Source organism: Blastomyces dermatitidis, assembly GCF_000003525.1.
Source record: "Blastomyces dermatitidis ER-3 genomic scaffold supercont1.4, whole genome shotgun sequence".
NCBI classification, from domain to species: domain Eukaryota; kingdom Fungi; phylum Ascomycota; class Eurotiomycetes; order Onygenales; family Ajellomycetaceae; genus Blastomyces; species Blastomyces dermatitidis.
Window position 1 is genome coordinate 556,161 of NW_025544777.1, and position 142,030 is coordinate 698,190.

Consider the following 142,030-nt stretch of genomic DNA (forward strand, 5'->3'; position numbering starts at 1 on the left):
TAAAAGATAGTATATAACTGTTTTAACAGACTATATCTGATTGATTTTCTCCTCTTCATATTCAGATAATTCTGAATTTAGCCATTTTCTTGTAGCTGCTTGAGTTTCTGATAGAAACTCTATTAAGTATTTAATTCCTGTCTCAGTTGAGAATAAGAATCTCATATTTAATTGATTTAGATCATACTTCTCTTTCAATCTGACTCTGAGACTATTGTATAATGCACAGTGTATTACAATATGCTCAGAATTCTCATTTGCATTGCAGAATGAGCATTCTATTGAGTCAAATCTATCATCAAATCTTTGTATATAAGATTTGAAATAGCCATGTTCTAGTTTCAGCTGTATTATAGATGAGAATATTTTCTTTTTACATTTAATTGAACAAGATTTGCACTTAAGTTTTGTTTCAAATCTTGAATAATGTATACTCTTCTTTTGTTTCTGTCAGCTTTCATTTCACTTATCTAAACAAGGTTCTTTTATTTTTCTCTTTGTAAAAGACCAGGACATAATATTTTAAATAGATCTGCTTAATTCTGCACCCTTTTTTACAGCTGAATCAGCCAATACATTGCCATGAATATTCATATGAGCAGGAACTCAGTGCAGATGAATTATCAGCTTTGATGTTCTTCTCTTTTTAATTTTCAAAACAGAGTTTAAGATCAGTTCAAGATTCATTTGATCATCATAAATCTGACTATTTCTAAGTCTTTTTAAAGCAGCTTGACTATCAGAGAATATTCATGTCTCTTTCAAACTATTTCCTCTTTTATAACATTTTATTTCAATGAGTTTGAAAGCTTTCACTATTACAAATAGTTCAGCATCAAAGACTTCAGATTCACAGTCTAGATTTCAGAAATCTGAGATAAAATTGATATTATCTTCAGTATAAGCAATGCCTGCGTCTAATCTATTCAAATTCTCATTTTTTGAGTCATCTGAATAAATCAGAATAGAGTCTTTTATATTGATTGTAGAAATTCTCTTCAAATACTGTTCATATTCTTTCTCTTTTGATAGTTCACTTATTTGTAAGTCTACAAGAGATTCAAGCTTTTCTCTTCAGAGAGATAACTTCTCATGATTAACTTTTTCAACATTTAAAGAAGAAAATTGATTTTTCATCAGAGAGCATAGTCTGTACAGTTGAGAAGGCATTTTCTTTGAAGAATTATTTTCATTTCAATTAAGAAATCTATTTCAATCCAGTTCATTTCCAGAGTTAATTAATGAAAATGAAGAAGAGACTCTTTCTCTGATTATATGATTTGAGCTCATCTTTATAACTCTCAGAGTATAGTTCATACAGGTCTTTTCAAATCTAATAGCAGAAGAAGGAATTGAAGCTTCAATTTCCATTGCTTTAATAGGAGATGATTTGAATGCTCTCAGAATTCTTCTCAAGGCTCTGTTTTACAGACTTTGAAAGAGTTCAGTGAAATTCCCTTGATTATTTCATCAAACTTGCACTTCATAATCAGCTACTGATGTAATACGGGCTATATATAACTGTCTCATAGTGCAAGAAGCTTCTTATTTAAGAATAGTGAAAATTTTCTCAGAATTCATTCAGATTCTCTTATCAGCTTCTATGATAAAATCTAGATATTTTATACTCTTGACTTTAAAGTTATACTTGTCTATATCTATTAATAGTTCTGCTTCTTGTAATTATTATAATACTTTTCATACATATTTCTGATATTCTTTTCTGAACTTATCAGTAAAGATGAGAATGTCATTGAAATAAGCAAATATAAACTTATTAAAAATCTCAGAGTGCTCAGTTAATATACTTCTGAAATATACTAAGAGTATTAACTAGTTTAAAAGATATGACTACTCATTCAAAGAGACTATATTATATTTGAAATGCTGTAAGTTATTCATCTTCTTCAGTGATATGAATCTTATGAAACACAGTAATAACATCTAGCTTTATAAATTAGTAAGCTTATTTAATATATACTAGAGTTTTATTGATAAGAGATAAGAGATAATAGTCTTTCTTTATCAATCTGTTCAGCTCTTAATAGTCTACACAGAATCAGAGTTCTCTGTCTGATTTCTTTACAAAAGAATAGAAGCTGCAGTGAAAGAGTTACTAATGTATATAAATTTCTTATTTAACAGATCATTGAGTGTCTTTAAAGAAGAAGAAGTTTATCTTGAGATATATTATAAAGAGAGTCTTATAGTGATTCAGAATTCTTATTATTTTTCTTTTTCAGCTTAATACTATGATCTACTTCTGAGTCTTGTAAGAGAGGTAGATTTGTAATATTATCTTATTAAAAGATATTTAGATATTTATAATATTATTGAGAGAATTTTGTATAAGAATCTGTTATTATAATATAAAATAACTTTTCTAGAGCTTTTTTAATATCAGTCAGACTAATGAAGTAGATTATTATATAATTCTACAATCAGTGATCTTGTCAGTGATATCATTGAGAGCTTTTTCAGAGCATTTTATAAGCATTGACAGAAATCTGTATCAGGTTCATAGTTTTGTGAACATCATTCTTATGAACTTAATTATTATTAGAGAATATTAAACTTGTGTTTTAAGTATTTAATAAGATGTCTTATTCAGATAGTCAGACAAGTTTTAATATAAGATTATAGTTAAGATTATCAACTTCATATATATAAGTGTAAGAGGTCTACGCCGAATAGATCAGTATTATATTGATAGGTCTTATTTAACAAAGGTAAAAATGTTAAAGAAGGAAAGAAAGAGAAAGTGCGAGAATCAGTGATTGAGATGAATATTTATACACATATGTGATGATGTACGCGGTGAAGCTTTGAGATGAAAGAATATACACATGTTCATAGCAGCTGAGAATTAGTGATCAGAAATGACTGAGAATCAGAGTATATATTACACACATTCATAGCAGCTGAGAATCAGTGATTAGATATGAAAGAATCTATAAAGTGTAATGAAATAGTCTATATGATTGATTTAATGCAGCCTGTCACATTAGTTCTCTTCTTTCAGAAGCAGTTCTCATTGATCAAGAACTGCTGTTTTGAATAACACAGAACTCAGAGTTCAGGTCAGTTGATTATAGCTGACTTATTTCACAAGATATTATCAGTCACAGCTGTGAGATCTCTCATTGAGAATATTTTTAATCTCTTACTCAAGCTTATTATCTTCTTCTATATTGTCTGATGACTGTTAGTCAGAAGTCAGCTGAGAAGAAAATAAATCAGTGATAGCATAATAAAGCAAGCTTGTATAAAATACATCATGAATCTCTGATGATGTGTCAAGATAGTAGTTGTAACTATTTAGAACTTCTATTACTTTATATCTGACATGGTGGTAATCTAGTGTATGAGATGAAAATGTGATTTATATGTTCTTAAGATTCAATCATATCAGGTCTTCTATCTTATATTGTTTAACAGAGTCTCAGAGAACATTGATTTAATTCTCTTAATCTTGTTTTACAGTTGCTATGAAGACCTCTGCTCAATCACAGATATCTCAGAGCTTCATTACTATATTATCAGTGATCTGAATTAAACTGCAGAGATTCAGTATGAACTGTGTGATCTCTAGAAGATTCAACACTTTCATGTAATAACTGTGTGTAAGAAAGAACAGGCTTATGTCTGTTGAAACAGTATCTCATTCATCGATAGTAATCTCTGCATGTAGAAGCAGATCATGTTAATTATCTTATAAGTAATTACAGAACTTGCAGAGATAATTCTTTATAGTCTGAATTATCTATTCTGATGCATTATCAGTCTCAGAGTAATAGATAGTTAACAGACAGTATATAATCTTGAGAACTTGACAGATTCTTATTCAGAGAATGCTTATGAATTGACAGCTCTGATCTGATACTATTAATTTCAGCAACTTATATATCTGATAGAATAAACTTCATAAGAAGACTTCAGTAACTTGTTTAATATTCATCTTATTACAAGACTTCAATATTACACTCTTACTTAGTTAATCAATAATGATCAGAATGTTTCTATAACTCTTACTCTTAGATAGATTAACAGTGAAGTTAATTATTTCATCTCATCAGATTTTATCAGAGATATTAAGTGATTTCAGTAGATCTTTTCTACAGTTCTTTCATATGATAATAGAAGAACAGTAATTACAGTTTTGAATGAAGTATCTAATACTGTTTAATATCTCAGATCAGTAGAATTCTCAGAAGATCATTCTATACAGTTATTCACAGTCTGAATGACTGATTATATATGAATCACACATCTCTTACATTATCTGAGTGTGTAAGAATTCAGAGTGAGAGACTCAGTGTCATTTGTAAAATTATAGAGTGTTATTATCATTGATTGAATATTCTGAGATATTGATTCTTATATGTAGTTCTGAGAAGAATCAGAGTGCTTCTTAATACACTGCTTCAGTGAGAGTCTGAAGAAGTTCATCAGTCTGAGCTGCTATATATCACAGTTCATTCAGTGTAGAGAAAGTGAAGATATCAATATCAGTTCTAATCAGAGAAGCATGTATAGTGTTATAAGCTGTTTTATCTTGATCAACTAGTATCTTCAGATTCAGAAGCTGATGCTCTTGATTCATTCAGTGAGTATCTGTTATATTGAATGACATATCTTGCTCTTATTATAAGAGAGCATCTATCATTGAGTTCTGACTGTCAGAACAGTAGTGTATTATTAAATAAAAACAGCTTAGAAACTTAAATCATTGTATCTGTTATTCAGTAAGTTTATAAGTAGTTATAAAGTATTTGAGATTCTTATAATCTGTGACTATCTCAAATTCAGACATACTTTGATGTTCAGAGTCTCATTCTTCTAAACAGTGTATAATTATAAGAAGTTTCTTATTATAGATCTCATAATTGCATTCAGTGAGACTCAGTTTCTTAGATATAAAAATATATAATTGTAGAACATCTTCATTATCATATTACAGTATTACTTCTTCTATTACATAGTCAGAGAAATCATTCTCAATAACTGTCTTGCAATCAGAATTGAATATTATCAGCAGAGAAGTATTAATAAATATCTTCTTTATCTGTGTAAATGCAGCTTTGATATCTGCTGATTATTGAAATACTGAGTCTTTCTTAGTGAGATATGTAAGTGATCTTATGATATCTGAGAAGTTTTGTATAAATTGCTGATAGAAGTTAGTAAATCTGATGAAGCTTCATACATCTTTCACAGTATGCAGAGCTTCTCATTCAAGAATGATAAAGACTTTCTCAGAATTTATTCAAATTCTCTTGTCAGCTTCTATAATAAAACTCAGATACTTGATACTCTTAACTTTAAAATCACACTTATTAATATCTATTAATAGTTCTGCTTCTTGTAGCTGTTGTAATATCTTTCACACATATTCTTGATATTCTTTCCTGAATTCATCAATGAAGATGAGAATGTCATCAAGATATACAGATATGAATTTATCAGAGAAATCTCAGAGTGCTCAGTTGATATACTTCTGAAATATACTAAGAACATTGATCAGTTCAAAGAGTGTGACTACTTATTTAAAGAGACTATATTATGTTTAGAATGCTGTAAGTCACTTATCTTCTTCAGTGATACAGATTTTATGAAATATGATAATAATATCTAACTTTATAAATCATTGAGCTTGTTCAATGCAAGCTAGAGTTTCATTGATAAGAGATAAAGAATAATAGTTCTTCTTTATTAATCTGTTCAATTCTTGATAATTCATACAGAACTGAAGTTCTTTATCTGATTTCTTTACAAAGAGAATAGAGGCTGCAGTGAAAGAGTTACTAATATATATAAATTCTTTATTCAACAGATTATTGAGTGTCTTTTGAAGAAGAAGAAGTTCATCTCAGAATATATTATAAAGAGAGCCTCATGATAATTCAGAGTTCTTACCATTCTTCTTTTTTAACTTGATACTGTGGTTCACTTCTGAACCTTGTAAGAGAGGTAGATTTGTAGCATTATTATCTTATCAGAAGACATCTAGATATTCATGATATTATTGAGAGAGTTTTATATAAGAATCTGTTATTATAATGTGAAATAACTTTTCTAGAGTCTTTTTGATATTAGTCAGACTGATAGAATAGATTAACACATGATTCTACTATTAATAATTCTTTCAGTAACTTCTTTTTCTGAGCATTTTATAGATGTTAACAGAGATCTGTGTCAGATTCATAGTCTTGTAAGTGTCATTCTTGTGAACTCTATCTTTGTTAGAGAATATTAAACTCCTGTTTCAAGTGTTCAATAAGATACCTTGTTCAGATAGTCTGACAAGTTCTAACATAAGATTATAATCAAGATTATTAACTTCATATATGTAGACATCTTCACACTGATGTTCTTCAATATCTATGTTTAGTTTCATCATGTAATAAATGTAACCATATTTTGAATTATTGAATTCTGCAAGAAGTCAGGATTTTAATAAGAGAATATACTGAAGGTTATGATGTCTCATGACTGAAGATTTAATCATTGCATAGTGGCATAGACTGCTGTCTATCATGGCTTTCATATTATACATATTATCAATCACAGTAAATACAAGAATTGCATTCATTATTATCTTCTCTTTAAATTATTATTATCTGATCTCTTCAAGCTTCTGTTTATGAATTTGAACAGAAGCTAATCTTTTCCCTGTTTCATCAGAACATTCTTATAGTTATCTTCTAAATCTTTCTCTAATATAACATGATTGATGTGAACAGACACTGATTCATTCTTTGAACAAGAAGACACTGATCTTTCTCTTGAGTATGAAGGCACATAGATTGATTAGCAGTTAAAAGCAATGTATTCTGATCAGTTACAGTTGATACACAATTTTTATTAACATTAATCAGTGAATTCTTCAGAAGTGATCTCAGAGACTCAGAAGCCTATTTAAATGATGAAAACTCTTGCTTATGTATAGATATTTAAATCTATTCAGTTCATGACCTCTGCATCATTTTTCTTTAATATAGATGTATAAGTGACTGAGATGTAATATCTTCTGTCACTGTTCTGTATACTCTTAAGCTTAATAAGATAATCATTCAATATCTGAAGCTATGTGCAGAAGTCTTCATAAGTCTGGTCTTTATCTATACTTATAAGAGTCTGTAAGAGTTTGAAAGTTAATATTTTCTTAAGCATACTAATCTTTATTTGATTCTCTCAAGATTGATCATCTGCTTCTAGAATCTTGATGTTGAAATCAGAGATGAATATTATAAGAGAAGTGTTTCTCTGTTAGATACTCTGTAATCAATCTAATACTTTCTATTGCATGACAGTGTCTCAGAACAGAATATCAAGATATTTCATAATATTATCAGACATTTGTAATACTGATTCACATGCTTTCATTCATGAATGAAACTTCTATTTTATATAATTCTTCAATCATTTATTGATATATCAATCTTGATTGATTAATGAACTCATGAAATCTTTATCTACACTCAGTTTCATAAGTATTTTCATTCTTCATGATGAGTAGAGAGTAAGATTGAAAGTATTGAAATATATGAGAGTATTTAAGTGTTCTTTCAGCACTTTTGTATTTGATTCTGTAGATGTTGAAATCATGTGAGCTTATTGTTGAATCTCTTTGTATTGAAGTTGTTAAGTCATGTATATATCTGCTATCTATTGCTGTTGTAATTTCAACATTGCTTGAAGTCACTGTGATATTATCTCTATACTCATACTTGTGAGTTTCATATTATCATTAGACATGATTATATTAATTGTCAGATGTATAATTATATTCTCATACATCTGAGTGTCAGAACTCTCAGATCTTTCACTGATATTCTCTTATAAGATCTTACTCTCTTTGTAAGATCTTGTTACAGAGCTAGAGTGACTGATGAGTAAGCTTCTATCTGAGAACTTAGTGTTCACTTAACTATTTATCTATTTCTCTATTTCTTATATGTTGTTACATATTTGAATATCTCTCAATGAATAATTATTTCTAATGAGAAGATGATATGTGAATAATCATTTTCTAATAAGAAGATGATGAACATTTTTATAGTGTAAGAAGCCTACACTGAATAGATTGATATTATATTAATAGGTCTTATTTAATAAAGATAAAAATGTTAAAGAAGGAAAGAAAGAGAAAGTGTGAGAATCAGTGATTGAGATGAATATTTATACATGTATATGGTGATGTACGCGGTGGAGCTTCGGGGTGGAAGAATATACACGTGTTCATAGTGGCTGAGAATCAGTGATCAGAAATGGCTGAGAATCGGAGCATACATTACGCGCGTTCGTAGCGGCCGAGGATCAGCGATCGGGAATGGAAGAATCTATGAAGTGTAATGAAATAGTCTATATGATTGATCAGGCGCAGCCCGCCACAATAAGCATCTTCATATTAATATTCTTTAACATCTATATTTAATTTCACTATGTAGCAGGTGTAAATATCTTTTAAATTATTAAATTCTGCAGAAGTCAGAGTCTTGATAAAGGAATATACTGAAGATTACAGTGTCTTACAACTGAAGATTTAATCATTGCATAGTAGCATAGACTGCTGTCTATCATGACTTTTATATTATACATGTTATCTATTATTAGACTGACCGTGTGACTGTGTCTGGGACCAGGACCAGAATTTTTGATAGTCTCATTGTCAATTCGACAGATCCCATTACACAGTTCTAACATTAGATAGTAGTCTCATACTGTTTCAGTGAGACTTACTGTCTACTCTTGTCACATTTTTCAAATGAGATCATGATTTTCACTTCTCAATTTAAATTATTTTTATTGCTTTAAATGACTTTAAATCTCATTTGAGTGTTATCAAAAAGTGTTACTTTTTAAAAAATTAAAAATAGTCTAAAAAAAACCTTAAAATGTCTAAAAATAGTAACTTTATGCCAAGAATGGGACTAAATGAGACCAAATGAGATCACTTTCTCATTTTTTTCAAGTCATGGTTTCATTTTGAGATCTGATATATAGTCACTTTGCATGTTTATTTAATGATTAGTCCCAGCGGGATTCACACCAAGAAATGTATGGGATCAGACCAAATGAGACCAAACATGAAATTCATGATCCCGGCAGCCAGTCTATCTATTATAGTAGATACAAGAATTGCATTCATTATTATTTTCTCTTTAAATTATTATCATTCAATCTTTTCAATCTTCTGCTGATGAGTTTGAGCAGAAGCTAATCTTTTCTCTGTTTCATCAGAGTGTCTTCATAGTTATCTTCTGAATCTTTCTCTAATATAATATAGTTAATACAGACTATCAGTGTTAATCTTTCTTTTGAAAAAGAAGATATATGAACTGATCAGCAGTTAAAAGCTATATATTCTGATCAGTTATAATTGATATATATCTCTTATTAATGTCAATCAGCAGCTTCTTTGAGAGTGATCTCAGAGACTCAGAAGCCTGTTCAGATGATAAAGACTCTTGTTTATATATAGATATTTAAGTCTACTCAATTCATAGCATCTGTATTATTATTCTTTAATGCAGATGTATAAGTGACTAAGATATAACATCTTCTACTATTATTCTGTATACTCTTAAGCTTGACTGCCTGCTTCTTAAATCTTGATATTAAAGTCAGAGATGAATATTATGAGAGAAGTATTTCTCTGTTAAGCACTCTGTAATTAATCTAATATCTTCTACTGTATAGCAGTATCTCTGAACAGAATATTAAGATATTTAATAATATTATCAGATATATGTAATACTGATTCATATATCTTTATTCACGAATGAAAGTTCTGTTTCATGTGATTCTTCAATCAATCTTTAATATATTAATGTTAATTAGTTAATGAACTAATAATATCTTTATTTACACTTAGTTTTATAAGCATGTTCAATCTTTATAATAAGTAGAGAGTGAGATTAAAAGTATTAAAATATATAGAGATATCTAGACATTTCTTCAGTACTTTTATCATATTTATATCTGATTCAGTTAATATTGAAATTATCTGTACAGGAATTTCTTATTAAGTTAAGTATTAAATTTTCTTATATTGATATTATTAATTCATATACATATCAGCTATCTATTATTATTGTAATTTCAACATTGCATACAGTCACTGTAACACTGTATGTATACTTGCATTCAAGAGTTCTCTTATATTATCAGTAGACATTGCTATAATATTTATTAGATATGTGATATCTATGTTAAAGAGTTCTTCAGAATTGAAAGAAGTGTAATTGTATAAATATCTTATGTATCTAAAATATTAGAACTCTCAGATCTTTCACTGATATTCTCTTTATAAGATCTTGTTACAGAATCAGAGTGATTAATAGACAAGCTTCTATCTATCTAGCAGAGACTTAGTGTCTACTTAGCTAGTCTGTGATTATTTATTTTCTTATTTCTTACATGTTATTATGTGTTCAGATATTTTCTTAATGAATAATCATTTCTAATAAGAAGATGATGAATGTTTTTCAAGTATAAGAGGCCTACACTGAATAGATCAGCATTAAGATATAAGTCTTATATAACAAAAGTAGAAAATGTTAGAGAAGGAAAATAAAAGAGAAAGTGTGAGAATCAGTGATTGAAGTGAATATTTATATATGTATGAGATGGAGCTTCAGGGCGGGAGAATAGAAACTCCGTGAGTTCTTCAGCCGAGGATCGGCGACCGAGAATCGGAGCTTTCGGCAGGAGGGTCGGAGCTTACAGCAGGAATCTATGAAGTGTAATGAAATAGTCTTATGATCGGGCGCAGCCCGCCACAGAAATACTACTTTGTATAAATCAGATAAAAGAATACAATTCTACTTAACTCAGAAAAAAGTCTGTGTAACTGAATTCAATTAAATTCGGATATAATAGAAGAAATACATTACTTTTTATATATATAGAAACACTTAAACAGTTAAACATTTCTGAAGTAATAGTAGCAGATTTAAAAGTGAGAGTTAATGAATATAAAAACTCAAAAATAAATCTCAAAAGTTAAACACAGTGTTTCAACTTTCAGAGATATGAATATTTTATAGTCTCATGTTTCTGAAACTCAAAATATGAATTCTGTGTAAATGATTACACAACTAGTAAATATAAATGTAAAATATGTTAAAAATGAGATGAAATATGCAAACATACTCTGCTTAAATGCTCAAATTGCAAAGAAAAACATGCTTCTAATTCAAAGAAATTTATCTTTACTCTAAGAATATAAAAAAATTGAAGTAAAGAAGAAGCTTAAATTTCATCTAAAGATTAATATAACAGTCAAGTAAGTAAATTAGATAATTTTTCAACAAAATATAGAGAATATAGAGGCGGGTCATACGTTAATAAGTTAAGGTTATTAATAAAGTCTTCAGATAGGTTTAATATTCTGACTTTTAACATAGCTTTATTTACACACACAGTATTCTATATTATTCACATACTCATTCTTTTCCTTTCAAGTATTCTCTTCCTCTCACTTTCATTCCTTCATAACTTTTTTTTCCTTTTTCAAGACATTTTCATACAATCATCTCCTGAGGCTTTTGATTGAATAGAAGGTGAAAATGTAAGAAATCCCGCTTCTTGCGGATTCTTTACCTCTATTCCTATTTCTCATGTAATTAATAGAGTTAACAGCTCTTGACTATACATAACTATATAAACTGGAGTTTTTGAATACTATTTATAACTCAGCTTAAATACTATTATATATTTAATTTCTATATTTTATCTTTCTACTGTGAATACTTCTAGTAGTTAATAGTATATATTATATCAAGCTGTAAATACCTGAATAATTATCTGTGAGTACTTATTCTTATATTTCAAGCTCTATCAGTCAGTAATCATCTATTATAACTGAAAGAACTAGCAACTTATATACTTTAATCTCTGTAAACTCTACTACAGATACTCAGAAGCAGTCATCTCAATTATAAATAACTTTTATAAAAGAAGTCTTAGAGAACTTATTAATTAGTTATAGAATATTATTTTCTGTATCTGTGACAGAGAAATACTCTGAACTCATAAATAAATCAATCTTACTGAAGAATATTCTTAAGCATCTTCTGCAGAACTAAGCTATTTTTCTATAAGAAATACTTACTATCTATAAACACTCTTAAAATGAGTCTTTAGACATAATCTTTAGAGATACTCATTGTAAGAGGCCTACGCTGAATAGATTAGTATAATATTGATAGGTCTTATATAATAAAGAGAAAAATATTAGAGAAGAAAAGAAAGAGAAAGTGCGAGAATCAGTGATCAAGGTGGATATTTATACGCGTATGTGATGGTGTACACGGTGGAGCTTCAGAGTGGAAGAATATATGCGCGTTCATAGCAGTCAAGAATCAGTGATTGAAACATACATGTTTGTGATGACTGAGAATCAGCAATCAGAAATGGCTGAGAATCAGAGCATACATGTTCAAGAGTGAAATGAAAGAATCTATGAAGTGTAATGAAATAGTCTATATAATTGATCAAGTACAGCCTGTCACATTAGCCTCTGTCTTTCAGAAGTAGTTTTCATTGATCAAGAACTGCTGTTTCAGATAATATGAAACTCAGAGTTCAGGTCAGTTGATTATAGCTGACTCATTTCACAAGATATTATCAGTCACAGCTGTGAAGTCTCTCATTGAGAATATTCTCAATCTCTTACTCAAGCTTATTATCTTCTTCTATGATGTCTGATAACTGCTAGTCAAAAGTTAGCTGAGAGAGAAATGAATCAGTAATAGTACAGTGTAGCAAGCTTGTATGAAATACATCATGAATTTCTGATAATATGTTAAAACAGTAGTTATGACTATCTAGAACTTCTATCACTTTATATCTGATATGATAGTAATCTAGTATATGAGATAAACATGTGATTCATATGTTCTTAAGATTCAATCATATCAAATCTTCTATCTTATATTATTCAGCAGAGTCTCAGTGAATATTGATTTGATTCTCTTAATCTTGTTTTACAGTTGTTATGAAGATCTCTACTTAATCACAGATATCTTAAAGCTTTATTACTATATTATCAGTGATCTGAATCAGACTACAGAGATTCAGTGTGAACTGTATAATCTCTAGAAGATTTATCATCTTTATATGATAACTGTGTGTAAGAAAGAACAGGTTTATATCTATTGAAATAGCATCTTAATCATTGATAGCAATCTCTGTATATAGAAGAAGATTATATCAATCATCTTATAAGTGATTATAGAACTTATAAAGATAATTCTTCATAGTCTGAATTATCTATTCTGATGCATCATCAGTCTCAAAGTGATAGATAGTTAATAGATAGTGTATAATCTTGAGAACTTGACAGATTCTTGTTCAGAGAGTACTTATAAATTAACAGTCATGATCTGATACTATAGATCTCAGTAATTCATACATCTGATAGAATGAGCTCTGTAGAAAAGCTTCAGTAACTTGTTCAGTATTTATCTTATTACAAGATTTCAATATTATATCTTTACTCAATTGATTTATAATGATCAGAATGTTTCTACAACTCTTACTCTCAGATAGATTAATAGTGAAGTTAATTACTACATCTCATCAGATTCTATCAGAGATATTAAGTGATTTTAATAGATCTTTTCTATAGTTCTTTTATAAGATAATAGAAGAATAGTAATTACAGTTTTGAACAAAGTGTCTGATATTATTTAATATCTCAGATCAGTAGAACTCTCAGAAGATTATTTTATACAGTTGTTCACAGTCTGAATAATCAGTTATATATAAATCATGCATCTCTTGCATTATTCAAGTGTGTAAGAGTTTGAAGTGAGAGACTCAGTGTTATTTATAGAATCATAGAGTGTTGTTATCATTGATTGAATATTCTGAGATATCAGTTCTTATATATAGTTCTTAGAAAAATCAGAATACTTCTTGACATACTGCTTCAGTGAGTACTTGAAGAAGTTCATCAGTTTAAGCTGCTGTATACTATAGCTTATCTAATGTAGATTCAGAAGAAGTTGAGATATCAGTGACAGTTCTAATTGAAGAAGTATGTATTATTATTATTATTATTCTTCAATTATAGATGTATGCAGTCAGAGACTATGACATCTACCTGAGAACTTTAGTTCTCAGGGTTTTTTCTATGTCTGTAAAGTTAACTATTATACATTCATCAATTTCAGATATGCAAATCAGAAAATTTCAGCTCAGAATACAAAAACTGTTTACAAATTGCAGTGTTTTAACATCATCTCATACTTTGAAACCATTTGACAATATCATGACAAAGGAAAAGAGAACACAGTCTTAAAGATAGACACATTAAATAGATAGACAGAAAGAAATTGAAAGGAAAAGATAAAATAAAGAAAGACTGTAACAAAACAAATTATTAAAAGATAGTATATAGCTGTTTTAACAGACTATATCTTGATTGATTTCCTTCTCTTCATATTCAGATAATTCTGAATTTGGCCATTTTCTTGTAGCTGCTTGAGTTTCTGATAGAAAGTCTATTAAGTATTTAATTCCTGTCTCAGTTGAGAATAAGAATCTCATATTTAATTGATTTAGATCATACTTCTCTTTCAATCTGGCTCTGAGACTATTGTATAATGTGCAGTATATTACAATATGCTCAGGATTCTCATTTGTATTACAGAATGAGCATTCTATTGAGTCAAATCTATCATCAAATCTTTGTATATAAGATTTGAAATAGCCATGTCCTAGTTTCAGCTGTATTATAGATGAGAATATTTTCTTTTTACATTTAATTGAACAAGATTTCCACTTAGGCTTTGTTTCAAATCTTGAATAATGTATACTCTTCTTTTGTTTCTGTCAGCTTTCATTTCACTTGTGTAAACAAGATTCTTTTATTTTTCTCTTTATAAAAGATCAGGATATAATTTTTTGAATAGATCTGCTTAATTCTGCACCCTTTTTTGCAGCTGAATCAGCCAATTCATTGCCATGAATATTCATATGAGCAGGAACTCAGTGCAGATGAATAATCAGCTTTAATGTTCTTCTCTTTTGAATTTTCAAAACAGAGTTTAAGATCAGTTCAAGATTCATTTGATCATTATGAATCTGACTATTTCTAAGTCTTTTTAAAGCAGCTTGACTATCAGAGAATATTTATATCTCTTTCAAACAATTTCCTCTTCTATGAGATTTTATTTCAATGAGTTTGAAAGCTTTCACTATTGTAAATAGTTCAGCATCAAAGACTTCACATTCAGAGTCTATATTTCAGAAATCTGAGATAAAATTAATATTATCTTCAGTATAAGCAATGTCTGTGTCTAATCTATTCAAGTTCTCATTTTTTGAGTCATCTGAATAAATCAGAATAGAGTCTTTTATATTGATTGTAGAAATTCTCTTTGAATACTGTTCATATTCTTTCTCTTTTGATAGTTCACTTATTTATACATCTATAAGAGATTCAAGCTTTTCTCTTCAGAGAGATAACTTCTCATGATCAACTTTTTCAACATTTAAAGAAGAAAATTGATTTTTAATCAGAGAGTATAGTCTGTACAGTTGAGAAGGCATTTTCTTTGAAGAATTATTTTCATTTCAATCAAGAAATCTATTTCAATTCAGTTCATTTCCAGAGTTAATTGATGAAAATGAAGAAGAGACTCTTTCTCTGATTATATGATTTAAGCTTATCTTTATAACTCTCAGAGCATAGTTCATACAGGCCTTTTCAAATCTAATAGCAGGAGAAGGAATTGAAGCTTCAATTTCCATTGCTTTAATAGAAGATGATTTGAATGCTTTCAGAATTCTTCTCAAGGCTCTGTTTTGCAGACTTTGAAAGAGTTCAGTGAAATTCTCTTGATTATTTCATCAAACTTGAACTTCATAATCAGCTACTGATGTAATACAGGCTATATATAACTGTCTCATAGCCTGGAAGAATAGACCTCTCTCTGTATTTGATAGTCTGATTATGTTATTCAATAGTCTTTCTGCCTTGACAGTTCTTTGTTGAATGTGATATTTAAAATTCAACTTGGAGTTTAATCATACTTCTAATCATTTGACATTTACACTGGGTTTAATCTCTCTATTTAAAAGAGTTAGAGATAGTTCTTTCTCATTGAATCTAGAAAAGAAATGAATTAACTCAGTTTTATTCATATCAAATTGAATTTGATTAATATCTGCTCTAACAAAGATTTTCTTTGCAGCTTCTTCAATTACTTTCAAATTCTCTTTGATAGTTTTTGAGCTGTAGACTAGATCAATATCATCCACATAACTCAGAGATTGCACTATTCTCATATTTCTATTTTTAAATAGATATGCAGTATATATTGCAAATAAAATGAGTGAGATTGAAGATCTCTGTAATACTTCTATTTTTATCTCAGTCTTGTCTTATTTCATTCCATCAAAGAAGAGTTGTATACTTCTTTTAGATATAAAACAGTTAACTCATTTTATTAGAGAAAGTGGCAGTTTTAATATCTTCAATGTCTGAATTAACTTTGACTTTGAAACATGATCAAATGCTTCTTTTATATCAATAAAAACTGCAGTTGAGACCAGACTCTCATGCTTTGCTATTTGAATATCATGAACAACTGAGAGAACAGTGTCAATTGCAGAACACTGTTTTCTATCTCTCATTTGTTCACTGAATAAAAGAGAATCATCTATAGAGCTTATAAAAAATAGTTGAGTAGCTATTATCTTTTCTGAAACCTCTTCTAGGCAGTTCAATAAAGATATTACTCTATATGACTTAGGAATTGAAGTTTTTCTATTAGGTTTTGCAAGAATCACTCCAGTGGCTTCTCTCCAGCATTTAGAATGATATCCATTTTTCAAGAGATTGAAAAAGAGCTCAAAATATTCATTCTTTAAGTAGAAATATGTATTCTGAATAATCAAGTGATTAATTGAATCAGGATCTGCAGCAGTTTTAACAGAACTTCAGAAGATAGCTGACTCTAATTCATCTTGTGTAAGATCAGGCCATTCCCAGTCATTTTCATCAATGTAGTTGAGAAGTGATATATTCTCTTCCTCTGAATCTGAATCTGAATCTGAATCTGAATCTGGTGAGTTCTGAAAGAGAATTCTCATGAAAGCTTGACATTTTTTCTTAAAAGAGTTTGCTGTATATGATTCATTCTGAAACTCATATTCTAAGGCTGGAAGTTTTGCTACACTTCTTGTTTTAGTATAGTTAAAAGCTTTAAAAACTTCCTTCTCTTGTGCTTCTTCAAGAAATTTATTCCAGCAGTCTGTTTTAGCTCTTTTAATATCTGAAAAATATTCATTTCTGACAGCTTTGAACTCTTCATCAGATATTACATCATTCTTTCAATCTCTTCTAGCAGTAGCTAATTCTTTTCTTTTAGATGAGATATTCTCATTTCATCAAGATTTTGAATACTCAGAAGATTTTCTCTTTGAAATATTATCTCTAACACTTGTTAGAACAATAGATGTAATAAGCTTCACTCTATTCTCAAGCATTTCATTTGAGATATCTTGACCAGAATTTCAATATAGCTCATTCTGTCTCTCAGATTTTAACAGTTTTATGCTTTCTTCAACTGCTTTTCAATCAGCTTTTTCAAAGTTATACTGATTAGAGAGAAGAGGATTTTCACTCATTTATTTTTCACTCAGTTCAATATCAAATTGAATAATCTCATGATCTGATTCTGATGTCTCATTTGAATTAATAAATCAGTTTACAAGTCTTCTTTTCATTAGATTTTGTGACATGAAGATTAGATCTATAATAGACTTCTGTTTCATGTCTTTTCTAAAGAATGTTTGTTGATCAGACTTATTAACTAAATCTATTGAATGCTCAAAGGTTCATTCAACTAGATTATCAGCTCTTACTGCTCTCTTGCATTCTGAATTTCATCAGAGATGATGTGCATTGAAGTCTCCTGCAATTATAGAGTTTCTTGATGAAGTTATGTTCAGAAATTCTCTATCAATTGTCCAGATATTGTTATATTCCTTCAATGACTTTTCATTATAGATATTTATAAGCTGTATAGTATCAAACTCATTTTCTTTATCTATAATATCACCCACCAGAATATCAGGGTCAGATATGATATCAAATCTTAGATTAAATTAATATCTTGATCTCTTTCTTTCATAGATTACTACTCTTGACTTTATCTCAGACTTTTGAGGTAAAAAGCAGTAGTAGCTTGAGTGAGAAATGACATATTTTTGCTCAGCATCAAAATTCGGCTCCTGAAGCAGTATAAAATCAACTTTTTATTCAAATGCAATTTGAAGACAAGAATAAATACAATTTGACTTTCTATTCACATTATTTTGAATAAATGTGATTTTTGAAGAGTTTTTAAACTTTTTTTGTTGTTTTTGTTGTATATTCATACTAAAAGAGAGTAGAGTAGAATCTAATCACTATCATCAGATAGTAGATTATAACTGTTCTGAAAAGTAGAAATCTCAACTGCTTGCATTATATCTAGTTTATTATCAGAGTCATTTCTCAATTCTCTAATCTTAACAGAAGTTTGAGAATTTAAATTCTGTTTACATTTCACTGGAGAATTGAAGTTTGAAGACTTCAATAATTGAGAGTTTCTTCTTTTTGAGCTTGCAGTTGTGAGTTTACTGGCTTAACTATTCTCTTCAGTTCTAGGTTTACTCTGAGCTTCATCTTTTCTCCAGTTCTTTTGAGTTCTTGAAGTAAACATACATTCTTTTGAGCTAGATGCATGTTTTTCTTTGCAATTAGAGCATTTAAGCAGAGTGTGTTGATATATTTCATCTCTTTTTAAGCATGTTTCATATTTATGCTCACTAGTTTTGTGATCTCTGGCACAGAATGCATATTTTGAGTCTTTGAAACAGGAGATTGCAAAGTGTCCATATCTTTGACAGTTTGAACACTGTGTTTGAGCTTTGAGATTCATTCTTGAGTCTTTGTATTCATGAACTCTCATTTTCAAACCTGCTACTCTTACTTCAGAGATATTTGACTGTTTCATTGTCTTTGTATATACTAGAACAGAGACATTTCTTCTGCTTTGTCTGAACTCAATTAAATTTAGCTATACAGACTTCTTTCTCAGTTGAGTAGAGTTGTATTCTTCTAATTCATTTTTGAGAAGTAGTATTTCTTCTTCACAGTCAAAAATTTCAACTGAAATATTATAAAGAATGAATTTGTCTCACTTTTCATCTCTCTCAGATAGAATTGTTGTGTTTAACAAAGATTCTACTGCTGATTTTCAGAGATTCTCATTCTGAATAAGGAATTCAGCACTGAATTCAGGCATTGTAATCAGAATGATGGAGTTTTCAAAGAAGAATGGCTCAATTGAAGCTATAACTGATTTTTAAACTTTAATATCAGTCATTAACTGAGAAAAGAACTGCTGATTGATTTCATTTCTAATTCTGAAAATGAGGTTTAAGCTTAGCTTATTTCTCTGTAATATGTTCTGATTTGAGACTTTGAGAATAAGTCTTCTATCTCTGAAGATTTGAAGATTTTTCTCTTTTTGCATTTTTTTCTTCACTCTTCTATCACTAGAAGTATGAGCAGTATTCTTCTCAGTTTTCTCAGAATTTTGAGCAGGTTTTGAGATAGCAGATTTAGAGACAGCACATTTAGAGGCAGCAGATTCAGCTGTTTGAGCATATATTTTCTTCTGATTTAAAGAAGAAGAAGAAGAAGAACTAGAGAAGAAAGCAGAGCAAACTGAAGAGTCAGTGATTGTATTAGGAATTTTCAAAGTTTTTTGAACTGTGTTTGAAATTCCAAGTTTGAACTTAATCACTTTCTGTAGTTGTCTAGCCTGAGCATGAAGAATTAACAGAACTTCTTTATTCATCTCACTCAGACACTGCTTTTCAAGAATTTTACTTGCTTTTTCAAGTTTCTGTATTTCAAGAACTTGTTGTTTCTCTATTTCTTCTTTCTTTCTTCTCTTCAGAATTTCAATCTCAGAAATAGCATTTGAAAAAGCATCTTTTTTCACATCAACTGAGTGTACTTTTGAACTCATTGTTCTTACTCAATGAAAAGTTGATCAGACTAATTCAATTGAGATATTTATTAAACTCTTTTGAATTGAAAAGTTGATCAGACTGTTTCAATTAAGAGATTTCTAAGTCTGTTTTCAATTGAAAAGTTGATCAGACTATTTCAAAAGAAGAATAGCAGACTTTTGTGTATAAAACACCTGATTTTTTTCACACTAGTTCAGTAACTAGGTTAGATTTTTGAAGAGAATCTAATAAACTAAAATTGATTTTTAAGATAAATCAATAAAATCTTTACAATCTCTTTCTTGAGATACAGTGAGGAAAAGTATGATATCAATTGATAGTATATCAGATGATATGACAGTTTTTGAGAGAAAAACTGACAAAAAATAAATCAATTTTTTGCAGAGAAATTGATTAAAACTATTCAATTTTATTCTAAATTATTCAATTCTTCTCACACAACAAGTGTGCAACTCAAATCAGTTAATAAAGAGTGTAAAAAAGAATTAAGTATTAATGAAAGCTCTTCAGTCACTGAAAAAGTAATTCTTACTTAAAAGAATATGAAATTATGACAGAAAACAACTCTGTTTTTAATTCTTTGTAAGAATATTGTGTAAAACTCAGAGAAAAACACCTTACTTTTTCAAGAGAAGTAAAAAACTATTTCTAAGATCTTTTTTTTTTGCATTAACTGCTGCAGAAGAATGAGATAGAAACTGTTAAGATATACACTACTGTATACTCTTTATCAAGACTTTCTCTCTTCAGGGTCTTGATATTATAGAGAATATAAGTCTGTTTCTATATAATAATGTAAATATTGCCAGCGGGATGTAGAGAAACTGGTTATTTATATCTCAAAATAGAAGACTTTGTCAATGATTATATCAATATAGAGTTAATTCTCAAATTCAATAGAAACCTAGTGTTGCTGTTCTCAATCTCTTGCAGAATCTATTGAATATTGAGATATTAAAACTAGATTTAATATATCTCACTGTGCAGGGATCAAAGGCTCAGTCAGATCTTGGAATATACTGATTTTATAGTTGTCGTGTCTGCCGATTATGTATTGAGCACAGTTGCTGAGGTATCTTTTTGTACTTTTCTGTCGCGGATGGGCCAGATTGAGAGGGGTGGTATGAGGGTGAGACTCGGTGTTGATGTCTAGATACACTGAAGACAGACCGCGGAGGTTGCACTTCAGAAGTGGCTGTTGGTTATGTACTTGATATTATCGCCGAGGTATCTTTTTGTACTTTTCTGTCGGGGATGGGCCAGATTGAGAGAGGTGGTACGAGGGTGAGACTCGGTGTTGATGTCTAGATACACTGAAGACAGACCGCGGAGGTTGCACTTCAGAAGTGGCTGTTGGTTATGTGCTTGATATTATCGCTGAGGTATCTTTTTGTATTTTTCTGCTGGGGATGGGCCAGATTAGGAAGGGCGGTACGAGGGTGGGACTTGGTGTTGGTGTTTTGGAACATCAAAGATGGACAGGGTTTTCGCGGAGGTCGCTCCTCAGATATCTCCACAACTACAGATCGGGGATCTTCCAAAATCAAGAAGATTGGTGCATATGGCTACGTCTCTTCACCTTACAATTTGTATGGCAATTTGGCCCGGGGTTGTGGTGTGGTAGGGGAGAATGGGGGATAATCCCACGCAGGAGTTCTGAACGACGTCTGGTTCACGTTTGGCTGGATAACTCCACCACCACACGGGGTATGCGGTCGGCGATGGGGTCAAAATGCTCGTATGATCGAGGGTTTTTCGATGGATCTATCGGCGGGTTCTTATTCGAAAAATCGAGCGAGTTCGTGAGATAACTGATGTATTATAAGAAGTATGTATAGTACTGTGAGCTGTTTCATCTTAATTAACTAGTATCTTCAGATTTAAGAGCTGATGCTCTCAGTTCATTCAGTGAGTATCTGTTATATCAGATGATATATCTTACTCTCATTGTGAGAGAGCATCTGTCATTGAGTTCTAGCTGTCAGAACAGTAGTGTATTGTAAAATAAAAGTAACTTAAGAACTCAGATTATTATATCTATTATTCAGTGAGTTTATGAATAGTTATGAAGTATTTGAGATTCTTATAATCTGTGATTATCTCAAATTCAGAGATACTTCAGAGTTCAGAGTCTTATTCTTCTAAACAGTATACAATTGTGAGAAGTTTCTTATTATAAATCTCATAATTACATTCAGTGAGACTCAGTTTCTTAGATATAAAGACATATAATTGTAGAATATCTTTATCATCATATTATAATATCACTTCTTCTGTTATATAGTTAGAGAAATCAGCTTCAACAACTGTCTTGTGATCAGAATTGAATATTATTAGTAGAGAGGTATTAATGAATATCTTCTTTATCTATATAAATGCAGCTTCAGTGTCTGCTGATTATTGAAATACTGAGTTCTTCTTAGTGAGTTCTGTAAATGATCTCATAATATCTGAGAAGTTTTGTATAAATCACTGATAGAAGTTAGTGAATTCAATGAAGCTTCATACATCTTTCACAGTATATAAAGCTTCTCATTCAAGAATGACAGAGATCTTCTCAGAATTCATTTGAATTTTCTTATCAGCTTCTATAATAAAACTCAGATACTTGGTATTCTTGACTTCAAAATCACACTTATTGATATCTATCAGTAGTTCTGCTTCTTATAGCTATTGTAATATCTTTCACACATATTCTTGATATTCTTTTCTGAATTCATCAGTGAAGATGAGAATGTTATCAAGATATACAGATGCAAATTTATTAAGAAAATCTCAGAGTGCTCAGTTGATATACTTCTGAAATATACTGAGAGTGTTAGTCAGTTCAAAGAGTGTGACTACTCATTCAAAGAGATTATATTATATTCAGAATGTTGTAAGTCACTCATCTTCTTTAATAATGCAGATTTTATGAAATGCAGTGATAATATCTAGCTTTATAAATCATTGAGCTCACTCAATCTGTGCTAGAGTTTCATTGAGAAGAGATAAGAAATATCAATCTTTCTTTGTCAATCTGTTCATATCTCAGTAGTTCACACAGAATTGAAGTTCTTTATCTGACTTCTTTACAAAGAGAATAGAAGCTGCAGTGAAAGAGTTACTAATATATATGAATTTCTTATCTAACAGATCATTAAGTGTCTTCTGAAGAAGAAGAAGTTCATCTTGAGATATATTATAAAGAGAGTCTCACAGTGACTCAGAGTTCTTATCATTCTTCTTTTCTACCTTAATACTGTGATTCACTTCTGAGCCTTATAAAGAAGGTATATTTATAATGTTATCTTGTCAGAAGTCATCTAGATATTCATGATATTATTGAGAAAGTTTTGTGTGAGAATCTGTTATTGTAGTACAGAATAACTTCTCTAGAGCTTTCTTAATATTAGTCAGACTGATGAAATAGATTGATATATAATTCTGCTATCAGTGACTTTATCAGTGATTTTGATAACTTCTTTTTTAAAGCATTTTATAAGTGTTGGCAGAGATCTGTGTCAGGTTCATAGTCTTATAAATATTATCTTCATGAATTCTATTATTATTAGGAAATATTAAACTTCTGTTTTAAGTGTTTAATAAGATGTCTTGTTCAGATAGTCAGACAAGTTCTAATATTAGATTATAATAAAGATTATTAACTTTATATATGTAGATGTCTTCATGCTGATATTCTTTAATATCTATATTTAATTTCATCATGTAATGAGTGCAAACATCTTTTGAATCATCGAATTCTGTGAAGAGTCAAGGTTTTGATAAGAAGATATGCTGAAGATTATGATATCTTATAACTGAAGATTTTATTATTGCATAGTGACATAGATCACTGTCTATCATGAATTTCATATTATACATATTATCAATCACAGTAAATACAAGAATTGTATTCATTATCATTTTCTCTTTAAATTATTGTTATCTGACCTCTTCAAGCTTCTGTTTATAAATTTGAATAGAAGCTAATCTTTTCTCTGTTTCACTGAGACATTCTTATAGTTATCTTCTGAATCTTTCTCTAATGTAATATGATTGATGTGAACAGATGCTGATTCATTCTTTGAATAAGAAGACACTGATCTTCACAACACTGATTCACATGCTTTTATTCATGAATAAAACTTCTATTTCACATAATTCTTCAATCTTCTATTGATATATTAATCTTGATTGATTAATAAACTGATGACATCTTTATCTATACTTAGTTTTACAAGCATTTTCATTCTTCATGATAAGTAGAGAGTGAGATCAGAAGCACTAAAATATATGAAAGCATCTAAGCATTCTTTCAGCACTTTTATACTTGATTCTGTAGGTGTTGAAATTGCATGAGTTAATTATTAAATCTCTTTGTATTGAAGTTATTGTGTTGCATGTATATCAGCTATTTATTATTATTATAATTTCAACATTGCTTGAAGCTACTGTGGTATCACATCTATACTTGTGTTTAAGAGTTTTATATTATTGTTAGACATGATTATATTAATCATCAGATATATAATATCTGTGAAATCTGAAGAAGTGTAATTATATTCTTATACATCTGAGTGTCAGAACTAGACTGACCGTGTGATCATGTCTGAAACCAGGACCAGAATTTTTGATAGTTTCATTGTCAATTCGACAGATCTCATTACACGGTTCTAACATTAAATAGTAGTTTCATACTGTTTCAGTGAGACTTACTGTCTACTCTTGTCACATTTTTCAAATGAAACCATGATTTTCACTTCTCAATTTAAATTATTTTTATTGCTTTAAATGACTTTAAATCTCATTTGAGTGTTATCAAAAAGTGTTACTTTTTAAAAAATTAAAAATAGTCTAAAAAAAACCTTAAAATGTCTAAAAATAGTAACTTTATGCCAAGAATGAGACTAAATGAGATCAAATGGAACCACTTTCTTATTTTTTTCAAGTCATGGTTTCATTTTGAGATCTGATATATAGTCACTTTGCATGTTTATTTAATGATTAGTTCCAGCAGAATTCACGTCAAGAAATGTATGAGATCAGATCAAATGAAATCAAACGTGAAATTCATGATCTCAGCGGCCAGTCTAGTCAGAACTCTCAGACCTTTTACTGATATTCTCTTGTAAAATCTTACTCTCTTTGTAAGATCTTGTTATAAGATCAGAGTGACTGATAAGTAAGCTTCTATCTGAGAACTCAGTGTCTGCTTAACTGTTTGACTATTTCTCTATTTCTTACATATTATTACATGTTCAGATATCTCTTGATAAATAATTATTTCTAATGAGAAGATAATGCATGAATAATCATTTCTAATAAGAAGATAATAAACATTTTTCTAGTGTAAGAGGCCTACACTGAATAGATCAGTATAATATTAATAGGTCTTATATAACAAAGAGAAAAATGTTAGAGAAGAAAAGAAAGAGAAAGTGTAAGAATCAGTGATCAAGGTGGATATTTATACATGTATGTGGTGGTGTATGCAGTGGAGCTTTGAGGTGGAAGAATATACATGTGTTTGTAGCGGCCGAGGATCAGTGATTGAAACATACACGTTCGTGGCAGCTGAGAATTGGTGATTGGGAATGGCTGAGAATCAGAGTGTACATGTTTGAGAGTGAAATGAAAGAATCTATGAAGTGTAACGGAATAGTCTATATGATTGATCGGGCGCAGCCCGCCACACTTATAAACTGAAAAGAAACTTTCTTAAGCTGTAACTACTTAAGATTATCTATTGAATTATAATCTTTAAAAGCTTTTACAAGTTTATATTTAAAATTGACTTATAAGCTCAGCTTTATAATATAAAAGATGAAGAAACTATTATCTATACAATAACAGATCTCTACTACACTGGAGTCAAGAACTGACTAGATTATTTAGAGAATAATTATAAAAGATCTCTCTAATCTGTTCTTATAATTTATTCAGAGAATAAGTTGAGAAACTCTGTGAATCAGATAGAGAACATCTAAATTATAATTATTAATATTAGAAAAAGAGATAAGAAATCTGATAAAGACTACTTATAACATTTTATAAAATTATAATATAAATTAAGATCTGTGAAAACAGAGCTCTGAAATAAGATCTGAATAATAATATTTATAAAGAGACTAAATAAAAATATGTAAAATAAGCTTATTAAGTAAGACTCTAAGTTCTTAACTCTGATGAAACTGATAACTTTTATTCACTGCTTATAAATCACTGTGAGAGTTACAGACTTATAGAGAGCAGATCACTGATCAGTCTTATATAAGTTAGAATAATAGAGAACAGATTTATTAGAAAAAGATAATAAAATACAGAGAGATTCATTGTCTAACTACTAAGTAGAGAGAAAGAGCTTTATAAGCTTCTATAAACAGAGTATATAATAGAGAGATTAAGAAAAAGAGTCTCTACTTCATCTGTTCTAAATCAGAATATTTTTATATAAACTATTCAAACAAACTAAAATAGAAATTTAAGAAGTTATAGACAGAGTTAGTAACAGTTTTCTTAAAAGTTCTAAAGTTAACATCTGAATCTGTTACTTTCTCAATAAAAATACATACTTATAAGAAGAGACTATACTATAGTTAGACTGGTTATAAAACTAAATTTAATTACTATCTTTAAGATAATCTGATAAATTTACATACTAAATCAATTCTAGAGTTATAAAAAATTGTTAAGAGTATATATTAAACTGTTATACTAATAATATATAATATTCTGATAATTTTATTAACAGAGATAAGAATGAAGTAAAAGTTCAACTCAAGCTGAGATATTTATCACTATTATCAAAGACAATTATAAGAAGAAATAATTAAGAAACTTATGATTATAAAATATAAAATTATCAGACAGTTTAATACCTCTAGACTGGCCGCTGGAACCATGAATTTCATGTTTGATTTCATTTGATCTGGTCTCATACATTTCTTGGCGTGAATCCCGCTGGGACTGGCTATCACAAAAACATGTAAAGTGACTATATATCAGATCTTAAAATGAAACCATGACTTGAAAAAAATGAGAAAGTGATCTCATTTGGTCCCATTTAGTCCCATTCTTGGTATAAAGTTACTATTTTTAGACATTTTAAGGTTTTTTTTAGACTATTTTTAATTTTTTAAAAAGTAACACTTTTTGATAACACTCAAATGAGATTTAAAGTCATTTAAAGTAATAAAAATAATTTAAATTGAGAAGTGGAAATCATGATCTCATTTGAAAAATGTGATAAAAGTAGACAGTAAGTCTCACTGAGACAGTATAAAACTACTATCTAATATTAAAATCATGTAATGAGATCAGTCAAATTGGTAATAAAACTATCAAAAAATCTGGTCCTGGTCCCAGACACGGTCACACGGTCAGTCTAACTATAGTACTACTATTCTATCAGTATAAGAAGTATTAATAAACTCAGAATCTCAGATCACTGTAATATCTCTAAAGCTTATAGAATAAATAAGCTAAGTAATAAAAACTAAGAATCTACTCTTATAATAAGCAGAGTGTAAGAACTCAGATCTAAGAGCTGAGAGACTTATAAGAATTTTTTTAAAATTATAAGATCTCTTCAGAACTTGAAAAAGATTTACAGAAACTGTAATTATTATAAATATTACAGATAATATATACTTAAGACTTATATAACTTTAAAGACATAATCTGTATATAGCTGTCTGTGAGTCAGGTTTATACTTTTAATCAGTGTTAACAGACTTACTTATAGAGATAAAATCAGTTAATACTACAGAGTTAATTAGAGAAGATAAGCTTATTTATATAATAACTTTACAAATATCTGAGAACTTCACAGATACAGAAACTAAGCTTCAGATATCAGAGAAATATCAAGATTTTACAGAGATATTTAGTTTAGTTAAGATAACTAAGCTTTCATCTCACTATGAGAAGAATCTGATAATAGATTTAATAGAAGAGTAGAAACTCTTCTGAAAATCAATTTATAAGCTCTCTCATTATAAGACAGAGATCTTACAGACTTATATAAAGAAGAATTTAAAAAATAACTTTATCTAATCTTCACAGATCTCTGTGAAAGCCTGTCTGATATTTATAAAGAAGAAGAATAAAGATCTCAGATTATATACAAACTACTATAATCTAAACTCTAAGATTATAAAAAGTCTCTATTTTCTATCTCTGATTGAGAATGTAATTAACTATCTTATAGAAGCTGTTATATTCACACAACTGAATATAATTAATATATATATATAACTGTAAATACAGTTTAAGAATGAATAAAAGACTGTCTTTAGAACTATACTAAGATTATTTGAATATCTAGTAATATCTTTTGATTTGACTAATACTCTCACAGTATCTCAGTCTTTTATTAATAAAACACTTTATATATATCTGAATATCTTTACAATAATATATCTAAATAATGTGATAATGTACTTTATAGAGAAGAAAGAACACACTGAGTATATATAAACTATATTAAAGATCTTAGTTAAGACAGAACTATATATTAAGCTTATAAAGTATAACTTCAGTATCTATCAGATTAATTTTCTAGAATATATAATTATTATAGATAATATTCAGATGAAATCTTTATAAATTAAGACTATTCTATTATAATCAGAGTTAACTAGTATTTATAAGATTCAGATCTTTCTGAGCTTTATGAATTTCTATAGATAGTTTATCTTTATATTTATAAGAATCTTCTTAATTCTTACAGACATACTGAAGAATGAAAATAAGAAGAAGTCATCTTATAAATAAAGAATGAAAAGATTATTAAGAAGAGAGAGCTGTGAGAACTTTCTTATCTCAGAAGTTTATAGAGTCTTTATAAGATTAAAACAGATATTCATAGACACAGTAATACTGTTTCACTTTAATTTCTTACTTTAAATCAGATTAAAGATAGATATCTTCTTCTTTATAATTTCAGAAATAGTCTTATAACTACAGTTAAATAAGAACTGAGTTTTAATAGTCTTTTTCTTATAGAAGATACAATCTGTGAAGATCAACTATAATATTTATAATCAGAAGCTTCTTATAATAGTAATTACTATTAAAACTGATTATAACAGCTTATTACAGTTTACTTTAATTAAGAAACTCTCACAGTAGCAGATTTACTGAGCTCAGAGACTAAGTGAGTTATAATTCAAGATAGAGTATATTAAGAGAACTAAGAACTCAGTAGATAGACTCTCTCATAGATCTGACTATATTAAGAAGATCAGAATAACAGATATAAAGAGACTAGAGAAGATAGAAAAGCTTCACAGAATGCTTAAACTAAGCATTCTAAAAAGATTAACTGAAGAGTTTCTTAATCTCTTATAAAAGAAGAAGAAAGAGAGATAAAAGAAACCTGTAAAACTACTCTCTATAACACTGAGAGTCAACACTCTGAAAATCTCTATGAGAATTCTTGAAGAGAGTATCTATAATCTGAAGAGTTTATAATATCTATAATCTGAAGAGTTTATAGTATCTATAATCTGAAGAGTGTATATGTATAGACTTTAAGAAGTACTGTAGAAGATCTGATATAAGAGAAAACAGAGTATAAGTCTTTATAAAATCTTCTATTCAGATTGTCAGAACTGTAACTGAAGAATAAATATACTTAGTATATTCAGAAACTACTTATAGCAGAAATTAACTCTGTAGAAATAAAGAATTAAAGAGACTTAAATAATCTCTTATAAAGAGAGAATCAGATTTATATATCTATAAATAAGTTTCTATATATAGAACTTATTAAAAGGTATTATAACTCTTCTCTAATGAGTTATTTTATAGATACTAGAACTTATAAGTTACTTATAAGAAAATACTTCTGACTGAAGATACAAGAACTTATAAAGAAGATAGTAAATTCTTATACTATTTATCAGAATTCATGAATATTGCAGTTCAGATTATATAAAGAACTTACTTCTCTACTCATCTCATAGAAATCTTGAGAATAGCTAGAAATGAACACTCTAATAAGTCTGTCTGAAAGTAAGAATATATATAATATCTGCTTTAACAGTGTGCTGATGATAGTAGATCACTTTATCAAGATAACATACTTTATATTCATTCATAAGAACTTAAAGTCAAAGAATTTAACTCATATCTTTATTTATAATGTGATTCAGTTGTATGAGTTACTTATAAATATTATCTTAGATAGAGAATTAATTTTTATAGAGAAGTTCTGATCTGATCTGATAATTATACTGAAGATCTTATAAGATTTAAGTATAGCTTTTTATTAATAAACAGATAATCAGATAGAATATTTAATAAGTATATTAAAATAGTATCTATAGTACTTTATTAATTATAATTAGAATAACTGAATACATTGATTATCACTTATAGAGTTTATATATAATAATTCAAAGTATATCAGTATAGATAAAACTCTTTTTAAAATACTTACTAAAACTTATTTATAAATAATCTTAATGAATCTGTGAGAGTATACTATAGAGTATAATAATATATGTGAATAGACTGAGAGAATTCAGAATATTCAGAAGAAAGCTTATGAATTTTTAAAGAAAATCTAAGAGTATTAAAAGAGATACTATAACTCTAAGTAGACTGGCCGCTGAAATCATGAATTTCACATTTGATTTCATTTGATCTGGTTTCATACATTTCTTGGCGTGAATCTCGCTGGGACTGGCTATTAAAAAAACATGTAAAGTGACTATATATCAGATCTTAAAATGAAACCATAACTTGAAAAAAATGAGAAAGTGATCTTATTTGATTTCATTTAGTCTCATTCTTGACATAAAGTTACTATTTTTAGACATTTTAAGGGTTTTTTTAGACTATTTTTAATTTTTTAAAAAGTAATGCTTTTTGATAACACTCAAATGAGATTTAAAGTCATTTAAAGCAATAAAAATAATTTAAATTGAGAAGTGAAAATCATGATCTCATTTGAAAAATGTGATAAGAGTAGACAGTAAGTCTTACTGAGACAGTATGAGACTACTATCTAATGTTAAAACCGTGTAATGAGATCAGTTGAATTGATAATGAGACTATCAAAAAATCTGATTCTGGTCTCAGACACGGTCACACGGTCAGTCTAACTCTAAGTATATTATAAAGAGTTTTAAGAAAGATAATAAAGTCTGACTAAGTCTGAAAAATATTATTATACAGAAATCTAGTAAGAAGCTGAATCTCTTATAGACAGAGTCTTATAAAATTATAAAGAAAATTAGTTTATAATTCTATAGATTAAAACTGTTATCTGAGTTATAAATATATAATATTTTTTATATCTTTTTACTCTGTAAATATAAGAAATTCTTAGAAGAGAACTCTGTAACTCATTACTCTATTTACAAAGTATTAGAGAGTGAAAGAGAATATTAGATTAAAGAGATTATTAACTCAGAGAAGTAAGATTATAAGCTCTGATTTAAGATTCAGTGATAAGAATATTCTGATAAGATAAATAAGTTTACTTGAGAATTATCTGAGCAGATAAGATATCTATAAAAGCTGAAATATAACTTTTATACTGTAAATTCTAATAAGCTAGAATAATACAGTCTTTACTAAGAACTTGATTATAATAAAGATATTAATACTGTTATTTATAAACTCTAGTCTATAAAGATAATGAATTTCTACTAAGATGAACAGTCTACACTAAATATAAAGAAAAGAAGAAATTATATTATTATTAAAGCTAAAAATAAATAAAAATAAAAATAGAATCATGAATATAATTTAGAGATTAATAAAGAAAAAATACAGAAAATTCATACTTATATTTTTAATATTTATAATACTTAACTTCTTTATAACTATTAATTTTTCTCTTTAAAGAAGTAGAGAGTATTATACTTATAATATAAATAATTATTACATTTAATATAAAAACTGTCAGAAATACACAGACTTTAAAAAAGTCAGATATCAGAGTATATATAGTTATAGCAGAATTTTAAAAGCTGATCATCTATATATATAATTAGATACTTCTTATAAAACTGTATTCACTCTCTCAGTTATACTGAAGTATTCAGTCTGAAAATAATTAAGATATAAAGAGAGAGCTTATCTATTCAGATTAACTTCTATTATAAATTTATAATATTTATATTATTTTAATTATCTGAATTTTACAGATATTCCTGAGACTTATCTCTTATTAATAATAAAATTACAGAAATGTACTGTAGTGTAAGAATCATTAATAGACAATCTAGACATATTTATATATATCTAATCAGAGATTATATAAGTAGAGAAGAGATAATTATAGATATGTGAAACTGTAGAAAATACTGATAGTATCAGAAGCTTTACAGAAACTGTTAACTAGAGTTTATAAGAAATTACTTATAGAAAGACTTATAGTAAAGAGTAGAACTATACTACTAAGTGTCAGAAACTGATCTGAAGAAGATATGAAATTAATTACTGATCTGAAAATTAGATATAATAATAAAACTAAGAGAGATAAAGATACTATTATAAGTAATAGTATTTTTACTTTATTAATCAGTAAAAAGTAATTAGAGAAGTTGTAAAGATATTTATAAGAAGCTCAGCAGTAATCAGATATTATTTATAAAGATATTAAAATTAAAAAAAAAATTTAATTCTTAAGAAGTTTTTAAATTCATATATATTATTATTATTATTATTCTTCAATTATAGATGTATGCAGTCAGAGACTATGATATCTACCTGAGAACTTTTAGTTCTCAGAGTTTTTCCTATGTCTGTAAAGTTAACTATTATACATTCATCAATTTCAGATATGCAAAATCAGAAAATTCCAGCTCAGAATACAAAAACTGTTTACAAATTACAGTGTTTTAACATCTTTTGATACTTGGAAACCATTTGACAATATCATGACAAAGGAAAAGAGAAAAAGAACACAGTCTCAAAGATAAACACATTAAATAGATAGATAGAAAGAAATTGAAAGAAAAAGATAAAGAAAAAGATAAAGTAAAGAGAGACTATAACAAAACAAATTATTAAAAGAGAGTGTATAGCTGTTTCAACAGACTATATCTGATTGATTTCCTCCTCTTCATATTCAGATAATTCTGAATTTAGCCATTTTCTTGTAGCTGCTTGAGTTTCTGATAGAAAGTCTATTAAGTATTTAATTCCTGTCTCAGTTGAGAATAAGAATCTCATATTTAATTGATTTAGATCATACTTCTCTTTCAATCTGACTCTGAGACTATTGTATAATGCACAGTGCATTATAATATACTCAGAATTCTCATTTGTATTGCAGAATGAGCATTCTATTGAGTCAAATCTATCATCAAATCTTTGTATATAAGATTTGAAATAGCCATGTTCTAGTTTCAGCTGTATTATAGATGAGAATATTTTCTTTTTACATTTAATTGAACAAGATTTCCACTTGGATTTTGTTTGAAATCTTGAATAATGTATACTCTTCTTTTATTTCTGTCAGCTTTCATTTCACTTGTCTAAATAAGATTCTTTTATTTTTCTCTTTATAAAAGATCAGAACATAATTTTTTAAATAGATCTGATTAATTCTGCATTCTTTTTTACAGCTGAATTAGCCAACTCATTGTCATGAATATTCATATAAGCAGGAACTCAGTGCAGATGTATTATCAGCTTTGATATTCTTCTCTTTTGAATTTTCAAAACAGAGTTTAAGATCAGTTCAAGATTCATTTAATCATTATGAATCTGACTATTTCTAAGTCTTTTTAAAGCAGCTTTACTATCAGAGAATATTCATGTCTCTTTCAAACTATTTCCTCTTTTATGAGATTTTATTTCTATAAGTTTGAAAGCTTTTACTATTGTAAATAGTTCAGCATCAAAGACTTCAGATTCACAGCCTAGATTTTATAAATCTGAGATAAAATTGATATTATCTTCAGTATAAGCAATGTCTGTGTCTAATCTATTCAGGTTCTTATTTTTTGAGTCATCTGAATAAATCAGAATAGAGTCTTTTATATTGATTGTAGAAATTCTCTTCAAATACTGTTCATATTCTTTCTCTTTTGATAGTTCACTTATTTATAAGTCTATAAGAGATTCAAGCTTTTCTCTTCAGAGAGATAACTTCTCATGATTCACTTTTTCAACATTTAAAGAAGAAAATTGATTTTTAATCAGAGAGTATAGTCTGTAAAGTTGAGAAGACATTTTCTTTAAAGAATTATTTTCATTTCAATCAAGAAATCTATTTCAATTCAGTTCATTTTCAGAGTTAATTAATGAAAATGAAGAAGAGACTCTTTCTCTGATTATATGATTTGAGCTCATCTTTATAACTCTCAGTGCATAGTTCATACAGGTCTTTTCAAATCTAATAGCAGAAGAAGGAATTGAAGCTTCAATTTTCATTGCTTTAATAGAAGATAATTTGAATGCTTCTAGAATTCTTCTCAAGGCTCTGTTTTGCAGACTTTGAAAGAGTTCAGTGAAATTTTCTTGATTATTTCATCAAACTTGAACTTCATAATCAGCTACTGATGTAATACAGGCTATATATAACTGTCTCATAGCCTGGAAGAATAGACCTCTCTCTGTATTTGATAGTCTGATTATGTTGTTCAATAGTCTTTCTGCCTTGACAGTTCTTTGTTGAATGTGATATTTAAAATTCAACTTGAAGTTTAATCATACTTTAAATCATTTGATATTTACACTGGGTTTAATCTCTCTATTTAAAAGAGTTAGAGATAGTTCTTTCTCATTGAATCTAGAAAAGAAATGAATTAACTCAGTTTTATTCATGTCAAATTGAATTTAATTGATATCTACTCTAACAAAGATTTTCTTTACAGCTTCTTTAATTACTTTCAAATTCTCTTTGATAGTTTTTGAGCTGTAGACTAGATCAATATCATTCATATAACTCAGAGATCATACTATTCTCATATTTCTATTTTTGAATAGATATACAGTGTATATTATAAATAAAATGAGTGAGATTGAAGATCTCTGTGATACTTCTATTTTTATCTCAGTCTTGTCTTATTTCATTTCATTAAAGAAGAGTTGTATAATTCTTTTAGATATAAAACAGTTAACTTATTTTATTAGAGAAAGTGACAGTTTTAATATCTTCAATGTCTGAATTAACTTTGACTTTGAAACATGATCAAATGCCTCTTTTATATCAATAAAAACTGCAGTTGAGACCAGACTCTCATGCTTTGCTATTTGAATATCATGAATAACTGAGAGAACAGTGTCAATTACAGAACACTGTTTTCTATCTTTCATTTATTCACTGAATAAAAGAGAATCATCTATAGTGCTTATAAAAAATAGTCAAGTAGCTATTATCTTTTCTAAAATCTTTTCTAGACAGTTCAATAGAGATATTACTCTATATGACTTAGAAATTGAAGTTTTTCTATTAGGTTTTGCAAGAATCACTCCAGTGACTTCTCTCTAGCATTCAGAATGATATTCATTTTTCAAGAGATTGAAAAAGAGCTCAAAATATTCATTCTTTAAGTAGGAATATGTATTTTGAATAATCAAGTGATTAATTGAATCAGGACCTGCAGCAGTTTTAACAGAACTTGAGAAGATAGCTGACTCTAATTCATCTTGTGTAAGATCAGGCCATTCCCAGTCATTTTCATTAATATAGTTAAGAAGTGATAAATTCTCTTTCTCTGAATCTGAATCTGAATCTGGTGAGTTCTGAAAGAGAATTCTCATGAAAGCTTGACATTTTTTCTCAAAAGAGTTTGCTGTATATGATTCATTCTGAAACTTATATTCTAAGACTGAAAGTTTTGCTACACTTCTTGTTTTAGTATAGTTAAAAGCTTTAAAAACTTTCTTCTCTTGTGCTTCTTCAAGAAATTTATTCCAGCAGTCTGTTTTAACTCTTTTAATATCTGAAAAATATTCATTTCTGACAGTTTTGAACTCTTTATCAGATATTATATCATTCTTTCAATCTCTTCTAACAGTAGCTAATTCTTTTCTTTTAGATAAGATATTCTCATTCTATCAAGATTTTGAATACTCAGAAGATTTTCTCTTTGAAATATTATCTCTAACACTTGTTAGAATAATAGATGTAATAAGCTTCACTCTATTCTTAAGCATTTCATTTGAGATATCTTGATCAGAATTTCAATATAGCTCATTCTATCTTTCAGATTTTAACAGTTTTATGCTTTCTTTAACTGCTTTTCAATCAGCTTTTTCGAAGTTATACTGATTAGAGAGAAGAGGATTTTCACTCATTTATTTTTCACTCAGTTCAATATCAAATTGAATAATCTCATGATCTGATTCTGATGTCTCATTTGAATTAATAAATCAGTTTACAAGTCTTCTTTTCATTAGATTTTATGACATAAAGATTAGATCTATAATAGACTTCTGTTTCATGCCTTTTCTAAAGAATGTTTATTAATCAGACTTATTAATCAAATCTATTGAATGCTCAAAGGTTCATTCAATCAGATTATCAGCTCTCACTACTCTCTTGTATTCTGAATTTTATCAGAGATGATGTGCATTGAAATCTCCTGCAATTATAGAGTTTCTTGATGAAGTTATATTCAGAAATTCTCTATTAATTGTTCAGATATTGTTATTTTTCTTCAATGACTTTTCATTATAGATATTTATAAGCAGTATAGTATTAAACTCATTTTCTTTATCTATAATATCACTCACCAGAATATCAGGGTCAGACATGATATCAAATCTTAGATTAAATTAATATCTTGATCTCTTTTTTTCATAGATCACTACTCTTGACTTTATCTCAGACTTTTGAGATAGAAAGTAGTAGTAGCTTGAATGAGAAATTGTAAGAAATCCCGCTCCTCGCGGATCCTTTACCCCTATTCCTATCTCTCGCATAATCAATAGGGCTAGCGGCCCTTGGCTACACACAACTATATAGACTGGAGTTCATGAATACTATTCATAACTCAGCTTGAATGCTATTATACATTTGATCCCTACATTTATCTTCCTACTGTGAACACTTCTAGTAGTTAACAGTATATATCATGCCAAGCTGCAAACACCTAAATAATTGCCTGTGAGCACTTATTCTTACATTTCAAGCTCAGTCAGTCAGCAATCACTTATTATGACTGAAAGAACTAGAAACTTGCATGCTTCAACCCCTGTGAACCCTACTGCAGACACTCAGGAGCAGTCATCTGAACCATGAATAACCTCTGTGAAAGAAGTCCCAGAGAACTTATCAATCACTCACAGAACATCATTCTCTACATCTGTGACAGGAGAACCCTCTGAACTCACAAACAAATCAATCTCAGTGAAGAACATTCTTGAGCATCTCTCACAGAATCAAGCTATTTTTCTACAAGGAATGCTTACTGCCCGCAAACATCCTCAAACTGAGTCTCTAGACATGACCTTCAGAGACACCTGCAAATCAAAAAGAAACTTCCTCAAGCTGCAATCACTTAAGGCCATCTACTGAATCACAACCTATAAAAGCTTTTGCAAGTTTGCATTTGAAATTGACTTGCAAGCCTGACTGTGTGACATGAAAGATGAAGAAGCTGTCACCTATGCAATGACAGGCCTCTATTACACTGAAGTCAAGGACTGACTGAACCATCTAGAGAATGATTATAAGAGATCTCAATGATCTGTTCTCAAGACCTATCTAGAGAACAAGTTGAAAGACTCTGCAAGCTGAACAGAGAACATCTAAATCATGATCATCAACATTAGAAAAAGAGATAAGAAATCTGATGAAGACTACTCACAGCACTTCATGAAATTATGGTACAAATTAAGATCTGTGAAAACAGGGCTCTGGAACAAGACCTGAATGATGATATTTATAAAGAGACTGAATAAAGACATGCAGAACAAGCTCATTAAGCAAGACTCTAAGTTCTTAGTCCTGGAGAAACTGATAACTCTCATTCATTACTTACAGATCACTGTGAGAGTCACAGACCTGTGAAGAGCAGATCATCAATCAGCTCTGTGAGAGTCAGGACAACAGAGAACAGGTTTATCAGGAAAAGATGACAAGACACAGAGAGATTCATATCTGACTGCTGAGCAGAGAGAGAGAGCTTTACAAGCTCTCACAAACAGAGTGCACAACAGAGAGATTAAGAAAAAGAAACTCTGCTTCATCTATTCTAAACCAGGACATCTCTGCACAAACTGTCCAGACAAATCAAAATAGGAATTTGAGAAGTCACAGACAGAGTCAGCAACAGCCTTCTTAAGGGCCTTGAAGCTGACACCTGAATCTGTTACTCTCTCAATGAAAATGCTTGCTCACAGAGAGAGACTGCGCTGCAGTGCTGCTGTCTCACAAGCATGAGAAGTATTGATGAACTCAGAATCCCAGGTCACTGTGATGTCTCTAAAGCTCACAGAGTGAATGAGCTGAAAGATGAAGACTGAAAACCTGCTCTTGCAACAAGCAGAGTGTGAGAACTCAGACCTGAGAACTGAGAGACTTACAAGAGTCATCTTTGAATTGCAAGATCTCTCTGAAACCTGGAGAAGATTTGCAGAAACTGTGATTGTCATGAACATCACAGATGACATGTATTTAGAACTTGCATGACTTCAAAGACACAATTCACACATAGCTGTCTGTAAGTCAGGTTTATACTTCTGATCAGTGTTGGCAGACTCACTCACAGAGGTAGAAGCAGTTGATGCTGCAGAGTTGATTAGAGAAGACAAGCTCATCTATGTGATAACTTTACAAGTGTCTGAGGATCTTGCAGTCATGAAAACTGAGCTTCAGATATCAGAGAAATACTGAGATCTCACAGAGATGTTCAGCTCAGCTAAGGCAGCTGAGCTTTCTTCTCACTGTAAGAAGAATCTGATAATAGATTTGATAGAAGAGTAGAAACTCTCCTGGAAATTAATCTATAAGCTCTCTCATCACAAGACAGAGATCTTACAGACCTATATAAAGAAGAATCTGAAGAATGACTTCATTCAATCTTCACAGGCCTCTGCGGGAGTCTCTGTGATGTTTATAAAGAAGAAGAATGAAGATCTCAGATTGTGTGTAGACTATCACAATCTGAACTTCAAGATAATAAAGAGTCACTACTCTCTGTCTCTGATTGAGAATGTGATCAATCATCTCACAGAAGCTGTCATATTCACACAACTGAATATGATCAATGCATATGCACAGCTGCAAATACAGTCTGAGAATGAATGAAAGACTGTCTTTAAAACTGTACTGAGATTGTTTGAATATCTAGTGATATCTTTTGATCTGACTAATGCCCCTGCAGCATTCCAGTCTTTCATCAATAAAATACTTTGTACATATCTGAATGTCTTTGTGATAATATATCTGAATGATGTGATGATGTACTTCATGAAGAAGAAAGAACACACTGAGCATGTACAAAGTATGTTAAAGACCTTAGATGAGGCAGAACTGTATATTAAGCTCATGAAGTACAACTTCAGTGCTCACTGAATTAATTTCCTAGAATATGTAATCACTGCAGATGATATCCAGATGAAATCTTCATGAATTGAGACTATTCTATCATGATCAGAGTCAACTAGTATTCATGAGATTCAGATCTTTCTGAGCTTTGTGAATTTCTATAAATAGTTTATCTTTGCATTTGTGAGAATCTTCTTGACTCTTACAGACATGCTGAAGAATGAAAACAAGAAGAAGTCACCCTGTGAACAGAGAATGAAAAGATTGTTGAGAAGAGAGAACTGTGAGGACTTTCTTATCCCAGAAGCTTGCAAGGTCTTTGCAAGGTTGAAACAGATATTCACAGATACAGTGATGCTGTTTCACTTTGATTTCTTACTCTTAATCAGATTGAAGACAGATGTCTTCTTCTTTATAATTTCAGAAATAGTCTCACAACTACAGTCAAATGAGAACTGGGTTTCAGTGATCTTTTTCTCATGAAAGATGCAACTCACAGAGATCAACTATAGCATTCATGATCAGAAGCTCCTCATAATAGTGAAATTCTTCTATCACTGACATCACTACTTTGAGGATCTTGTAACAGTGATTACTGTTAGAACTGATCATGACAGCTTACAACAGTTTGCTTCAATCAAGGAACTCTCACAGTGACAGGTTCACTGAGCTCAGAGACTGAGTGAGTTCTAGTTCAAGATAGAATATATCAAGAGAACTAAGAATCCAGCGGATGAACCCTCTCACAGGCCAGACTATGTTAAGAAGACCAGGGCAACAGACACAGAGGAGCTAGAGAAGACAGAAAAGCTTCACAGAATGCTCAGACTGAGTGTTGTAAAGAGATTGACTGAAGAGTCTCTCAATCCCCTGTGAGAGAAGGGGAGAAAGAGAGGGAAGAAGCCTGCACAACTACTCTCTGCAACACTGAGAGTCAACACTTTGAGAATCTCTGCAAGAATCCTTGAAGAGAGTATCTATAATCTGAAGAATTTGCAGGCTTTGAGAAGCACTGTGGAAGACCTGATGTAAGAGAAAACAGAGTATAAGTCTTCACAAGATCTTCTATTCAGATTGTCTGAACTGCAACTGAAGAATGAATATGCTCAGTATATTCAAAAACTGCTTACAGCAGAGATCAACCCTGCAGAAATAAAGAATTGAAGAGACTTAAATGATCTCTTGTGAAGAGAGGGTCAGATTTATGTGCCTGTGAATGAGTTTCTACACATAGAACTTATTAAAAGGTATCATGACTCTTCTCTAGTGAGTCATTTTGCAGACACTAGAACTCATGAGTTACTCATAAGGAAATACTTCTGACTGAAGATGCAAGGACTTGTGAAGAAGATAGTGAATTCTTGTACTATTTATCAGGGTTTGCAGGTAGTGCAGTTCAGGTCATATGAAGAACTTACTTCTCTACTCATTCTGTGAGAATCTTGAGAACAGCTAGAAATGAATACTCTTGTGAGCCTTTCTGAAAGTAAGAACATATATGATGCCTGCTTTGACAGTGTGCTGGTGATAGTGAATTACTTCATCAAGATGACACACTTTATACTCACTCACAAGGACTTGAAGTCAAAGGATTTGACTCACATCTTTGTTCATGATGTGATCTGATTGTATGAATTGCCTGTAAACATTGTCTCAGACAGAGAATCAATCTTCACAGAAGAGTTCTGATCTGATCTGATAACTATACTGAAGATCTCACAAGATCTAAGCATGGCTTTTTATCAACAGACAGATGATCAGACAGAACATCTAATAAGTATATTGAAACAGTATCTGCAGTGCTTTGTCAATTATAATCAGAATAACTGAGTGTATTGATTATCACTCACAGAGTTTGTGTACAACAACTTAAAACATGTCAGCACAGATAAAACCCTCTTTGAGATACTCACTGAGACTCATCTGTGAATGATCTTGATGAACCTGTGAGAGTACACTATAGAGTGTGATGATGCCTGTGAATGAGCTGAGAGAATTCAGGAGATTCAGAAGAAAGTCTGTGAATTCTTGAGAAAGACTCAAGAGTATCAGAAGAGATACTATGACTTCAAGTATATTATAAAGAGTTTCAAGAAAGATGATAGAGTCTAGCTAAGTCTAGAAAACATCACTACACAGAGATCTAGTAAGAAGCTGAATCTCTTGTGAACAGAGTCTTACAAGATTGTGAAGAAAGTTAGCTTGCAGTTCTACAGATTGAAACTGTCACCTAAGTTACAGATATACAATGTTTTTCATGTCTCTTTGCTCTGCAAATATAAGAAATTCTCAGAAGAGAACTCTGTGACTCATCACTCTATTCATAAAGCACTAGAGAGTGAAAGAGAATATCAGATTAAAGAGATTATTGACTCAGAGAAGTGAGATTACAAGCTCTGATTCAAGATTCAGTGATAAGAATATTCTGACAAGATGAATAAGTTCACTTAGAAATTATCTGAACAGATAAGACATCTGCAGAAGCTGAGACATGACTTCTATATTATGAATTCTGACAAGTCAGAATAGTGCAGTCTTCACTAAGAACCTGATTGTGATAAAGACATTAACACTGTCATTTGTGAATCCTAGTCTACAAGATAATGAGTTTCTACTGGAATGAACAGTCTGCAGTGTACATAAGAAAAGAAGAAAACATATTCTTATTAAAGCTAAAAAACAAGAAAACAAACAGAACTGTGAATGCAATTTAGAGATTAATAAAGAAAAAACAAAGAAAACTCACACTCATATTATTAACACTCACAACACTCAATTTCCTCATAACTATCAATTTTCTTCTTCAAAGAAGCAGAGAGCATCATGCCTACAGTACAGATAATTATTACACTTGACACAAAGACTGTCAGAAATGCACAGACTTCAGAAGAGCTGAACACCAGGGCACACACAGTTGCAGCAGAGTCTTGAAGACTGGCCATCTGTGTATGTGACCAGATATTTCTCATGAAGCTGTGTCTGCTCTCTCAGTTGTGCTGGAGTATCCAGCCTGAAAATAATGAGAACACAGAGAGAGAGCTCATCTGCTCAGGTCAACTTCTGTCACAAATTCATAGCATTCACATTGCCTTGATTACCTGGATTTTGCAGGTACCTGGGAATCCATCTCTCATTGACAATGAGATTGCAGAAATGTGCTGTGGTGCGAGGACCATTGATAGGAAACCTAGGCATATTCACATATGCCTGGTCAGAGATTGTGTGGGCAGGAAGAAGATGGTCATAGACTCACAGAACTGCAGGAGACACTGGCAACATCAGAAGCTTTACAAGAACTATCAGCTAGAGTCTGTAAGGAATTACTTATGAGAAGACTTACAGCAAAGAAGAAGACTGCACTGCTTGAAGCCAGGAACTGGCCTGGGGAAGGGATGGGATGGGCCGCTGGCCTGAAGATCAGGTGCAGTGGCAGAGCTGAGAGAGATGAAGGTGCGGTCATGAGCAGCGGTGCCCCTGCTTCATCAGCTGGTAAAAAGCAATCAGAGGAGTCACAGAGATGCTCATGAGAAGCTCAGCAGCAGCCAGACATTGTTTATGAAGATATTGGAATTGAAAAAATTTTTATTCTTGAGAAGTTCTTGAATCAATACACAGATATTGTCAGAAACACTCTCTCTCTATCATCTGAGTGAAAACACTTCACAGATGAATGAGAATACTCACAGTTTGTGAGAATGAAAGCTGTTACAGAAAAAGAGAAAAGAAGATGAAGTTTCACAGACAGATCTGGGATATTTATACTACTCTAGAGAGATTTGCTTACACTGTGAGTGATTCTGTGAAACAGCCAGATCACTCTAGTAAACAAGAGTAATTATGAATCACAGATCTGAATCTTTCTATATGACTATAAAGAGTGATTGCAGACTGTGAATATCTTGATTCTACAATTCTACAGAGTTGATGAAAGAATGAAAAATTCCTCACAATTCTACAGTGTCAAAGAGCAATGATTTGCAAGAATGAGTGAAAGATTAACTCATGAATATTTCTCTTTGATGAGAGTGATCTTACAAAGAGTGATTCATCTGTGAGATGAATCTGTGTGATGATCACATAAGAATCTCATAAAAATGATTGAGAGTCAACCAGAACTCTTCTGTATGAAAGATGTGAGATGAATCTGTATGATAGTCAGAGAAGAATCTGTAGATCACAAAGAACCTTATGAAACAAGAAACTGAGTGACAGACTCTTTTCTCTTTATGATAACAAGGGATTTTTCCTCACTGAGGTTTTTTATAGATGTGAAGAGTTTTTAGTGAGTATCACTGCAGTGCTGAGCTGACTATGAAGTCACTCAGTGAAAGGCTTCACAGACAAAGCCTTAGAGAGAGGGGGATATGTAAGAAATCCTGCTCCTCACAGATTCTTTACCCCTATTCCTATCTCTCGCGTAATCAATAGGGCTAGCGGCCCTTGGCTACACACAACTATATAGACTGGAGTTCGCGAATACTATTTGTAACTCAGCTTGAATGCTATTATACATTTGACCCCTACATTTATCTTCCTACCGCGAACACTTCTAGTAGTTAACAGTACATATCACGCCAAGCTGCAAACACCCGAATAATCGCCTGCGAGCACTTATTCTTACAGAAATAATGTAATTTTGCTCAGCATCAAAATTCAGTTTCTGAAGTAGTACAAAATCAACTTTTTATTCAAATGTAATTTGAAGATAAGAATAAATACAATTTGAGTTTCTATTCACATTATTTTGAATAAATGTGATTTTTGAAGAGTTTTTAAACTTTTTTTGTTGTTTTTGTTGTATATTCATACTAAAAGAGAGTAGAGATAGAGTAGAATCTAGTCACTATTATCAGATAGTAAATTATAACTATTTTAAAAAGTAGGAATCTCAACTGCTTGCATTATATCTAGTTTATCATCAGAGTCATTTCTTAATTCTCTAATCTTAACAGAAGTTTGAGGATTCAAATTCTGTTTACATTTAACTGAAGAATTGAAGTTTGAAGATTTAGATAGTTAAGAGTTTCTTCTTTTTGAGCTTGTAGTTGTAAGTCTACTGACTTGACTCTTCTCTTCAGTTTTAGATTGACTTTGAGTTTCATCTTTTCTTCAATTCTTTTGAGTTCTAGAAGCAAATATACATTCTTTTGAACTAGATGCATGTTTTTCTTTGCAATTAGAGCACTTAAGCAGAGTATGTTAATAAATTTCATCTCTTTTTAAGCATGTTTCATATTTATACTCACTAGTTTTATAATCTCTGACACAGAATGCATATTTTGAGTCTCTAAAATATAAGATTGTAAAGTATTCATATCTTTGACAGTTTAAACACTGTGTTTAAGCTTTGAGATTCATTCTTGAGTCTTTGTATTCATGAACTCTCATTTTCAAATCTACTACTCTTACTTCAGAGATCTTTGACTGTTCAAGTGTTTTTATATATACTAGAACAGAGGCATTTCTCCTGCTTTGTCTGAACTCAATTGAATTTAGTTATACAGGCTGCTTTCTCAGTTGAATAGAGTTGTATTATTTTAATTCATTTTTGAGAAGTAGCATTTCTTCTTCACAGTCAAAAATTTCAACTGAAATATTATAAAAAATGAATTTGTCTCACTTTTCATCTCTTTTAGATAGAATTATTATGTTTAGCAAAGATTCTACTGCTGACTTTCAGAGATTCTCATTCTGAATAAGGAATTCAGCACTGAATTCAGACATTGTAGTCAGAATGATGAAGTTTTTAAAGAATGATGACTCAATTGAAGCTATAACTGATTTTTAAACTTCAATATCAGTCATCAACTGAGAAAAGAACTGCTGATTAATTTCATTTCTAATTCTGAAAATGAGATTTAAGTTTAGCTTGTTTCTGTGCAGAATGTCCTGGTTTGAGACTTTGAGAATAAGTCTTCTATTTCTGAAGATTTGAAAGTTTTTCTCTTTTTACATTTTCTTTTTCACTTTTCTATGAATAGAGGCATGAGCAGTATTCTTCTCAGTTTTCTCAGGATTTTGAGCAGGTTTTGAGACAGCAGGTTTAGAGATAGCAGATTCAGCTGCTTGAGCATATATTTTCTTCTGATTCAAAGAAGAAGAAGAAATAGAAAAAAAGAAAGAAGAAGAGCAAGATGAAGAGTCAGTGATTGTACTAGAAATTTTCAATGTTTTTTAAACTGTGTTTGAGATTTCAAGTTTGAACTTGATCATCTCCTGTAGTTGTCTAGCCTGAGTATGAAGAATTAACAGAACTTCTTCATTCATCTCACTCAGATACTGCTTTTCAAGAATCTTGCTTACTTTTTCAAGTTTCTGTATTTCAAGAACTTGTTATTTCTCTATTTCTTCTTTCTTTCTTCTCTTCAGAATTTCAATCTCAGAAATAGTATTTAAGAAAGCATCTTTTTTCACATCAACTGAGTGTACTTTTGAACTTATTATTCTTACTCAATAAAAAGTTGATCAGACTAATTCAATTGAGATATTTATTAAACTCTTTTAAATTGAAAAGTTGATCAGACTGTTTTAATTAAGAGATTTCTAAGTCTGTTTTCAATTGAAAAGTTGATCAGACTATTTCAAAAGAAGAATAACAGACTTTTGTATATAAAACACCTGATTTTTTTCACACTAGTTCAGTAACTAGATTAGATTTTTGAAGAGAATCTAATAAACTAAACTTGATTTTTAAGATAAATCAATAAAATCTTTACAATCTCTTTCTTGAAATACAGTGAGGAAAAGTATGATATCAATTGATAGTAAATCAGATAATATGACAGTTTTTAAGAGAAAAACTGACAAAAAATAAATCAATTTTTTACAGAGAAATTGATTAAAACTATTTAATTTTATTCTAAATTATTCAATTCTTCTCACACAATAAGTATACAACTTAAATCAGTTAATAAAGAGTGTAAAAAAGAATTAAGTATTAATAAAAGCTCTTCAGTCACTGAAAAAGTAATTCTTATTTAAAACAATATGAAATTATAACAGAAAATAACTCTGTTTTTAATTCTTTGTAAGAATATTGTATAAAACTCAGAGAAAAACATCTTACTTTTTCAAGAGAAGTAAAAAACTATTTCTGAAATCTTTTTTTTGCATTAACTGCTGCAGAAGAATGAGATAGAAACTGCTAAGATATACACTACTGTATACTCTCTATCAAGACTTTCTCTCTTCAGAGTCTTGATATTATAGAGAATATAAGTCTATTTCTATATAATAATGTAAATATTATCAGTGAGATGTAGAGAAACTGATTATTTATATCTCAAAATAGAAGACTTTGTCAATGATTATATTAATATAGAGTTAATTCTTAAATTCAATAGAAATCTAGTGTTACTATTCTCAATCTCTTGCAGAATCTACTGAATATTGAGATATTAAAACTAGATTTAATATATCTCACTATGCAGAAATCAAAGGCTCAGTCAGATCTTAAAATATACTGATTTTATAGTTATTGTATCTGCTGATTATGTATTGAGTACAGTTACTGAGATATCTTTTTATACTTTTCTATCAGAGATGAGCCAGATTGAGAGAAGTGATATGAGAGTGAGACTTGATATTAATGTCTAGATACACTGAAGACAGACTGCAGAGATTGCACTTCAGAAGTGACTGTTAATTATGTACTTGATATTATCACTGAGGTATCTTTTTGTATTTTTCTGCTGAGAATGGGCCAGATTAGAAAGAGCGGTATGAGAGTGAGACTTGATGTTGATGTTTTGAAACATCAAAGATGAACAGGGTTTTCGCGGAGGTCGCTCCTCAGATATCTTCACAACTAGACTGGCCGCCGGGATCATGAATTTCATGTTTGGTTTCATTTGATCTGGTCTCATACATTTCTTGGCGTGAATTCTGCTGAGACTAATCATTAAATAAACATGCAAAGTGACTATATATCAGATCTCAAAATGAAATCATGACTTGAAAAAAATGAGAAAGTGGTCTCATTTGATCTCATTTAGTCTCATTCTTAGCATAAAGTTACTATTTTTAGACATTTTAAGGTTTTTTTTAGACTATTTTTAATTTTTTAAAAAGTAACACTTTTTGATAACACTTAAATAAGATTTAAAGTCATTTAAAGTAATAAAAATAATTTAAATTGAGAAGTGAAAATCATGATCTCATTTGAAAAATGTGACAAGAGTAGACAGTAAGTTCTACTGAAACAGTATGAGACTACTATCTAATGTTAGAACTGTGTAATGGGATCTGTCAAATTGACAATGAGACTATTAAAAATTCTGGTTCTGGTCTCAGACACGGTCACACAGTCAGTCTATTCACAACTACAGATCAGGAATCTTCCAAAATCAAGAAGATTGATGCATATGACTAGGTCTCTTCACCTTACAATTTGTATGGTAATTTGGCCCGGGGTTGTGGTGTGGTAGGGGAGAATGGGGGATAATCCCATGCAGGAGTTTCAAATGATGTCTGGTTCACATTTGGCTGAATAACTCCACCACTACACGGGGTATGCGGTCGGCGATGGGGTCAAAATGCTCGTATGATCGAGGGCTTTTCGATGGATCTATCGGCGGGTTCTTATTCGAAAAATCGAGCGAGTTCGTGGTGGAGCGGTTGGTTGTAAATTAATATATAAATATTGTCAGAAATACTCTCTCTCTGTCATTTAAGTGAAAATACTTCATGAATAAATAAGAATACTTATAGTTATAAGAATAAGAGCTGTTATAGAAAAAGAGAAAAGAAGATAAAATTATACAAACAGATCTGAGATATTTATACTACTTGAGAGAGATTTATTTATACTATGAGTAATCTTACAGAATAGTCAGATCACTCTAGTAAATAAAAAGTAATTATAAATTACAGATCTGAGTCTTTCTATATAACTATAAAGAGTGATTATAGATTATAAATATCTTAATTCTATAATTCTATAGAGTTAATAAAAGAATAAAAAATTTCTTATAACTTTACAGTATTAAAGAATAATAATTTATAAGAATAAGTAAAAGATTAACTTATAAATACTTTTCTTTAATAAGAGTAATTTTATAATTAGTAATTCATCTGTGAGATAAATCTATATAATAATTATATAAAAATCTTATAAAAAAATAATTGAAAATTAACTGAAATTCTTCAGATTAAATGATGTGAAATAAATCTATATAATAATTATATAAGAATTTTGTAGAAATAGTTAAGAGTCAACTGAAACTTTTCTAAATAAAAGATATAAGATAAATCTGTATAATAGTTAAAAAAAGATTTATAAATTATAAAGAATCTTACAGAATAAGAAACTGAGTAATAAACTCTTTTCTCTTTATAGTAATAAGAGATTTTTTCTCACTAAGATTTTTTTATAGATATAAAGAGTTTTTAACAAGTATTACTACAGTGCTGAGTCTGATTCTATGAAATCACTCAGTGAAAGGCTTCACAGATAAAGTCTTAGAGAGAGAGAAGTATGTAAGAAATCTCACTTCTCACAGATTCTTTATCTCTATTTCTATCTCTTATATAATTAATAGAGTTAGCAGTTCTTGACTACATATAACTATATAGACTGGAGTTTGTGAATACTATTCATAACTCAGCTTGAATGCTATTATATATTTGATCTCTACATTTTATCTTTTTATCATGAATACTTCTAGTAGTTAACAGTACATATCACACCAAGCTGCAAACACCTGAATAATCGCCTGCGAGCACTTATTCTTACAGGAAAGAACAAAGAGAGGAAATAAAAGAGTGTTAAATGAGCTAGTGAAGAAGCGGAGTTTTCGCAAAATGGATACACTTATATTGCACATATACAAATTATTGAAGCGATTGCAAACCATAGTTGAGGCATAACTGGAATGGGAAAGGGAAATGAAGCATATTTAAAGCCAGGCTAGACCAAAAGGAACCAAAAAAAAAAAAAAAAAAAAAAAAAAAAAAAAAAAAAAAAAGTACTGGGAGTAATTTGATCGCGGATATATAACACTTTCAGTCTCGTTCCTAGGTTCTTTTAGTTTGTGTTGGGTTAACCATCCGATCCAACGCCGTTGTGATTCCCTCACCAGTTTGTCTATAAACGACGCGAAAGGAGAATAAAAGAAACGTTAGAGAAAGAGTGGATTGAGCCTCAGAACCAAAAAAGGAAAACCATTCCAGTCGAATGACCATGTGGATGAGCACCGGCGCGCCATTGAAGCTGATCAAGGCCATTTTTCGAATAGATCGTTCGCACATCTATATATCATGTAAATGTTATTTTTCATCCGGCAAGTCCGGACCTAACACGACATCTAGCCGTCTCAGTTTTCGCGCCAATAGGCTTGCTCCCGTCTCGTGTCCCATGGGTGTCATCCTGAATGGGCTTCCATATCCCACGTCACCCCTTTGGCGTTTGCTGTACATGTTGTCTGTGCCTGTAGTCGAACTTCCTAGGTCGGGTGGAGGAGGCGAGGGAATTCTTGGGGTCAGCAGTAGAGGGGTCAGATCACCTTTGTTAGGGCTAGCTTGGCCCTGTAAACCTCCATACCGGTTCTGATGGTGAAGTAGATCATGTTGTTCCATCTCAGTGTCCTGATAATCTGGGGCATATGGACTAGCCTTGCCCGACATATGAACGGGAAGATTGAAATTGAATGTCTCCAATGGAGCTACCGGAGGTGCCCGAGCAAAAAGGCTAGTTTCGTAATTATCGAAGCTCATCCTCATCGGAGCCATGGGCAGTAAATTAGGTCTATAACCAGAACTTCTGTGCCTAATGGCATTTTCCGCGGTTAACTTATTAATTTCCTTGGCGGGTTTATAAGGGCTATACTGAGGATCAGGATATTGAACTTCATTTCGCAGTTTCTCTTTGCCGTCCGGGACCCTGTTTGCAAAAACGACTCGGATTCCTGAGTAAAGATAAAAGCGGCCACGGGAAGGGCAGCAGATATTTAGATGTATCAGATATCTAAGTACCGGTTTGTCAGCTGAATCCCCCATGACCAAATAAGCTTCTGAATTTGTCCTTGCTGACAGGGGCATGTCGATAATCGGTCCAGCCGAATAACTTCGCTGTCGGATAAAGGTTTTAGTTCCCGGCTCCATCCCCTCTAAATCGTAAGGAACAAGGAAAAGTTTCACTGCGGTTTTGTTGGGATTTTTTATGATGATCTGTAGTTGGCCTTGTTGAGGTATCCTGTAACATCCTCCAGGTGGTGCTTTTGGAGATGGTGACCGCCGGGATCGTTTCTCCCTCCTACGCCATTCCTGTTGCGTTGGAACATTTGTATTCACCTCTGACAGAGTAGTGTCCACTTCGAGATGTTTGTCCACCAGTTTTGGTGGACTGACATAGCGTCGGCGGGTTCGTTGGTTTGATTTGTCTTCCTTTGGAAAGCTATTTTCAATATCGATGAAACCAACGTAAGGGCTGGGGCTGTCATCCGAGATTGATCGTCCACCGCCGGACGTTGGGTAGCTATAAAAAACGGCAGGAAATGGCACAGTAACGTGAGGTGGACACTTCAGGCTAGGTTTACAGTTCCCTCTCCCAAGCACGCCAATTTGCGCAGTAAAATCCAGAGGTTTGGAGGGAGTTGTTGACATTCTGCCCCGCAAAATAGATTCCTCGTAAGACCCAACCATGGATGCGTGATGAAGCGGAGAGGAGATATCGGTGGCAAAGGACGGTCTTCTCGAACGTCCCATGAAAGGCGTCTGCGGAGATGACGCCGGTTGAAGAGTGCAAGCTGAGGTTAACGACCTTCGGGGCTGATGGGCTTGGTAAGGGAAGGTTGCCTCTCTTCTCCATGGTTGGGAAGTAGTGGGCACATTGGCTCCACGACGGCATCCAGGAGGCGAATATTGGAAAGATGTAAAGGTTTCCGCTGGTAAGGTGCGACGACGATTAGCCTTCTCAGGGCTAGATTGTAGGTCGAGAGGGTCTATAGTCTTTGGTGAGAAGTCAAGGTCGGTGTTATTGGCCTGGTGGACTAGCGGGCTTGTTGGAGCCTTAAGAATAAAACTTGACGAAAACGAGCTTAAGGATGAAAATGAATTCAAGGATGGAGCCCTTGCCCGGCTTCTGACCAAAATCGAGCCGATTTCTTGCGTTGTAGGTGCTGGCGGACTTGGAGGTGTATACCATGGAGTGGTTGGAGAAGAGCCAAAAGGAAGACGGCTGGGGCCCGGTTCGAAAGGCTCATGACTGCGTGGCTCCTGATCTTGGGGTGATCCCTCGCGAAAGTCACCTGAATGCAGGGCTGATCGGGGTCTCTCGATTTCAGAGGGACAACAAGTCAATATTTCACACTTGGAACCGTTGTCAAATGACTCTTCTAGGTTTGTGGCCGGTAGGAGAGGATGGGATTTGTCCTTGTTCAGCTGGCCTTCAAGTCTTGAGTGTGGAGGATCTCCATGAGTTGCAAAATACTCTTCCAGCTATTAGGGACCCAGAAATTAGCTACAGTATTCCTCTAATGGAAGAAGAGCTAGATCTAGACATATTAACATGGGCACTGGAGTAAATCGCATGGCCTTCGAAAGTCTCGAAGTATTACCCCACCGCAAGCTCGAACATCGATGAATGGGTTTAGTATCGTATATATCAAGGTTAAAGTTTGACTTACAGAACGATTAGGAACCCATGTAGGGCTTTCCCCCTTCTTGATACTTCGAATCAACTCCTCACGATCACTCGTTTGCAACCTTTGAGGGCTGCTATGTGCTTCCATATTTGACCTCCACGAGGAAGTACCAGCAATAACTTCCTCCTCCAAACTCTCAACTCCTTGCTTCGGAGTCTTGGTAGGCTTTATGTCGTCATCGTCGTCAGGACAGCTAGCAGGCCATGCGTGATGGTAGAGAAGCTCTCGTCGCTCTTGGTCTTTGAAGATTGGCATATTTTATTCATGAAATATGTCAACCAGTTCGTGAAAACAAGTCGACATCAGGGAGATAGACGTGGCAGACGCCCCACAGCCAGTGACGAAATGAAAGCGGGAGGATTGAAGTGGCGCACGGTCGTAGTGGCGGGCACTTGGATTTTGGATACAACGAGCACTGGGATTGTAGGGTGTAACAGGTTCGAGCCAGCGCTGTTACGAGGCGGACGCAGGCGGGCTGAGGAGTAAGACTTGCTTGGATAAGAGCGACATGAGGTTGTTGTTGGCGACATCGAGCCCCATGACGGTAAGACGGGGCAGCGTAAGGAATGAATCATCGGTCGGTCCGATGGTCGATACCGGCTGATTACATACATACATCATCGCTGGTTCATCTGAGGTTATTACCGAACTGCCCCACGGAACCTTGCAATGCCGAGCCGGGTCACGTGGAGACATCCAGATCACCTGTCTTCAAAAATTTATTTTTCTCAAATATTAGCTAACTTAATGACTGTTGGTGTTTTGGGAAAATTCTTTGTTTACCTTCTTGGTCGCAACTACGATTGTCTATGAGTATGGCCTATGGTACGATAGTTGTCTATGGACATTAAAACTTTACTCTTGCACAGTTCCTGGACTTAACAGTTTCATCCACCAGTACGCCAGGTATTCTCTGTTGCACATCTGTCAGGCCGCAATTGAACTTTACAAAAGTTAACATGGCTGCTAAGAGACCTCGGGAGGATGGTGCCAGCGCCGATGCTAATGTGGCTAAGAAGAAGAAGGGGTTTTCAGTTGGCCCAGCAAACCTTCCTGACGGCACCTATCGACGAAAGGGTACGCGCCGAATCTTCTGCTGTTACCCTGCGCTTGATCTAAATGCTCACAACTAATCACGTTCTACTTCTTTTGCTGTGTATAGTGCAAAAAATCAAAGGCGATCTAATCCATAAAGCCAAGGTCAAGAAATCCTACGCCAAAGTTAAAGCAGAGGAACTGGCAAAGGGAACTGCAAAACCTAGTTTTACCCAAGAATCAACACTGGAAAATGATGGAGATGCGACAAAGCCAGAGGCAGCGAGTTTAGAGTTGCATCCAGATAGACAAGCTATGCTTGATGCTCCCCAGGCAGAACAACCGCCTACGTCAAGAACGGATCGTCTGCCAAGAGACTCGCGGAATCGGCGCAAGCGTCCACCAAAGCCGTCGCCGTTTACCAAAGAGGTAGAAATAGCAAGAAGGAGACAGGAGGAAATTGAGAAGAAACAAAGGATTAGAGAAGCCAAGCAACGCGATCGAGAGGCTATGGCTAGGGCAAGAAGACCAGATCAGTTTGGGAAACGAAGACTTGGACGAGAGAGCACCGTATTACTGGATAGGGTTAAGAGGATGGTTGAAGAGTCCTAGAGACGACAAAATTCTTCTGTTAGAATAATATAGCGGATGAGATAATGAGATATACGATATCCCAGGCTGACGTTCTTTTTTCGAAATTCAGCCGTTTCGACTGGGATTTCTTGAATGGCCTGGGGTAGTATGAAGACAGTGGTCCAAAAAACGGTGAATAATAGGACTATACCCCACAAATCTGTAGAGACAATGTTTATTTGGGTTTGGCTATTGAGAGATTTCCACCTAGTGTGCATTTACAACGACAGTTGGTTCTAACTGGAAGAATCCTGTGGAGACATGCAGGGACCGATTTGGCCTGCAGGTGATCAGTGGATGATGCGGTTCTTCATGGGGGATATTGCCACGCTTTGTGGCCTTGGTGCAAATTTATCTCCATGATCGATTCCCGCAAAGCTAGAATCGAGTTGCTTAGACACGTGGAAGACGTGGAAGATGCAAGGCCAGGGGTCTACGAAACCGGTTTCAAATGGTTGGGAATTGAGGTTACCGAAAAGCCCAATACGTACGTCACACAAAAGTGTGTAGGATTCTGGCTGGTTACCTCTTTGTACATGTACATGCTCTATATTCATGAGCTTGCGAGGGACTTCTCGTGCATGTATGTATGTACAGTACATATTGCTCCCCTTGCTTCGATTGATGACAACGTGTAGGCTAGGGTTGAGAAGAAGGCAGAATAAAACATTATTGGATAACTTAACTGTTTTCTAAAATTATCTAGATTTGATGCTCAGGAGTACGGGGGATATCATCAATTCATATTTCACATACAGTATATGGACTAATAAAATCCATTCATATCCAGTCGTAAAAGGAGGTGTTCAAAGATACTATCTGTGTCAACACCTGCGCGATCATCGATCCCCCACGCGGCAAGATCCTGAGGTTTCCCTTTCGACCTCATCGCCTTGGCACCATCCAGTGCCCTTAAAAACCTTACAAAACCTGAAACCTGTTTCCTAAACACGGAGAAAAGCTGACGAACAATCAGATCATAAGAGGGCTTCCCATCCTGCTGCACCCACGTGCCTGTGGAGGCCGCTTTAGATATAGAGGAGAAGGTGAGAATAGTGCCGAAGATGTCGTCTATTAACTTTCTAGCCTGTACGTGTTTCTTGCTCACGAATAAAGCGAATAGGATCTGATCTAGGACATCTTCATGATACTCTCGGAGACGGTGTAGGCTTTTGGCATTGTCAATGGTACCATCGATATCTCCCTTATCAATGCACTTCTCGATTTTGACAAGGATTCTCTCGAACTTGCTCCATGTCTCTCCAACTGCAATGTGGAAGGAATAGTCGCTCACGGTTTGCACGAAATGGTGCGCTTCGATGCGGAATTTCTGGGTGATTGTTCGGCTCATGTCTGCGGTATTCGATCGATCTGTGGAGTCACGGATAAGGCCACGTGCGACTGAAAGCATTCGTATCTGCCTCAGAAGTCGCTTGAAGATGGTATCGTATCTGCGTAAACTTCTGGGAGTGATTATGGCTTCAAGGACTGAAGGCGGGTGGTATTGAAGACGGAGGAAATCTAGAGCCTCAATGGAGTTGGGATTTTTACATTTTACAAGTTCTTCGCCTGTTAGCTCACGGATTGCAAAGCTGAGGCCGCCAGGCAGCTCTTTATTCCTGACTTGATTTCCGGTGTTTTGCCCAATGTAATTTTTGTCTCCGTGATAACTCTCAGAGAGCAACCCCATTAGCACCAGGCGAAGCTCAGAGCTTGCTGGTGGCCAGGTATCACGATTGCCCAGACGAAGGCCAGTAGAACTTCCCCCACGGGCAACACCAGCTTTCCGTTCTCCGCTGTGCATTTCAGGGTCAAATAGAACATGAGACAAACGTGATGAAAAGATACCATCGCCTAATAATTGAAACCGCCATTGTAACTGCAGGTGCTCTTTGATTTTATGGCCTTTGAAAAGAAGGTGGAGGCAGGAGAAGTTAATTAATCTTGTTTGGGCCGAAATAACCGGGGCAAATGAGAGGTAAACAGACGCATCCAAAGGTGGGCCGAAAAGAGACCTGTTTCCCGGAACCTCGTCCGTGTTGAAACAGTTGCTCTCGGTGAGGAGGACGTGTAGTCTATCGGAAGAGATTGAAGAATGACTTGCTAATAATTTGATATCATCATTCTTGCCGTCAAGGTCGAAAAGTGAAAAAACGTCGTCGATTGGGTCATGGTCTTCATGAACTGGGGTATCAGCGTTCTTGTCCTCAGATGTTAACGTACTACATTTTTGGAGTCGTACTTCGTCGTAGCGAAGTATCTCAGCTCGAAGTTGCGCCTCATAATTGTTGGCTTTTTGTTGGATTTTGTCAATATCCTTCCAGGTAAAAGCACACTCCAGGGCTAAATTCATTGACCGACTCGTACCACTTTTTATAGAAAGTGGATGATTAGGATGGAATTCTTTGAGTAGCCTTAAACTTTTGCCGCTTTCGAATATCGTTTCCGCATAGCCTGCGGGAACGAAGATAGGCATAGCTTCTGGACGAAAACTGTAGTCAACCAGCCTAGCTTCGATCCTTCCGCAATTTTGACCGTGAACTTCGTCGGTATTTATGAAACCCTTCCTATTTCGATTGACTTCTAGCAAGGTTTGAGGTTCAGGCCTAAGTCCGATCCAGGACTCAACCGAGGAAAGCCACGATTCAGCCACCATGGCCATCAGTTCACGAAGCACGCTAGATAGCCAGACAAATTCATGGGAATAATAATCGCATTTTGTAAAGACTGAGGATATAACAGCACCATCCGTTGTCGCATTTTCTGCATTTTCTATTATGTCGACGAGGACCTTGAGGAGACAGGCAGGGCGTCTGAACAACATCTGAGTTTTCAGCAACGGCAAATCCGTCTTGAAACGCTCGTAGACATGCTCCTCAAAACTATGTAGTAGGACCGACGCAGCGCAAGCCAGGCTAGATAACGGGGTCGGCAGATCCGTTCGAGTAGGCGTTGCAAGAATGAATCTTCTTACCTTTCGCACCTGTGTTCCACATTGTAAAAATTCCTCAATCAAGCCATCCACTGCAGTCAGGCTGATTCCGGATATGCGGGCATCCTTGATATGCTTTTCGAACACTCGGTTCTGTTCGTTGAATCGGAAAAAAATTGAATTCCACCCGAGGCCTAGTCGAAATAGCGACGCAACGAAAATATCTGTTAGCGCTACTCGGCCCGAATCCTCAAGACCCGATTTCGTTGCCTGATAACCTAATGCAGCATCAAATCCGCGTGGACCAGCTTCACTTAGGTAAAGAGGGCTGGCCCAGTGAACGGGATGGTGTGGAAATGTATCCCACGACCTCAATGATCTCCCTATAGTAATTAGGTTTAAATTTGCATCCGATGCCCATATGTCCGTTATTTCATCCGTTTCATCCGTTTCATCCTTTGTTTCATTGGGGTCCACATCAGTTTGACTCGTACTGAGGGATAAAGGGGTATCTGGGTCAGTCGATTCGAGCGCGTCTGTACCAAATAGATTCAATTCATATATGTTGGAATCGCGTTTCGTAAAGAGGTCTAAGGGACCCTGAAAAACGCCCTGGGCAAGTTCTAGAGACAGAAGTTAGTTGCTGCGAACATAGAAATAATTCGAAAGCATGACAGCTGTACCTGGAAGGTCATTATCCCAAGGCAGAGAGTCTAGCGGTTGCAGCTCGTGGAGATGAAAATAGGAAGGTTCCCAGAGCTTGTCAACGGCAAGCGCAAACGGGTCATCCACATCTCTTCGGAGGTCCATTGCTAACATACAAGTCCCGTTCAATATGCTATTTCGCGAGCCGAAATCGTTCTGACGCGTTTGGGGAGAATAACCTTGGAAAACGCGACTGATCATAACACACTAGTATAGTATAGGACTAGCGTGCAATAGCCACGTGCACGGACCACTGCTTATTTGCCGGCGTTATTTCAACCTTTCCCCGTTCAAGCTGGGTAGTTTCGGCGAATAACACTTCCCGGCACGGTTTGTGGCTCTCATATCCATCTCTCATTCCCCTACCTCCATAATAACTAACATTCTCCTACAAGCCATACAGCGTATATCCCTTACAATGCCACCCAGAAAGAAATTGCGGCTCTCCTCACAGGGAGATTCGACTCCACAATCGGAGGTTCTCCAGCATGCATCTAGCACTCCCACGCAACCAGACGCTGCGTCGAAGCTTGAAACCGAAAGCGATTCTATAGTTACAGACCCATGGACTGAGGAGCAAGAAACATCCTTGCTTAAAGGTATCATACGATGGAAACCTGTCGGTATGTGGACGGCTATGGCACGATAGACACAGGGCGCAATTTAAGTAACCAATTTAACATCGTTAGGGATGCACAAACACTTTCGCATGCTGGCTATCTCGGAACATTTGATAAGCCAGGGCTACATAACACCAAACGATCAACATACTCGAATACCTGGGATTTGGAAAAAGCTAGGAACTCTATACAATCTCGCGGGGCTCGATGAGCGAGTTGGTGACCGAATCATACATCCTCCTTGTTGTTGGACGATATGGATCAACGAAGTGGCTAACACAATTCTCTACTCAGGAAGCCTCGTTTGCTACAGATGGATCCGGCGATTCAGAACCAGCACAGGAGACTTACTGTCCATTCCAGCTACCGTTCGATGAATACGGTGGAATGATGTTTCAAAGGAGGCTTGCTCCAGGAGGGTCATCGTCTCCCCCTATGAGCCTTGCTGGAGGGTCAGTAAGGGCTAGTACAATTGCAGACACAGATGGTGGGTAATCCCGACCGCTTTATCGGATAATACATGTTGAATGGTGGAGAGAAACTAAAGAAAATAAACTGTTAGAGCCCAGCTCTTCGCCCGCACCTTCCCGTGGCCGGCGGGCTAACCGTAGCACACGTGCGAACACTCGAGGCACACGATCGTCACGGCTACATGCTGAAACTGAGAATGGAAAAGGGCGACACCATAGCAAGGCCAGTCCCGCCAAAGAAGAAGACACAGCAGAAGATGGCGAAGGAGAGGAAGGAGATGAAGAGGGGACGGAGACAGGTGAAGGGGAAGACACCGACACTCAAGCCACGGATTCAGCTCGGGCGAGGCCAACTCGGACTCAAGCGACGCGCGGAAAGACGAAAAAGCCGGCCAGAGGTGCGCCTAAACGCGGCAGGCGACGGTAGTAAGATTTTTTTTTTTTTTTCTTCTCTTGTTGTCCCTTCTTCACTTTTTCGATCCTTAATGGGGGTTAACTCGAGTCGGGCGTTTTTAAATTATGGGACGTGATGTATCTTCGCATCTCTTTCAATGACTGGTTAGCGAAAACCCGGACACGGGGGCTAGTTTTGTTTTTTGGAAGTTTGCACGGTTATCACCAACAGGTGAACATTATACGAGTTTGTATGTAAGTATACCACAGCTAGAGTCCAATATCTTCCACATTTAAGTTTATATATCCAAATGCAAAAGGAAGATCAACCTCAACAGGGAACCGCCGGAAGCCATCTACGTAGTATTACATCGAGCCACTTTTTTGTATACAAATAACGCGTAGCAATTAAGGAAAGGAGTAAACTGTGCTAACTCTCGCAATGATAAACAAGAAAACAAAAGAAAATATCAGCTCACTGAGCTCAGGATATGTACATCACGACCATCTCTATCTAATGGAGAACTGCAAATGATTGGTTGCGTAAAACATTCGGGGAAATCGTTGATGAGAGAGTGTAGGGAGATAATATATTACTATTACAGTTTAGAGATGATGGCGCTTGCGTATTCGTTGGTTTTGGCATTGCCACCAAGATCACCAGTGAGGGACTAAGAATGTCGTTAGCTGAGCACTGATGAGTACGTAGGGTTCAATGGATGTTTCTTTACCTTTCCTTCCGCGAGAGTGGCGAAGATAGCGTTTTGGATCTTATCGGCATGCTGATTCAGTCCCATATGCTGCAACATCATGATGCTGCTCAAGAGCAAGGCTGTTGGGTTCGCCTTCTGTTGACCAGCAATGTCAGGGGCGGATCCGTGGACAGCTTCGAAGATAGAGCATTCGTCTCCAATGTTACCGGACGGGGTGAGACCCAGGCCGCCGATCAAACCAGCACACATGTCAGATAGGATATCGCCGTAAAGGTTGGGCATGACCAGGACTTTGTCGTTGTAAGGGACGGGATCGGTAACAATTTTCAAGCAAGTATTGTCAAGGAGTTCGGCGTCGAACTCAATATCGGGGAAATCCTTGGCAACATCTCTCGCAGTACGCAGGAAGAGACCGTCGGACATTTTCATGATGGTGGCCTTATGCACGACGCGGACCTTCTTCCTGCCTACCTCCTGGGCATATTGGAAGGCAAAGCGGAGAACACGTTCGGAGGCTTCCCGAGTAATGAGCTTAATGCTCTGCACAACGCCATCCACCACAACATGTTCAATTCCAGAGTATTCGCCCTCGGTGTTCTCGCGGATGAGGATAGTTTCGACGTTATCGTATGGGGTTTTGTAACCAGCAATCGACCGGCCAGGTCGGACGTTTGCAAAAAGATTGAATGTACGGCGAAGAGTAAGGTTGAGGGAAACATGGCCTTTTCCGACGGGTGTCTGTCTATCCTTTTAACCACTGTCCTTGCTCTCAATAATGGCATTTTAGCAAAACGGAACTTACAGCAAGTGGTCCCTTTAGGGCGACGAAATTTTTCTTCACGCTGTTGATAGCCTCATCTGGAATAGCAGTCTTCCCATCCTTGAGAATCGGCGTAACGTCGACCGGTTCCCATTTTATCGGTACCTAGTTGATTCAGCAAGTCTCGCACTAGAACCAAGATAAACCAATTGTCAAGGAACGAAGCTGGCGCATTTTGCTTTACCTGTGCAGCGGCGAAAATATCTTTGACGGATTGTGAGATCTCTGGCCCGATACCATCACCCTCGATCAATGTGACTGTGTATTTGCCCTAAACAGATGAGAGTTGTTCTCAGCTTCCAATTTACAAACGCAATGGTTGTTTCAGCTGAGGGAAGAAGGCATAGCATACGTCAGGGCCTTTGGTTCCTGGAAATTTTGCTACTTTTTCCGCAACAGCCACAGCATAGCATCGAACCTATATTATATGCAGAAGTAAGCCTACTTATCCCAAGTCGTGGTGCTGTAGGGTGCGGACTTGCGGCTGGAGAGATAATTCACCCACATTGAGCGGAGATTTGCGGGCCAATTGGCCGACTGGCGTTCGTAGGCACTGCCGCGCGGGAGCAAACGCGCGCAGGGAAATCATTGTGGCGGCCGGGGTGTATATGGAGGCTGGCGAAAAAGAAAATTTTCAGTCACAAAAAGCAATTGAGGCTGTTTGAGGTAAAAATGAGTTGTAATGTTGGAGAGAAGAGTGAAGGGAAGAGTTGGTCTTTGTTATGGTATCCCAGCGCACTCACCACGGCCCCACCCAGAGATATTTTTTCCAGCTTAGATAAGCCGGCGCGGGTGTTTGCTCTGTTTGCTCAGCTTCACCACATTTGTCCAAGACAACAACACCATGATATCCATAGCAATTGCGCCAGCGATGACGGGGATTTAGAGATGTGTCGAGCGCACTGATTGATTAGCGAAAACTTTATGGCTGGTTAAAAAGTGTCATTATTTACGGAGTTGCTTTCGCGCCTTCTCTTGCTTCTGATTTTTACTGGGGCGGTTTCGCTGTGCTGCCCAACACCCTATTATGGCTTCCTACGACACGGACGTTACCCATTATTATAATATCCCGTCACTTTACCCCGAAGAATGGCCAGCAGAGCTGAATGAAAGTGACGATTCGGATGGTGAAGAGCCTCTGTCCTCTGGCCCCGGCACCTCTGCCTCCCAACGGCGAAAATCGAGATATGCTGCCCTCCAAATAGGTGGAAGCGAACGCAGGAGCATAGTGCCGGGATCTCAGCGGACTGGAGATGGAAGGGATAACTTGGTCCAAAAGGACGAACCAGACCCTTTGGGATCTTCCGAGAGTGTAGTTAGGATGTTGAAACAACGCGGCATCGCCGACGATGACGCTCGCGTTCGAAACCGTTACCTGCTATCGTCAACAACCTTCTCGCCTGCGCTCTTCCTTTCCCAGACTCACGCCTCCGATTCTATCCAATCCCTTCTTGAAGGTCTAGATTTTTTATCTAAATCTATCGACAAGAAATCTGCATCTTTGAAGGTTTTAGTTGAATCGAATTTTGAGCGCTTCGTCCGAGCAAAGGCAACCATCGACAACGTATATACGGAAATGCGAAACCAAGGCACGCAACCAGATGCCCTGCCTCAAGGAAGACTTTCTCACATCAAAAGATACAGCACGGGAGCCACAGCCGCTCCCGGAAGCTCTGAACGCCCAGTTCCACAGAAAAACTCCCTTACGAAAGAAAGTGAATATGGTGTTAAGGGCATACGCGTGCCTTTAGTGGAAGCTTCCGGGAAAGCGGAAGAGGTGTGGGGCGCAGCACTTGGGGGTCGACAGCGAGAAGAGGGTTTGAAAGCCGTTATTGAAGCTATGGCAAAACACCGAGAGATATATGATATCGGATATAATCTCGCGCGATCGATCAAACAGCGCGATTGCGAAGCAGTTGTTGACCAATATACACGTGCCAGAAGATATGCGATAGATGCAAAGCTCATTGCTGACCGGGCTGCAACAACGCAGCGCCCTTTAACCGACGAACAAGTTCACCTAATCCTTGCTACGGGAAGAATGTGGATGGACGTTGAAAAGCAAATACAAATTTTCAAGCGGGACTTGTGGCGACGTTTGAGCACTGTTCAGGCAAATATCCCTACGATGAGCGTCGATGGCCCCATCGAAGAGCACATGGAACTAATTGCAACACTACTTGAACTCGGCGTTGACGATAACCCGGTCTGGGTCTGGCTCCTCGGACGTTATGATTATTTGAAAACCAAGATTATTGCGTTCTGTGAGCGGTCGAAAGTCGAAATTGAAATTCTTCGGCGACGTCTAGCCAACAGGGAGAAACCGACGCCACAAGCCGTTGCGCCGTATATTCACATCTCTAACCGTGATAGCGTAACAAATGGCACAGACACCCTCGATACTGAGCCCGTTATCGAACTATGGGAATGTGTGCACACATATCTGAAAAAGCTACTATCAGTTGACGGCGGCATCCTTGGAGAGGTCATCGAGTTTTGGGACACTACACAATCTTTCATCGATGGCAGTAAACAAAAGCTCCTTCCAGCAGGATTCGAGGGTGAAAGCCGAAAACACCATCGACTGTCTTCGGGAGGAGTAAGTGATCTGAAAGATGGTGTGGTTGAACTTGTAAATCTCATCCGCGAAAACGCTGTATCGATATTTGCCGATCCGCCTATCGAGGACGTGTCTCTGCTACTTTCACCTCTCCCGACAACTCCCAACACCCCCCTAACTGGCTTAACCCCCACCGACTCTCGTTTCAGGATAGATCCTAAGGACATTCCCCCACCTTCGCCTAGAAGAGGAGAAGCATGGGAGGATTTCGCCTTCTGGCCTCCATATGCGAACTCTCTTAGTGGTGTCCACTATCTCAGCCAATTCTTAATCTTAATCGGAACAGCTGCTAGCCAGATAGCTGCAATGAGCCCAATATCAAGCAGTAGTAGTACCTACGATAAACTAAAGCTTCTTGTCAGCGGCACACGAGAACGATCGGTCCGTGCTATATGCGCAGCTTGGAATAAAGATGCCGAGAGCGTGAAATATCTGGAGGATTGGACTAGAGACTTTGAACGTAAGGACATGACTAAGATGCCCGGACTTTTCGTAGCATTCGAAAGCGCAGTTCTTTCCGGAATGCAAAAGATATTGTATATATCTGAGGCCATGACGAAACCTGGGGTCGTCGATGTTGTCACCCCCCCACCTGCGAAACTCCTTCAGATGGTCCGGTCCCAGTTTGTAACTAGCGTGTATAAGGCATTAAGCGGGCTTGTTGAAAATGCGGAGCATCTAGTTACGACTGAAGGAGAAAATGAATGGATTCTTGTCGGTCCCGTCGTTCGCATTGGTGGATTGGATATCTCGTCATCGATCCCCCCTTCAGGCGGCATTGATTCCAAAAATAGGGTGAGTCCTTTGTACTCCAAACAACAGCCATATTTGATTTTCTTACTCACTGCTCTTTTCTCAGAACGTTCGCATGCTCCTCACGCTCTCCAACCTCAAAGCTCTCCGCGCTGACTACGTCCCTCAATTGGTGTCCAATTTCGAAACTGCATTCTCCGTTAAATTAACCGAGGAGTCTAAAACAATCCGCGATGTCCTTGGTCAAATTGACGCCCGCCTATTCCAATCGTACACCCGGCCGATGACCGCAACGTTAAATTCGACTATCCTCGATGGGATCGCAGCTCCGGATTGGGTTCCCCTAACGAGTCGACCCGATCAAGTTCGCCCTTATGTATATACAACAATGTTAAACCTCGTCCTGGTGCATACAGAAGTGACCACAACTCTCCCAACACCAACTCAAAGTCCACCAAGCACACCCGCATCGTCCCTCACAAACGCAATACTCTCCCACCTCCTAACACAGATTTCCTCATCGCTTTTGAACGCCTTCATTCAGCGTCCTAAGTATTCGCTCCCGGCTCTCATGCAAGCAACCCTGGATACGGAGTTCATTGCACAAACACTCTCACAGTACGCGACAGAGGAGGCGTCAAAAATACAGAGCCAGATATACTTGGAACTTGATCGTCGAACAAATAACGAGGCCAGGGCTAGGTTACAGGCTGAGCTGGGGGAGATGCGAGGGGTTTTGAAGCGGTTGCGGGAAGCGACTCGCGGGGAGTTTGCATGCTTTAGAAAGGTGAGGAGTGGTGGGACTAAAGGATAGAGAAATATTTGCCATTTTCCTGATTGGAAAGTGTATAGAATTGCACATGCTGTCCATATTAGGTGCCTCTCTTCAATGTTGTGGCTTTGGATATCTATTCCCCGTTTTCGCTAGCCTATTTGTGCGTTTGAGCTTTTATTATTGAGTGCAGGACGCTCTTTTTGTCTTCAATTGAAATTTTAGCGAAGAACATGTGATTGAGATTCGATTTATGAAGAGAGCACGTGTGTTGCAAAGTCACCCTCCCCCCATAGCAGCGAAGCTGCATTTTGTGCTTGAAGTGCCCGAAAATGGAAGCTGAATATATAAACGGTAAATCGATACAGCCATATATTCCCCTTCACCCCGCATGAAATCTATGAAAGTCACTCCCATATGTCGCCTCAGAAAAAGACCAAATCATCCTTATCCCAGCCCATACGTAACAGTACGTTTTTGACGGCAACTTCCAACGCTTCAGGCCCGCAAACAAGCACTAGGCTTTTAACACCCCTCTTCCTACCAACGGGAACATACTCCAAGAGCAAATCTTCCGAAATCCGACCTTTGCGCCCTGTCCAGGTTGCCGACGGCTGGGTCAGAGTATGCACTATGCGACACCTGCCATTCGAATCCTGTGCCACAAATTCATCCAGCTCAGCGTGGCAGAGTATATCAGCTTCAGTCCGATTGCCATCCACGACCACACATGAGGTGTGGTCCTCTGTGTCCTCCATCACAGTGCGGAGTACTTGGAAGATAGGGGTGATACCGCTTCCAGCGCAAATCATATGGAACGATTGTACATAACGCTTTTCCCCGTTTAGGAGCACCGCACCTTTCCCTAGGTACTCAAATTTCCCGACGGGCCCTTTGAACTTTACCATGGCTCCTAGTGGGAGTTTGTCCATTGCCATGGTCATTTTACCACCGTTTGGGTAATCAGGAGTGGGAGCATACAATTTTATTAGGATGTCTATGGTGCCTACAGCAGTTTGTTTGGAGACGGGGGTGTAGGCTCTGATTATGGTCTCGTCGGTGGATGGGTCGCTAATTTTGAGCATGACATGCTTTCCGACGGGAAGACCGAGGCATTGGGAATCGTGAGTGAGCTTAAAGGTAAAGAGGCGGGAGTCTGGTGATATCACTGTTTTGCTGCTTAGGGATGACGGTGCCCAGAGTTTCGAATCCAGAAATACTTCACGAGAGGGTGACAACGACTCGACGTCGATATCATTCTGTAGGGCCTCTTGAGATGATATGTCGAGGCTTCCGATGTGATAATCCCTCATCATCCCCTTCGCGGTTTCGCTATCTATTTGAAATTAGTCAGCGAAGGAAGCAGTTATTTGGTCAACGTAGGAACCTCACGAATAGCCATGAACTCCCCCGTCACATCAAGACCAGCGGCAGACAGAATGCTCTGTGCCCCTCCTGGATGTTCGTTCAAGAAGGCGGTACCATCATAAACCTCGCCCTCAAGTGCAAACCATGGCTCAGGCCCAGTTTTATGACTTTTAAACCTCTCTAAACTTATAGTAATGTCCAGGTCAGGCTTCTTCAGGTTGATTTTAGGGGCTTCCATCGCTGCTATGTTTTCACTGCCTTCTAATACAGCTCCCCAATTTCCATTCGCCAAATCCCCGCCATTTTTCTTGACGCGCTCCATCCAGCCACCAGGAATCAGAGCGGGTTGAGTCGGGTGCTCAAACCTCAAGTAGCCATCCGTTTTGGTGATAGTAACACGGAACCAAGGGTTATTCATCATACCAAGAACAGACCAGTACATATCGCGAGGCTGGATATTCAATGCCTCATCCATTGCACGTACCAGAATCGCGTCACTATTTTTCAGTTCGGTTGTCGATATAGTTAGGGCCCAAAAACACCAACAAAAGCAGGTTTCCTGCCATGACATGTCGATTTTGCCGCCGTACAAGTACTGGTCAACTTCACGATACTTGTCCTCGGGGTATTCTATATTTGCCAGCCTCCAAGCTAGGGAGGCAATGCAATGTTAGAACGGATACATCAGGATCTGGGGAGACTACATACTCTTCCCCTTATCTAGGGATATTTCGACTCTTGTAATCCTGCGGCCACCTCCACCATAGGCGTAGCCCTTGACGTTATACATGGAAGAGCTGGATACTACAATTGTCTCGTCGTGTTCAGGATACACGACAGCGGAGTTGACGTTAAGATCATATATTGCGTACCGCTCATCGTGCCACCATTTTGGCTCGTTCGTGGATATTTCCGGAGATATCATGGTACTATATTTCAAATTTTAACTGGGGAAATATAAAGTTGAGATGCTGTAGGGAAAACTCACGGCAAAACTCGATTATCGTATAGATGATACCAATTGTCACTTGGGATATCGGATATGATTAGCTTCGTCAACCATTTAACACTCCGTCCACCAATTTGACCTGGAACAATAGCTCGGAGTGGCCGACCATGGTCTGGCCGAAGTGGCTCGCCGTTCATTTTATGTGCCAGCATTATTCGCTTGTTAGGGTCCATCACCCAATTTAATTTGACAGATGTACCGTAGAATCCGTTGGGCTATGGGAGCATCGTCAATGTCTGCTAAAGAAGCGCGGCATAAAGGGGGCCATTACCAGTTTATCTACTCCCTCCATACACACATATCTTGCACTTTGAAGCAGCTTCGCCTTTAGTAAGATGGAAGACATCAATGGGCCTGTAAACAGGGCTGTCGATACTCCAGCAGCCCCCCACGAAAAGCCTTTTGATTTTCTCACCTGGTTCTGTTCCTTGCGTCTGTTTCCGGCACATACCAGAGTAATGGGTGCCGTGATTTGTTCAAATTCGGTCAAAATTTGAGTGAAATTCAATACTATTGGGCTTTCTACTAGGCTATGTGTATCTAGTTAGTAGGGGTTGTTAGTGTACTCGTTCAGTACGATCAAATTGGACTTCACCCTTCGATGCTGAGTTTCCAATCGGGAATGTCCTCCTGATGAACCTCAGGAACATATCCATGATTTCTCACGTAAAAGAGTTCTGGAGAAGTAAGAAACCCTATGCTCTCATTAATGAATGAAGTTTGGAACAGACAGTATTTTATTAGTCAAGGTATCGGAAGAAAGATAGATACCTTCCTCATATAGGGTAGTTAACGGTGGTTCAACATTAAAGGGGTGAACACCAGTAAGCCTAATAAGGCGTGGATCTCTAGGGACGTGTTTGTCGGGAGTCTCCTTATCTATATCAAGGACCTGAGTTGGTTCTTTCGACGGCGGTGGGAGGGGAATATAATGCGTTCTCGGCACGCCCTTTTCAACGTGCCCGGGTTGTTGCGATATGAGAGGAACAAGATTTTTCTTCTGCGTGAAATTAATTGGAGAACTCTCCAATTGGATAATCGATTCCATGTTGATATTGGATTCATGAAGATTGTTGAAGATTAAAAATAACACTCAAGCCGATGGTATGAGCATGAGCTTTATAAAAGGGACATATCCCGTAGCAAAGCTGATAAGGGAGTTTCGTAAATCAATATTGTGTTTTACACAGAAGATTCTGTTATTACACCATGCACTGGTGATTCAATGCATCTCCATCTCCGGAGCAGATTAAACAGTCTCAAAAATCACAAGCTGAGACTGTCCTTCACCGCACATCCGGAACTGATGTCCTCGACAACACCTCAATCCACAACATTCCACGCATATCGGGTGGGTCATCATAGAATGAAAGAGCTATATACGGCTGAAACAGCGCACAACGCAGAGAGCCAGGCCAGGCCAGGGGTGGCTAGTGGAAACTATTTCCGAAGAATCCTTCGCAATCGAGAGGCGGACAAGTGTAATTGCAGCCCTTGGGGGTACAGCAAAAAAGAACCCAGTTTGGGGCTGTGACCCAGGTTGATGGATTATGGAAAAGTCGGACTGGTTCAGCAGGTTATGTAGGATTCGCGGCCAAGCTCACAGCCATCTTGCAGTCATCACTTCTTCTGCAGCCATGAATGCACCCGTACTAAACGTGTTATGATTGTGAGTCCGCAATGCGTCTGTTGCAGATCGTATATAATCAGACAATTCCAGCGCGTAATCCGAAGCAGCATTTAGGAATCCGGCTCTCGCAATGAAAATGGTGTACATTCACCACTCAACACTCATTGCACAACAAAAGTGGCACTTTTGATGGACTCATAAATGACAGTAGCAGTTGACGATTTCGAAGAAACATTGGGATGGTTAGTTGTACGAGGTTGGACCTGGCCCAGCAGCCAAAACGGGATGAGTCCAGATCGCGGCTGACAAAGGCTTGGTTCGGATCTCAAAAGTTAAATTCGGACATTGAACTTTCATCTTCTGCGAATAGTCCCAGGTAACGACGTCGCTGGCCAGAAAATGCTCAATTTGGGCATACGCAGGGTAGAAAAGACGGTATGACGATATTGTCATCGGCGGGGATGACTACATTGCATACAGCTGAGCTTCGCTGTGGTCCTTCTTTAACCACTCCTGAGTTGTGGACTTTTGCACCTCATCCTTACCTCAAATTTTAAGAAGGATTTCAGTTGCTTAGGAGCGAATACAGTGAAGCGTGTTGAGTTCTATATTTCTATTATATTTATAAAATACCGCCCACTTGCTTACCGACGCTTCATTCAGCTATCATATCACGACAAGCGCCACTGAACTTTTCTAGAGAAATGATGAATCACACCCTCTGGATGCCGCTTTACCGAGTCAAATGCTACTGTTGTCGCGTCATACTTTTCTCGGAGCCGCTGATTGGCTCTGCCTGAAGCACAAGCATGCGCGGAATCACTGCCTGAGAGGGGAGTTTGCTGGGGGCTGGAGGCTGGAGGCAGACAAATCAACATGTTCTTGTGAGAGAGACTGTTAGACGGAGTCGGCATCTTTATTCCTGAACAAAACTCTGAATAGAACTGGATTTGGACGTCATGATGCAACAGACAGGTGTCGCGAATTAACTCGCCGATAGGCATAATAATGAAGTTTGCATTAATTCTTTTGAAATTGGTGAACCTCTCTGCCTTGCAAATGCATATGCCTTGAGGAATTTAAGCGTTCCTCCCGCTTTCTCGGCGCAAAAGCTTGTTTAGGTGCATGATCCAATAAAATTCAGGTCGCCGTACGACCTTGCAACCAGTTTTTTCGTGATGCAGATATCAAGCAGCCTGGCAACGGGGGTTAGGTGAGTTAATGCCATGCAAATTCTAATTCTAATTCTATTTCAATATCGTTTGGGCTGCAATTTTATATTGACTCCTTTACAATATCGAAGGATTTCTTCAAGGAGAATCAAAACCTATGCTCTTTGCAATACTCAGCCCTCGTTCTGACTGGGCAGGACGCCCTTGGATCGCCCATTCTGCGAACTATTTCATGTGAGGTGTGTCCTCAGTGCCTCAAGCCCTCCCTCATGTTGGCATACGTGCCTACAAAATCGCCTTGACAGTTGAATGCGATCAACATAACAAGATTGTTAAAAAGCTGGCCGATATGAGAGGTGGCCCTTAGCAAGAGTCACCATATGAATTTGACGAGAACGAGGCGTTGAGAAATGGGTACGAGCTTGGGTTTTAGGTTGTGGGAAGATTCAGAAATGCAAATTTGGTTGAGATTTATGCCCTCTGGTGATTCCTGCACCTGGCCAATTTTGTTGTTCATGCGGAAATTGAAAGATTTATTTCCAGTGGCAAGTTTGCGTACCATTGCCGGCAGCCTCCGCGGCGTGGGATGACTTCTTCAAAATGCTTGGGTAATTATTAACTCGTTTAACTCATATGTTGACTTCAGGGGGTCTTTGCCCCTTACCCAGCAAGGGTAAACCACATGAAGGGAACACGAGACAGGGCTGTTAGATCCAAAACGAGATACAATAGATGGGAAACTCAATCGATAGATCGATTTCACTGGTATATCAAGTCTATTCTTCCCAAGCTTTCCCTCAAGTCTAGAGCGCTTCCCTTTACTCTATGATAAGCTCCATCTACAGCCTTGAAATACCAAAGCCGTCCATCTTTTCCACGCCCAGCATTTCCATTCCAATCTCTCTGATGCTCCCTGCGCCAACCAACGCCATCGTCCTCGAAAGCTCCCGCTCAAAAATATCTAATACTCTCCACCCCCTCCTGTCCGCCATAACTGAGTCCCCACAGCGCGGAACGGCCCACAAGCGTGAAATCTGCCCCCCAGCGCCAATGCCTTAAATACATCGCTTCCCCTCGTAATACCGCTATCAATAATGACGGGAACCCTACCACGGACTGCACTGACAATCTCAGGGATCACTTCGATAGTGGAAGGGACAGAGTCCAATTGGCGGCCTCCATAATTATTGCGTTAGCGCCGTGTTCAATGGCCAATAATGCATCCTCTGCGGTCATTATGCCTTTTAGGATTATTTTCAGGTTGGTTTTTGAGCGTAGCCAAGACATGGTGTCGGACCAGGTGAGCGATGCATCGTTGAGGGTGTCGTGGTTTCCGCGGGTGATTTCAGCGGCTTCTTGAGCAGTGCGCGCCTCCAGGAGTATACGATTCATTGTCGGTTGTGCTTTCAGAGGCTTCACTTTTGTGGTAGAATTATTTCTCTTTTGGTGAAGATTTGCGAGGGAAAGATGAGGAGGTAGAACTAACGGTGTTTTTCGCTCATTAATGCGGTTACCTAGGACAGGGGTGTCGACAGTTAGAACTATGGCTTTTTATCCGGCCGCTACGATAAATTAGATATTTAAGCAGGAACTTATATTTTCGAAAAGAGGAAGGCTAATTCACGGCCAAATTTGCGAATTGGACAGCTTTTAAATTTCAATAGCCGTGTTTGCGGAGCTTACCTTGGAACCTCGATATCACCTGCGCACATCTCTCTCGATTCTACGAGAAATAGAGCTAGAACCAGAAATCCACTGGGTTGCCTCCACCTGGTGCTTGAATGACATCTTCTAACGTGCATGTTGTATGCGATGATAGGATCATGGTGGTTCCCCGACTAGCTGCCGCTCTGGCCATATCAATTTCCCCATTACCACCCACAAGCTGTTGCATTGCACTAGGCGAAATTCCAATCGGGATTCGATACTTTTTGCCAAATATGATAGTGCTAGTATCAACATGAGAGACATCTCGAAAAACCCTGGGCCGTAAGAGTAATCTGTAAAAAATGCTCAGTAAAGTTTCGGATATAGGGCTCGGCAGGTGTAATTCCATTGCAAGGTCCCAAATGAAATATGAACATCAAGGAAAAATTATCCGAACCTGTCAAATGCACTTCTGTTCCTCCTCAATGCATTCTCTTCGTCCGCTCCGGAGGCATAATAGTCCCATACTTGCTTAGGGAGCTTTTTCTGTGCCAGTATGGCCAATTCAGCGGTCGTAATTGGATCCTCCTTCTGCTGGTCATTCCTACTTTCTTCTGCAGGCGTGGTCTTCAACCCCGATTCCTGCATGTCGTATCTTTTACGATCCAAAAGGATAATGATAATGCTGAATTAAAAATTATATCCGCTAACGGACAACTTTGACGTGGTGAATGTCCTCCCTATTTGCCGCGACGATCGAATCGGCACAAGACAAAATATCAACCTGGATCAACGTCAGAAAAATGACGTGCATGCAGAATTGAATGCGAATAAACGTTGGGAGTAAGATAGCATTATCATCAAGTATTAAAAGGGATAGAATCAAAATTGAAAAGAATGCGGAGATATCAAAACTTTCAGGCGTTGGCCTCCACCTCCAAGGCATTTGGTCCACAATCCCGAATCTAAACAAAAAGGGTCCCATAATAGCGTCGCGAAGGGCCCTAGGGCTAGGAACGCTAATAAACTCGGGAGGCACATTATCTCAAAGGACCTCTCCTTACTGCCAAAGTCAGTGGAGCTACTTCGGTTGAGGATGATAGAAATGCAGGATGCTGCTATGAGGCCGAGATAGGCTAAATGGGAACGATTAGGGCTAGCTAGGGCAGAACCCTAATTGACAGTACCTAGGTATCGAAGAATTCCTTGTTGCTCATGCGCCGCATAACTTACCAGCACGATGGATTCATCTCGATTCGGCAGATCGATGGCATTATCTTTGGCAGCGATAGTGTGTGCTCTTCCTAATTCAAGAAACGGCAGGCCGTTATAAGGTAACTATCCCATAGAGTAGACCTGTTTCTCAGCCATATAGCATGCCTTCTCCCACTCACTTTGTCATGTGAATTTGGACAGACCATCAGTTTATTCTTTTTTTTGCGGTAGTTACGTTATCCGCTTCAGAACGGTTTTGGGACATGAGATTATGGCAGAATGCTTAACGCCGAAAAGTTGAGACCTGACGTCCAACCCCGCAAAAAAACATGTTAATGACAAACGGAGTAAGAAAAGCATCTTTCAATGCTCCTCTAGGGATTTCGGTTCAGCATATAGGCCGGAAGAGCCTCCGAAATAAAATACTCGTTGTATCTTTTCACGCGCTTCATGACTTACCAAGCAAAATACGAATTGGCTGAGCGATCCTGAGGCACTCCTTCTGACTAGCCTTCCTGCATGGAACTTCACCTTCTTGGGACATAGCATCCTAACCACCCTGGGCTTCCCTCTAGGTGGGCTATGAGCTGAGAGAAGAAGTGCAGCCATAATTGCGTCGGTGGGCCGGCTGCCGCCGGCTGAGGCGAAGAGGCTCTTTTCTTCTCGAAGCATCATAGAACGATGCAACTCCAGCTCTGACTGTGACATTCTAGCATCAGGTTGCAAGGCACCACAGCTTCTGACCTGGCTTACCGGTTGGTTGGGGTTTTGCTTATTTGATCTGCAATGACACGTCTTACCATGTTCCCTAAATGGGGTCAGTCTGTGCGTTTTATCGAATACATTATCAGCTGGCTGAGGGGCAATCACCTGGCGTCTGCCATTTGAACCGGGATATCAACTTGGTTTGAAGGAGTGAGAGATTACTTGACGTGTTTGTTGGTTCATCCAACCTCGCTTGTTTGCTAACTTATGACCGCGCACACTTGGCAAAGAGGAGATATCCAAATATTTCTTTCCTCTCCTCGTCTTGATAGGTTATGTTCTGCAAAAGGTTGTGGTTGAGTGGCCATACACGTTCATTCCAATGCCGTGCATATGCATTATGCGAACCTTACCTACATTTTGCCAACTGATGACCGGGCCTTAACATTTTCCTGTATGAGCCTGCAGCCTCCCGCTCCCGCACAATTACTTTCCCTTTAATGGCTATAGCTCGTTGATGCCGGCTAGGAATTGCGTCGTAGATGCTATCAGCTGAAGACTTGAGATTTTCTATCATGATTCTGGGTGCAGGATATGCATACTTTTGCAATCTAAGAGCACCAAGTAGTTAGTATTCACATGCGCCTTGGAAATTTCATTCTACATGTGTGTTACTCTTGCCAGACTAGAGAAGCCGATTTTACCGTGTTATGCTCTCCTTACCTTTTAGTTTAAACACTTGTGTCACTGGCGACAAGTTAATATCTCACATTTCTGGTCTCAAGACATAGCCAAGGACTCTATGACATGTTTATGAAAGGACGCAGCTTTAGAAATTTCTAATAACTAGAGGAGAATGGCAACAAGCATTACTGGTTAATATAATTTGCGTTCGCGTTATCACAGTTTTGTAAATATAGGAAAGTTGGCAAGCCGACACGAAGATGAAATGATTGAAACATATTGCCAGCATCAGAGGCTCGTCAGGGCCTCAAGAAGGACAAAGGCCCAATAATGAACAAATAATCCTCCGCGTCTATCTCCGTAAAGAGTCAGGAAAGAAGGCTCGCCACACACCCATGCCTATTAGCTTCCCCAGGCCTCCAATGTACAGCAAGTCACATCGCACAACCCTGTCCGCCGCGGAAGCCGCCAAAATTATATATATATATATATATTATCGAGGAAAATATCGATGCAGGTTTTACCTATCCATGACGATCAAGATGGATAGCGGCATAGATCTAATGTGACGCCGAAAGCGGATTTGGCACTCGACAACTGGCTACAGCTTTATAAGGATCACGCGGACTGGGGAATGGAAAGTAATGCGATTGAGAACAGGCGCCTGTTGATAGGGCAAAGTGTCCTTGGCTTTATCTGCATACCACAAACGGAAAAAAAGAACCTACACCAGTATGCTTTATCATGTGTCCCCGTAGGTGATTGTCCATGCTGTGTTTCATTCTGTTACAATGATGACATCAACATGGAAACATCAACACAAGCCCACAGATTCAGGGGCAACGGTCCAAATCTACTGCGTAAAGGCGGAAGCTCGTGTACATGTTCCTCCTCGCCGTGATTGTTTAGTCGGAGTAGATCCTCATATTATTGAGTTGAACAGCCACATATGCCACAGTGAATGTCCAAATAACAGGACTTCAGTGACTCAAAAGCCCTATAGCAGAAGAGCCAGGTCCAAACCAATAAGAAGCGAGGCCGACAAACTGCTTCCTTCCCTCTGGAAGTGAGATAATAATAGGGAGGACGGAAACAAAGAAGTAACGTGGCAATACCACCTGCGGGGAAATAGGAAATTGGGGATTAGGGCATGTTTGCCAACCATCGCGGAGTGCCTGCACGGCGCTCTCATTGGAGCACATGGGACAGATATGACGACAGAATCTCTGGATGCGCTGAGGTTCCAGCTGGCTGGGTACCACCGGCTCAATCGGGAATCTCTCTTGATAGGTGAAGGTTGTTTCAGCATTCCATCCTTTTTTTTTTTTTTTTTTTTTTTTTTTTTTGCGACAAGAGAAGTAAGTAGTTAGCGGAGTTCGATGAAGTTGACGTTCTGCTTTCCATTTGCCAGGGCCAACTTTTTCTCATCACTAACCAACCATTTCCCGAGTCCCCTCTCCTCATGCTCGTGGAGTGTTTGAGGGGCTCTCTCGAAAATGCCGTGCTATTTATTTCTCCTCGAAATACGATGGATACAGCTCATACCGTCAGTTCAGAGCTGCACGCACCGTATTTGTTTTTATTACGATCTGTATTCGAGGAAACAGGACTTGAATCATTGTATGGTACTGTAAAACTGATCTCTTACCGCCGCAAAACGCTCCACCACAGATATCCCCAACGGTTGCAATTTTCATGCAGCGAAAGTATGCAAGCAGCAAGCAGCCATCCAATCAACCGACTGCTCACACCATGTGAAGCCACATCGCATCGCTGTTCCTCCGCTGCTGGTGAGGGGCTCCGTTGGTGGGGCTCATGGGGCTTGACAATGGTTTGAGGGCGCTAGCGCTGTGGCGCAGGAGGGTAGGGGGAAACTCAGCGGTTGCTGAGTTGGAAGGGGCCCAAGAGCTGGCTAAGTGGAGAAAGCTCCAAAACTTCACGGTTGAAAATTACATAGTATGTCGCTTATGTATGAAGCTGAATGGGGGGGGAGACGAGAGAACAGACTCGCAAGGAGCGGAGAGGGGAAGTGAAGAGTGAGGCAAGATGTACAGCTCATGTACAGAGAGAGGTAGGCATAAGGTCAGATGCATCATTGGAACCCGGCGGATGTTTCACCGGTAGCACGCCAGCTTCGTATGAATAATAACTAGTAATTTTGTCTTCAGCTCCTCCAGGTGTGAACACCATTTTGAGGCTGAGAGGAACTTCCCGGTCGCAACCACGATCGCTCCCGCAGAAGGGACCAAAAACGATTTTTATGAGCGACACATGAGCAGCATGGTGGGTGGTGTGTGGTGTGTGCTCTTTTCCCCTTTGTGGGAGCATGTCCGTTAATACATGGATAGCTTCATCCCGCATGCGAGTTTCTCGGTGAAGTAAGAACTAAATTTGAGTCAATGCTGATTGAGAGCTTACTAGGTCGTTAGTTACTTGCACACACATTTTGAACCCGATGGGTGAAGAATAACCCTAATAATAATCATAATAATAATCCCAGCTCATCAGAGCCGCTGCGCTAGCAGGTAGAACCTTGATACCCCCTGGATCCCTGCATGCTTTTGTTCTTGAATGCTGCATGGAAAGCCCTTGGGGTTGAGAAACCTAAACTTGCCGAGGCGCCAGTGACCCGGGAAAAGTCAGGCTCTCTTGTCAAGTTCTCGGAATGACAATAATAATGATTGTCAGCATGGGGTTCCGCAGTCTGCCATTTGCGAATCAAAATAACCGTAGGATACTTTTTTGTGATTGCATTTAGGAAGCACAACCAAGTCGTTAACTGTATAATTATCAAATGGTCGAAAGAATAATACATCATGGTATTTAGTAGTTACGAAAAAAAGGACGACGAGGACCACTGAGTTCTCTCATTCATTATCAGCATCGGCCTCCCAATACCTCGCTACCATGTTATCCTGTAGTTAGAGGATAGTACAAAGGAAGCCTTACGCCGAGCTTTAACGAAACCCGATCGAAAATATGGTGACGAGTGAGATCGGAATTGAACAAGGAGGTTTGCTGATCAAGTGTGTACAGTAAATAACACTCAAGGTTGGATGGGGTGCTCTGATTATGGACAAAAATTCATGGATAGCGGTGTGCCGGATAATATCGAGTACCCTTCTTGAAGTCATACATGCGTAGAGCACGGCACCTGCTGCATGCTTTCGAAATATGAGATGTAATTTGACGAAGCAGAGTTTCATTTACATCGCCTTTTCGTCGATTTCGTATTCGCGTGCCGTGCAGTTCTTGAAATCAGCATTAGCCATCATTCCCGCAACCTCAACCACAGTATGGAATGCACTGTACATGCTTCCAACTGTTATGATCCAGGAGGACGATCACGATGCACGCTGCTAGTGAATGCGCATATATACATACACGCAATCTGTCCATACGATACATGCTTTGCATGCGCCCTTTGGCACACATGTGCATTGGCCGGGAAAACAAGGGGTGATCATTATTTCCCCTTTTTTTTTGGTGACACATCTCTTCCGCTTCGTTTCCTTCAGGCTTTTGTGTAGCTCCCGGAACCATCTTGCGTGTTCCGTCAGCCGAAAAGCCACGTTTGATCATGCATTGACGAGAAAGTGCTCGTTTTGGGCCAAACAAACGTATAAGGGAAGCAAACGACGTTGAAAACACTCCATAACTTATAGAGACCCCCTTGACGAGAAGGGGAAATGAGAGCATAATAGAACGTCTTCCAGCGGTAGCTATATGGATAATCCTGTTCTTTTCGAGGATGTCATCCGTTGGTCCATCCACCTATCAAGATAGGTTGCAGACTTATCGTCCGAAGGGGGTGACAAAATGACGACGCTGCTGAGGACGCTAAGTCAGATACGCCTGGGATGATCACCAACAGGCGGAGAAGGGGATATGATGCCTTGAGAGCTCCGGAAGTATGGCCCCCTTGGCGTGCGGTTCCTGTCATCATTGGGAGGTAGATGCTGATTAAAGATGGACGTGGTAGTCTTTCACCTAGGAACCTGGCTCCCTACGTACGAGTAGCCACGTATGCGTCACCGAGCTTCGGTGGCAGTTTCATAAATCCTCACAGCATGGGGAGGCTGGAAAGATGTCCGATTTCTGTGCTGATGCCGCTCTCCAGTGAAGGAGAGAGAAGGGGCGGGGGTGGTTACAAATGAAGATAACAGAGTGAAATCTTTGATGCCTATTCCAAGTTGTAAATTTCACCGCTTCAGAGACCGTACTGAACTTCTCGGGGAATTTTGATGTCCTGCAGATCCGATGAGGGGCGTCCATGCGAAAATAAAGCCGTGCAAATTTGAAAAGGAAGACGAAAAGTTAAAGAGCGGAGCTGGCGGCATAGATGCATGCAGACACGAAGGTTCTGAAGGTCAAAGGGTTGGGACGGGTTGCCTTACCCGCTGCTGAGCGGAGCTGCCAAAAGCAAAAGAAGTAACCCCCTTGTCGTTGTATGCGCCAATATCATAGTTCTTTTATGTGGACCTACACAGCGTACTTCGAGCCTCAATTTATTTTCAAGTACATATACGTATGCAGTAGAGAAGCGGGTGCGTCGCTGACAATCATATGGAAATAAGGCAAACACTAAACGTCTCTGTCATCGCACGCAGGCAGTATCTCGTATCTAGTTAGTTTCTAGGAGTTCGTGCATATTCGTGAAATCGTGGTTGAACCCCTAGCATTTGTGGGATGAATATCTTTTGCATGTTTCATGCATGCAATGGTTGCCTTGAGGCGGCTACATGTGCCCAGAATAATGAAATATTGTGTCTGCGGTGAAGGGCAATAAAAAAAAATTAGAAAGCAAAGAGGCAGTTAAGGTTTGCGCAAGTATTCAGCAAAGGGTAAGAAAAGAAAAAGGATAAAAAGAGTGAAAAATGGGGAGAGGGGGTGGTCTCGTCAATCGGTAGCCTCATTCTGCAGAATGCCTCTCAGGGCATTCCTGACGCACCACCGGTGATAAAGCTAGGCAAAAGCAAACCGAAGTGGCGCAACAATAATGAGTGGCTTGTTCGGGAGTGTGCATGTCCGGGGTTGGTTGTAACGAAGTCAACGTGGAGGAGGAGGGTCGATATTAATTAGGGAAGGTCGTATTAAAGATCGGAACCTGTTGAAGTAGGTTACTCATAGCTGGGTCTTGAACGGCTCTATCTTGCCTAGCTCAGTCTCACATAGGCAGGCGTTGTGCTGCGAAGTGTTATTAATAATTGAAAAATGGGCAGGCGGACGGACGTGGAGGGACATCCTGCACCATGCACATGGAGGGGTGTGCATAATTAGGCGGGGTTGTCAAAAGGCGGGTGGATGGGTTGTACAGAGTATAGGTCGCTGGGGCACTCTGCACAGTACGCAGCGTAGTGCGTCAGATTGGGAGAACGTCCAAAGAGAGGTGAAAAGGGGTTATGTGGTTATGTTGTGCTGAATGGATGGCGGATATCATATCTGGAATGTGTGAATATGTACTCCGTAGTGGACGTCTGGATAAGCTCGGGAGAGTGTAGTTAAGGACAGTGCTGTACAATTATTGAATATTCAATAAATTTATGTACATACTTCTGTTTTTTCTTTTTTTTTTTTTTTTTTCTCATTTTGGCTTCTGCTAAAAAGGAACAAGGCAAAGATCATGAATCGTAGGTTACTGCTAGAATCATTATTACCGGATGAGGGGACAAAATACCAGTTCTAGAGGAAGGGCGGGGCAGCCACCAATATGATGGAGGAGAAATCCCGAACATTGTCCCCGAAACCTCGCATTTCAAGGCGTGGGATTCTTTGCGGCCGGGTTTTCGAGTGCAGCAGGACGACGATGCCGACAACCTAGTCTCATTGCCCCGCATCTTGTCAGCCTGCCATGGACAGGCATTATTCCAAGTGCTGTTGTCAGCTCATGCACGCGCATATTCCAAGTAGAAACCCGTCGAGGGGAGCCTGATGACCGAAAGGAGCAGTATAAACACATGAATATATCACATCTCTCTGTGTTTTATGTTTATGGAGCGAGATGTTCGCAGCGTATGTACGGAGTACAGTACAGTACTCCGTACATATGTACTCCGTACATGGCCATCGGAAACTGTTCGATAATAATAATACTGTGCCGCACAATAAGTTGCACTAGTTTCAAAGCAGTTTGGTCTATGCACTGTTTATTTGATACTCACGCGCATTCATTATATATACACTGCAGAGGTATGATTCTACTCAATATTATGGAATAATGGAATAATGGAGATTCCATTAATTTGAAGAAAAAAGAATATAGAGAGAGTATTATCTTGAGAAAAATGAAATAGGGGTAAATGAATGTGTATTATGCAACTCTATTATAACTTCTACTAATTACTATGCATCAACCTACTTTGGGATTAGTGTAATTTGACTGGAAGTTACAAAAGTTTCAACCTTTTTTGTTTAGGCCACTGTAAGATTTCATTGTTGATACGACTATGCCGCATAGATCAACGACGGCCGCTATGATGTCATGGGAAGAAGGCGGTCGGTCGCGCGAAGGACGGTATTCTTTTTCTCAGAAACTGTCCTTGAGATAGTTAGTTAGGCATCTGAGCATCTTCTCGATCTATATTTATCCCAGGCGGAGCTGATGGCCCATCCGAAGTGTATGCGGGCGCGACGGGTTGGCTCTTCTGATTCGGCAGATTGCCTTTCATGCCACGTTTCTTGGTGTCTCTTGGTCATTTCGGCTCAAGCCGCTATATTCAACGATCGAAGGGGGGGGGAATTAATGTTTATGGGTAGAGAGCCATTGTATGTACAGTACGTAACGCGTATGGCGGAGAGCGTATTGTTACAGCACGTGAGACTTAAGATTATTGCATACAACCCCGGTAATACAGGCTCGGACAAGCGTTCCATAGAGTTACAGCTTCTTCGGTTGTTGGCTGACGGGCGCCATTATTGGCTGACTGGTGAGGTATTGTATCTACTTGAATGAGAGTTCTTTCAACGTCAAGAGCCCGTTCCGACTACCCACCCTCTACTCATCCCTCGTGGGAGAAAGGGATGCTAATTTGTCGGTTGAGACTGTATCCTGGATCAGCAGCTTGAAGGTGGAACCAGGAACAAAACCAAAATCGAATGGTCGGGCCAACAGGAGAACGCCCAGTTAAGCGTTGAAATCGTCTGGGGAACTTGACTTTGGGTGCTGGTATGATTCCTCAGGTCCTGCAAAACTCTCCTGGCACGGGGCTGGCACGGGGGGGAAGGGGGAAAGATGATTGAGCGAACACAACCAAATAGGAGTCCTCTCTATGATCGGCTCGGTGATGGTTGAGAAACAAAATTTTGTGAGGTAGTTACCTCCTGGACTCAAAATAAACAATTATTTTTTCTACCCTTTCGTCTGAAAAAAAAAAAAATCTACTCAACAAGAGCTCACCTGATGGCCGTGGAATCCTAATTCGATCTCCCACAAACCAAAATTCCCAGGCGTCCGGATGCCCAAGACATGCCAAGCACCGCTATCAGTGCTTGTCCGTAAGGCTGGCGAGGGATTGAAACAGAGAAGAAAAAAAAAAAAAAAAAAGGCTCTTGGCCCGGATGATGATTCGCACCCAACAGCGTCTGTTCCTCATGGCCAATTGGGAGAATTAATAAGCCACAGTCACAGCCCCCAAAGACCAGGAACAATGATGGAATTCGTTGCGGGGATAGCTGATCTCAAAAAGTCCCACCTGATAAGCGTTGGTGCTTGGGAGTAAGGACTCCACCGCCATTTCGTTTCCGAAAGTTTAAGATAAAAAGGAAGTTTAACCACGACCAAGAAAGTTGGTTCTCCTGGATTTGGATGCTGCCGGGCAAAGGCGCCTGAGCCCGACTTAGCCTTTACGAGGCTGCAATGTTGGGAAGAAAATAGAAAAGACGGGAGGGGGAGGTCATTGATATTCCCAATTCCGGTATTCGATTGGCAGCCAATGGTGAGACTTTGCCTACCCTACCCATGTGAGACCTGAATTTCTCACACACACACACACACACACATACACACACAAAGTTACCGATGATATTGGTAGTTGGGTGAATAATGTACCCGCAAGCAGAGCCAGTGGAAGGATCATGAAACAACGGAGGAGCTGTTGCTTGTAAATGATAAGTGATAGGCAGGCGGAATGCCCATTCTCGAAAATCGGTGCTGTACTATGTGGTTCATTCACGCCACTCGTTTGCGAAATTTATGCAAGCTCAGAATGCAGTGGTAAGATTTCGACATTTATTTTCTCATTGTATTATTATTGCAGAAGTGACTGCTCTTGAATTCTGCCCAAGCAGGCGGCTACTTCGTCGTTGAAGCCGGAATCGTGAGTAAGTGATCCATCCGTAGATATAATTATTATTAATGGAGGAAAGACAGTCATCGGTAACTTATACAGTACTGTACTCCGTACATAGTATGAAATTGGAAATAATACCCGGATACATACATACCCATACCATACAGGCTGTCAATACGCAACCGTATCAGAATCGCGGTATTGGTACGGTACGACACAGCTCACGATCTTATGCACGACGACGTCGACTGGGGAAAGCAGAAATTAATCCTTGATCCCACTGCGAAAACTGCTAAAAAAACTAACTATTCAATCCCGCTGCCAATCCTCTCCGTTTTTATTTATTTCTCCCTTGCTGCTGATTTTCCCTCTCCTCCATGTTGTGCCTCTGCTGGGCTCAAGATACATCTGCTTCCTGCACCCTCCATCGCTCCTTACTGTACTTTCCTAGCTCTGTCGCGCACGCATAAGTCGACCCCGCGACCCTTGCAGCAAACACCGCCAAAATAGCAGCGCCTCCTCGCCGTGATCGTCGAAACATCTACCCCGTTTGACCAAGACGCCAAAACCCTCCTCCCTTTCCTCCAAGAACTCACCTGCATAGCTCAAGCCCGTGGACTGCATTGGGAGCTACAACCATTCGTTGAGAGCCGGCTCCAGCTGCTCTCCGACGTATCAATCCCTGACACCCTTATTTTCGCGCTGCAATAGCTGGGCGCACGCCGCCTCAGCGAGTTTTCTGGGGATTGAGTCCCTGTTCACAAAGACCTATCTGGAGACTGGTCAAAATAACTTTGCAGGGCCCGAAACTATAGGCCTTGTGAGAGAGCTGCTAGCTAGATAAAAGGAGGGGCCTTGGGCTCTCATTCCTACCTCCAATCTCCTCTCTCCCGCCATCAACGCTTCATTTTTTCCCCAGCGCTCCTATTTTTACCACGAGTGAAAGATACTCATACTCAGCCACAAAGCATTTTTCTCTGTGGCGATCTACAAGCTCGATTGGATACCTTGCCGCCTCCCCTTCTACCCTGCAGATCAACTGCCGCCCTATCAAAGAAGAGCCCCCCCACAGTCGATTCTGTCGACCGCGAGAAATTACGCCGGAAGGTATAAGAGGAGGGCAAAAGCTAAGCAAACCTCGAGGCAGAACCGGGGACAAGCACAAGCGAGGTGATAAAGGCAACAAACGTTTGCTTTTATTTTCCCCCTCCTTTCAATTTGTTTTTTATAAAAGAAGAGCAGCTGTTAGAGGTCCGGGTGCCGCTCAAACCGAACAGTAGGCGCCAAATCATTCGCAAGCAGCCTCTAGAAGATCATTACGCATTATATTGCAGGTCAATATGCAGGTATCAAAATTTCGGCAAACTTGGTAGGCACGCCTTTGATACAACGACACTCAATCGCTGCCCTCCTTAACACGCCAGCCAGTCGAACTGCTGCTTGGCTTGTTCGGGAAACAAACCAGAACAACAATACGGTTGGGCCTCTTACCTTTTCTACACCACTTCATTCTCATTTATTTGCCTTGCACAGCCATCAACGGCGACGATTTGAAGTTTGGTACACCTTGAAAATCAGCCGCTCATCTGTAGTCCCTGCAGAGTCTCGTGCGCCAGTCCTCGCCCCACTTTTTATAACGGCTGTCTGTAATGGCATCTGGCGGGTGGCCGTCCCCCTCTACCTTAAAAGACAACTCCCATTCTCGATTGAACTCCTCCCCTTCCCAGGGCCCCCGCAGAATTCCCTTTCAAGATGTTTTGTCTTCTTCGACCCTTAGTTCAACTGCTCCCTCAGTTTCCGGATTTGGTCCTTCAGGGCCATCAAAAAGTTCTCCTGGCCTTCCTACTCATTTCTCAAGCGCGCCTAGTCCTTCCACTTTCTCTCTCAACGGCTCAGCCGATTCCTCGCGGGATCCTGCCGTCCGCAATACATTCAGCCCGACCTTTGCGCTTGGATCTCCCCTCCCCCTTGAACTTCCCGAGAGTGTTATGGCATTTCCTACATACCCCAATGCCCCTCCATCTGGTATAGATGGTATCGGGAACAATGCAACTTCCAACAAAGCTCCTGGGCTTATGAGAAGGCTATCTAGAGGAACTGCAAACAAACTGAGTCGGCGGAGACAGTCGACATCTCACCATGACAAGCGAGACAACAGCTCTGGTCCTGTTATTATGCGCAGGAGAAGTGACAGCAAAACTGGGACGACAACATCTCGGGATAGTGGTCTGGATTCAAGCTATGAAGAAGAGGAAGAGGGTTGCGGCACGTGGTGTAAGCCTGAAACAAATAGTACCACCAATGGATACAATATGTCCGGCACTGCCACCCATACGTGCACTGCGCCCGAGCTGGATTTAATTTTGCATCGTGGCTCTCCTCTGACCAAAGTCACCAAACATAAGAGAAAGAGAGTTACATTTTTCCTCGATTTACATGCCGCCAAGGTTTATTGGGATTTGTCAAATCCGGCCAAGAGACTCTATATCGATGATATTAAGGAAATACGCACAGGTCTGGATGCTCGTAACTACCGGGAGGAGCATGATATCCCTGAGAATCTCGAAAATTTGTGGTTCACGATTATTTTCACAAATCCTGAGCAGTCCAAAAACAAGCCCATAAAAACCATGCACCTTATCGCCCCGAATGAAGCCACTTTGGAACTCTGGACCAACATCTTGGACGATATCTCTAGATATCGTATCGGTCTCATGGCTGGCTTGGCTGGAACTCAAAGTGACACTGTCTTAAAAGCCCACTGGCAGCGTGAAATTTCTCGGCGGGTGCTAGAGCCTGGCGAAGAATCTCTTGACCGGAACGCTATTGAAGCCTTGTGTCAAAGTTTACACATCAATTGCTCTAAAAATATGCTGCGCGCTCAGATCACAAAAGCAGATACCGAAGGCAAAGGCCGTTTGAATTTTGCACAATTTAAAGACTTCCTTCAGCGACTGAGAGACCGCAAGGATATCCGAGAAATATTTCGTTCTGTCGCAGCAGACCCCGTGCAGGGGCTAACACTGGACGAGTTCCTTCATTTTCTTCGCGAAGTTCAACGCGAAAATGTGGAAGAGAATAGAAACTACTGGTGCTCAACCTTCGAATCCTTCTCCCGCAACTCCAAACAACGGCCAGAACCACGAAATTCGCCAGATTCTCGGATGGACTTGGACGCTTTTTCGGCTTTTTTAATTTCTCCTAAAAATAGCGTACACCTAATACGATATTCCCCTCCAAAGTTTGATAGGCCCCTCAACGAATACTTCATCTCGAGTTCACATAACACGTATTTACTCGGAAGACAGGTTGTTGGGGAATCTAGCACGGAAGCCTACATCACCGCTCTTCAAAATGGTTGCCGCTGCGTGGAGATTGACTGCTGGGATGGCGCTGATGGTCGTCCCACTGTCTCACATGGCCATACCATGACGAAAAGTGTTTTATTTGCAGACTGCATTAATGTTATCAACCGGTATGCTTTTCAAGCGTCTGAATACCCATTGATACTTTCGCTTGAGGTTCATTGCTCCCCAATCCAACAACTAGCGATGGTGGAAATCATGAAGGAGACATTTGGAGACAAGCTTGTTCTCCAGCCTCTCTTGACCAACTGTCCGATCTTGCCTTCCCCAGATGACCTAAAGCATCGCATCCTAATAAAAGTCAAAACCGCGGACGAGGAGGAGCTGTTGACCTCTTCTCATACACACACTACGGGCCGCAAGCGCAGCTCAAGTTCGCCATTTATTCGGCATACTCTCCCAGAGAGCAATAGTATATCGATGCCCTTTTCACAGACAAGCCATTCGGTAGATTCTGGTAGCTTGCCATCTTGGACCGCTGGAAGAAGATCACTTACCACCACAAGCATCAGCAGTGCATCCGAGGACAGCGATGTTGGCCAGCTCCTAACATCGACGAGGAAAGAAAAAAGAAGACAAAAAAGTCGAATAACCAGAGAACTCGCTGAGCTTGGTGTATACTCCCGGGGATATAAGTTCCACAGCTTCAATTCTCCGGAAAGTAAGAGGTTTAATCATGTATATTCTTTCGCTGAAAAAGCCTTCGAACGGTTATGTGGAGACTCGGAGAACAAAGCACTGCTCGAAGCCCATAATAGATCTTTCATTACGCGCGTCTACCCATCGAAATTTCGCGTTCGCTCATCAAATTTTGATCCGAATAGCTTCTGGAGACGAGGCGTGCAAATGGTAGCAATGAACTGGCAAACCTACGACGTCGGTATGCAGATGAACCAAGCAATGTTTGCTTCTGGCAGCGATCAGACTGGTTACGTTCTGAAGCCGGATAGTCTACGGACATCCCCCTCTCCCAGGTACATTGCTCTAAGTTGCGACTCAAAACCCAAGGTTGATAGGAAATTAGTTACGTTCACAGTAGATATCATATCCGCACAGCAACTGCCAAGGTTAAAAGGAATGGGTCCCGACGATAGTATCAACCCCTACGTTGAAATTGAGCTGTTTTGTGCCGATGACAAAAAGAAAGGTCTCGCATTCGGCGAAGGCGGTGTTAATACTTCTGCCCGCAACGGCATGTCTGGTATTGGTCAACCCCATCGCCGTCGGACAAAAATCGAACAGCAGAATGGCTACAATCCAGTGTTTAACGACCAATTTAAACTATCCCTAGAGACAAAGTACCCCGATCTCGTCTTCGTCCGTTGGGTCGTCCGCAACTCCCCCGACGGACGAAGTTTTGGTGGTAACAACAGCGTGCAGCCTGCCACTTTTACCGCAAAATTGAGTAGTCTCTTACAAGGGTACAGATATCTACCTCTCTATGATGCGAGCGGCGACCAATATCTATTCTCGACGCTATTCTGCAAAATCACCAAATTCGACCCTGTTCCAGTCCGGCGAGCTGGTTTCGAAGGGTGGAGAGGGGATCAGAAGGGCATAATCAGGCAAATTAGACACACATTGTCAAAACGCACATCACCTACCGAGAGGGACAAGGAGAGGGACAGTGATCGGGATCGGGGGAAGGGTAAGGACGCACCTCAAAAATCAGAAGACTCTCATCCCCGAAATAAAAGGTCTTCTTCCACCGATAGCTCCTCTTGCACTATTCCATCTCTACCATAACAGATGAAATGGAAATCGCGAAAAAGCAATTTTCGCCATCTACTTTCCACCCCCAAACGGTGTTTGGGAATGGGTCTCATTGGACTCGACTGGCTCGACTCTTCATTACACAATCCTTCCATAGACGATACACTTGACGACACTTGACGACATGCATAATGCTAGCTCAAAATTAAACCGGAAAGGCGTTTTTTTCCCTTTGTTTTCCTCTCCTTTTTTGCCTGTGAAATTATTTCAGATTAGGAAGTTTGACATCAAATCTGGTATCAATAACATTACTTCGAAGCTTCAATTTGCATACTACGGGAAAGATACGGATAGAATGGGAACACGCTGTGTTTGGCAAGGGATTGCCTTGCTTATTTCTTTGTCTTTTCTATTTTTCTCTCCAGCACGATTGTGATTGTCAACGGCCAAATGTCTCATTTTATTTCCATAATCAGGCAGTAAAGCATATGGGTAATGAGCTTTCCCTTTCCTTGGTTGTTTTCTACTTGCGTTCATCATCCACATGGATTGCTGGAGGTTACGTAAACGGTCTTTTGTTACTATCGTTCTGATATCTCTGATGTATTGTTAAATTCTTCTTCGTTTTTTAACTCATGTGCTATACCATACCATTCCGGAGAATAGTTTTTTAAGTATTTACATTATTATGCCATACTTTCTTTTTTCTGTCCACTTAAGCCCTCTCTATTTGTTGAACTTGGTTATTCTTGCTGTTTGATCTCATGGCAAGGTAGCTTCGGGGGAATCGGAGCTGTGGATGAACAATACTCAAGGCGAATATATGCCTTTGTATACGCACGGTCGTACCGATGATGTCTATTCTACTCGTAAACGGGGCTACCGGATACTTGCATTGTACGCGCATTGCCTTATGATGCTAGCTTTGAAAACCTTTCGCCTTTTTGGTCATTCAGACGTCATTCAGACTATAGCGGTGCGAGCGTCCACCAGATCAAACCCCTCGAATTATCATATTGAAGCGGTGTTAACACAATTATTAATAGCATTACCAAGCTAACGCGTCGACGCAGTGATCCCCCCATCCACAACGATTTTCTGGCCAGTTATATACTCGGCCTGCTCAGAAGCCAAGAAAACCACAGCATACGCAACATCAAACGGATCTCCCATCCTCCCCATCGGTACAAGCCTGGTGTCTCTTTTCGACGAATCCCTCCAAATCCCCCCCGGCATACTTCTCCGCCAGCAATCCGACAAGTGGCGAATGAATCAAACCAGGCACTACCACATTCAACCTAACACCCTTCTTCGCATAGATGACAGCAGTGGTCTTCGTGAACTGTATCACCGCCGCTTTCATCGCACTATAAGCGACCTGTGGCTTGCCGATATAGCGCATCCCCGCAATCGAGGAGACATTGACAATCGGACCACCGCCCTCCTGCCCCTCCATTATCGGCAACACGTAGTGACAGCACAAATACACCGATTTCATATTGACGGTCGTCTGGCTGTCCCACGACTGCTCAGACATTTCCGCAGGCCCCGCAGGCTCCGATCGTCCGACGTTGTTGACCAAGATATCGATGCGCCCGCCATAGCGCGCCAGGCATGCATCCACCAGCGCTGTCACATCGGCATCCTTAGTGACGTCAGCGCTCATCACAGTGCATTCACCCGCCTCTGCCTCGATGCGGCGTTGAGTGTGTTGTGCTACGGAAAGGTGGAGGTCGCAGACAAATACCTTGGCCCCGTTTGCCGCCAGAACGCGGGCGGCTGCAGCGCCGTTTCCCCACATGTCTGGATCACCGGACTGGCCGATGCCTGTTAGTAGGACGACTTTCCCTTTGAGATCTGGGTAAATTGTGGGGTTGAAGGGGGGGGGTTGTCTTTGTGGTTGACATCATTCTGGCGAGGAGGGTTGAGGAACAAGGGATTGCCGTGGATAACAGAACAAAGACTGTGGCTGTCTCCCCTGAAATTATTTGGACCACTATCCTTTTTCCTTCCTTTGATCCAGGTCTCTTCTTTGCTTTTCTCCAATCTTAAATATTTTTGGCTCTTGGGATGGGAATGTTCCAGAAAGAAGTGTTATCGACCGCAGTTGTACGAGAAATATACAACAACCTCGATGCAAATTTGAGTTTCACGACAAATTTTAGTGCAGGACTGATTTATAGTTTGATCTGTTTGATCTGTAGAAGCTGGCATCAGGAATCGCAGATTTGTATGATGTAACTAGCGGGGTTATAGCTGGGGCGGGACAGCCGAGTCGATCTTATCGGGATCGGCAGTCTCGGCAATTCGGTGGCTCATCCAACATCGGCTCGGGAATTTTGGTCCTCCCGCCTTCAGGAACGGGCCGAACCCTCAAAGTGCTAATTTCACCTAACCCTTCGCACGATCGGTTGTTAAGCATAACACCATCATTGGGGCAAGGGATTTGGTGCCCGATTCCCAAAAGAATTATGAGCCTCAAAGCATAATCTACGTCAATATCCGGAACATCCTCTATATATATATATGTATCATAGATCTCACCGAATTTCAAGTTTTTAAACCTGTACATGTAAGTATGATGAATAGCGAACAATCTTTGTTGTCAGCGCACGAGCATTTTAAGATAGACGCGCAGGGTTAGGTTTAGAAACGTGCATACTTAAAAATGGTAACTACGAGCGTCGTTGCTGCCGCCGACGAAAAATCAGTTGTATAGCTCAGATGAGGAAGTTGCGACAGAGACCCGTTGGGATGGGCCACTTGCAGCCTCAGGGAAAGAATGAAAGAAAGAACTGTCTCTCTCCTCAGCAGTTACAACTTCCGTTTGTTAGAGGTAGTGGTGGCTCCTTCCTCGAACACCACTGCTCTTTCCAAAATTCATCTCTCATCTCATCTCTTCTTCCCTTTTCTCCACCGTTAACAACAGCGTGAATAGGTGCCTACCCTACCCCTGCCTCCCACCGCCCATCCGCAGAACTAATTCAATGCAGTGGCAAATAAATGATGACGTTGACGGAGATTTGTAGGCCTCCTTATCCTCGTGCCGGCGTTCCCCTGGCACCCTCTGGTGCCGGCCTGGGCCCGCGCAATCCACAAGGAGCGGCTTGCATGCCTGTAGCAGCAATCGGTATCCCGGAAGTTGAGGTCGCGGCCAATGAATTAACATTTTGACCTTGAAGACTTACAGAATGGCAGAGGCAGTCTCAATGCTTCCACGCTCTTGGATTCTGAGCTAGCATTCATACTGTGTGATGTTGATGATCCCTCGGTGGCCCACCACAAGCACCAACAATAGTTATCCCTCTGATGCTTTCGGCATGGCCCACGCTGATGAGAAGAGGAGAGCTGGCATGGAAGGAGGGCAACTGTGAAGAGTCGCACTTCTGCGCGGGTGAGTGGTAGCCCTTCTGGAATGAAGCTCAGGTGAGTTCAATTTGTTGACTTGATTATTACTCTCATCAGAGGTCGAAAAATAAAAGGTGGTCGTCCACGGTAACTCGTCCACCATCCGTGGTGAACCTGTTAGGTACTGCTTTCATTTTCCATGTTGTGGTAGTGTTTCAAATAGCTAGCTACCCGAAACGGCGAACAGAGAGTAATTCCACTCTTTTTTTATCTCAAGAATAATGCCAGCCTGGTGGATACCAGTTTATTTTGCATGTAATGGTTTTCGTCCAAGGTGTGACCAGGTTCCGTAGGTAGCTAGGGACATACAATTGGGATATAGACTTGAATGAGGTAGGCTCCCCGGTGATTCTGTAGTCCGTCCAAATCGGCACTCTCGATCCTCCTTAAGTAATTAGACAGACTTTCTTTTCTATATTCGATATTCGACATTGCCACTTCTCAACCTATAGACCCTTCTCTCGGCTGCAGAGAGCTTTTCTAGCTGCAGAAGCAAAATATCGAGGGCATCGAAAATGGTCAGCAGACCAGTCCACGCTCAGAAGTCCACCTTTCATGGCGTGGAATAACAGAAGGGAACCTGGGTGTTGATGCCCAAAGACTTGGGGGCAGGCGATGGAAAGCCAATATGTGTCTACCTTGGTGGAAATGATAGAAATGCAGTACAACGTAGAGGTTGTAGCTCGAAACAGGCGCGATGGCGGAGTGGTTAACGCGAGAGACTAGAATTAAGTAACTTAACTTACCCTTTAACTAATCTCTTCCCTTCGGGGGCGTAGGTTCGAATCCTGCTCGCGTCGAATTTACTGTTCTTTTTTTTTATTTCTTTTTGGAGTTGCTGCGTTATGGAGCCAAGGATAATTCCATTGGTTCGAATACGCCAACAGCATAGAGAAATGTACTCTGTAACCCATGTGAAAACATTGAATATCATCAGCCGAACAAAAAAGTGTTCATCAACATTGGGACTTTGAAACCCGAAAAAGCGAAAATAGCCAACGGGATTACGTGCACAACTTAGAACATGTAAAAACTTAACAACTGAAAAGAACCACGCCGTCGGATACCCAGAAAATGAAACAAATATTCACATGGACGGAAGTAGGGAAAGCCCATGGTCTCTTAAAAACGATCATTCCTAAACGCACCATCCTATCCATCTGCTTTTCAACTGTGTTCCTCATCAAGGCCAAGGATGGTTCTCAAAACCGAAACTTCACTGTGGTCGCGAGTGTTTTTCATGATATGGCAGAATGGAACATTAACTTTAATTTCTTCATCGCCACCCTCCGCTCCGTTTGCGAATTCAGCTTCGAACAAGAGCTCCCCTCCATTCTGCCATTTGTTTCCAGATTGAAGCATATCGCCGGAGAGTAATCGGCCAAGGGTCGTAGTAATTCCCCGAATTACTAAGGAGAACATCGAGGACGTGGAATAGTTTGGAGCGTTATCTCCAGCGTCCAATGTCATTTTCATGTCAAACAAAGCATGGAGGCATCGAGTAGGGTCTGTATATATGGGGAATGGGCATTTCGTGGTGTCCCTGTAAGTCGCAATGAGACTTGAAGCGCCGCAACCAACGATGATAATAGTAGTATTGGTGGGTAACTGCGATGGCGCTGGAATACTCTCGGACACGGCCTTGACATAGTCTTGACAGCTCTGTAAAGAAAAAAGTCAAATAGTGGTTCTGTTCGAAACATGTGCTCAAACCATTTGAACACAGAAACAACGAGCTTCAGGTTGAGGCCTTTTGTAGCTCTCTGCTTTCTCCTGGAGATGGATCTATGCTCGCAACTCAGGAGCAGGGGCAAATTTGAAAATTCTATACTAATGAACGCGAACAACTTACTCCGCAAAAGAAATGGCGAATGAAAATAATTAATGTTCGCTTCTTTTCCCCTCGTCCCGATGGTTTATACAAATCTCCAAACAGTACTTCATTCCCATCCGCATCTAAAACAGAGAGCTTAGCAGCGTCTCTTAAGGTAGACTCTGAGGGCATCTCAAGAGGGGAATGGGTTGGGGGATTCATGGTTGAACTTTTGCTTTGCGTAAGCCTCTCTCGAGTGTGTAGTATGTTTGTTGTGTCTTCGCGTTGTTGCAGTCAGTGACTACTATTTAGCTGGTTGGGGAATACGACGGGTTGTTGGAGATGGCTTAAAACTGAGGCGGGTGGTGTGGTTCCAATAAGTTAATGTGGATGCCCTCCTCTCCTCACGGCCGTACGCTGCGTATCTAGAGGCTGGACCGAACAGCGGCGGGCGTAACTTAAACCTTAGAACTAGTTAGGGCAAGGACCGGACCAGGGTTAGCTTTTCGCCATGCCGCCTCGCACAAAGCGTAAGTTATGATATAACTTTTATTCAGCCCTATCTACTCTGTATGCCCTGGTCAAGTGGCTACGCTGCGTAGGCAGAGTTCTAGTTAGTGTCTTCAACTCACTGCTTTGTCTTGACCAAGATCTAAACAGTGGGCAATGTCAAACCAATAAACTATCATTGCCGGTAGAATGATGTAAGACGAGGAGAACATCAGCTTTCTTGCAAAATCAAATAATGGTTATCTACTTCTGAACACCTAGAGACGAACCAATGAAGTCAAGAAATCTATGTTCACTAACTCCGTACCGTGAAATCATAATATTTAAATGGGAAACTGGATTGAGAGTTCTCCCGCTAGATAAGGACGTTAGCAGGAGTTGCTATAAGCATGCAGAAGAATATAGATACGGGATATCTAATACCCTGTCGATATACGTTCCACACCACCCAATGACCTATGCCCCTATTACTATGATGGAACTACAGAATGGCTACTGAAATATTTCAGATATACTGAAGAAATCATAACTGTATTGTCGACCAATTTCAAACTAAAACGGCATAGAATAAACAAATTTTGCGCATATATTTTCCCCCGGCCAACCGCCATCATCAACGTTCAAATTGTGTTCTTAGAATAGCATTTGCTTAAAGTACTTCTCTAGGAGAGCACTTCGCCACAGAAGTTGTATCCACCAGCCTTACCAGGAATATAAATATACGCTGCTGCGTTACAACTTTTCTCACACCCACAGATGCGGTGTGCAAGAGCCGCAGTTAACCGCCCGCCTTTCCACCTCCACGCCACATGGCATGCGTGCACATTCCTAACTTGATAGCGGGTTTCTAGTACTTCGCTTTAAATCAAAACCACTAGGATGCACGTGAACCAGGTCGCAAATTGCATCTGCATGGATGTGTACCGTGTTTTGTCAAATGGGTAGCTTGCATGTAAGTTAGAAACTAATACATGAAGATTCCGGCTTGACCTAAATGTGAGGTCGAGTAACAGTGGTTGGTTCTCGAACCAAAAGCGTATCCGAATAGGTGCAAAAAAGCGACGGGCGAGAAGAGAGAGCCGCAGGCCTCGAAAGCTCTTGTTCGGGCGTCAGGCAACGCATTCTCATCATGGATGGTGACTCGCGAAATTCACGTTTACTTCTGCAACAGATGTAAAGTTTCCTGTCGATGGTGATATAGTCATGGACTCGCAAGCTCTCAGTCGTAGTTTCCACCAATTTGACTTGCAAAAGCTGTCGAGACACTGCGTGCGTCATCATCATCGGCTGGGTTACCGCGGCCGCCACGAGGAACACGAATGCTCGCCGAACTTCCACCAAAGATGCTGCCGTTATCACTAGGGCCAGGTTTATATGGCTCTGCACGACCACCAGATTCGACGTAGCGTTTCAAGCGGTCAGACTGGCTCATGCTTGCCTGCTTATTCATATCGTGAATGCTTAAACCGGAGAGGCTAACGCCGCCTTGTCCGACGACACTGCCCGTGATATCGGACTCAGTTGCTGCGACAGACTCGCCAGTAACGCTAGGCGCGCCTTTACCTCTAGATCCATTGGCACGGCGGTGGCCTGGAAGTTGCGGCCAGGGATCGGCAAAGTTCCGGAACATGTGGGGATATCCAGATGGAATAGCAACCCCTCCGAGAGCGGATGAATGAACTGAGGAGACGTCATCTGGGATGTAACTCGCCACAGATCCCGTGTCATGATAGTCACCGCGATGGCCATTCCTGCCATTGACCATCCCACTGGCCATGTTAGAGGCGTGATTATAAGCCACCTGGAAACGCTGTGGTCCGCGGTAGGCCTGTTTCGGACGAGGGAATTGGACAAGGGACACCTGCAAGTTTGACAACGGCCCTTCCACGAGGCAGTTCTTCTCTTTGAAATGCAGTAGAAGGTAGTTCCACAGAGGATGCTTCGATAGAACTTTCGGGTTGCCTAGGATGACTAGTCCATATTTGGCACGGGTAAGCGCGACATTAAGCCGACGTGGGTCACTCAAAAATCCAATTCCCTGATGGTCGTTGGATCTGACACAGGAGAGCACGATATAATCTTTCTCTCGGCCTTGGAAAGCATCAACTGACGCCACCTCGATTTCTTTGTAAAGTTCCTTCTTGAAAGTGCCAGTTGCCTGCATGGAGCTGACAACGTAACTACGCTGCCCTTCATACGGGGTAATAATCCCGATGCTAGAAGGCTTCACGCCAGCTTTGAAAAACCTGGTAACAATTTTCTCCACGTTGGCAGCTTCGGTACGATTTAAATATGACGTTCCTGATGCCGAAATTTCCTCATTTCCTAGGTTTGACCAGAACATCATAGGGTTGTGCGCCACAGGCCAGGGGAAATCAACGTCCTTAAGAAGACGTTCAGACTCTGTCACACCATTCTGCAAGGATCCATCGTAGAACATGTTTGAAGGGAACTCGGATAGACATGGATGCATGCGATACTGCACGTTGAGACGGATAGGCGCGCATCCAAGGATGACCAAGCGCTCAAATAGAGACTGGTTGAGCCCAGCTTTTGCCGCCTTCTTGTTCATGATAACAGGTCCTAGCTGTTGATGGTCGCCAACAAGAACAACTTGCTTGCATCCTAGGACGAGGGGAATCATGCACTCGGGTTCCGCAGATTGAGTAGATTCATCAATAAGGACGGTTCGGAATTTGAACTTTGCGAGGCGTGGATCGCCAGCACCAACGCAGGTACAGCAAATAACATCCGCATTGCTCAAGATCTCTTTCTCCGCAGCACGAACAAGTTGCTTGAACTTTTTCTCATCTTGGCTAGAAAGCTCACCCAGCTCAGCCTTCAGTTGATTGAGTTTGACAAGTTCGATATTGCTGTCATTGTTATGGACCTGTTCATGAAGGGAAAGGAAACCCACAGGGGATTCCACATCCTCTCGTGACTTGGCAGTGACCCGAACAGTCTTCAGCCCAGTTCTGTGGATGCGTTCGCAAAGTTGGTCAACCGCAACATTAGACGGTGCGCAGACTAACACTTGGCCGCCGTTTATTTTTGCCAGGTTATAAATAATATTAGCTGAAGTGACGGTTTTCCCAGTGCCAGGAGGTCCTTGAATTAAGCTCAAAGGTTTCTGAAGGACGCTTTTCACAGCATTAGTCTGACTGCTGTTGAGGTCTGGAAGACCTGGCACGCTGAACTTCTTGGGCATTTGAGTTCTCATAGGCCCAGCGGCAACCTCATTCCCCAAAAGTCGATGGAAGATGTAACCCGAAACGCTCATCTCATCAACAGCAAATGTTTTCATGGCTAGCTGCATTCGGTCAAAGGATGTCGCCTTCCAAACATAATCAGCTGTGAAATTATGCGTGCAGTCAGTGGGGACAGATTTATGATCGCCTTTGGTTCGCAATTCAATAGTAACCTCGTCAGACTGATTGTTAGGAATTTTAATGACGTATCCTACTCCATCCCATTTAGGTCGCAGCTCTCCAGTATATTTAAGCCGCATTTCATCACCAACAGCCAACTTCACATCGCCAAGTTCCAGCTTCGGGAGAACAAAACTCGCCAGATGCTTGTTGTTCAGTCCTAGGTCCCACCGCACAACCAAGCCGTCTTGAGATTGGGCCTCTTTCAATTTGCGATCATAGTCGGCTTCGATCTTCACAAGGGGGCCGAATACGTTCTGGTATTGGTAAGCGTCGTCATATCGAAGGAGGACTGGCGCAGGTTCGTCATCAACACCCGTTGCTTTCTCGAGATCTTCAACAGTAGCCGATGCATTATCTTTCCACATCTCCTCTAGCTTCGCGATCATTTGAGGGCTTAGATGCCGCGCGCGAAGTTGTTCTTGGTCAGACGGAGAGCTCACGAGCCATGGTAAAAAGGAACGGTCCTCGATAAGAGGCTGCCAGCGGGACGTATCCCAGTTCATATCTTTCGAGGAAGGCATCGCAGCGCAAGGTTGCCGACAGAGTAGCACCACAACAGTGTCGGATTTGGCGGGAATAAAGCCTAGAAGGAAAACATTTTTCGTCCCACAATTGTAGCATTCGAGAATTGTGTCACCAAGCGACGATTCGGGGTGCAGCTGAACTTCCTTATGCCTTGCTCTGACTAGGTGATTGACGATATGAGATGAGGAGGTGTTGCCACGCGCGCTGCAAAACCACTTGGTGCAAGTTAAGCACTTCACTACGCTGCTTGGATTATGAATTCCACAGTAACTATAAAAAGGAAGAGCCAAAAGTCAGTATGCTGTAATCATAAACTCCATCACTTTGGCACATCCAGCGACGGAACTTATATCTCCAACTTACGCGCATGAGTGAACAGGTAGTTCCTTTTCTTCCTCCGGTTTGGTGGCGGTCGTTTTGATCCCATCGACAGGGACGCTAGCCATGCTTTCCAAATCATCATCCTCGAAGCTATCCGATATCTCGTCTTCATCATCATGTTGTCGTTTTCGAGGCCCGGTGGCTAAATTTAAGATGCTTTCATCGCCATCGATGGTAGACATGTCGTCTCCAGCGTTAATCGTAGAAGCAGAGTCTGAAACTAGATGATTTCCCATATAGTTAAAAGCCTCCATATTGACGTATATCACTTTCTCCCAAATCTATTGTCTTTCCCTTCGAGCGTTGCAGCTTGTGCAGAAGCACAGTGATACCGTTTTCGGAGTGAAGTCGAACCTCGCATTCAGAACGACCGAATAAAAGAAAATTATTTGTCACTAGTAACCGGAGAAATTTCAAACAGTCAGCATCAAATTTTGTTTTTGTACAGTCCGTCACGAGCATTTTTGACGGGCAGATATCCCATTTACAGCGAGAACCATGACATAGCCAGTTGAGGGGAGCGTACAGCAGAAATAGCCACAAGGCAAGAATAGAAAACTGAGTCACTTCCGTTCTGCAACCCAAGGATCTATGGCACACAGACAATTAAAAAAGGTCGAAATAGTTAGAGGTTACCACCTGGGTAGTGGGAGTGATGGTCCCGGATGGCAATCGCTACGACCCGCGAAATCTGCGATAGTTACAACTACGGCAGCCGCGGCTAACCACAAGTGCAGTTTCTAGTTCCCCGTTAAATAAAAAATAAAGTCAAAAATATCGGCATAGCGCACATGGTCCTTCAGTCAGCAGCCTTGCGTCCTTCAGCAACTAAACCACGGGTCAAAATGATTGTATGAATATTCCTCTCCCCAGATCTTGATTTGTGACGATTTGTGCTAACATAACCAACAGCGCCGTCAAGCTCGTGAACGGAGAGACTATCTCTACCGAAAAGCTCTCCTCCTCCGCGATGCTTCTATAGCAGAGAAGCGCGCGAAGCTGAAAGCTGCCCTTGCGTCAGGGAAACCGTTAGATCCCTCTGTGGCCAATGATAAAATATTGCGAGAAGATTTCAAATACGATGAATCCTTACCCACATCCTCGAAACCGGGAGACCCTAACTCCAAAGATTCTGACATGCTTGACCTCGATGACGAGTATGCTCTCACATCCGGCATCGTTGACCCTCGACCCCTCATTACAACGTCCCGTTCTCCCTCTGCGCGCCTTAGTACTTTCGCCAAAGAGATGCGTTTACTCATCCCAACTTCGATTCGGATAAATCGGGGAAATCTAGTCATTCCTGATCTTCTAGCAAGCGCCAAGGCGTCCGCACTCTCTGATATGATCCTGCTACACGAGCATCGCGGTACACCCACTGCGATAACCGTGTCTCACCTCCCCTATGGCCCAACGGCCAGTTTCTCGCTACATAATGTCATGCTACGAGCAGATATTCCGAACTCTGCACGAGGAACCGTCTCGGAAAGCTATCCTCACCTAATATTTGAAGGGTTTACCACCAAGCTGGGTGCTCGTGTCGTCCAAATCCTAAAACATATTTTCCCGCCGCGGGAAGCAAATGGGAAGCTCGGGAGTAGGGTTGTCACCTTTAAAAATATAGAAGACAGTATAGAAGTGCGACATCATGTATTCGTTAAGACTGGATACCAATCAGTTGAACTAGCTGAAGTCGGGCCGCGGATGACGATGAGACTATTCCAAATCCGAGGAGGAACGTTGGAGAAGGACTCCGGAGGCGAGGTTGAATGGGCACTCAGTCAATATACCAGGACGAGTAGGAAGAAGGACTATTTGTGATGCGTGGATTGATTATTTAAACCTGGCATGAAAATGGGCTGCTAAAAGGGATTCTCATGGGATGGCGCGCAGATAATTGCACCGGCGCAATGGTAGAACTGGTGATACTGGGATGGAGTTTTATATCATTTTGCCTCACAAGCAACCTACTTTAATATGTTCTGGAAATTTCATAATAGCACTGTTCGTTCAATTTCTTCCCAATACGTAAAGCAACACTTTCATGAGCATAGGAGTATTGATTTCAACTTGCTATATAACGAAGAAAGCAAGAACGAAGAAGAAGGGAAAACGAAAGGAAACCCAAATGGACGATGTATTAAGGGACGATATATTGTGGCGGACATATTGCTTGCGAAAACAGAATTTTCCCAGCCCCCTCTGAAAATTAGTAGCAAAACACCACAAAAAAATCAAAATATCCACATTTCTCCAGAACCATTCAATTATCATATAATTCACATCTTTTTTCATCAAATATCATCTGAATACATGTCTTTCTAATCTTTATCATCGAATCCACATATGTCAGTCAACTTTTTTTTCAATATGTCTTGCAACATCCACTGTTCTGCTGCTTTGCAAGTCTGTACAGAGACTTCTACTCTGCACCTCAGTCTCCTCAAACTATCTATTTCAGAAGTTTCAGATAATGAAGAGAATTCAGTCAATGATGAGATGAAAGAGCAGGTGAATGAAAAGAATATAAAGACTCAGTCTGAGAATTCTTGATATCTGCAAATCTCTATCTCTAAGTCTCACATATCATACAGATTGCAGCATACATCACTTTCAGTGTATGCCAATCATGTAACTTATAGTACATGTAAAAAGGTAAATCTTGTCTCATTCTTCTAAGATGGAGATGGGCGGGCGCCCCTATATATATATAAGTACATGCTTGTTTGTTTATCATGGTTGACTTTACAGAAGGAAGGAGTGGAAGCCCCAGGAAGGAAGGGGCGGAAGCCCTGAGAAGTAGTAGATGGATGTGCTTCTAGATAGAGGAATAAGGATGGAGCAGAAGAAGGAAGGAGCGGAAGCCCTGAGGAGTAGTAAGGGTGGACACCACAGTCCCCCTGTCCGAAAAGGAGCGGTCGCGGGGAATGAAAATGGGGTGGCAGGATAAAAAATGAGGTTGAAAGAAGATGAGAGAAACCACTAATTGCCGCGGGCACTAAACCTAATAAGGAATGAGAGAGCAAGCACTAGGTCTGTTTTGAATGTGAGTTAATCCTGCTCCATTGCAGTCTGTAACAAATGTGTATAAGGTGTGAAGAAGGTGGGTCTACCGCAACTGTGGCCATAACCCAGACTGATCACCAGTGCTATGGCATTCTGAAGCAGAAGATAGATAGACAAGGGACTGCAAACTGGACTGATCACCAGCTGCAGTGGCGGGGGCGCAACTGTGGCCACAACCCAGACTGATCACCAGTGCTATGGCATTCTGAAGCGGAAGATAGATAGACAAGGGACTGCAAACTGAACTGATCACCAGCTGCAGTGGCGGGGGCGCAACTGTGGCCACAATCCAGACTGATCACCGGTGCTATGGCATTTTGAAGCGGAAGATAGGCAACGGACTGCAAACTGGACTGATCACCAGCTGCAGTGGCAGGGGAAAGTAGTGTCAATAGGAGCAGCTGGCGGGGGATGTATAAGGTGCGAAGAAGGTGGGTCTACCGCAACTGTGGCCACAACCCAGACTGATCACCGGTGCTATGGTGTTCTGAAGTGGAAGATAGGCAAGGGACTGCAAACTGGACTGCGTTCTGCCAGACCTCCGCGATCATGACAGCGTGTTTTTCCGCTGCCACCTGCGAGTAGGCGCGCCCAGTGTCAGATACCTGGGTGGGTTCGCGGGAAGCTTGTTCCCCAGCGGACTCATCCGGCCCAGCGGAGTGGAGCGGCTGGCGGGAGCCGCTCCTATTGGTTTGTCCATCCTGCTCCATTGCGGTGCATAACGGACGTGTATAGAGTGTGAAGAATATAGGTCTACTACAAACTGGACTGATCATGTAAGAATAAGTGCTCGCAGGCGATTATTCAGAGGTCTGCAGCTTGGCGTGATATGTACTGATGACTACTAGAAGTATTCACAGTAGGAAGATAAATGTGGAGATTAAATGTATAATAGTGTTCAAGCTGAGTTGTGAATAGTAGTTAGACTGGCCGCCGGGACCATGAATTTCATGTTTAGTCCCATTTAGTCTGATCCCATACATTTCTTGATGTGAATCCTGCTGGGACTAATCATTAAAAAAACATGTAAAGTGACTAGACTGGTCACTGAGACCATGAATTTCACATTTGATTCTATTTAATCTGATTCTATACATTTCTTAGCATGAATCCTGCTGGGACTAGTCATTAAAAAAACATGCAAAGTGACTATATATCAGATCTTAAAATGAAATCATGACTTGAAAAAAATAAGAAAGTAATCTCATTTAATCTCATTTAGTCTCATTCTTAGTATAAAGTTACTATTTTTAGATATTTTAAGGTTTTTTTTAGACTATTTTTAATTTTTTAAAAAGTAATACTTTTTAATAATATTTAAATAAGATTTAAAGTTATTTAAAGTAATAAAAATAATTTAAATTAAGAAGTGAAAATTATAATCTTATTTAAAAAATATAATAAGAGTAAATAGTAAGTCTTACTAAGACAGTATAAGACTACTATTTAATATTAAAACTATATAATAAGATTAGTTAAATTAATAATAAAACTATTAAAAATTCTAATTCTGATTTCAGATATAGTTATACAGTCAGTTTAAAAGTAATTATATATTAAATTTCAAAATAAGATTATAACTTAGAAAAAATAAGAAAGTAAATTTTATTTAGTCTCATTCTTAGTATAAAGTTATCATTTTTAGATATTTTAAGGTTTTTTTTAGACTATTTTTAATTTTTTAAAAAGTAACACTTTTTAATAACATTTAAATAAGATTTAAAGTTATTTAAAGTAATAAAAATAATTTAAATTAAGAAGTGAAAATTATAATCTTATTTAAAAAATGTAATAAGAGTAGATAGTAAGTCTTACTAAAATAGTATAAAACTACTATTTAATCTTAAAATTATGTAATAAGATTAATTAAATTAATAATGAAATTATTAAATATTCTGATTCTAATCTTAGACATAGTTAGACTAATTATATAACTGTGTCTGAGATTAGAACTAGATTTTTTAATAGTTTTATTATCAATTCAACTGATCTCATTACACAGTTTTAACATTAGATAGTAGTAGACTGACTGTATGACTGTGTCTGAGACTAGAATCAAACTTTACAGTTGTTATATTGTCTAAAAGTATTACTTCTGATCATGATTTATGTTCATTACATTGATCTCAAATCATGTTATTTCAAATATTAAAGATCTCAGATTCACTTTTTAAATAAAAATCTAGTTCTGAATAAAGAATATGTTTAAATTCTTAGTTACATTTTCATTCTGATCTCATTATTGAGAATGGCATTAAATGAGATTATGAAATCACTTCTCACTTACATAATATCATAACATAGTACTCATTTGTTAAAAATTCAATAGAGAGTATTATCAAATATCATTACTTTTCTGAATACAGATCATAATTCATATAATTTTAATTATGAAAAAAACATAAAATACAAAAAAAAATAAAAAACAAAAAATAAAATAAACATAAGAAAAAATCACAATAAAAAAAAAGGAAAAGAAAAAGAAAAAAATAAAAAATAAAAATAAAAAAAATCAAGATTACAGAGCTGCAGTACTCTTAAAATACTTACTTCTCAGAGTTTTTATAATGTTTATTATCAATCATGTATTTCTCACAGTGAGAGTAATACAGCTATAATGAGTCATTATCTTAACATTATCTAATAAATAATCAGTATATATCTGTATAAATGTGAATAATTAGAAAATATACACTTAAAAAGTGTGATCAGAATGAACTCTGCTGTCACTTGAATAACATTAAGAGCAGAATGCTGAAATTAATAATTTCTTTTATTAATTTCACAGATAAGATATATGAAGATAATCTTGAAGAATATAAGATTCTCTGACTTCTGATAAAAACAGATCTCACAGAGAGACTCTATTTTCATGATATCAGAGACTGAGTATTATTAAAAAGTGTTACTTTCATATAATACATATACACTTACTGCAGTGATTCATTCTCTGCATATATGACTGAGAGTTGCAGCTTTCTCATACTGCACAGCTCTTTCTGAAATGCTGCTGTCAGTTTACAACTCACACAGTCTCTCAGTTCAGCATGCACTGTATGTATACAGCTCTGCATGCTGAGGCTGTGTTTGCTATTATAGTCTGATGTAATACTTGCTTTTCACAAGCTATGTTTCATTTGAGAGAGAGAAGAAAGACACAACTGTTGTTTTATTGAAAGAGAAATGAATAATTAGTATTAATAAATTAATTTAATTCATCTGCATTTAAAATTTGATTAGTTTATACTCTTTAATTTGAGAGTTTCTATGAGTGTTTTAATAGTTTTCATACCAGCTTGAACTTAATGATGAATTGAAGAAGAAGAGAAAAGAGAGAAGAAAGAAATAAGAATAACTTATCTTTATAATATGAAAATAGAGAATCACTGTAATTATTCTCTCTAGTAATAAAGATCTGTTTTCTGCATGTATCTCTGATATAGATTATATGATAAATGCATATAAAGAATATTAATAATACATGTATTGAATGAAGATAATATTACTATGTAACACTGTAGCTGTTTCTGTACATCTCTGAAAGCTGTTAATAGTTTCTTTGTCTCTTTATGTTTGATAAGTTAATAATATATTTCAATGCACTTTCTCTTTCATCATTATCATCATTATTATCACTATTATTATCATCATCATCATTATTATTATTATATCATTGCCTGTCTTCACCTCTCTCTCAACACTTATTAAAACCAATTATGTTATCTCTCTTTAAATATTCTGCGGTTCTGCAGACCATCAAGGCGTGTGAGTATCATTACAGATTGAAGAGAGAGAAGAAGAAGGCATTTAAGCATAGAAAGACAGATTATAAGACATATTATAATGTCTTGAAGAGGCTCTGTAAGAGAGTAGAATAATAACAATTTTAAGTAACACTTCTGATAGATTTAGACTGAACTAAGTATAGAAATAATGCAGATAATGCTGTCTGTGAGAGATTGAAAAAGAAGATAGTGAAGAGTCTCATACAGTAGTAATGAAATCAGAAGAAGTTCTGAGAATGATTTGAGATCAAGATAAAGAGAGAGAGAGAGAGAAGAAGAGTATTACTATAAATAAGCAGTAGCAGAAGAAGATTGAGAAGATATTAAAGTAAAAGATAAAGAAGTTAAAACTAGTAAGTTTTTTATTAAGAGATAATAATTTTTAATAATACTTCTGTTCTCTAATTGATTAGCAGGAGCTGGCAGAGAAGAAGAGAATTGAGGTCTTATTCAGGTCTCAAATGTACTTCATGATTCAGAATATTGAGAAGACAGTTCTACTCTCTGAGTATATCAATCTGCTTACTGCTGAGATGAAACCTGAGACAGCAGATCAGAAAATGCAGGATTTTGAGATACAGATTGATCTGACTGAAGAGAAGCAGTGAGAACTCTTCCCTGAGAAGACAGTGAAGAGAGATTTTGAGATGATTATTATCTCAGATAAGAAGAAGAAGAAGAAGAAGAAGAAGAAGAAGAAGAAGAATAAGAAGTGAATTGTGAAGAATGATAAGAAGAATAAGAAAGAGAAGAAGTAGATTTTTTTCTTATTATATTAGTTAGTTATAAGTTTAAGTTTTTAATTATTAATAATTAAAATTGATTTTGAGTTTTCAAAAATTATTGTACAAGTTGTAATCAAGTCAGAAATAATATATATATATATATATATTTAACTATCATGATTCACAAATCACTATAATGTATAAGTATTAACATTTTTTCAACATTGATATTTATAATATTAATATATTTTTAATGATATTATCTGATAACATAATTTGATAACACTCTCTTTTACAATATTAATATATTTCAAGAAATATGATAGAGATTAATTAAGATTATTTATTTATTTTTATATATCAATGATATTGAATCTGAGTTAGTACTAAAATTATAACTAAGTTAAGAAACAAGAATATTTTCTCTTATATTAATTCTTCTTACACACATCAGTGATCAGTTATTGAAAATAAATTATCATCTTTTTTAAATTATTATCATGTCTTCTAAATTCACTTCTTTCACTTCTTTTACTTCTATTGAAGATTCACAAACTCTTTAAGAAATCACTGTGAATTACAAAGTCTATATTATTTACAATTTAACATAAAATACTCTCTTTCAATTATAATAAATAATTACTTCATTCTTCATATCTGATTCCAGGTCATGAAATTTATGAAAAACTCAACATAAATATCAAGATGAACTGTGAAATAATTATTAATAGATTGTATTACAGATTACTGAAGAGTCATCTCTTTGCTGCAATTACTGTAACTTTATTCAGAAACATTCATTATAAACTGATTATAACTCTGAAGAAATTTCCTGACATCTGAAGTTATCAGAATGCAGACAATAAAAGAAAAATAATCAGAAAATTATTACTAGGCTGATAAGTTACTCTATCAAATAATAATTTTTAATAACACTAACTTTCTAATTTGAAGGAAATTATGTGAAAATATTCTTGTATTAGTACTCTGATTTCATAACTCTCATCTGATAACTTCTGTGAATAATTACTTCACATATGTATATCTCTGAATCTTTCTCTTCAATCAATTGAAAATCCTGAATTCTGAACACTTCTTCAAATACTTAATTCAAATCTTCATATTTCACATCAATTCTGTCTTCAGTTCAATCTTAAGACACACTACAAAGTCAATATACAATATTTAGAATCAGAGTTGAAGAATCATTGAAGAGTGTCTCTCACAGTGAATGTATAAACTAGTACAAACAAACTTGCATTTATAAGAGTTATATATTATTACATTGATAAGAACTGAACTTATTAAGAGACATTAATTGAATTTGAATCATTGATCAGTAGTTATACTGAGAATTATATAACAGAGATATTAATGACTGTGATTAAAAATGACTATTGAGATATTAGTCTCAGTCTTCTTATAATTACAACTGATAATGCTGTGAATAACTATACTATGATGAAGAGCTTGAAGCAAAAATTGACTTTGCATTTCTGAAATGATAAATAAGGTCATATTCTCTGCATTGCTCATGTGATTCAACTTATGATATAAATACTAGTAAAGAATCTTAACATCAAGATAAAGAATAATAAGATGACTGATTCTTGAAATGAGAATGAGATGAAAGTGATTACTCAAGTAACTTTTATATTCACTTTACAAAAGATAATGTTTTTTAACAACACTTTTTAATATTGCTTTTTAATAACACTTTTTGATAATACTACTATTAATTTTGAATAGATTGACTAATAATTTAAATATTATAGATTCAAAACATTATTAATACAATTTGTATCTCTTCTAAATAATAATAATGATTCTATGATATTTAATAAATAAATAAATCAGTCACATCACTGAATATAATACAGAATGTTAGAATACAGTGAAGTGTAATATATAAGATAACTATTCAGACTCTTCAATTGTATCAGATAATTGATCATTGAGTGCAACACTCTGATTGAGAAAATATTCAGATATTGAAACTTTCTGATATAAAGTGAACTCAGTTGAAATATGTGATTGATTTACTGTTTCAGTTTTATAAGATAATAAAGACAGTTTCAATCACTTGTATATCAATGCTGCAGTCAGTCTGATGAGTGTATAACAGTTTATTTACTTATCTTAAGAAGCAGTTGAATCACTTAAAAAGAAATTCAGTCTGAGATGATGCTATAGCACAGACTATTATTACTGTAAGAAATAAACTGATATATTACTACAGTAAAACAGAACAATCTTTTACAGAGTACTATGCTGTAGCAGCTCTACTAGATTTCTTCTATTAAGTTAATATCTACACTTCTCAAGATTGAACAGAGGAGAAATGAGACTCATATGTTAAATTAGTCTAAGACTACTACAATACTAACTATCAGAGATTTAAACAAGCAGATATTTAAGATGTGAAGATAGTGAAATACAATTCTTTAATAAGTAATAATCTTTGATAACACTTCATATTATATAGAACTATAATACTAACTTTGAAACAGAACTTACATACATTGATTGCAACTGAAAATCAGATAAAACTATATACTTATAAAACTAAATTTAACTGCTATCTTCAAGATAATCTGATGAATTTACATACTAAATCAATTCTAGAGTTATGAAAAATTATTAAGAGTACATATTCAACTGTTGCACTGATGACATATAATATTCTAACAATTTTATTGACAGAGGTGAGAATGAAGTGAAAGTTCAACTCAAGTTGAGATATTTATCACTATCATCAGAGACAATTATAAGGAGAAATAATTAAGAAACTCATAATTATAAAATATAGAATTATCAGACAGTTTAATATCTCTGATCACAGTATATCAGAGAAGTATAGTTTTCATAAGAAAGTAAAGAATAAACTTGCATAAGAATGTATTTAGTTGTTTTATAAGCATTATCAATAATCATTATCAAATTCTGATTATATAAGCAATCACTGAATGAACTGAATGAGACTGATTTTAATCTTCAGTCTCAGTCTCATTCTGATTTTGAAAGAATGATTATCTTTCACAGTTTATTCTGAAAAATTACTCTCATTTCACTGTTCTTGAATTAAATCTGGTCATTTTTCATGTCATTTCTCTCAGAAATGATTCATTTTCAGATTTTTTTGAGGCTTGATTCTGATGAGACTCATATCAAGAAATGTATGAGATCAGATTAAATGAGATTAAATGTGAAATTCATGGTCCTGCCGGCCAGTCTAGATAGTAATCTTATACTGTTTCAGTGAAACTTACTATTTACTTTTATTACATTTTTTAAATAAGATTATAATTTTCACTTCTTAATTTAAATTATTTTTATTACTTTAAATGACTTTAAATCTCATTTGAGTGTTATTAAAAAGTGTTACTTTTTAAAAAATTAAAAATAGTCTAAAAAAAATCTTAAAATGTCTAAAAATAGTAACTTTATATCAAGAATGAAACTAAATGAAATTAAATAAAATCACTTTCTTATTTTTTTCAAGTTATGATTTCATTTTAAGATCTGATATATAGTCACTTTACATGTTTTCTTAATAGCTAGTCTGTGATTCAAAGGTTGCTTAAGTCAGTATACAATTACAGACGTACGCTGGCTTCTTATATATTGTAATATTGTACACTAATTTAATTAGCGGCCGCTATGGCCTCTTTACATTTATACATGTACACTAGTAGTTCAGAAGCGGCTGTGTTATTATCTGACAGTCATATGTTCTTCTGAATCACATTCTTTTCTACCAGATTCAGTCATGCTTATGTGATCATATCATACATTCTAGCTTCATGCAGATTAGCTTGCTACTAGTGTTTCACAGTTATATAATCTATCTCTGATTCAGCTAGTATTCTGTGTACACTCTTACAAAGAAACTTTCACTATATTATATCACTTATTCACTAACTTTTCTCATTCTTCAATCATCTTCTTCATCATCATTATTATCAAACATCACTATCTTATTCAAGATTTCTATCTCTTCTTCTGTTCAACTCTTTTCATCTGTTTATCTATCATATTATACACATTTCTGACAATGATTCTTCATTCTCACAATAAGTATTATTGTAGTGCTTATATCAGATAGTTTGTTAATAGTAAGTGTAATATATTGTGAAATGTATATGATCAGAACTTGATTATCTTCTAATAATTGTCAGAACATACTATTATAAATGATATATCTTCTTCATCTTCTCATACACTCTCTTCATCTTCTTATATACTCTTGATTATTTCTCTTCTCAGCAGATTTCTGATCATGTTTTCTGACATAATTTTATATGAACACAGATGCTGATATGTTTGTTTTTATTTATATAGAATCTTCATATGTTAACAGATCTGCATTCACTGATAATAGTGAACTCAATGTTGAATCATTGATTGAGAACTTGAAGAATATGATAATGAAGAAATTGTTTATATCATATGTAGCTGAGTCTTTTATGTTCTTCTCTGCCTTCTCTGTTTCTTTCTCTGCTGCTTTCTCTCAATCTTCTACATCTGTCTCTGTGTCTGATTCTCCTGCTCCTGCTATCTCTGTTTCTGTGATCCTCACTTCTGTCACTTCTGATTTTATCATCTCTGCTTTTATTATCAGCTCTCCTCATTTCAAGAAGATGTTGTATAGACTTAATGAATTACATCTTTCAGTGTGTACACTCTCACTCTTCTTACTGACTCTCAGAACAATTTATTGTACAAAGACTATATATGATATAACTATCTAAAGCTCAGTCATAGACACTGATTATTACATTTATTTTAAATATTTATGATAAGATAATTATTCATTTATATCAGAGAATCACTTCTCTTCTCAACAGTGTTAAGATTGTAAGTCTTTTTCTTTTTATCTTTTTGATCTAACACTGATTTTTCTATTTTTAGAGAAAATCATTATAGGTTTTACTGTGTATAAAGTTGTAATATTCACAGATATTAAAAAGCTTTTTACAACTGTAAAGTTCAATATCATGAGAATATTCACTCTGATGAATTTCTTCAGAATAATAGATCTGTATCAGTCTATTCTCTGATATCTATCATTTGACTTTGTAGTGCAGGCAAAAGATATCTGTGTTTTCAGAAATAGAAATGCAGATGTTATACTCTTTTATACTTACAGACATGAGACTTGTACATCTTGTCTAAGATATCATTGTGAGAATAAGCTGTTCACACACTGTGTTCTGCTTTCTGTAATTCTCTGTATCTCTCTCTCTCTTTCTAAGAAGTCTCATGTGTGTTGTAATTACATGTACAATTCTAAGATCAGTGAGTGTTCATTTAGTAATTATTATCTCTGCTTTTGTAATTTTTATATACTAACAATGATTCTTAGTTGCTTCAGTGTCAGAGATCATTCTCATTGAAGATGATAACACTGCTGAGACTACTCTCTTCTGCTTTCAAGCTTCTTCTATTACTTTCTCTCCCTTCTCTGTGAGAAAGATTGTATACACACTGAGTTGTAAGTGTTCAGCTCTGAGTGACTCTCACTGTCATTTATTCAGTTCTGTGTCTTCTTCTTCTTCTGTTTCTTTCACCTCTGCTTTTCATACTCTGGCTTCTGATTCTGCAGGTTTCACACTCTTCTTCAATTTCTCTACACATATGTGTGTGCATTTCTATATTGGCATTTCAGTCAATATTGCAATAAATGACATTAATGTTGTACACAGAGTGATAGAGAAATCAGAGACATGTATAACATTGTTGTAAGAGTGACTTACAGCTCTTGAATTTCTTGTGAACCTTGAGTTTTAAGATTTCCTTTGTTTTTAGCATTTTTCAGATGATGTGATGTTGAAAATAGATTAAATGTATGATGTATGAAAATGAATAAGATGTGTATAATAACATTTGTCTTTTACAGCTGACTCTTACAGTTGATAATCAATTCATTATCTCTTTTCTTACACTTTTTCTTTATCTGCTAGTCACTACTCTTATACAATCTCTATATAATACAGTGTTCAGTGACTAGATTCAGCAGCTTTCATCTTTTATAATTCTGTCTCACACATTATACTGTCTCTCTTCACCTGCTCAGATCACTACAGTGAACAGCTCATTGAAATTAATCTTACTCAATCTCTGAGTGTTCTCAGAGATTGAGATGACTTAATCTCATATATCTGCAGATGTTTCAGATAATTTGTTCTCTGTAATCTTCATAATTAAACTGATGTAAACAGTTGAATTCAACTCTAAATTTCTTTTTCTTCTGTGATCTGACTCATGTATAAGTCTGCTACTTTGAGACTGCTCTTTATTACATTGCATCTGCTATCTGCAGTGCATTATCATATAATCAGCTACAGTCTCATCACTTATTAAAGTGTGATGTTTATCTGATTTCTTCATTTCTTTTCATTCTTTTCTTATAATTATGAAAAGATTGAAATAAGTGAGATCATCTGATTTGTAAGTGTCTATGATTTCTCTTACCTCACAAGGCTTTTCAATTGTAAGCCTCTTCTTTTTCAATACTGATAATAGTGCTGTGAATAATCATAATCTGCTCAGATCTTACATCTTTACTTTTATAAGTTATGAATTATTGATTAAGTTGTGTAAGACTCATCTCTCTAATTCTTTCAATGTGTATGTTCTCAGAGAATGTGATTTGAGTATTTTATATAACTCAAATCATCTAGATTGAAACTTCTCAGAACTCTCATTGTGTATGAGAACTTATATTCTTATCTTGAGACTTGATTTCTTAACTAGTGAGTCTTGTATTCTTTTCAATTGAATTGCTCAGTTCAGAAGTAACTCATTAGCTTTTCAAAAACCGCTCCACCACGAACTCGCTCGATTGTTCGAATAAGAACCCGCCGATAGATCCATCGAAAAGCCCTCGATCATACGAGCATTTTGACCCCATCGCCGACCGCATACCCCGTGTGGTGGTGGAGTTATCCAGCCAAACGTGAACCAGACGTCGTTCGGAACTCCTGCGTGGGATTATCCCCCCATTCTCCCCTACCACACCACAACCCCGGGCCAAATCGCCATACAAATTGTAAGGTGAAGAGACCTAGCTGTATGCACCAATCTTCTCGATTTTGGAAGATCCCCGATCTGTAGTTGTGGAGATATCTGAGGAACGACCTTCGCGAAAACCCTGTCCATCTTTGATGTTCCAAAACACCAACACCAAGTCCCACCCTCGTACCGCCCTTCCCAATCTGGCCCATCCCCAGCAGAAAAATACAAAAAGATACCTCGGCGATAATATCAAGCACATAATCAACAGACAACGAGTCAACAGCACATCAACAACTATAAAATCAGTATATCTCAAGGTCTGACTGAGCCTTCGATCCCTGCACAGTGAGATATATTAAATATAGTTTTAATATCTCAATATTCAATAGATTCTGCAAGAGATTGAGAACAGCAATACTAGGTTTCTATTGAATTTGAGAATTAACTCTATATTGATATAATCATTGACAAAGTCTTCTATTTTAAGATATAAATAACCAGTTCCTCTATATCCTGCTGACAATATTTACATTATTATATAGAAACAGACTTATATTCTCTATAATATTAAGACTCTGAAGAGGGAAAGTCTTGATAGAAGATATACAGTAGTGCATATCTTAGCAGTTTCTATCTCATTCTTCTGCAGCAGTTAATGCAAAAAAAAAAGATCTTAGAAATAGTTTTTTACTTCTCTTGAAAAAGTAAGGTGTTTTTCTCTGGGTTTTACACAATATTCTTACAAAGAATTAAAAACAGAGTTATTTTCTGTCATAATTTCATATTCTTTTAAGTAAGAATTACTTTTTCAGTGACTGAAGAGCTTTTATTAATACTTAATTCTTTTTTACACTCTTTATTAACTGATTTGAGTTGCACACTTGTTGTGTGAGAAGAATTGAATAATTTAGAATAAAATTGAATAGTTTTAATCAATTTCTCTGCAAAAAATTGATTTATTTTTTGTCAGTTTTTCTCTCAAAAACTGTCATATCATCTGATTTACTATCAATTGATATCATACTTTTTCTCACTGTATCTCAAGAAAGAGATTGTCAAGATTTTATTGATTTATCTTAAAAATCAATTTTAGTTTATTAGATTCTCTTCAAAAATCTAATCTAGTTACTGAACTAGTGTGAAAAAAATCAGGTGTTTTATACATAAAAGTCTGCTATTCTTATTTTGAAATAGTCTGATCAACTTTTCAATTGAAAACAAACTTAGAAATCTCTTAATTGAAACAGTCTGACCAACTTTTCAATTCAAAAGAGTTTAATAAATATCTCAATTGAATTAGTCTGACCAACTTTTCATTGAGTAAGAATAATAAGTTCAAAAGTACACTTAGTTGATGTAGAAAAAGATGCTTTCTCAAATACTATTTCTGAGATTGAAATTCTGAAGAGAAGAAAGAAAGAAGAAATAGAGAAACAACAAGTTCTTGAAATACAGAAACTTGAAAAAGTAAGTAAAATTCTTGAAAAGCAGTGTCTGAGTGAGATGAATGAAGAAGTTCTGTTAATTCTTCATACTCAGACTAGATAACTACAGAAAGTGATCAAGTTCAAACTTAGAATTTCAAACACAGTTCAAAAAACTTTGAAAATTTCTAATATAATCACTGACTCTTCAGTTTGCTCTTCTTTCTTTTCTACTTCTTCTTCTTCTTCTTCTTTAAATCAGAAGAAAACATATACTCAAGCAGCTGAATCTGCTGTCTCTAAACCTGCTGTCTCTAAATCTGCTATCTCAAAACCTGCTCAAAATTCTGAGAAAACTGAGAAGAATACTGCTCATACTTCTAGTGATAGAAGAGTGAAGAAAAAAATGCAAAAAGAGAAAAATCTTCAAATCTTCAAAGATAGAAGACTTATTCTCAAAGTCTCAAATCAGGACATATTGCAGAGAAATAAGCTAAACTCAAACCTTATTTTCAGAATTAGAAATGAAATCAATCAGCAGTTCTTTTCTCAGTTAATGACTGATATTGAAGTTCAAAAACCAGTTATAGCTTCAATTGAGTCATTCTTCTTTGAAAACTTCATTATTCTGACTACAATGCCTGAATTCAGTGCTGAATTCCTTATTCAGAATGAGAATCTCTGGAAATCAGCAGTGAAATCTTGATTAAACACAACAATTCTATCTGAGAGAGATGAAAAGTGGGACAAATTCATTCTTTATAATATTCCAGTTGAAATTTTTGACTGTGAAGAAGAAATGTTACTTCTCAAAAATGAATTAGAAGAATACAACTCTATTCAACTGAGAAAGAAGCCTGTATGACTAAATTCAATTGAGTTCAGACAAAGCAGAAGAAATGCCTCTGTTCTAGTATATACAAAGACAATGAAACAGTCAAAGATCTCTGAAGTAAGAGTAGCAGGTTTGAAAATGAGAGTTCATGAATACAAAGACTCAAGAATGAATCTCAAAGCTCAAACACAGTGTTCAAACTGTCAAAGATATGAACACTTTGCAATCTCCTGTTTCAGAGACTCAAAATGTGCATTCTGTGTCAGAGATCACAAAACTAGTGAGCATAAATGTGAAATATGCTTAAAAAGAGATGAAATGTATCAACACACTCTGCTTAAATGCTCTAATTGCAAAGAAAAACATGCATCTAGCTCAAAAGAATGTATATTTACTCCAAGAACTCAAAAGAACTGAAGAAAAGATGAAGCTCAGAGTAAACCTAGAACTGAAGAGAATAGTCAAGTCAGTAAACTCACAACTGCAAGCTTAAAAAGAAGAAACTCTCAATTATCTAAGTCTTCAAACTTCAATTCTTCAGTGAAATGTAAATAGAATTTGAATTCTCAAACTTCTGTTAAGATTAGAGAATTGAGAAATGACTCTGATGATAAACTAGATATAATACAAGCAGTTGAGATTTCTACTTTTCAGAACAGTTATAATCTACTATCTAATACTAGTGATTAGATTCTACTCTACTCTCTTTTAGTATGAATATACAACAAAAACAATAAAAAAAGTTTAAAAACTCTTCAAAAATCACATTTATTCAAAATAATGTGAATAGAAACTCAAATTGCATTTATTCTTGTCTTCAAATTACATTTGAATAAAAAGTTGATTTTATACTGCTTCAGAAGCTGAATTTTGATGCTGAGTAAAAATATGTCATTTCTCACTCAAGCTACTACTGCTTTTTATCTCAAAAGTCTGAGATAAAGTCAAGAGTAGTGATCTATGAAAGAAAGAGATCAAGATATCAATTTAATCTATGATTTGATATCATGTCTGACCCTGATATTCTGGTGAGTGATATTATAGATAAAGAAAATGAGTTTGATACTATACAGCTCATAAATATCTATAATGAAAAGTCATTGAAGGAATATAACAATATCTGAACAATTGATAGAGAATTTCTGAACATAACTTCATCAAGAAACTCTATAATTGTAGAAGACTTTAATGCACATCATCTCTGATGAAATTCAGAATGCAAGAGAGCAGTAAGAGCTGATAATCTGATTGAATGAATCTTTGAGCATTCAATAGATTTGGTTAATAAGTCTGATCAACAAACATTCTTTAGAAAAGGCATGAAACAGAAGTCTATTATAGATCTAATCTTCATGTTATAAAATCTAATGAAAAGAAGACTTGTAAACTGATTTATTGATTTAAATGAGACATCAGAATCAGATCATGAGATTATTCAATTTGATATTGAACTGAGTGAAAAACAAATGAGTGAAAATCCTCTTCTCTCCAATCAGTATAACTTTGAAAAAGCTGATTGAAAAGCAGTTAAAGAAAGCATAAAACTGTTAAAATCTGAGAGACAGAATGAGCTATATTGAAATTCTGATCAAGATATCTCAAATGAAATGCTTGAGAATAGAGTGAAGCTTATTACATCTATTATTCTAACAAGTGTTAGAGATAATATTTCAAAGAGAAAATCTTCTGAGTATTCAAAACCTTGATGAAATGAGAATATCTCATCTAAAAGGAAAGAATTAGCTACTGCTAGAAGAGATTGAAAGAATGATGTAATATCTGATAAAGAGTTCAAAGCTGTCAGAAATGAATATTTTTCAGATATTAAAAGAGCTAAAACAGACTGCTGGAATAAATTTCTTGAAGAAGCATAAGAAAAGGAAGTTTTTAAAGCTTTTAACTATACTAAAACAAGAAGTGTAGCAAAACTTCCAGCCTTGAAATATGAGTTTCAGAATGAATCATATACAGCAAACTCTTTTGAGGAAAAATGTCAAGCTTTCATGAGAATTCTCTTTCAGAACTCATCAGATTCAGATTCAGATTCAGATTCAGATTCAGAGAAAGAGAATATATCACTTCTCAACTACATTGATGAAAATGACTGAGAATGATCTAATCTTACACAAGATGAATTAGAGTTAGCTATCTTCTCAAGTTCTGTTAAAACTGCTGCAGGTCCTGATTCAATTAATCACTTGATTATTCAGAATATATATTTCTACTTAAAGAATGAATATTTTGAGCTCTTTTTCAATCTCTTGAAAAATGGATATTATTCTGAATGCTGAAGAGAAGCCACTGAAGTGATTCTTGCAAAACCTAATAGAAAAACTTCAATTCCTAAGTCATATAGAGTAATATCTCTATTGAACTGTCTAGAAAAGATTTTAGAAAAGATAATAGCTACTTAACTATCTTTTATAAGCTCTATAGATAATTCTCTTTTATTCAGTGAACAAATGAGAGATAGAAAACAGTGTTCTGCAATTGACACTGTTCTCTCAGTTATTCATGATATTCAAATAGCAAAGCATGAGAATCTGGTCTCAACTGCAGTTTTTATTAATATAAAAGAAGCATTTGATCATGTTTCAAAGTCAAAGTTAATTCAGACATTGAAGATATTAAAACTGTCAATTTCTCTAATAAAATGAGTTAACTGTTTTATATCTAAAAGAAGTATACAACTCTTCTTTGATGAAATGAAATAAGACAAGACTGAGATAAAAATAGAAGTATCACAGAGATCTTCAATCTCACTCATTTTATTTACAATATACACTGCATATCTATTTAAAAATAGAAATATGAGAATAGTGTGATCTCTGAGTTATGTGAATGATATTGGTCTAGTCTACAGCTCAAAAACTATCAAAGAGAATTTGAAAGTAATTGAAGAAGCTGCAAAGGAAATCTTTGTTAGAGCAGATATCAATTAAATTCAATTTGATATGAATAAAACTGAGTTAATTCATTTCTTTTCTAGATTCAATGAGAAAGAACTATCTCTAACTCTTTTAAATAGAGAGATTAAACCCAGTGTAAATGTCAAATAATTAGAAGTATGGTTAAACTCCAAGTTGAATTTTAAATATCACATTCAACAAAGAACTGTCAAGACAGAAAGACTATTGAACAACATAATCAGACTATCAAATACAGAGAGAGGTCTATCCTTCCAGGCTATGAGACAGTTATATATAGCCTGTATTACATCAGTAGCTGATTATGAAGTTCAAATTTGATAGAATAATCAAGAGAATTTCACTGAACTCTTTCAAAGTCTGTAAAACAGAGTCTTGAGAAGAATTCTGAAAGCATTCAAATCATCTCCTATTAAAGCAATGAAAATTGAAGCTTTAATTCCTTCTCCTGCTATTAGATTTGAAAAGGCCTGTATGAACTATGCTCTGAGAGTTGTAAAGATGAGCTCAAATCATATAATTAGAGAAAGAGTCTCTTCTTCATTTTCATCAATTAACTCTGGAAATGAACTGGATTAGAATAGATTTCTTGATTGAAATGAAAATAATTCTTCAAAGAAAATGCCTTCTCAACTGTACAGACTATGCTCTCTGATTAAAAATCAATTTTCTTCTTTAAATATTGAAAAAGTTGATCATGAGAAGTTATCTCTCTGAAGAGAAAAGCTTGAATCTCTTATAGATTTATAAATAAGTGAACTATTAAAAGAGAAAGAATATGAACAGCATTCAAAGAGAATTTCTATAATCAATATAAAAGACTCTATTCTGATTTATTCAGATGACTCAAAAAATAAGAACTTGAATAGATTAGACACAGGCATTGCTTATACTGAAGATAATATCAATTTTATCTCAGATTTTTGAAATCTAGACTCTGAATGTGAAGTCTTTGATGCTGAACTATTTGCAATAGTGAAAGCTTTCAAACTCATTGAAATAAAATCTCATAGAAGAGGAAATTGTTTGAAAGAGGCATGAATATTCTCTGATAGTCAAGCTGCTTTAAAAAGACTTAGAAATAGTCAGATTCATAATGATCAAATGAATCTTGAACTGATCTTAAACTCTGTTTTGAAAATTCAAAAGAGAAGAACATCAAAGCTGATTATTCATCTACACTGAGTTCCTGCTCATATGAATATTCATGGCAATGAATTGGCTGATTCAGCTGCAAAAAAGAGTGCAGAATTAAGCAGATCTATTCAAAAAATTATGTTCTGGTCTTTTATAAAGAGAAAAATAAAAGAATCTTGTTTACACAAGTGGAATGAAAGCTGGCAGAAACAAAAGAAGAGTATACATTATTCAAGATTTGAAACAAAGCTTAAGTGAAAATCTTGTTTAATTAAATGTAAAAAGAAAATATTCTCATCTATAATACAGCTGAAACTAGGACATGACTATTTCAAATCTTATATACAAAGATTTGATGATAGATTTGACTCAATAGAATGCTCATTCTGTAATACAAATGAGAATCCTGAGCATATTGTAATACACTGTGCATTATACAATAGTCTCAGAGCCAGATTGAAAGAGAAGTATGATCTAAATCAATTAAATATGAGATTCTTATTCTCAACTGAGACAGGAATTAAATACTTAATAGACTTTCTATCAGAAACTCAAGCAGCTACAAGAAAATAACTAAATTCAGAATTATCTGAATATGAAGAGGAGAAAATCAACCAGATATAGTCTGTTAAAACAGCTATATACTATCTTTTAATAATTTGTTTTGTTACAGTCTTTCTTTATTTTATCTTTTCCTTTCAATTTCTTTCTGTCTATCTATTTAATGTGTCTATCTTTAAGACTGTGTTCTCTTTTCCTTTGTCATGATATTGTCAAATGATTTCAAAGTATGAGATGATGTTAAAACACTGCAATTTGTAAACAGTTTTTATATTCTGAGCTGGAATTTTCTGATTTTGCATATCTGAAATTGATGAATGTATAATAGTTAACTTTACAGATATAGGAAAAACCCTGAGAACTAAAAGTTCTCAGGTAGATGTCATAGTCTCTGACTGCATACATCTATAATTGAAGAATAATAATAATAATAACTCATTAGCTTTTGCACATGCATGGCTGATCTCTTTCAATCTTGATTTCACATCTGTGACTGTTGTATTCATAACTGCTCTCTCTCTCATCTTTTCTGAAGCATTCTCCGGAATGCGTGAATGCAATTCATACAACAGGTAGAATGATGAATGCTTGAAGACTGCATGCTGTTGAATTCACATGATCAATAGCACCTGCCTGAGATACTTATCTCATAGTCTTGTAGACTTGCTCACTAGATATTTTGTCAGCATGTTGCTCAAGATTTCATTCAAGTGTTTCACCTTCTCATTCATCTGTGAATGATATGATGTTGTTCTATAATGTCTTGTCTGTAACTGGCTCACAAAATGCCTCACTGCTTCTTCTATAAGGTTTGCATCATTATCAGTTAGAATCTCACATGGCATTTCATAGTTAATATAGATCTCATTATGTAGAAACTTTATCATTATCTTCTCTATTATCTCTGGAACTGCTTTCATAACTGGTCAGTCAGTAGTGTAATCAATAGCAGTGATTATTCATCAATTTTCATTTGATGTCTGCAGTAATATGTCTATGAGATTTATTTCTCATTGTTTGAATAGTTGTATTATACACTTCATCTGATATTACACTTTCTCATATTTCAATCCTTTCGTAGATTCTTTCACAACCTGATAATTCAGGCACTTATGAGTATATATCTGAATGTCCTCAGCCATGCTTGACCAGTATACTCTTGATTTGAGTACACTCATGAGTTCAGGGCTTTCTAAGTGACTGAATTCCTTGTGTATATAAGTCATCAAGTCATGTCTAAATAAAGATTCTAGATAGAGAGCTTCTATGTATTCTAGATCACAGTAAAGTACAATATCATTTTTCAATTTTCTCAGCTTGAAGTTTGAAAGCATCTCTTCTACTACTTTCATAAAATGCTTATTATCTGATATCTTGTCATTCTTCAAGTGAGAGATCATGATGTTCACTCATTCTGATTCCTTGCATTTTCTCAGTGTGTTTAATGTGAATGTCTCTTATGCCTGATTTACAGAATTCTCATTCATGAAATTGAGTCTGCAACTAATTGTGTCAGACATTTCAGTGTTCAATTCTTTTCAGTATTTAATATAAAGATTGTACACTTGAAACTCTGAGATTCAATATACTAAGTGTTTGAAAGGTTTTATTATTAATTGTAGATAGATAAGACTTTCATGATCTATGATCACTGTTGTTATATATCTGTTGTCAATATATCTATTTCATAACATCAGTGTGTGCTTAATTGCTAGCAATTTCTTTTCATATACTGAGTAATTGAGCTCAGTGTCTGATAGTTTTCTATCATTGTACATCATCAGATGCAGCTTGCTGTTCTTACTCATCTGTAGAAGAGTGCCTCTGATAGCTCATTCAGATGCATTTATCTTGATATAGAAAGGTTTATCATAATCTGATTGAATAAGCACTGAGAATGTTGTTATATATTTTCTTAGTATGAGAAAAGCCTCTTAATACACAGCATTTCAGATAATTGAATGAAACTTCTTCTTTCACAGATTTGTATTCATTTCTCTTAAGAGATCTGAGAGTGATGCAGATATTCATGTGAAATTCTTGATAAATCTGCAGTAGTATAAGATTAACTTAAGAAACTGTTGTATATGATGTACATTTCTCAGCTGTGATTAATTCACTATAATATTCAATTTCTTTGAAATGAGGTGTATATAGTCATCACTCACTACATATTCTACAAACTTCAACTATTTCATTTCAAATACACACTTAATTGATTTAATGTAGAGCTTATACTCTGTCAGAGTTATAAGTACTTTATCAAGATGCTTCAGATGTTTGTTATATGAGTTTGAAAAGACTAGAATATTATTAAAATATACAAGATATGAGATTTCATTCTATTTATAAAGAATTGTATTCATCATTGTTTGAAAGATAGCAGATACATTTATCAGACTGAATAGTATTATCAGAAATTCAAACTTTTCTCATTATATATTAAATGTGATTTGCAGAACTGATAGTTTGTCTACACAGATCTGTCAGTATTCTGAGAGAAGATTGATCTTTGATAGATATCAGACATTTTCAATCATATTCAACTGTTGTTAAATCTGTGACAGTGAATATTCATTCTTAATTATAAGCTTATTAAGTGCTTGATAATTGATACACATCTGTCACTTCTCACTCATCTTTTTCACAAATAGAACTGAAAAGCCTCACACACTTAATAAGAGTTGTATAAGACTATGTTCTAGAAGATCTGTGATCTGACACTTCTGTTCTTTGAGATGTGTTTGTGACAGAGAGTATATATTCTGATTGACTGGTTTTGCATCTCCTGTGTCAATCTCATGTATGAATTCTTGTTTCAGCAGCAATTTCAGTGAAAGATCTGTTCAGAAGATCTTTTCATACTTCTTCAGAAGCTTCTTCATACACTTATTCTCTTACATATCTTTTATCTTGATTTTCTTCACTTCTGAGTCCTGTATGACATACAGAATGCTTTCAGATGAGGTCTTGTGAATTGTTCTCTTTACTTATTAATATGTAAGCAGATTTAATCCTTCTATATCAGAGACATGAAATGTTCTTCTCATATCAGTTGATAGAATTATATGAATCATTTTCTTTCTATCAGTCAACTGCATATGACATGTACATCATTGAATCTGCAGATTGAATCTTTGAAATCAATCAAGTTTAAGAATAAGATTGTATTTCATATTCTGCAGCTCTCATGCTTAAATATAGCAAGATCATTCTCTGAAGTGTAAGAGAACTCTTACTTTTATAAGTGATATTAAATATCAGTTATCAGATAATCTTATACATCAGAGATTCTTCACTCAGTGAACTTCTTTCAATCTTTAAATTATATAATTATTAATATATTGTGTAGAAGCTTCTGTGTCTGTTAACACTTTTACAGCCATCTCTCAATTCTTACTCAAGTACTCTATATACATTAATATTTCAGGTCTTAAGATATTCAGATGAGTATTCACTTCATTCTCATCTGCATCTTAGTCAGAAGCCTGCTTTCTCTTGATATTCACAGAATTTAGAGAGTCATTTAATATAAGTATCTCTTTCACTTTGAAGACTTTTCATAGAATATCAGTGAGTGTCTCTGAGCTCACTGATTCTGCTAGTTTTTTGACTTTCTTACTTCTCTTGACTGTGCATGCTGAGTGCAATCTTTTACATCATGATTTTAATGTCTGTAGTTAAAAGCAAGCTCAAATGCTTATAAATATCAAAGATTTTCACTCAGAGAATCTCTTTTTCAGAGAATTTCAGTGCTTTTAGTGATGACATTTCTGTGGTTTCGGAAGAAACGTACGACCCGTCGGATAAATAACCGCGGCCCGCTTCCGAACTACTAGCGTACACGTACAAATGTAAAGGGGCCCTAGCGGCCGCTAATTAATTTAGTGTACGAGATTCAATATATAAGAAGGCGGCGTACGCCTGTAATCGTATGCTGGCTTAAGCAACCTTTGAATCACATCTGATAGCATGTCTAAAAACTGGTGAGAAGCGCAGGCTCCTCCAGGGCATGATAATTCCATCTATGAAGCAATTTGTAGTTATCATGCCAGTGTGATCCTAGAAACACCTCAAAAGATAGTGTATGAAGAGTGATGAGTGAAAGAGCATCTGATTAATGCTGCTTCACTTATTGAGGAAAAACTTCACACTCAGGCATATGCCACATATAAGATGTGAACAGATGAGATGTGAGAAAGAAAATGAAAGTGATGAACCAGATTCAAAGAAGTCTGCTCCCTACTTAAAAGAAGGATAAAAGAGGAGATGATCATCATCAGAGTCATACAATGATAACAGAAATCATATAACAATATAGTGATAGAACAATACAGTAATATAGTAATATAATAATAGACATCATATGATCAACCAGAAATCACTGAAATGAATACCTTCTCTAGCTGATATGAATAACACCCTTCTCTGCTATCTGAATCAGAAGATATGCAGAACCTCTCAGAGAGTTTACTTGAAGCAGTAAGAAAAGCAGCTGAGATCACTGAATCAGAATCAAAGCTCTGTACACATACAAGGATTCTAAATGAGATTGAGGCCTTGCATATGCAGTGACAGGCTGAGACAGAGGTTAAACAACAATTGACATTCACTGTGAATCAAGTATTCACTATGAAGAGCTTCATCAACGCAATTGTCATCATTAATAAGAATAGAGAAAACCAGATCTTAGGCCTGCAGCAGGAGATTGAATGTTTACACAGATAGGCAACTACACTGAACCTGAAGATCTTATCATGATTGTTCATAACCTCTTCAGAAGCATACACATTATCAGAGACTGCTGTGCAGAATGAGAATCTGAGCATGAAATATATCAAGTCAGAAGATCTGCTGAAGTTATCAAGCTTTAATAGTGACTGAAAAAATGATGCTGTAATCAGCTGACTAAGTCAGATGTAATTATATTATCAGATTGAATGTGAACTCACAGACAGACAGTCAATGAAATTTTAACAAGTCTTAAGATCTGTCATATTTCTACATAAAAAAGTGAAGTCATTATGAATAACTGATAAAAAGATAAACCTCACAGACTCAGAGTGATATTCATTCTTATGAACATGAAATGAGTTTTTCAAGTGAATCTTGTACAACTTTGAGAAAGTGAACATGTAAGACAAGCATTATGAATGCTTTATAAGATGTAGATAAGTAAGTGATCTTATATCATACTTTACACACTTCAGCTTATACTATCTTGTGTTGAATGAAGAGCTTTTAACATCTTTCTGTTTACAGATCTTCATTCATGATCTTACACCTGAGTTGAGAGTGAAATGAAAATGCTTAACCTCACAGTCAGGCATGATGAAAGAAGCATATAACATCCTCATTGTACAGAAACAAGTGAGTCAATTACAACAGAAAATACTGCAATTGAGTATATCTTAGCAGAGAACAGATAATCAGACTTCTATGACACAAGCTACACACTCAGATATAATGAATCTAGATCTGAATGCTATTGCTAAAGTGCTGAATTCTCTAAAAAAGAGATTCTCTGAGTGAAAATCTTGATATTATGAGTATTGAGCTTGCTTCAACTGCAGACATCAAAATCATGATATAAAAGATTACACTCAGCATGCACAGTCAAGAGAAGCAAGAGAGTTAAAAAACTAGCAGAATCAGTGAGCTTGAAGACACTCACTGATATTCTATAAAAAGTCTTCAAAGTGAAAGAGATGCCTGTGTTGAATGACTCTCTGAATTCTGTGAATACAAAGAAGAAGCAGACTTCTGAATGAGATGTAGATGAGAATAATGAAGTGAATACTCATCTCAATACCTTGAGACCTGAAATGTTAATATATAGAGAACACTTGAGTAAGAATTGAGAGATAGCTGCAAAAGTATTAGTGAATATAGAAGCTTCTATATAATATATTGATAATTATATAATCTGAAGATTGAAAGAGATTCACTGAGTGAAGAATTCCTGATGCATAAGATTATCTGATAACTGATATTTGATATCATCTACAAAAGTAAGAGTTTCCTTGCACTTCAGAGAATGATCTTGCTATATTTAAGCATGAGAGCTGCAGAATGTGAAATACAATCTTATTCTCAGACTTGATTGATTTTAAAGGTTTAATCTGCAGATTTAATGATGTACATGTCATATACAGTTAATCAATAGAAAGAAAATGATTCATATGATTCTACTAACTGATATGAGAAGAACATTTCATGTCTCTGATATAGAAGGATTAAATCTGCTTATACATCAATAAGCAAAGAGAACAATTTACAAGATCTTATCTGAAAGCATTCTGTATGTCATACAGAACTCAGAAGCAGAGAAAACTAAGATAAAAGACATGTGAGAGGATAAGTGTATAAAGAAGCTTCTGAAGAAGTATGAAAAGGTCTTCTGAACAGATCTTTCACTGAAATTGCTGTCAGAATGAGGATTTGTACATGAGATTAACACAGAGGACACAAAACCAGTCAATCAGAATGTATACCCTCTGTCACAAACATATCTCAAAGAACAGAAGCATCAGATCACAGACCTTCTAGAACATGATCTCATATAACTCTCATCAAGTGCATGGGGCTTTTCAGTTCTATTTGTGAAAAAGATAAGTGAAGAGTGATAAATATGTATCAATTATCAAGCACTTAACAAGCTTATAATTAAGAATGAATATTCACTGTCACAGATTCAATAACAGTTGAATACAGTTGAAAATATCTGATATCTATTAAAGATTGATCTTCTCTCAGAATACTGACAGATTCATGTAGACAAACTGTCAGTTCTGTGAACTGTATTTAATATACAATGAAGAAAGTTCAAATTCCTAGTAATATTATTTGATCTGACAAATGCACTCATCATCTTTCAAATGATGATAAATACAATTCTTTATAAACAGAATGAAACCTCATGTCTTATATATCTTGATAACATTCTAGTCTTTTCAAACTCATATAATAAACATCTGAAGCATCTCAATGAAGTGCTTACAACTCTGACAGAGCATAAGCTCTATATCAAATCAATCAAGTATGTGTTTGAAATGAAAGAGTTGAAGTTTGTAGAACATGTAGTGAGTGATGACTGTATATGCCTCATTCTGAAGAAATTGAATGTTATAGTGAATTAGCCGCGGCTGAGAAATGTACACTATGTATGACAGTTTCTTGAGTTGGTCTCATACTACTGCAGATTCATCAAGGATTTCACATGAATATCTGCATCACTCTCAGATCTCTTAAGAGAAACAGATGCAAATCTGTGAAAGAAGAAGTTTTATTCAATCATCTGAAATACTGTGTATGAAGAGACTTTTCTCACACTGAGAGAATGTGTAATAATATTCTCAGTGCTTATTTAACTAGATTGTGATAAATCTTTCTACATTGAGACAGATGCATTTGAATGAGCTATTGAAGACACTCTTCTACAGATGAGTAAGAATGACAAGCTGCATCTGATGATATATAATAATAGGAAACTATTGAGCACTGAGCTTAATTACTCAGTGTATGAAAAGGAATTGCTAGTGATTAAGCATGCACTGACATTGTGAGATAGATATATTGACAATAAGTATACAATAACAGTGATCACAGATCATAAAAGTCTCATCTATCTATAATTAATAACAAAATCTTTCAAACACTTAGCACATTGAATCTCAGAGTTTCAAGTGTACAATCTTCATATCAAATACTGAAAGAGATTGAACACAGTGATATCAGATGCAATCAGTTGCAGACCTGATTTCATGAATAAGAATTCTGTAAACCAGGCACAAGAAATGTTTACATTAAACACACTGAGAAGATGCAAGAAATCAGAATGAGTGAACATCATGATCTCTCACTTGAAGAATGATAAGATGTCAGATGATAAGCATCTTATGAAAGTAGTAGAAGAGATGCTTTCAAACTTCAAGCTGAGGAAATTGAAAAACAACATTGTGCTTTATCACAATCTAGAATATGCAGAAGCTCTCTATTTAGAATCTTCATTTCAACACAACTTGATAGCTCACATGCACAAAGAATTCAGTCACTTAGAAAGCTCTGAACTCATGAGTGTACTCAAATCAAGAGCATACTAGTCAAGCATGGCTGAGGATATTCAGATATACACTCATGAGTGCCTGAATTGCCAGGTCATGAAAGAATCTAAGAAAGGATTAGAATGTGAAGAAGCATAACATTAGATAAAGTGTATAATACAACTATTCAAATAATGAGAAGTGAATCTCATAGACATATTACTGTGAATGTCAAATGAAAATCAATGAATAATCACTGCTATTGATTACACTACTGACTGACCAGTTACAAAAGCAGTTTCAGAGATGACAGAGAAGATGATGACAAAGTTTCTATATAATGTGATCTATGTCAACTATGGAATGCTGTGTGAGATTCTAACTGATAACAGTGCAAACCTTGTAGAAGGAGTAGTGAGGCATTTTGTGAGCCAGTTACAGATAAGACATCATAGAACAATGTCATATTATCCGCGGATGAATGAGAAGATGAAACACTTGAATGAAATCTTGAGCAACATGCTGATGAAATATCTAGTGAGTAAGTCTATGAGACTATAGAATGAATATCTCAGACAGGCACTATTAATCACACAGATTCAACAGCATGCAGTCTTCAAGTGTTTATCATTCTATCTGTTGTATGAATTGCATCCGCGCATCCCAGAGAATGCTTCAGAAAAGATGAGAGAGAAAGCAGTTACAGATGCAATAGTAGCAGTTGCAGATGCAACAGTCACAGATGTGAAATCAAGATTGAAAGAGATCAGTCACACACATGCAAAAGCTAACAAGTTACTTCTGAACTGAGCAATTCAATTGAAAAGAATACAAGACTCACTTGTTAAGAAATTGAGTCTCAAGATGAAAACATGAGTTCTCATATACAATGAGAGTTCTGAGAAGTTCCAACCTAGATAATTTGAGTTATATAAGATACTTAAATCACATTCTCTGAGAACATATGCATTGAAAGAACCAGAGAAACAGATCTTACACAACTTAATCAATGATTCATAACTTGTGAAAGTAAAGATACAAGACCTGAGTAGATTATAGTTATTCACAGCACTATCATCAGTGTTGAAAAAGAAGAAACTTACAATTGAAAAGTCTTACAAAGTAAGAGAAATCATAGACACTTACAAATCAGATAATCTCACTTATTTCAATCTTTTCATAATTATAAGGAAAGAATGAGAAGTAATGAAGAAATCAGATGAATATCACACTTCAATAAGTGATAAGACTATAGTCAGTTGTATAATAACATATCACAGACAGCAGACACAATGCAGTAAAGAGTGATCTCAGAGTGACAGACTTGCATGTGAGTCAGATTGCAGAAGAAAGAGAAATTCAGAGTTGAATTCAACTGTTTATATCAGTTCAATTGCAGAGATCACAGAGGATGAACTATCTGAAACATCTGCAGATATATGAGATCAAGTCATCTCAATCTCTGAGAATACTCAGAGGTCAGACAAGATTAGTTTCAATGAGTCATTCACTGTAGTGATCTGAGTGAGTGAAGAGAGACAGTATAATATATGAGACAGAATTATAAAAAGTTGAAAGCTGCTGAACCTAGTCACTGAATACTGTATTATATAGAGGTTATATAAGAGTAGTGACTAGCAGATAAAGAAAAAGTGTAAGAAAAGAAAAGAGATAATGAATTAATCATCAACTGTAAGAGTCAGCTGTAAAAGACAAATATTATCATACACATCTCATTCATTTTTATACATCACATGTTTAATCTATTTTCAACATCACATCATCTGAAAAACATCAAAAACAAAGAAAATCTCAAAACTCAAGGTCTGCAAGAAATTCAAGGGTTGTAAGTTACTCTTGTAACAATACTGTGCATATCTCTGATTTCTCTACTGCTCTGTATACAACATTAATGTCATTGATTGCAAGATTGACTGGAATGCTAATATAGAAATGCGCACGTGTACATATAGAGAAATTGAAGAAGAGTGTGAGACTCACAGAACCAGAAGTCAGAGCAGAGAGAGTGAAGACAGAAGAAATAGAAGAAGAAGAAGATACAGAATCAGACAAATAATAGAAGTCACTCAGGGCTGAACACTTATAACTCAGTGTACACACAACCTTTTCTACAGAGAAGAGAGAGAAAGTGACAGAAGAAGCTTGAGAACAGAAGAGAGTAGTCTCAGTGATGTTATCATCTTTGATCAGAATGATCTCTGACACTGAAGCAACTAAGAATCATTATTAGTATATAAAAATTGTAAAATCAGAGATGAGAACAGTTACTGAATGAACACTCACTGATCTTAGAGTTGTATACATAATTTCAACATGTACAAGGCTTCTCAGAAAGAGAGAGAGAGATACAGAGAAATACAGAAAGTAGAACATAGTGTGTAAACAGCTCATTCTCATAATGACATCTCAGATAAGATATACAAGCCTCACACTTATAAATGTAAAAGAGTACAACATTCATATTCTTATTTCTGAAAACACAGATATCTTTTGCCTGCACTACAAAGTCAGATGACAGACATCAGAGAATAGACTGATACAGATCTATCATTTCAAAGAAATTCATCAGAGCAAATGTCTCAGTAATATTGAACTTTACAGTTATGAAAAGTTTCTTAATGTCTGTGAATGTCATGACTTCATGCATAGTAAAACTCATAATAATTTTCTCTAAGAATAGAAAAATCTGTATCAGATCAAAAAGATGAAAAGAAAAAGACTTATGATCTTGACACTGTTAAGAAGAGAGATGATTCTCTGATATAAATGAATAATTACTTCATCATAAATATTTAAAATAAATATAATAATCAGTGTTCATGATCAAGCTTCAGATAGTTATATTATACACAGTCTTTATACAATAAATTATTCTGAGAGTTGATAAGAAGAGCAGAAGTGTATATACTGAGAGATGTAATTTATTAAGTCTATGCAACATCTTCTTAAAACAGAGAGAGCTGGTAATAAAGGCAGAGACAGTAAAACCAGAGATAGCAGGAGCGGGAGAACCAGACACAGAGACAGGTGTAGAAGATTGAGAGAGAGTGGCAGAGAAAGAAACAGAGAGAGCAGAGAGAAATATAAGAGATCTGATCACATATAACACAGACAATTTCTTTATTATCATGTTCTTCAAGTTCTTGATCAATGATTCAATATTGAGTTCACTATCATTGACAGACACAGATCTGTCAATGCATGAAGATTCTACATGAATACAAACAAATATATCAGCATCTGCATTCACACAAAATCATGTCAGAAAACATAATCAGAAACCTGCTAAGAAGAGAAACAGTCAAGAATGTATAAGAAAGTGAAGAGAGTGTATAAGAAGATGAAGAAGATATATCATTCATGATAGTATGTTCTGACAATCATTAGAAGATAAACAAGTTCTGATCATATATGTTTCATAATGTGTTACACTTACTGCTAATGAACTGCCTGATATGAGCACTATGATGATGCTTATTATGAGAACAGAGAGTCATTGTCAGAAACACATATAATGTGATAGATGAACAGATGAAAAGAGTTGAACAGAAGAAGAGACAGGAATCTTGAATGAGATAGTGACATTCAATGATGATGATGATGAAGAAGATGATTGAAGAATGAGAAAAGTTAGTGAATAAGTGATGTAATATAGTGAAAGTTTCTTTGTGAGAATGTACACAGAACACTAGTCAGATCAGAGATAGGCTATACAATCATGAAATACTAGTGATGAGCTAATCCACATGAAGCTAGGGTGTACAATATGGTCACATGAGCGTGACCAAATCTGGTGAGGGAGAATGTGGTTCAGAAGAATGTATGATCATTGAATAATAACACAGCTGCTTCTGAACTACTAGTGTACGCGTACAAATGTAAAGAGGCTCTAGCGGCCGCTAATTAATTTAGCATACGAGATTCAATATATAAGAAGCCGGCGTACGCCTGTAATCGTACGCTGGCTTAAGCAACCTTTGAATCACAATTCAGATCTAGATTTATCACATTCAGATATGTGACTTGTGTTGTAGAAGTCTGATTATCTGTTCTTCATTGAGATATACTTAATTGCAGTATTTTCTGTTGCAATTGACTCACTTATTTCTATATAATAAGAATGTTATATGCTTTCTTCACTATGTCTGACTGTGAGATTAAGCATTTCTATTTCACTCTCAACTTGAGTGTAAGATCATGAATAAAGATCTGTAAACAGAAAGATGTTAAAAGATCTTCATTTAATGCAAGATAGTGTAAGCTGAAGTGTATGAAGTATAATGTAAGATCACTCACTTATCTACACTCAGTGAAGTGTTTATAACACTTATCTTATATATTCACTTTCTCAAAGTTATACAAGATTCATTTGAAAAACTTATTTCATATTTATGAGAATAAATATTGCTTCAGATCTGTGAAATTCATCTTTTCATCAGTTATTTATAATGACTTCACTTTTTCATGTAGAAATATGACAGATCTTAAGACTTGTTAAAATTCTGTTAACTATCTGTCTATAAGTTCATGTTCAATCTGATAATATGATCACATCTGACTTAGTCAGCTAATTGCAGCATTATTTTTTTAATCACTATTAAAGCTTAATAACTTCAGCAGATCTTCTGACTTGATATATCTTATACTTGAATTCTCATTCTGCACAGTGATCTTCAATGATGTGTATACTTCTGAAGAGATTGTGAATAATTATAATAAGATCTTCAGATTCAGTGTAGTTATTTATCTGTATAAATATTTAATCTTCTGCTGCAGGTCTAAGATCTGATTTTCTCTATTTTTATTGATAATGATGATTACATTGATGAAGCTCTTCATAGTGAATACTTGATCTGCAGTGAATACTAATTATTATTTGACTTTCATCTCAGCCTGCTACTGTGTATACAAGATCTCAATCTCATTTAGAATTCTTATACATGTATAAAGCTTCAATTCTAATTCAGTGATCTCAGCTGCTTTTCTTACTACTTTGAGTAAACTCTCTAAGAGGTTCTGCATATCTTTCAGTTCAGATAGTAGAGAAGAGTATTGTTCATATCAGCTAGAGCAGATATTCATTTCAGTGATTTCTTATTAATTATACAATATCTATCATTATATCACTGTATCATTATATTACTATATCACTGTATTATTATATCACTATATTATTCTATTACTATATTGTTATATGATTTCTGTTATCATTATACAACTTCAGTGATAGTCATCTCTTCTCTTTTATTTCTTTGAGTGAAGAGTGATCTTCTTTGAATCTGGTTTATCACTTTCATCTCTTTTCTCACACCTCATTCATTCACATACATGGTATTCATCTGGGTGTGAAGTTTTTCCTCAATAAGTGAAGCAGTATCAATCAGATGCTCTTCTGCTCACTGCTCTTAATACACTATCTTTTGAGATGTTCTAAGACCACACTGGCATGATAACTACAAATTGCTTTGTAGACAGAATTATCATACTCTGTAGAAGTCTGTACTTCTCATCAGTTTTTAGACATGCTATCAGATGTGATTCAAAGGTTGCTTAAGTCAGTGTATGATTACAGATGTACACCGGCTTCTTATATATTATAATATTGTACACTAATTTAATTAGCAGTCACTATGACCTCTTTACATTTGTACGCGTACGCTAGTAGTTCGGAAGCAGCCGCGTTATTATCTGACAGTTGTACGTTCTTCCGAATCACAAGTCTCAGTGAGATTCATGTTAAGAAATGTATGAACTCAGATTAAATAAGATTAAATATGAAATTTATAATCTCAGTAATTAGTCTAGACACAGTTATATAATTAGTTTAATAGTAGTTATAAACTTCAGTCTAGACTGACTAATAAGATTATAAATTTCATATTTAATTTTATTTAATCTGATTTTATACATTTCTTGATATGAATTCTGCTGAGATTAATTATTAAAAAAACATATAAAGTAACTATTAATCAGATCTTAAAATGAGACTATAACTTAGAATAATTAAGAAAGTGATCTTATTTAGTTTTATTTAGTCTTACTCTTAGTATAAAGTTACTATTTTTAAAGATTTTAAAATTTTTATTAGACTATTTTTAATTTTTTAAAAAGTAATAATTTTTAATAATACTTAAATAAGATTTAAAGTTATTTAAAGTAATAAAATAAATTTAAATTGAGAAGGAAAAATCATAATCTTATTTTAAAAATATAATAAAAGTAGATAGTAAATCTTACTAAAATAGTATAAGATTAATTAAATTAATAATTAAATAATTAAATATTCTGATTTTAATCTGAGATATAATTATACAGTCAGTTTACTTCAGTCTATATAATTATATATAGTTCAGAGCTGCTAACTTTATTAGTTATATAAGAGATAGAAATAGAGATAAAGAATCTGTAAAAAGCAGAATTTTTTATATACTCTTCTCTTTTTAAGACTTTATTTGTGAAACTTTTTATTAAATAATTTTATAAAATTAGACTCAGTACTGTAGTAATACTTATTAAAAACTCTTCATATTTATAAAAAAATCTCAGAGAGAAAAAATCTTTTATTATTATAAAAAAAAAGTTTATTATTTAATTCTTTATTTTATAAAATTTTTATATAATTTACAGATTTTTCTCTAATTATTATATAAATTCATATTATATGTTTTATTTAAAAGAGTTTTAATTAATTTTTAATCATTTTTTTATAAAGTTTTTATATAATTATTATCAGGTCACGTGATCTGGCTTACTAATTCTTTCATTATATAACTTTTCACAAGCTAGTAATCTTTCAATCACACAAGCTTTACACCTTTCACAGGTTATGAGACTTCAGTGACTGAATGATTAATACGGCCACTCAGTAGCATCTTAGCGTGGGAAACTAAGACATGTGGGTTTGAAACCCGCAGAGAATACATTAAATCTGAAACTTAAGCACCTCAGATTTCTAATAAATACAGAGGTATATAAATCACTTTAATAAATCACTCTATGTTTCTGAGCTGAGAAGTTATTATCATATATATCTAATTGTTACTTCTTTGTATTTTCTATATTCTTATTATCTTGACATAATCTTAACACCTGTATTTTCTCCTGTATAATCAACACTTGACCTGTATTTAACATTACACAAGAACTCATCATAAGCTTTACTTGTATATAAGTATAATGAAAGAATAATAATAATAATAATTATTATTATTTTAACTACTATAATATGCAGAACTGAAGTGATGACTAGTCAGCAGTGTTATGTAGAAGTAGTTATTTAAGAAGCTGTATAAATGAGCTTAACTATCTTACTTAAATAGTGAGCTTATAGACTACAGAGTTATTACAAGAATATTACAGATATTGTAAGAAATCTCACTTCTCACAGATTTCTTATCTCTATTTCTATCTCTTATATAATTAATAGAGTTAGCAGCTCTTGACTATATATAACTATATAGACTGAAGTTCACAAATACTATTCATAACTCAGCTTAAATACTATTATATATTTAATCTCTATATTTTATCTTTCTATTACAAATACTTCTAGTAGTTAACAGTATATATTACATCAAGCTGTAAACATCTAAATAATTGTCTGTAAGCACTTATTCTTACATTTCAAGCTCAGTCAGTCAGTAATTATCTGTTATAACTGAAAGAACTAGAAACTTATATACTTTAATCTCTGCAATCTTTACTACAGACACTCAGAAGTAGTTATCTGAATTATGAATAACTCTTATAAAAGAAGTCTTACAGAACTTATTAATTATTTATAAAATATTATTCTCTATATCTGTAACAGAGAAACTCTCTGAACTTATAAATAAATTAATCTTAGTAAAGAATATTCTTGAGTATCTTCTATAAAATCAAGCTATTTTTCTACAAGAAATGCTTACTTTCTGTAAACACTCTTAAACTGAGTCTCTAGATATAATCTTCAGAGATACTTATAAACTGAAAAGAAACTTTCTTAAGCTGTAATTACTTAAGATTACTTATTAAATCACAATCTATAAAAGCTTTTATAAGTTTGTATTTAAAATTAACTCATAAGTCTGACTGTGTAATATAAAAGATGAAGAAGCTGTTATCTATATAATAATAAATCTCTATTACACTGAAGTTAAGAACTGACTGAATTATTTAGAGAATAATTATAAGAGATTTCACTGATCTATTTTTAAGATCTATCTAGAGAATAAGTTAATAAACTTTATAAGTCAGACAGAGAACATCTGAGCTGTGATTACTAATATTAGAAAAAGAGATAAGAAATCTGATAAAGACTACTTACAGTACTTTATAAAATTATAATATAAATTAAAATCTGTGAAAACAGAGCTCTGAAACAAGATCTGAATGATGATATTTATAAAGAAGCTAAATAAAGATATGTAGAATAAGCACATTGAGTAAGACTCTAAGTTCTTAATTCTGAAGAAACTGATAACTCTTATTTATCACTTACAGATTACTGTGAGAGTCACAGATTTATAAAAAGTGAATCACTAATTAGTCTCATAAGAGTCAGAATAACAGAGAACAGATTTATCAGAAAAAGATAATAAGATACAGAGAGATTTATATCTAACTACTAAGTAGAGAGAGAGAGCTTTATAAGCTTCTATAAACAGAGTATATAATAGAGAGATTAAGAAAAAGAGACTCTGCTTTATCTATTCTAAATCAGAATATCTTTATATAAACTATCTGAATAAATTAAAATAGAAATTTGAGAAGTTATGAATAGAGTCAGTAATAGTCTTCTTAAGAGTCTTGAAGCTGATATCTGAATCTGTTACTTCTCTGATGAAAATACTTACTTACAGAGAGAGATTATACTGCAGTACTACTACTTTACAAGTATAAAAAGTATTGATGAACTCAGAATCTCAGATTACTATAGTGTCTCTAAAGCTTACATTGTAAATAAGCTGAATAATGAAAACTGAGAATCTACTCTTATATTAAGCAGAGTACAAGAACTCAGATCTGAGAGCTGAGAGACTTATAAGAATTATCTTTAAATTATAAGATCTCTCTGAAATCTGAAGAAGATTTACAGAAACTGTGATTATTACAGACATCACAGATAATATATACTTAAAACTTATATAACTTTAAAGACACAATCTGTATATAGCTATTCATAAGTCAGGTTTATACTTCTGATCAGTGTTGACAGACTCACTTATAAAGATAGAATCAGTTAATACTGTAAAGTTGATTAGAGAAGATAAGCTTATCTATATAATAACTATATAAATATCTGAGAATCTCATAATTATAAAAACTGAGCATCAGATATCAGAGAAATACTGAGATCTCACAGAGATATTCAGCTCAGTAAAGACAGCTGAGCTTTCTTCTCATTATAAGAATAATCTGATAATAGATTTAATAGAAGAGTAGAAACTCTTCTGAGAATTAATCTATAAGCTCTTTCATTATGAGACAGAGGTCTTATAAGTCTATATATAGAAGAATCTGAAGAATGACTTTATCTAATCTTCATAGATCTCTGCAGAAGTCTCTGTAATATTTGTAAAGAAGAAGAATAAAGATCTCAGATTATATATAGACTATTATAATCTGAACTTCAAGATAATAAAGAGCTGTTATTCTCTGTCTCTGATTGAGAATATAATTAACTATCTCATAAGAGCTATCATATTCATATAACTGAATATGATTAATATATATATATAACTGTGAATACAGTCTGAGAATAAATGAAAGACTGTCTTTAGAACTGCACTGAGATTGTTTAAATATCTAGTAATGTCTTTTAATCTGACTAATACTTCTACAGCATTTTAGTCTTTTATTAATAAAATACTTTATATATATCTGAATATCTTTATAATAATATATCTGAATAATGTGATAATGTACTCTATGAAGAAGAAAGAACACACTGAGTATATACAAAGTATATTAAAGGTCTTAGATCACTGCTCTAGCAACCGCCTCACCACGAACTCGCTCGATTTTTCGAATAAGAACCCGCCGATAGATCCATCGAAAAGCCCTCGATCATACGAGCATTTGGACCCCATCGCCGACCGCATACCCCGTGTGGTGGTGGAGATATCCAGCTAAATGTGAACTAGATGTTGTTCAAAACTCCCGTGTGGGATTATCCCCCGTTCACCCCTATCACACCACAACCCCGGGCCAAAGTGCCATACAAATTGTAAGGTGAAGAGACATAGTCATATGCACCAATCTTCTTGATTTTGGAAGATTCTCAATCTGTAATTGTGGAGATATCTGAGAAGCAATCTCTGCGAAAACCCTGTTCATCTTTGATGTTTCAAAACATCAACACCAAGTCTCACCCTCGTACCGCCCTGCTCAATCTGGCCCATCTCTGGCAGAAAAATACAAAAAGATACCTCAGTGATAATATCAAGCACATAATTAACAGACACTTCTGAAGTGCAATCTTCATGATCTGTCATCAGTGTATCTAGACTTCAATACCAAGTCTCACCCTTGTACTATCTCTCTCAATCTGGCTCATTCTCAGTAGAATAATACAAAAAGATACCTCAGTAACAGCATTTAATACATAATCAGCAGATAATGAGTCAACAGCACATCAATAACTATAAAATCAGTATACTTCAAGATCTGACTGAGTCTTTGATCTCTGTACAGTGAGATATATTAAATCTAGTTTTAATATCTTAATATTCAATAGATTCTGTAAGAAATTGAGAACAACAATACTAGATTTCTATTAAATTTGAGAATTAACTATATATTGATATAATCATTGACAAAGTCTTCTATTTTAAGATATAAATAACCAGTTTCTCTACATTCTGCTGATAATATTTATATTATTATATAGAAACAGACTTATATTCTCTATAATATCAAGACTCTGAAGTGAGAAAGTCTTGATAAAGAGTATACAGTAGTATATATCTTAGCAGTTTCTATCTCATTCTTCTACAGCAGTTAATGCAAAAAAAAGATCTTAGAAATAGTTTTTTACTTCTCTTGAAAAAGTAAGATATTTTTCTCTGAGTTTTATATAATATTCTTACAAAGAATAAAAAACAGAGCTGTTTTCTGTCATAATTTCATATTCTTTTAAGTAAGAATTACTTTTTCAGTGACTGAAGAGCTTTCATTAATACTTAATTCTTTTTTACACTCTTTATTAACTGATTTAAGTTGCACACTTGTTGTGTGAGAATAATTGAATAATTTAGAATAAAATTGAATAGTTTTAATCAATTTCTCTGCAAAAAATTAATTTATTTTTTGTCAGTTTTTCTCTCAAAAACTGTTATATTATCTGATTCATTATCAATTGATATCATACTCTTTCTCACTGTATTCTAAGAAAGAGATTGTAAAGATTTTATTAATTTATCTCAAAAATCAATTTTAGTTTATTAGATTCTCTTCAAAAATCTAACCTAGTTACTGAACTAGTGTGAAAAAAATCAGATATTTTATACATAAAAGTCTTTTATTCTTCTTTTGAAACAGTCTGATCAACTTTTCAATTGAAAACAGACTTAGAAATATCTCAATTGAAATAGTCTGATCAACTTTTCATTGAGTGAGAATAATAAGTTCAAAAATACACTCAGTTAATATGAAAAAAGATGCTTTCTCAAATACTATTTCTGAGATTGAAATTCTGAAGAGAAGAAAGAAAGAAGAAATAGAGAAATAACAAGTTCTTAAAATACAGAAACTTGAAAAAGCAAGCAAGATTCTTAGAAAGCAGTGTCTGAGTGAGATGAATAAAGAAGTTCTGTTAATTCTTCATACTCAGACTAGATAACTACAGAAGATAATCAAGTTCAAACTTGAAATTTCAAACACAGTTTAAAAAATATTGAAAATTTCTAGTATAATCACTGACTCTTTATCTTACTCTTCTTCTTCTTTTTTTTCTACTTCTTCTTCTTCTTTAAATCAGAAGAAAACATATACTCAAATAGCTGAATCTGCTATCTCTAAACCTGCTGTCTCAAAATCTGCTCAAAATCCTGAGAAAACTGAGAAGAATACTGCTCATATCTCTATTCATAGAAAAGTGAAAAAGAAAATGTAAAAAGAGAAAAACTTTCAAATCTTTAGAAATAGAAGACTTATTCTCAAAGTCTCAAATCAGAATATTCTGTAAAGAAACAAGCTAAACTCAAATCATATTTTCAGAATCAGAAATGAAATTAATCAACAGTTCTTTTCTCAGTTGATGACTGATATTGAAGTTCAAAAATCAGTTATAGCTTCAATTAAGTCATTATTCTTTAAAAACTTCATTATTCTGACTACAATATCTGAATTCAGTGCTGAATTTCTTATTCAGAATGAGAATCTCTGAAAGTCAGCAGTAGAATCTTTGCTAAACATAACAATTCTATCTGAAAGAGATGAAAAGTGAGACAAATTTATTCTTTATAATATTTCAGTTGAAATTTTTGACTGTGAAGAAGAAATGCTACTTCTCAAAAATGAATTGAAAGAATACAACTCTATTCAACTGAGAAAGAAGCCTGTATGACTAAATTCAATTGAGTTCAGATAAAGCAGCAGAAATGCCTCTGTTCTAGTATATATAAAAATACTTGAACAGTCAAAGATCTCTGAAGTAAGAGTAGCAGATTTGAAAATGAGAGTTCATGAATACAAAGACTCAAGAATGAATCTCAAAGCTCAAACACAGTGTTCAAACTGTCAAAGATATGAATACTTTGCAATCTCATGTTTTAGAGACTCAAAATGTGCATTCTATATCAGAGATTATAAAACTAGTGAGTATAAATATGAAACATGCTTAAAAAGAGATGAAATATGTCAACACACTCTACTTAAGTGCTCTAATTGCAAAGAAAAATATACATCTAGCTTAAAAGAATGTATATTTACTTCTAGAACTCAAAAGAACTGAAGAAAAGATGAAGCTCAAAGTCAATCTAGAACTGAAGAGAAGAGTCAAGTCAGTAGACTTATAACTGTAAGCTTAAAAAGAAGAAACTCTCAACTATTTAAATCTTCAAACTTCAATTCTCCAGCTAAATATAAATAGAATTTGAATTCTCAAACTTCTGTTAAGATTAGAGAATTGAGAAATAACTCTGATAATAAACTAGATATAATGTAAGCAGTTGAGATCCCTACTTTTCAAAATAGCTATAATTTACTATCTGATAATAGTGACTAGATTCTACTCTATCTCTACTCTCTTTTAGTATGAATATACAACAAAAATAACAAAAAAAGTTTAAAAACTCTTTAAAAATCACATTTATTCAAAATAATGTAGATAGAAACTCAAATTATATTTATTCTTATCTTCAAATTATATTTGAATAAAAAGTTGATTTTATACTACTTCAGAAACTGAATTTTAATGCTGAGTAAAATTACATTATTTCTTATTCAAGCTACTACTGCTTTCTATCTTAAAAGTCTGAGATAAAGTCAAGAGTAGTGATCTATGAAAGAAAGAGATTAAGATATCAGTTTAATCTAAGATTTAATATCATGTCTGACTCTGATATTCTGATGAGTGATATTATAAATAAAGAAAATAAGTTTAATACTATACAGCTTATAAATATCTATAATGAAAAGTTATTAAAGAAAAATAATAATATCTGAACAATTGATAGAGGATTTCTGAATATAACTTTATCAAGAAACTCTATAATTGTAGAAGATTTCAATACACATCATTTCTGATGAAATTCAGAATGTAAGAGAGTAGTGAGAGCTGATAATCTAGTTAAATAAATCTTTAAGCATTTAATAGATTTGATTAATAAGTCTGATCAATAAACATTCTTTAGAAAAGATATGAAACAGAAGTCTATTATAGATCTAATCTTCATATCATAAAATTTAATGAAAAGAAGACTTGTAAACTGATTTATTGATTTAAATGAGACATCAGAATCAGATCATGAGATTATTCAATTTAATATTAAACTGAGTGAAAGATAAATGAGTGAAAATTCTCTTCTCTCTAATCAGTTTAACTTTGAAAAAGCTGATTGAAAAGCAGTTAAAGAAAGTATAAAACTGTTAAAATCTGAAAGACAGAATGAGCTATATTGAAATTCTGATCAAGATATCTCAAATAAAATGCTTAAGAATAGAGTGAAGCTTATTACATCTATTATTCTAACAAGTGTTAGAGATAATATTTCAAAGAGAAAATCTTCTGAGTATTTAAAACCTTGATGAAATGAGAATATCTCATCTAAAAGAAAAGAATTAGCTACTGTTAGAAGAGATTGAAAGAATGATGTAATATCTGATAAAGAGTTCAAAGCTGTCAGAAATAAATATTTTTCAGATATTAAAAGAGCTAAAACAGACTGCTGAAATAAATTTCTTAAAGAAGCATAAGAAAAGAAAGTTTTTAAAGCTTTTAACTATACTAAAACAAGAAGTGTAGCAAAACTTTCAGCCTTAGAATATGAGTTTCAGAATGAATTATATACAGCAAACTCTTTTGAGAAAAAATGTCAAGCTTTTATGAGAATTCTCTTTCAGAACTCATCAGATTCAGATTCAGATTCAGAGAAAGAGAATATATCACTTCTCAACTACATTGATGAAAATGACTGGAAATGACCTGATCTTACACAAGATGAATTAGAGTCAGCTATCTTCTCAAGTTCTGTTAAAACTGCTACAGAGCCTGATTCAATTAATCACTTAATTATTCAAAATACATATTTCTACTTAAAGAATGAATATTTTGAGCTCTTTTTCAATCTCTTGAAAAATAAATATTATTCTAAATGCTGAAGAGAAGTCACTGAAGTGATTCTTATAAAATCTAATAGAAAAACTTTAATTTCTAAGTTATATAGAGTAATATCTCTATTAAACTATCTAGAAAAGATTTTGAAAAAGATAATAACTACTCAACTATCTTTTATAAGCTCTATTAATAACTCTCTTTTATTCAGTGAATAAATAAGAGATAGAAAACAATGTTCTGTAATTGACACTGTTCTCTTAGTTATTTATAA

General features: G+C 36.0%; 18 protein-coding genes and 1 non-coding gene across 25 annotated transcripts; 8 read left to right on the top strand and 11 right to left on the bottom strand.

The window, feature by feature from the left end:
* The first annotated feature begins 21,149 nt into the window (after positions 1-21,149).
* Positions 21,150-21,851, top strand: BDCG_03908 (uncharacterized protein). Its single transcript, XM_045419575.1, has 2 exons — positions 21,150-21,273; positions 21,429-21,851. The coding sequence occupies exons 1-2, from the start codon at positions 21,251-21,253 to the stop codon at positions 21,685-21,687; spliced, it is 282 nt and encodes a 93-aa protein (XP_045275844.1). The 5' UTR covers positions 21,150-21,250; the 3' UTR covers positions 21,688-21,851.
* A 20,842-nt stretch (positions 21,852-42,693) lies between these two features.
* On the top strand, positions 42,694-43,017 carry BDCG_03909 (uncharacterized protein; the record flags this gene model as incomplete). The annotated part of the gene is made up of 1 exon (XM_045419576.1): positions 42,694-43,017. One exon carries the CDS (start codon positions 42,694-42,696, stop codon positions 43,015-43,017), a length of 324 nt encoding a protein of 107 aa, XP_045275845.1.
* A 6,052-nt stretch (positions 43,018-49,069) lies between these two features.
* Positions 49,070-52,724, bottom strand: BDCG_03910 (uncharacterized protein). The gene is made up of 2 exons (XM_045419577.1): positions 52,114-52,724; positions 49,070-51,925 (listed from the first exon to the last, which is right to left on the bottom strand). The coding sequence occupies exons 1-2, from the start codon at positions 52,384-52,386 to the stop codon at positions 49,757-49,759; spliced, it is 2,442 nt and encodes an 813-aa protein (XP_045275846.1). The 5' UTR covers positions 52,387-52,724; the 3' UTR covers positions 49,070-49,756.
* Positions 52,725-52,880: 156 nt separating this feature from the next.
* On the top strand, positions 52,881-55,838 carry BDCG_03911. Of its 3 annotated transcripts, XM_045419580.1 has the most exons (4): positions 52,881-52,956; positions 53,030-53,208; positions 53,294-54,845; positions 54,923-55,838. In XM_045419580.1, the coding sequence occupies exons 2-3, from the start codon at positions 53,091-53,093 to the stop codon at positions 53,776-53,778; spliced, it is 603 nt and encodes a 200-aa protein (XP_045275847.1). In that variant the 5' UTR covers positions 52,881-52,956; positions 53,030-53,090; the 3' UTR covers positions 53,779-54,845; positions 54,923-55,838. The 3 variants fall into 3 exon arrangements, with proteins under 3 accessions (XP_045275847.1, XP_045280676.1, XP_045280675.1); XM_045419579.1 differs by having other exon boundaries at positions 52,881-53,208; XM_045419578.1 differs by having other exon boundaries at positions 52,888-53,208; positions 54,916-55,838.
* On the bottom strand, positions 54,307-57,578 carry BDCG_03912 (gamma-tubulin complex component GCP6). Its single transcript, XM_045419581.1, has 2 exons — positions 57,415-57,578; positions 54,307-57,354 (listed from the first exon to the last, which is right to left on the bottom strand). The coding sequence occupies exons 1-2, from the start codon at positions 57,548-57,550 to the stop codon at positions 54,566-54,568; spliced, it is 2,925 nt and encodes a 974-aa protein (XP_045275848.1). The 5' UTR covers positions 57,551-57,578; the 3' UTR covers positions 54,307-54,565.
* Positions 57,579-57,742: 164 nt separating this feature from the next.
* On the top strand, positions 57,743-59,274 carry BDCG_03913 (MRG-binding protein). Its single transcript, XM_045419582.1, has 4 exons — positions 57,743-58,059; positions 58,126-58,271; positions 58,351-58,543; positions 58,619-59,274. Exons 1-4 carry the CDS (start codon positions 57,855-57,857, stop codon positions 58,951-58,953), a joined length of 879 nt encoding a protein of 292 aa, XP_045275849.1. The 5' UTR covers positions 57,743-57,854; the 3' UTR covers positions 58,954-59,274.
* Positions 58,820-61,523, bottom strand: BDCG_03914 (isocitrate dehydrogenase [NAD] subunit 2, mitochondrial). The gene is made up of 6 exons (XM_045419583.1): positions 60,958-61,523; positions 60,805-60,870; positions 60,637-60,723; positions 60,435-60,557; positions 59,651-60,370; positions 58,820-59,590 (listed from the first exon to the last, which is right to left on the bottom strand). Exons 1-6 carry the CDS (start codon positions 61,039-61,041, stop codon positions 59,519-59,521), a joined length of 1,152 nt encoding a protein of 383 aa, XP_045275850.1. The 5' UTR covers positions 61,042-61,523; the 3' UTR covers positions 58,820-59,518.
* On the top strand, positions 61,307-67,707 carry BDCG_03915 (exocyst complex component Sec5). Its single transcript, XM_045419584.1, has 2 exons — positions 61,307-63,867; positions 63,932-67,707. Exons 1-2 carry the CDS (start codon positions 61,480-61,482, stop codon positions 64,637-64,639), a joined length of 3,096 nt encoding a protein of 1,031 aa, XP_045275851.1. The 5' UTR covers positions 61,307-61,479; the 3' UTR covers positions 64,640-67,707.
* Positions 61,934-68,864, bottom strand: BDCG_03916. Of its 2 annotated transcripts, XM_045419585.1 has the most exons (7): positions 67,746-68,864; positions 67,570-67,669; positions 67,246-67,504; positions 66,954-67,189; positions 66,674-66,894; positions 65,990-66,616; positions 61,934-65,933 (listed from the first exon to the last, which is right to left on the bottom strand). In XM_045419585.1, exons 1-7 carry the CDS (start codon positions 68,020-68,022, stop codon positions 65,023-65,025), a joined length of 2,631 nt encoding a protein of 876 aa, XP_045280677.1. In that variant the 5' UTR covers positions 68,023-68,864; the 3' UTR covers positions 61,934-65,022. The 2 variants fall into 2 exon arrangements, with proteins under 2 accessions (XP_045280677.1, XP_045280678.1); XM_045419586.1 differs by having other exon boundaries at positions 64,003-65,933; positions 67,246-67,669; positions 67,746-68,837.
* Positions 68,865-70,913: 2,049 nt separating this feature from the next.
* Positions 70,914-72,071, bottom strand: BDCG_03918 (FMN-dependent alpha-hydroxy acid dehydrogenase; the record flags this gene model as incomplete). Its single annotated transcript, XM_045419587.1, has 4 exons — positions 70,914-71,290; positions 71,460-71,499; positions 71,533-71,776; positions 71,881-72,071. The coding sequence occupies 4 exons, from the start codon at positions 72,069-72,071 to the stop codon at positions 70,914-70,916; spliced, it is 852 nt and encodes a 283-aa protein (XP_045275852.1).
* An 850-nt stretch (positions 72,072-72,921) lies between these two features.
* On the bottom strand, positions 72,922-73,460 carry BDCG_16814 (uncharacterized protein; the record flags this gene model as incomplete). Its single annotated transcript, XM_045426009.1, has 2 exons — positions 72,922-72,942; positions 73,098-73,460. 2 exons carry the CDS (start codon positions 73,458-73,460, stop codon positions 72,922-72,924), a joined length of 384 nt encoding a protein of 127 aa, XP_045280679.1.
* A 614-nt stretch (positions 73,461-74,074) lies between these two features.
* BDCG_16815 lies at positions 74,075-80,293 on the bottom strand. Of its 3 annotated transcripts, none has more exons than XM_045426012.1 (2): positions 77,412-80,057; positions 74,102-77,278 (listed from the first exon to the last, which is right to left on the bottom strand). In XM_045426012.1, exons 1-2 carry the CDS (start codon positions 77,724-77,726, stop codon positions 77,234-77,236), a joined length of 360 nt encoding a protein of 119 aa, XP_045280680.1. In that variant the 5' UTR covers positions 77,727-80,057; the 3' UTR covers positions 74,102-77,233. The 3 variants fall into 3 exon arrangements, with proteins under 3 accessions (XP_045280681.1, XP_045280680.1, XP_045280682.1); XM_045426011.1 differs by having other exon boundaries at positions 74,102-76,884; positions 76,977-80,057; XM_045426010.1 differs by having other exon boundaries at positions 74,075-80,293.
* A 1,620-nt stretch (positions 80,294-81,913) lies between these two features.
* BDCG_03920 (phosphatidylinositol phospholipase C, gamma-1) lies at positions 81,914-90,167 on the top strand. The gene has a single exon (XM_045419588.1). The coding sequence runs from the start codon at positions 83,965-83,967 to the stop codon at positions 87,424-87,426; it is 3,462 nt and encodes a 1,153-aa protein (XP_045275853.1). The 5' UTR covers positions 81,914-83,964; the 3' UTR covers positions 87,427-90,167.
* On the bottom strand, positions 87,943-89,594 carry BDCG_03921. Of its 2 annotated transcripts, XM_045419590.1 has the most exons (2): positions 89,141-89,594; positions 87,943-89,038 (listed from the first exon to the last, which is right to left on the bottom strand). In XM_045419590.1, the coding sequence occupies exons 1-2, from the start codon at positions 89,192-89,194 to the stop codon at positions 88,550-88,552; spliced, it is 543 nt and encodes a 180-aa protein (XP_045280683.1). In that variant the 5' UTR covers positions 89,195-89,594; the 3' UTR covers positions 87,943-88,549. The 2 variants fall into 2 exon arrangements, with proteins under 2 accessions (XP_045280683.1, XP_045275854.1); XM_045419589.1 differs by having other exon boundaries at positions 87,943-89,594.
* Positions 90,168-91,492: 1,325 nt separating the features above from the next.
* Positions 91,493-91,601, top strand: BDCG_16816. Its single transcript has one exon. It is a non-coding gene; the product is annotated as a tRNA-Ser (tRNA).
* BDCG_03922 (uncharacterized protein) lies at positions 91,504-93,143 on the bottom strand. Its single transcript, XM_045419591.1, has 2 exons — positions 92,654-93,143; positions 91,504-92,463 (listed from the first exon to the last, which is right to left on the bottom strand). Exons 1-2 carry the CDS (start codon positions 92,834-92,836, stop codon positions 91,969-91,971), a joined length of 678 nt encoding a protein of 225 aa, XP_045275855.1. The 5' UTR covers positions 92,837-93,143; the 3' UTR covers positions 91,504-91,968.
* Positions 93,144-93,323: 180 nt separating this feature from the next.
* On the bottom strand, positions 93,324-98,278 carry BDCG_03923 (regulator-nonsense transcripts 1). Its single transcript, XM_045419592.1, has 3 exons — positions 97,988-98,278; positions 97,444-97,856; positions 93,324-97,350 (listed from the first exon to the last, which is right to left on the bottom strand). The coding sequence occupies exons 2-3, from the start codon at positions 97,713-97,715 to the stop codon at positions 94,344-94,346; spliced, it is 3,279 nt and encodes a 1,092-aa protein (XP_045275856.1). The 5' UTR covers positions 97,716-97,856; positions 97,988-98,278; the 3' UTR covers positions 93,324-94,343.
* BDCG_03924 (U3 small nucleolar ribonucleoprotein IMP4) lies at positions 98,162-99,954 on the top strand. Its single transcript, XM_045419593.1, has 2 exons — positions 98,162-98,312; positions 98,374-99,954. The coding sequence occupies exons 1-2, from the start codon at positions 98,253-98,255 to the stop codon at positions 99,280-99,282; spliced, it is 969 nt and encodes a 322-aa protein (XP_045275857.1). The 5' UTR covers positions 98,162-98,252; the 3' UTR covers positions 99,283-99,954.
* A 431-nt stretch (positions 99,955-100,385) lies between these two features.
* Positions 100,386-101,411, bottom strand: BDCG_03925 (uncharacterized protein). Its single transcript, XM_045419594.1, has 2 exons — positions 100,969-101,411; positions 100,386-100,496 (listed from the first exon to the last, which is right to left on the bottom strand). Exons 1-2 carry the CDS (start codon positions 101,301-101,303, stop codon positions 100,466-100,468), a joined length of 366 nt encoding a protein of 121 aa, XP_045275858.1. The 5' UTR covers positions 101,304-101,411; the 3' UTR covers positions 100,386-100,465.
* Between the last annotated feature and the right edge of the window lie 40,619 nt (positions 101,412-142,030).

What these genes read in the sequence shown, in the direction of transcription:
- BDCG_03908 (XM_045419575.1), top strand. Translation starts at nt 21,251, where the DNA reads ATGTACTTGATATTATCGCCGAG. An exon ending in TACTTGATATTATCGCCGAG is followed by an intron (nt 21,274 to 21,428) that starts GTATCTTTTTGT and finishes ATTATCGCTGAG; the next exon opens with GTATCTTTTTGTATTTTTCT.
- BDCG_03910 (XM_045419577.1), bottom strand. Translation starts at nt 52,386, where the DNA reads ATGCCAATCTTCAAAGACCAAGAGCGACGAGAGCTTCTCTACCATCAC. An exon ending in CATGGGTTCCTAATCGTTCT is followed by an intron (nt 51,926 to 52,113) that starts GTAAGTCAAACT and finishes GGTCCCTAATAG; the next exon opens with CTGGAAGAGTATTTTGCAAC.
- BDCG_03911 (XM_045419579.1), top strand. Translation starts at nt 53,091, where the DNA reads ATGGCTGCTAAGAGACCTCGGGAGGATGGTGCCAGCGCCGATGCTAAT. An exon ending in CGGCACCTATCGACGAAAGG is followed by an intron (nt 53,209 to 53,293) that starts GTACGCGCCGAA and finishes TGCTGTGTATAG; the next exon opens with TGCAAAAAATCAAAGGCGAT.
- BDCG_03912 (XM_045419581.1), bottom strand. Translation starts at nt 57,550, where the DNA reads ATGTTAGCAATGGACCTCCGAAGAGATGTGGATGACCCGTTTGCGCTT. An exon ending in TTGGGATAATGACCTTCCAG is followed by an intron (nt 57,355 to 57,414) that starts GTACAGCTGTCA and finishes TTCTGTCTCTAG; the next exon opens with AACTTGCCCAGGGCGTTTTT.
- BDCG_03913 (XM_045419582.1), top strand. Translation starts at nt 57,855, where the DNA reads ATGCCACCCAGAAAGAAATTGCGGCTCTCCTCACAGGGAGATTCGACT. An exon ending in CATACGATGGAAACCTGTCG is followed by an intron (nt 58,060 to 58,125) that starts GTATGTGGACGG and finishes TAACATCGTTAG; the next exon opens with GGATGCACAAACACTTTCGC. An exon ending in TACAATTGCAGACACAGATG is followed by an intron (nt 58,544 to 58,618) that starts GTGGGTAATCCC and finishes ATAAACTGTTAG; the next exon opens with AGCCCAGCTCTTCGCCCGCA.
- BDCG_03914 (XM_045419583.1), bottom strand. Translation starts at nt 61,041, where the DNA reads ATGATTTCCCTGCGCGCGTTTGCTCCCGCGCGGCAGTGCCTACGAACG. An exon ending in CCCGCAAATCTCCGCTCAAT is followed by an intron (nt 60,871 to 60,957) that starts GTGGGTGAATTA and finishes CATATAATATAG; the next exon opens with GTTCGATGCTATGCTGTGGC. An exon ending in ATATTTTCGCCGCTGCACAG is followed by an intron (nt 60,558 to 60,636) that starts GTAAAGCAAAAT and finishes TGAATCAACTAG; the next exon opens with GTACCGATAAAATGGGAACC.
- BDCG_03915 (XM_045419584.1), top strand. Translation starts at nt 61,480, where the DNA reads ATGGCTTCCTACGACACGGACGTTACCCATTATTATAATATCCCGTCA. An exon ending in GCATTGATTCCAAAAATAGG is followed by an intron (nt 63,868 to 63,931) that starts GTGAGTCCTTTG and finishes CTCTTTTCTCAG; the next exon opens with AACGTTCGCATGCTCCTCAC.
- BDCG_03916 (XM_045419585.1), bottom strand. Translation starts at nt 68,022, where the DNA reads ATGGAATCGATTATCCAATTGGAGAGTTCTCCAATTAATTTCACGCAG. An exon ending in AACTACCCTATATGAGGAAG is followed by an intron (nt 67,670 to 67,745) that starts GTATCTATCTTT and finishes ATGAGAGCATAG; the next exon opens with GGTTTCTTACTTCTCCAGAA. An exon ending in TACGATAATCGAGTTTTGCC is followed by an intron (nt 66,895 to 66,953) that starts GTGAGTTTTCCC and finishes TTTGAAATATAG; the next exon opens with TACCATGATATCTCCGGAAA.
- BDCG_16815 (XM_045426010.1), bottom strand. Translation starts at nt 77,726, where the DNA reads ATGCTCTCATTTCCCCTTCTCGTCAAGGGGGTCTCTATAAGTTATGGA.
- BDCG_03920 (XM_045419588.1), top strand. Translation starts at nt 83,965, where the DNA reads ATGGCATCTGGCGGGTGGCCGTCCCCCTCTACCTTAAAAGACAACTCC.
- BDCG_03921 (XM_045419589.1), bottom strand. Translation starts at nt 89,194, where the DNA reads ATGTGGGGAAACGGCGCTGCAGCCGCCCGCGTTCTGGCGGCAAACGGG.
- BDCG_03922 (XM_045419591.1), bottom strand. Translation starts at nt 92,836, where the DNA reads ATGAATCCCCCAACCCATTCCCCTCTTGAGATGCCCTCAGAGTCTACC. An exon ending in TTCGCCATTTCTTTTGCGGA is followed by an intron (nt 92,464 to 92,653) that starts GTAAGTTGTTCG and finishes TTTTCTTTACAG; the next exon opens with AGCTGTCAAGACTATGTCAA.
- BDCG_03923 (XM_045419592.1), bottom strand. Translation starts at nt 97,715, where the DNA reads ATGGAGGCTTTTAACTATATGGGAAATCATCTAGTTTCAGACTCTGCT. An exon ending in CTACCTGTTCACTCATGCGC is followed by an intron (nt 97,351 to 97,443) that starts GTAAGTTGGAGA and finishes TCCTTTTTATAG; the next exon opens with TTACTGTGGAATTCATAATC.
- BDCG_03924 (XM_045419593.1), top strand. Translation starts at nt 98,253, where the DNA reads ATGGTCCTTCAGTCAGCAGCCTTGCGTCCTTCAGCAACTAAACCACGG. An exon ending in AACCACGGGTCAAAATGATT is followed by an intron (nt 98,313 to 98,373) that starts GTATGAATATTC and finishes CATAACCAACAG; the next exon opens with CGCCGTCAAGCTCGTGAACG.
- BDCG_03925 (XM_045419594.1), bottom strand. Translation starts at nt 101,303, where the DNA reads ATGATCAGTCCAGTTTGTAGTAGACCTATATTCTTCACACTCTATACA. An exon ending in GGGTTGTGGCCACAGTTGCG is followed by an intron (nt 100,497 to 100,968) that starts GTAGACCCACCT and finishes CATTCAAAACAG; the next exon opens with ACCTAGTGCTTGCTCTCTCA.